Raw genomic sequence first — 103,445 nt, forward strand, 5'->3', positions numbered from 1 at the left:
AACCTTCTGTGGAGTCGGAAACGGTTTTATGGTTATGATACTAAGAAATGAAGAGGAACGGTTAAGGGAACTATACTGGGTGAGCCTACCAGGGATGGAAAAGTACAGGGTGCTTATTGGGGGATATGAACCCATGCGCACAAAGGACTGCTTAAACCTGACCAAGAAAACCTCCGAATCATAGTGGGAATTCTCACTGGTCACTGTCGGCTAAACTATCACCTAGGTTTTGTGCGGAGTGTGATGAAACCTCTAAACACGTCCTGGGACAGTGTCCGACACTTGTGCAAAGTAGGTCGAAGCATCTGGGAGAACACTTAATACCAGATGCAAAGTTGAAACATCTAGAATTAGGGAACATACTAAAGTTCCTGACGGTTATAGGCTTGCTTGAGATACTATGATTAATGGGGTCATCCCGTGTATCGGATCTGCGGATTCGAATTTTTTTTTTGCCATCAATTGTATCTAGATTAGTGTAGAATATATGCGCAAAGTGATTTTTTGATATTCGGGGTCGTTCGGAAATTATAGTGTTAAACACGTGATAAGTTACATGCCAGATTTACGTCGATCGCCGTAATAAAGTGCGTATTTATCGGTCCGAATGACGTTCGAATGACTTCACTAAAAGGACAAGAATTGAAGCCAAGGCTATACACGTGTTTCTTGAAGAAACCTAAGATTTATGGACTAGATATAGCAGATTAACGGTCGGTTAAGATTTTCTGGTTGAAAATTACATTCTACTTTTTAAATGCGTTTTTTTTTTAAACTGCATGTTGAAAATCGGCTGCCACCATAGCCCAAAATCTATCCAACGAAATTCTTTGAAATTTTCACGACTTATTCAGAACATATTTCTACGGTCCGCCAACTAGGATAACTGCGATTCATTCAGTAGTTTTTTTTTTATTCATTGAAGAAGCCGTGAAAAAACACCAAAATTCACAAAAAAAAGTTTGACACGGCACCAAAAATTTAGCTTTTAGTCTTTTTTTAGAAAACCTAGTTTGCGGATGGTAGTTAAGTCTGCACGTTAAAATACCGTTCACTTTTGTCTCTAAGATAATCGCAGCGCCCTCTAGCGTGGCAGCAGAAAAACACCTTTTTTTGAAGATGGGTTTATAAATTGCTCTGTATTTCAATAACGAATTATACGATCGGCCTGAAAAAATGACCATGAACGCTCAAGATATCAATAAATCTATGGTGATAAATTCGTATTTGTATTTTTATCCAGCTCTTTACAAAAAAAATCTAAAAAAAGGCAAAAAAAACGGCCTTCACACGGGATGACCCCGTTATTAGGTACACTATAACCAGTAAAAGGAGCACAGTAGTTCTTTAAAGATGCGAATCGTAATAATGCTATTATTATTTTCGAGTTCTCGCAATGTTGGCTGATGTCAGAACAGGTTTGGCGATTCTACCTACTTACCAGAAATAGAAGGGCCTTGACGGTGTTGGCTGAGGGTAGTGTTATTCGGAAGTTTTAGGATTTAGGGATAACACTTATAGTTTACAATATTTTCGGAACCACAATGGCCCTCATGAGACGTTAATTTCTTCAGTTTTTTGAGCTAATGGGTTATAGTCGAATTTCTTCTCCACGTATTTCCACACAGTGTTGTTATTGTGAGGGATAATAATCAGTTAAGACTAGTCGTTCCAAATAATAAAATAAAAGCCGATCCTAAGCTCGGTTGTGAAAGGAGGAGGGAGGGATTGCTTCAAAGAGTAGGTGAGGAAAGTGCAGGAATTTTGTAGTCTTTCAGATTACTCACTAAGGAAGCTATCGCTACGCAATTTGCGCACGTGATTGTGCAGCGAGTCGCAGATCAGTACAGCAATATTATTCGCAACGACACAATCCCTGCCATCATCAGGGAGCGTGTTCCACTTGAGGTCATCGCATCTAAAGGTTGATGAGGGCAGGGGTGGCGGCATCAACAACAACACGCCGCACCACAGGCAACAGTTTCACTACTCGCCGTAGCACTCTTCTCCATCGTTCAACTGAAGTCTCCGCTGAGGTTTGGGACGAATTGCAAAGAGTGGGTATAGAAATAGATCCTTTGCATAGACCAGGTTTTGCCCAGGCTCTATGCATCTTCTGCAACTCCAACAATTCCATCTCAAATTAATGATGAGATCGCATCTCGACTATGTATCGTGGTGCAGCTGCGGCTGTCAGAGCGCACGGCTAGAAGATTGACTTTCGGGTTATTGGTTTGAGTGACCAAAGAGATCCACCATCGAAAATTCGTCTGGAACGCCGGTGGGATTTACTAAAGCAGTACATTGCTAGACTGATTCAAATCAGCACTGACAATGCCAGCAGACGGGTGAGAAATAAAGTGCAGACGGTTTACAGGAACTATGTCATGCCCATAGCCGTAATTCTGGACACACTAAAGCAGAAATTTTCTGTCATATGCAGTCGGTTACGGCGGTATGGCCAGGTATGTCCAGAATGCAACATACGCGAAGAAGCAGCGAAGTTTTTCCAGATCACTCAACGAATCCCAACAGAACGTGCAGACAGTACAGTTTTCGTTGATGGAAGCGAAGAAATATTGGTGTGGACTTTGGGAGTTACCTGCTCAGCATGTTGACCATGCTGAGTGGATCACCGCCGAAGGCATTCGCCATGCCAATATGCCCGGCATGAATTCTACGGATGTCACCGAAACGGAAGTTTGACGAGCCATCAACAATTTGAAGAACTGGAAGGGCTCTAGTGTAGATCGGGTGCATAATTTTTGGTATAAGGAATTTATCAATATACGCAGTTGGTTGGCACATAGCATAAATCAGCTGATTAGCCGGTCAGAGGAATTTCCACCCTTCCTCACTGCGGGGGTTACCTACTTTATCTCTTAAATGAACGCGGTGCAGGACCCCGCAGACACAAGACTTTTTACTTGCTTACCAACCCCCCTCTACAAATTCATAACATCCATTATTAGAGGAAGGATTAAAGATCAACAACATTTTGTTCGAGAAGCTGAAAGGCTGCCGAGTCGGTTCAAGCGGTTTCAAAGAGCAACTTATTATCGATTCGGTGGTTTTGCATGGCACTGAATGATGCTAGAGGGCGTGGTTTTGCAATAAAATATAGCCTACGTGCTAAGTGCGAGCTGAGACACTTGATGTACTTAAATGATAACAAGTTGTATGCTGGTACTAACGACCACCTTAGAAGTCTGTTGCGAATAGTAGACATGTTCAACCGTGATATTTGGATGGAATTTCGATTAGATAAGTGTCGAATGTAAGGCATCCGCAAAGGTCATCACGAGCCACAAGCCGATTGGCTACGTGTTTATTTTTACAGCAAAGATTGGGCGAGTCCATGGAGCTGTTTGTAAGTCAGATTGCGGGCTGTCTCCATTTAACTTGGAGGATCGATTTTTCAATTTTCTGAGCGGAATGAAATCAGACCAAGACCATATCGATGAATGGAAGTCGAATGTAATATACAATAAATACGTGAATTACCTCTGGCAGCCATTTGTCGATCTGGATCAGTCGAATGTATCGAATGAAAGGTCTCAATTAGTAGTTTCTGGATCTGATATCAGTTTTGACGTGAATTGTAAAGTGAGATAGGACTCATTTTCGGGAACTACCCAACCCAAAAACCCGAAAAAAATCAGGTGCGCTTAGATGAAATCTAGGCCTCAAAATATGTTCCATTCCGATATCTGCTCAAATAAACTTACTAATAGTATATTACCAACTTTTAGAAATTTACTGAAAACCCCCTTAAATTCACCCTAGGACTTTCAAATTTCGCACTAGCATAGACAATATTTCGTATACACGTGCCGAATTTCATGGAAGTCTGGCCATGCCCAAAGTTATTAATTCAAACGGAGCCATTACGCGCGAATTTCCAAAGCCATGCAAATAACATGCTGACGTCATAATTAGCGAGAATAATTGATATTCGTGTGAAATATTAAAGTCGTATCTATGAAGAATCTACTTCTCCCCAGCCCTTTTTAAGGTTTCGTGTGAAACAAAATCTTATTAGAATCGAGTCGATGTCTGTCTGTCTGTCACACTCGATTTATAGAGCATGTGACCTGATGTTCCTTTTACATACAGCAAGCGGCACCATCTTGTGTTAAGTGTAAGGGGGGGGGGGGGAGGGGCTCCCCATACAAGTGAATGGAAGGTGCAAAATTTTTTTTCATAAAATGTGGCCATGTGGGGTATCGAATGAAAGGGTTTAATTAGTACTTTTCGAAACTGGTTCTATATTTGATATCGAGTGAAACAAAGGGGAGTGAGACCTCAAAATATGACCATCAAAAAGTATAACAGGTCTCGTTCTCAGAACCTATATAACCGAAAAATCTGAAAATAATCACAGTATTGCATCTCTACGAAATCTAGGCCTCGAAATACATCCCGTTCCGATATCTGCACAAATAAAGTTAATAATAGTATATTTCCACTTTTCGAATTTTACCCGGCAACCCGACATTGTAAGGGATATCATAGTGCACAATTTGGTCAAGTTTGAAGAAAATCCAACTATTATTAACAAAGTTATAACTTTGACATTTTTTGTAGATTTCGTGCATTCTACAACGTGTATGACGTCATCATCCCATATCAATTCGTCGATACCACAACGAAGTAAGTTCGTATGAATGGAGTCTCAAAGAATTATTTTGTTTTAGTTTTTTGTCATTTGTATATGAATATCAATTACCCAAACAGACATTTGTTTATGTAGGTATATATTATATGCGTGCTAATGAAGTCTGCAGGTATTGTCTAATTCAGATAGATATATTTGTACATTTTTTTTTTTTTTGTGCGTACACGGAGGTGGAAAATCTTAGAAAGACACGCCCGCCGCAGCTCCGCCGCCCGAACGGCGGAACTACAGCGGGCGCGTGTGGGATTCACACCCACTAAAAATCACCCCCGGTCTCTCCAGCCCCAGCCCCGCGGGACCACCATTGAGGTATTACTTCGCGGGGTAGGTTTGCTCTTAGGCACTCATCCTTCTCCTATTTCCGGCTTTCCTCCTTCTTTGTTCCTTCTGCAACTCCTCCTGCATTTGGATGATTGCGGAGCCAACCGCAAGCGACTTCTCCTCGGACTCCAGCATCTCAGTAACCAAAATCTCCGGGGTCCCGCTCCTGCCCAGCACCTGGTTTAAGCTCCTTCTCTTCATCGCAAATCGTGGGCAGTGAAACATCACATGCTCTGGATCCTCCGGTATGCCATCGCATCTGGGACAGTTCGGAGAATCATCCAACCCAAAGCGGTGCAGATACTGCCTGTAGCAACCACCGTGTCCCGTGAGGAACTGGGTAATGTGGTAGTTGGTCTCCCCATGTTTTCGCTCAAGCCACACCCTAATGTTGGGAATGAGCCTGTGCGTCCACCGACCTTTCGCAGACTCGTCCCATCTGCGTTGCCAGAGATCAAGCGACTCTGACCTTGCCGCATTTCTACGCTGTGCATTCCCCTCCATATGTCTTTCATTGTACAGGACACTCATTTCTTTGGCCAGAATGTCAACCGGGATCATGCCTGCCACCACCAATACTGTCTCATCTGATGTGGTTCTAAAAGCACTGCAAACCCTCAAAGCCATCCGCCGGTAAACCGAGTTCACCTGCTTCCGTCTCTGAGAGTTTGCAAGCGCCTCTGCCCACACAGGCGAGTAGAGCAGGATGGAGCGCACCACTCCGGCTAGCACCAACCTCCGGCAATGTTTCGGCTCACCAATATTTGGCAACATTTTTGCAAGTGCCGTGGTGGTACTGACTGCCTTTTGGCATGTGTTCCCTAAAACTCAATTTGGTGTCAATTATTACCCCCAGGTATTTGATAGCCGGCTTTGATACAATCGTATGTCCACCGACCTCCACTTTTACAATGTTATTTTTCCTGCGTTTCGTTATTAAGACCGCTTCCGTTTTCGCGTCCGCCAAGGTCAGCCCGGCCTTTTCTAGCCAGGACTTTACCGCTCTCACTGTTTCCGTTGCGTAAACCTCCACATCTTCTGGGTGTTTTGCTGCAACAACCACAGCTAGGTCATCAGCAAAGCCGACAATCGTAGTCCCCTCTGGGACGGGAAAAGCAAGCACCCCATTATACATGATATTCCACAACAGGGGACCAAGTACCGATCCCTGTGGTACCCCGGCTTTGACAATGTACTCTTTGGGGCCCTCATCCGTCCCGTACCAGAGAGTCCTCTCTGAGAGGTAGTTTTCCACCAAATTCGCTAAGTATCCGGGGACACCTATGTCAGCCAACGCCCGTTTAACTCTATTCCAGTTGGCCGAGTTGAATGCGTTTTTGATATCCAACGCCACCACGGCACAGCAGCCGCCAGAAATCAGTGCACCTTTTGCCAGGTTTACCACCATGCCAATTGCGTCCACCGTAGAGTGGGCGCGTCGGAAACCAAACTGGCGTTCCGACAAACCATTGCTGGCTTCGACGATGGGCAGGAGTCTGTTGTAGATGACTCTCTCCATCATCTTCCCCATTGTATCCAACAGGCAGATAGGACGATACGACGCTGGGTTTCCAGGTGGCTTGCCAGGCTTCGGAAGCAACACCAACTTTTGCTTTTTCCACTGGGCAGGGAATATTCCTTCTTTTAGGCACACCTCGAAGGTGTTGGCGAAAAGGTTGGGCCTAGTCTTCACTGCCAGTTTCAAAGCTCGGTTGGGGATGCCATCCAAACCTGGGGCCTTGTTGTCACCGAACCTACCACATATTTCCCGCAGCTCCTCCACAGTTACAGGCGGTATTATGCCGTCATTTAGCTGGAGAAAACTTTGCCTTCCCCTATTTTCGTGGTGAGGGAACAGAGTGGTAACAATCTGTTTCAGGAGGCGCGGACAGGTCACCTGGGGTGATTTCCGCAGCCTTTTCATCACCACTCTGTAAGCCTCGCCCCAAGGGTTTATGTCGGCATGGTCGCACAGCTGTTTGAAGCAGTTCTTTTTGCTCCTCCGAATGGCTTCCTTTAGGCGGCCACGCAATTGCTTGTGTGCCTCCTCTCGACCGTCGCCACCGGGTTTTCCCCTGAGCCTCTGGCAAAGCCTCCTTGCCCGAAAACATGCGGCTCGCAAACTTGCGATTTCGTTGTTCCACCAGTAGTTGGGTTGCCTACTGGGGAGCAATCGCCTTCTGGGCATAGTAGCATCGCATGCTCCCGTCACCCATCGAGTAATCTGGGTGGCTTTCTCTCCAGCCGTACCATTCAGGGATATGTCGGATTTGAGCACCGCGGAAAACGTGTCCCCCTCGAAAGCTTTCACTGTCCAGCCAAGCATACCACCCGGCATTCTGCGAAAACTCTTTTTCGAGTTCGATCCGCCCTTGATCTCTATGCAGGTTGCCTGGTGGTCGCTGTGAGTATAGTCCTCACTGACATGCCAAGCGATTCTACTGGCTAAAGTGGCACTCACGTATGTTAGGTCCACTATAGACCCCAGGCCCCTTCCCCGGAAAGTGTACGAAGACGCAACATTCGCCAGTACCACGTCCAGCTCCGCGAATGCTTCGAGGAGAACACGTCCCCTGACATTAGTTATCCGGCTGCCCCATTCAAGAGCCCACGCATTGAAATCGCCTCCTATTATGATCGGCCAACGTCGTCTTGCATCCAAAACAAGAGCAGCAAGCATCCGCTCATACTCGACGAGTGTAGCGCTGGGTGGAGCATAGCAGCTGTAGATGTGGATGCCCTTCACCTTCGCTCTGATGAAGCCCTCCTCCGGGTGCTCCATTATTTCCTGGAAGGCTTGTTCTCCACAAGTCCACAGCGCTGCTTGGCCCGTTTGGTCTTTGACCCAAACGCTACCACCGTGGTTTCGGTATGGTTCACTTAGGATGGCCACATCGATGTTTTTCTCGCGGATGGTTTGCGTGAGTAGATCCTGCGCCGCCTCGCAGTGGTTGAGATTGATTTGTATCAACCTTATCTGCGATTTATGCTAAGCGCTCTCCTGTATTCCGGGCACCTGCTGCTGCCCGCAATGTGCCGATGGTCCACACCCTCCTTTCCTTTGCACAGTAGACAATTTGGGTCAGCTCCGCAGTCCTTGCTGATGTGGCCTTCCACTCCGCATCTCCTGCATTGCTTTGACCTGTCATTTGGGTTAGTGCATGACTTCGCAATGTGACCAAAGCCAAGACATCTAAAGCACCGTTTTAACGCCACCTGTTCCCTAAGGCGACACATAACCCAGCCTATTCTCACTCTCCCTGCTGCTAACAGTTTGAGTGCGTTCTCCACTGGTAAGCTGATAATGGCGGTTTGTGTTCCCCCATAGGCTTTCCTTAGCGTTTTTACCGCTGACTCTTGTAGTCCGGCAAGATCGAACTGTTTCTCCAACACTTCGCGAACCTCCTCCTTCGTCGTGCTTTCATCTATATCTTTGCAGATTATAGTGATCTCCGGCCTGCTAGCTCTTATGTCGGCTTCCTGCCCTAAAGTCTTCCCGATTTGGCTTAAGAATTTGTCCGCGGTTACATCCTTGGATTTCTTAAGTTCCAACATAAGATCTCCTTTCTGCGACCGTCTAATACGGCTGACGTTGTCTCCCAAATTGGTGAGTTCGGGGTCTGCCTTCACTTTCCTGAGAATGTCGGCGTATGACCCTTCGCCTCGTTTGGAAATGAAAATCACATCCGGTCTAATCTTCCTCCGATAATTTCTTTTCCGTGGTTCTACCTTCCTCCAAGCTTCCGCATCCGCCTTTGAAGGTTCGATCCCTTTTCTCGAGGTAGCCACTGCAGTATTTTCCTTGGTAGCTTCAGACGTACTTTTCATGAACTCCGCCTTTTTGGGAGTTGAGTCCTTTTTTCTTTTCGGGGTTTGCTGGCCTGTTGAGTCATTCAGCTTCTCGCGCAGCCTCTTTCCCGGTTTCTCCCCTTTTGTGTTTTGAACCGGCGTTACTTGAGTTGCCTGGTTCACTTTTCCAATCGGCGACTTCCCTACTCGTTCATCCTGGGCCTTGCCGTAAGTCAAACGGATGCCTCTTATCATGGCCCTTATATTTTGGTGAATGTTCCTGCGCTCCTTGATAAACTCACACAGCTCCATGATCTTTTTACCGAGGGCAGTAAAGGCAGCTCCAGACTGATCATTGCCCAAAACATCGCCCGGGTAAATCGGCGTCAATGATTCTTCCTCATCGAAGACTCCCGCTATACGCTTCCCACTGGGGGTAGCGATCATGGGGGCTTGTGCCCGTGTGGGAGGGGATCTGCGAAAAATCGAACTCCTTCTGAACGGATCCATCACTGGACCCAGTTCAAGTTCCTCCCGTACGCTTGTAACATTAGATGCCACAGTAGCCAAGGTTCCCACTACTGAGGCACTGCGGTCGTTGGATATTGACGGCCGGGAGCCCGCTTGCTCACTCCCAAAAACCGCCGGCACTGGGTTTCCGAAGCCCTGCACCGTAACTTCATTCTTCTTCTGCTCCTCCATGTTTGGTTTTATTTCTGGGTATCCTTCCCATAGCCAATTTTTATCCACGAGTGGGCGCTTACTTCCCACCTACCCGGCCTGCGCACAAGCATGCCCATACACGCACATCTCCGGATGCGTGCATGTGCATGGCCATGACACATTCGCCGAGCATTCCCTTATCCGCACAAAGGGACGCGCCTGATGGGAGGTTTGGCAACTCCACACAGGAGATATATTTGTACATAAAATCAGCCTTATTTAATATACGTACTATGTATGCATATATGTATACTTTTCTGCACAAAGTAAATCGGAAATATGGGTACAATCCATTTATATGCGTGCATGCATATGTACAATATTCGGAAATACGCAATTTGTTTGTTTAGGGTGAGGATAATATTTATGGCTGTAATATGTACGTATGGCTTGTAGTTTGGAAAAATATGAAGGATTATGTTGGATTTGTAGCTATACACATAGAAAAATGTGGGTTGAAGTTTCTTACACAAGATGAACACAAAACTGTTATACCCGAAGCGCGAGCTTTCGGTATTAAAATTTGTTTATATCTGATGTAGGTTAAATTCTTCGCATTTGCTAATAATATTAAACTAGAGAGTGTGAAGCGTATGAGGTTGACTATTATCAATACAGGGCTTTCTATCAAATGATTTATTTAAATCGCTTTCTAAAAAATGAAGGGCAATTTTTAGCTATGTGACACGGAGCTGTCGTGCACTCGTCGCTCCTCACATCTTCTTCTTTTTCTTCAGCTTTTGTCCCTTTCCCAAGCGGGGTCGGTTCGTGATGATCGGTTTCGCCATTTTATTTTATCAAATGCCTGATTTGGATACAATTTCGAGGCTTTTAAATGCCAATCCAGCGTATCAATCCACCGTTGTTTCGGCCGGGTTTTTCGTTGCTTACCATTGATTTCGATGTTCAGACCAATATTGGTAAGTGAATTCTCGTTAGTGTGAACTACATGACCATATCATCGGAAACTTCTCACTCGCAGTTTTTCCACGATCGATGCAACCCCATATCGATTGCGGATACCCTCATTTCGGACGTTATCAAAACCCACCAATGCAATGCAACATCTTCGTATCTACTACCGCAAGACGCCGTTCAGTGTCTTTTATAGTCGACCAACACTCAGAACTATAGAGAACGGCAGACTGATGACATTGCAGTAAATTTTAAATTTGAGACGTGCGCTGATACTTTGATCACAAAGAACACCAGTTATGCAATGCCACTTCATTTGTCCGCCGTCTTCAGTTGGCGGGACCTCTAATTCGCCGATATTTTGTTTGTTGAGCAGTTCATCATACTCAACCCATCGCTCCAATCTGCCCATTCTGTCGGAAATCAAATTTCCCTCTTTGTCTGGATAGAATGAGCATCGAGGTGTATAAGGCTTCATCCTACTGACTTGTTCGTAATTCCGCGCCTGATGCGGTTATTCTCTGTACTTTTCTAGTTCACAGACTTATTGGTAAGTCGCATCTCCGTTCGTTGAAGTTCGTGATAAGTCTCTGCGCGTGCCCGCGTCCTTTGAGAATGCAACATTACTCGGTATGCAGCATTCTTCCTTTCCGTAACTAGCTTAGATTCATCGTCGAACCAGCCGTTTCGACTCTTTTTGCAGCTGGGGCCAAGTATGTTTAACGGTTCATTCAAAACGAAATAAAGCTTCTCCAAATTTTAGTCTTAATCCATGAAAGAATTAAATGAGAGAACAAAACCGATAAATTTTAATTCACTTTATCTGAACATTTACGTTTTAGAAATAAAAACTAAAATTAAAACATATTTTAAACGTAAGCGAGGCTGACTTGATAAGAATTCAGTTGTGTTCACCGCCGCGGTTGGAGACAGAAGAGACCGGCTTATTTCCATGCGGTCTTTTCTGTTCCAACCAACGGCACTTTCTCACCGCTAATCTTCCATTCCCGTGGCGAGTTCTAAAATGAGTGGAGAGTTCCGCGCCATCTACCCGTCCGCACCCGCAACATTCGAAATAAATTTCAAATGCTGCGGATCTTGCCGCGCCACATCACTCCGCCCCCAGACGAAACCTAGGGGGGTTTCGGCGACCGATCCCGGAACTCCGTTCCCCGTTAATCTACAAAGCGGACACGACGCTCAAGAGCGAGTTGATCAGGCGCCTGTCGACAAGCGAGTCTGCAAAATTAGACCACTTGCTGGCGGGTTTAACGTTGGGTGATCGAACTCCCAGCCAATTGCTTCACGAAATGAGGCAATTGGGTGGGAGCAAGATTGGCGATGATCTGATCAAATCGCTCTGGCTGCGACGGCTCCCGGAGGGCACCCAGGCGATCCTAGCTTGCGTCTCCGGTTCCTTGGAGGAACTGGCAGCGACGGCCGACCAGGTGCAGGAGGTGTACGTTCGCCCAACCATAGCGGCCGTTCAACCACCGTCGGATGAGATGGGCGACTTAAGGCGCGAGATAGCTGCTTTAACGGCCAGCGTGGCCGAGATGCGGGCGACGTTGGACGCTCAGCGTTCGAGTGCCAGATCGCGAGCTCGCTCGCGGTCTGCCACACGAACAGGGCGTTCGGGTAGCAGGTCGTCAAGACAGCCTGCGGACAAAGGTATTTGCTGGTACCATCGTAAATTCGGAGATAAAGCGACAAGATGTACGTTACCTTGTAAATTCACGCCTACCGCAAAAAACTAGGTCCGCGGGGGGTCTTGGCGACGGCCACCCAGAGCGCAGCGCCAAGTCGCCTAACTATTTTCGACCCCCTCAGCAGGCGCAACTACCTCGTCGACACGGGTGCGGAGGTTTCGGTTCTTCCCGTACCCCGGGATCATAAACTTTACCCACAGCCCCTCAAACTGGCAGCAGCAAATGCCTCCCGCATCAATACATACGGGTACAGGCAAGTGGACGTGAGTCTTGGCTTGCGTAGGACGTTTTCGTGGCGATGTCAGCTTCCCCGTATTAGGCGCAGACTTCTTGTGTCACTATTGGTTGCTGGTGGACTTGCAAAATAAGTCCCTTATAGACCCCACAACCAATCTTAATTCGTCGGGCCAAATGGTATCTCACGCTGACAATAACCTTTCCGTTCTTTTGGAAGACATCACCGACTCTCGTGTTCGGACACTCCTCCAAAAGTTCAGCCAGATTACTACCGAGTGTAGTCTCTCGAAACCAGTGAAGCACAATGTGCACCACCACATAAATACTACTGGTTCCCCGATTTTCTCGAAGGTGCGTCCTCTACCGCCCCAGAAACTGGCTATTGCGCGGAAAGAATTTGAACAACTTGTTCAACAGGGTATCTGCAGGCCCTCAAACAGCTGTTGGTCTTCCCCTTTACATATGGTCCCTAAGCCAAATGGCGAATGGCGCCCCTGTGGGGATTACAGAAGGCTAAATGCACAGACTGTTCCTGACCGATATCCAATTCCACTTATCCACGACTTTGCGCATCACCTCGCGAATTGCCGCATCTTTTCGACCTTGGACTTAGCCAAGGCATACCACCAAATCCCAGTAGCTCTTGAAGACATTCCAAAGACGGCAATATGCACACCCTTTGGATTCTTCGAGTTCACCCGAATGACTTTCGGATTATGCAATGCGGCGCAAACCTTTCAAAGGTTCATTCACTCAGTCCTGCGAAACCTCAATTTCTGTTTCGTCTATTTGGATGATGTTTTGGTCGCTTCTTCCACTGAGTCTGAGCACTTAGCCCATCTCGAGTGCATTTTTCAACGTCTCCTTGAGGCCGGTTTAGTCCTAAACGTTGAGAAATGCAAATTCTTTCAACAACAGGTGAGATTCCTCGGCCACTCCATTTCCTCTGAAGGAATACAGCCCGACCCAGACAAGGTGCAAGCAATTACAAGCTTCCCGCGTCCGAAAACAGTGAGGGAGTTGAGGAGGTTCTTGGGCATGCTAAACTTCTACCGTCGTTTCCTGCCCAAGGCCGCCCATCACCAGTCCGTTTTGAACGCGTACTTGTCTGGCCCCAAAACAAAAGACACACGAGAGATTGTGTGGTCTGAAGAGGCTGTCCGCGCGTTCGATAAATCCCGACAAAAACTGGCTGATGCTACACTCTTGGCATTTCCTCTGCAAGATGCACCCCTAGCCGTTTTTGTTGATGCCTCTGACATCGCAGTAGGTGCTGCCCTTCACCAAAAGGTGGATCAAGTTTGGCAGCCGTTGAGCTTCTTCTCGAAACAGTTGAATCCCGCTCAACGGAACTACAGTACCTACGATCGCGAACTGCTCGCCGCGTACTTGAGCATCAAATACTTCCGTTTCTCCCTAGAAGGCAGGCCGTTCACAGTGTTCACGGACCATAAGCCTCTCACGTATACTTTGAAATAAAAGCCCGACAAAGCGTCCCCTCGTCAGCTTCGACACCTGAGCTTCATAAGCCAGTTTATGTCAGACATCCAACACGTGTCCGGCAAGGACAACATAGTTGCTGACGCTTTGTCTCGTGTCTCCGAGGTTAACATCCCCGCCTCACTCGATTTCTCGGCTATTGCCAAGGCGCAGGAGGATGACGCAGCACTTCAGAGCCTCAAATCCAAACCCAAATACAAATTTCGGGAGTTGCCCATCTTCGGCTCAAAACTCTCGCTCTGCTGCGAAGACTCGGAAAAGGGACCTCGGCCATACATTCCGGTCACATTTCGCAAGGAAGTGTTCCACCCTGTTCACGACTTGGCACATCCCGGCATCAGGACAACAAACCGGTTAGTCACCGGAAAATACTTCTGGCCCTCCATGAACAAGGATATCAATTCCTGGGCCAGAGAGTGCATCGCATGCCAAAAGTGTAAAGTCTCCAGGCATGTCAGGAAAGAAGTGGGCTCATTCCCCCGCACTACCAAGCGTTTCCACACGATACACCTCGACATAATAGGGCCTTTGCGAGACTCGCACGGTTACAAGTATTGCCTCACAATCATCGACAGGTTCACGCGGTGGCCTGAGGCAATACCTCTGAAAGACATTACGGCGCAATCTTGTGCCGAAGCCCTCTGCCCAGAGTGGATACCTCGCTTTGGCGTCCCTGCAGTGGTCATCACTGACCAGAGAATGCAATTTGAATCCACTCTTTTCTCGGAGTTAGGTAAACTCCTGGGTTTTAAACGCCAGCGGACTACTGAACCCGGCTTATTTCCATGCGGTCTTTTCTGTCCCAACCAACGGCACTTTCTCACCGCTAATCTTCCACTACCGTGGCGAGTTCTAAAATGAGTGGAGAGTTCCGCGCCATCTACCCGTCCGCACCCGCAACATTCGAAATAAATTTCAAATGCTGCGGATCCTGCCGCGCCACATATGTTTGTGGCCGTATTTATGATAACGTTCTTCAGGTGATTGTGAAGATCATTTGTTGATGCTTCATCTCCAGGATCTCTGTTGACAGCGGTTATTGCGGCATCCATTTCCCTCTTATAGGTGTCGCGAAGGGTTGTGTTGTGGATGGCTTCAGTGTTAACTGTCACCTGATTGTCAGAGGGGATTCTGGACGCTGTTGTTATTCGAGCTCGGAGTACCATGCCAACGAGATAGTGATCCGAGTTTATATTGGCCTCCCTATATGCTCTGACATTCATCAAGGCTGAGAGGTGGCGGCGTTCGATCAACACGTGGTCAATTTGGTTGAAAGTGTTCCCGTCTGGAGAGGCCGACGTTTATTTGTGGAGCCATAGCCATACGATGGATGGATCATTGGATGCTTTCCAGGATTCCACTTACCGTCAGCACCTGCACTGAAGATCTCTGCAAATGAAATAACAGTGAAAAACAATATTTTGTGTTTATTCTGTTTTGATCAATTACGATTTTCAGCTTCCTACAGCTAATTTACATAATTAAATTTTGATTCTGGACAAAGCAAATATACTTTAATCTAAGGAAGGAAAACGAATACTGTAACTGTGGCACGGTCTAAAACTAGAACGCAAGAAAAGGATGCTCCGCTTTACGGCGTTTAACAACGAACCAACGAATCGAAACATTACACTATTAAACGAAATTATTGCTCTAATCACTAAATTCCAACGTATACATATGATATTCAATTATTCAATTTAAGTTGATTAATCTTAACGAAAAACAACGATTTTTACTTTGCAACATTCTAATCAGTGACGACTTGTCCACCATTACGGAATCGTATGTTGGAAAATTGAGATAATAAAGGAAAATGCAAAATACAAAAACATTTTTATTTTTTTCTTCTCCCTTGTTTGTTTGTTTCTTTGGTTTTGTTTTGTTTTTTTTTTCAATTCCGTAAATATGGCAAATTTGTAAATATAATATTAAAAAAGGATACTGCAGACACGTGTGAGATAACAATAGTTATTTAAATCTAAAACGTTCAGAAGTAAATAGAATGCAATAGAATTCCATAGTTCCATAGTTTTTCTTTCAAAATGATTTTAATAAACTCCTCCCCCCTTAATCGATTTAACAAATGCTATCCATTCTGTAGATTTTGTATTGACTTTCTTCCGCTTCTAAGTAGTCCTTCGTACTTACTCGAAAAGTTAAAGGCTGCATATTAAAGTATGTGTGTGTGCATGTATTTCTGTGTGTGTTTTCAGGGTATAATTATTGACCTATTTTTACGCTCTATTTGAATTTTTTAAATTTCATTTTCATATGGCATTTTCTCCAATTTCCATCTAATTGCTCTCATTATTCTGCTAGAATTTCTGTTTTTTTTTCTTGGGATTTTACTAAGTTTCTGACTGTAGAGTGGATGACTTGCAGAATTTGGTACGCTTCATGCTTTACGCATCAACAAATTTTTTTTTTTTTAAATTTATTCATCGTGTTTACGTGTCTTATATCCTCGGAACGAAGCTTGGATTTTTGTTGCAGCTTTATTAAGTTCAGGATCTGTAAGATCTATGTCTAGCTCCTCCGCAACCTTCTTCGTTATCTCCTCGAGATCTTTATCGTCTTTGATGTCAGAAGTTTGGAGCTTACGTTGCAAATGACCCCGAAAGGCTGACTGAATTCGAGTGGCAGCATCACATAATTCTGCAATGATAAGAGAAATTATTTGAGGATATTTTAAGAATGAGGGTAAGTTGTTAAGGTCCTTAAGGTGTACGATCCCATTGGCAACAGTACTTAGGGGCTGAAAAGAAGAAGGCGAAGAGGATCAAAAGACAACAACACGTCGCGCCATCAGAAAAACCTCTGCCTAAAACTAAGGCGGATACGAAGGACGGAGTGCCAAAAGAAAAGGTGGGGAGACGAAGGAGGACTAGACCGCCAGCTTTGCTTATTAAGCCGCAGGAAGGCAAGACTTTTGCGGAAGTCCTCAGCGAAATCCGTTATAAAATCAAACCCGAAGACAACGGAGCGGAGGTGTCTTCCATACGTAAAACGAAGGGTGGTGGAGTCTTAGTCGAACTAGGCCCGAAGACTATAAATAAAGTCACGTTCTGTGAAGTAGTCAAGGGGCTTCTAGGAGATAAAGCTTTGGTTTCTAGCCTGGAACCCACGTGTGCTTTAGAAATCCGAGACCTTGACCTTGAGGTAGAAGAGGCCATCAAACGCGAATGCCCGGAGGTAACCAATGTCCGGATTGGTATCACCTCCGCAAACTCCCGAGGCTAAAAACTCGCTGTGGTGGAAGTTGCCGAGCAATACGCGACGAAGCTTCTAAACAGCGGGAAAATAAGAATTGGTTGGGTAGTGTGTAGGATACGAATTCGGACCGCCCCAACCAAATGTTACAGATGTTTGGATTATGGGCGCACATCTGCAAACTGTCGGGGACCTGACAGAAGGGCAACATGCCCCGTAAATGCGGTCAGGCAGGCCATAAAGCGAACACCTGCAATGAAAAGGAAAGCTGCGTCCTATGCAGGGACCGTGGCGCGACTGATGAGAGCATTGCGCACACTGCGGGATCGGGGCGGTGTCCAGTTTTCAGAGCAGAACTGGAAAGAGCTAGGATACGGTCAACATGATTTGCATCCTACAAATCAATATGCACCGGAGTGCAACCGCTCACGAGTTGCTAGCGCAGTTCGCTGCGGAGACCAAAGCTGATTTAGTACTCATCAGTGAGCAGTACCGAAACAAGGGCCCAGTTTCATGGCACCCAGACATGTCAGGTATCGCTGCCATCTGGGTTCGGGACGGCACCTTCCTGGGGGTTCTTGCCCAAGGCCGAGGGGATGGCTTTGTCTGGATTCGGTGTTCAGGGATAACGTTTTTTAGTGTCTATCTTACGCCGAATGAGACGATGCCGGACTTTCGTCGGAGGCTTGAGGCTTTGGAGGACGCTATCCTAAGCACGGATGGGTGGATCCTGGTCGGGGGTGACTTCAATGCTAGGGCATTTGAATGGGGCATGCCTCACACAGATTCCAGAGGGAAACAAATTCTGGAAATGGCGGCGAGAATAGGACTGGTAGTTCTAAACACCGGATCCACCCCAACGTTCCGGCGCCCGGGCTGCCAAGGAAGCATTCCAGACGCAACCTTCGCATCGGAATCACTGGTGTCGCTGGTGGACGGGTGGCGAGTTCTGGAAGACTTTTCGGCAAGTGACCACCAATACATTGCTTTTGAAGTGGTGGACACAAAATCTCGGTGTGCGTCACCCCAGCCATCTTTCTGTGTATGGAGCGTCGCGAAAGTGAACACCGGGAAGTTTGTCGAAACTCTGGGAACAGGTGGGTCCACGCTGAAGGGTACTCCTGGGGGCGGTGGCGCCGCTGCTGACACTGTCGTAAATTCAGTTATGAACCTGATAACGACGGTCTGCGGAGCCTCCATCCCAAGAAAAACATCGAGGTGCGGCAAACCTTCCATGTATTGGTGGACAGTGGAAATCGCAGAGCTCCGGAAGGATTGTCACAGGCTCCGCCGCTTAACACAACGTCTAGGCGACCGGAAAGAGGCATGTATCATAATGATGGAGTACAAATCAGCCAAAAGGAGACTCCGCAGCGCAATAAACAAGAGCAAAGCTCGCTGCTGGCAAGATCTGATCGACGAGGTGAATGGGGATCCGTGGGGAGTCGGTTACAAACTTGTAACCCGAAAAATCGGGGCTATGCGGAAACCCTGTTCACTTAAGGCCGAGTAGATGGACCGCATTGTGAGGGCACTCTTCCCTGCACACCCCGTATGGGATGGTGACGTCGACGCGGAGAGCGCAGAGGACTGTCCACTTTTCTCTGTAAAAGAGTTGGAACAGGCAGTCCTCTCTATGAAAAACAAGAAGGCGCCAGGACTCGATGGTATTCCAGCAGAGGTGTACAAACTGGTATTTCAACACCGGCCAGACCTACTGCTCGGCGGATTCAACGCTTGCCTGAAAGAGGGCATTTTCCCTGCTCGTTGGAAAGTTGCGAGTCTTGCGCTGATCCCTAAAGGGAAAGGCGATCCCGAACTGCCGTCTTCATACCGCTCACTATGTATGCTTGATACTGCTGGGAAAGCTCATCAGAAGTAGACTCGCTGAAGCGATACGCGCTGCCGGAGATTTATCTCCCCGGCAGTTTGGTTTTAGGGCAGGGAGATCGACAATTGATGCTGTCATGCAGGTCATGGACGCCGTTCGACGAGCAGAGGCACATAGCCGCCGAACTCGACGGGTGGTGGTCCTCGTAACGCTCGACGTCAGAAACGCCTTCAATTCCGTAAGATGGAAAGACATTCTAGGCACACTGGACAATACCTTCAACGTGCCGAACTATCTCTTACGGATTTTGAGGGACTATCTGAGGAACCGCTTCCTGCTCTATGAAACACTAGAGGGTCAAAGGTGGATGGAGGTCACGTTGGGGGTAGCACAGGGATCCATCCTAGGGCCGGACCTCTGGAACGCTACCTATGACAGCCTGCTTAAACTCGACATGCCAGAAGAGTCGCGCCTGGTCGGCTACGCAGATGATGTCGCAGCGCTTGTTGCTGGACGCACTGTCGAACAGGCACAAAGCAGACTCGGCATATTGATGCGACGGGTAAGCGGATGGATGACTGCTCATGGTTTCAACCTTGCGCTGGAAAAACCGAAGTAGTCATCCTGACGAGAATTCCGACCCTGCGTCCCATATCGTTCGGCGAGTCGATAATCGGGTTGACTCTTGACTTAAAGATGAGCTTTTCTGAGCAAATCCAAGCAGCAGCGAACAAGGTTGCGGCTGGAGTTTCGGCGTTAAGTAGGCTAATGGCAAACATTGGGGGTCCTACGTCTAGTAGGCGACGTCTTCTGATGAGCACAACGCAGTCTGTCCTGCTCTACGGCGCAGAGGTATGGGCTGGCGCTCTTAACAAGGAGGTATATCGTAGACGCTTCGCGCAAGTACAGAGACGGGGAGCTTTACGGGTGGCGTCTGTGTACCGCACAGTCTCTGAACCGGCCGTGATGGTGATCGCGGGAGTTATCCCCGTTGCTCTTCTTGCTAGGGAGCGTCAGGCCATATACAAGCGCAAGGGCGATTAGCCAAGGGAGGTGGTTGCTCGCGAAGAACGGCAACACACTCTAGACGAGTGGCAGCTCTCTTGGCAAAATGAAACTAGAAGCAGATGGACTGCGCGGCTCATCGGCAACTTAGGTGCGTGGCTGAATCGGAAGCATGGTGAGACTGACTATTTCCTTCCCCAATTTTTAAGTGGGCATGGAAGTTTTCAGTCTTACCTGCACAAGATTGGAAAGGCGCGTTCTCTGGATTGTGTGTTTTTCAATGGAGTTGTGGACGATTCCCACCACACTTTTTTTTCTTGTGGAAGGTGGGATGGGGTTCGTCAGCAGCTCTATTTAAACACAGGGGATCTCTCTCCAGACAACATTGTCGAAGAGATGCTGAGGACTGCTGACAGCTGGAACCGTGTTGCCTATTACGCTCGGGCCCTTCTCGTTGCTAAGAAGATAGAACTCGACCGGTGGAGGAGCCGGATGGCAGGGGGCTCCTTGAACTGACAGTTCTCTTTCTCCTCTCCCCTCCCGTTGGTGAAAGGAACTCCCTGATTTGAAGGCTCCACAAGGCGGGAGAGTTCGGGGGCTGACCCGAAGTAAAGTGACAAACGGTTCCAGGTTACGATGGGGAGGTGTTTAGTTGGTAGTCCAACGACGTACCGAATCGGGAGTCCAACACTGTGTGCGTAAATGCATTCACCTACTCTACCCCAAAAAAAAAAGTACTTATTTATACTAGAAGCATTGGGAAGTTTGCATCTAACGTTACTCCAAAACCTTTCGGTTAAGGACCTCTGGTTGGCAAATAATCTACATAACTAATGGAAAGAATTGGTTCTCATTATTCTTACGGTTCTTCAGAAATAGATCGGCCTGATCTGATCAACACTGCGGTCAGTTAGGGGGGCGAGGTACGTTGTCGGACTCTCTGCCATCAGAGAACTAGCCTGGAACCGTTTGACACATTACTTCAGGCTAACCCTCCCGCTCTCCCGGCATTGGGAGCCATCAAGTCAGGGAATTCCTTCCACCAACGGGAGGGGAGGGGAGGTAAGGAGTCCGATTCCTCCGCCGGTCGAGTTCAATCTTCCTCGCAATAAAAAGAGCCCGAACATAATGTGCAATACGATTCCAGCTGCCAGCGCTCTTCAGCATCTCTCTGACAATGTTGTCTGGAGAGAGCTCCCCTGTGCCTACATAAAGTTGCTGACGAGAAAAAGGTGTGTTCAGCGTCGTCCGCCACTCCATTGCAGAACACAAAATCAGCCGATCGCACCTTCCCATCCCTGTGCAGGTAAGACTGGAAACCTCCATGCCCGCTTCAACCGGGGGGTCTAAATTGTCGATGAGCCGCGTGTGACGTTCTTCACGGGCAACCACTTCTTTTAAGTTCTCGCCCGTATGGCGGTAGATAGCTTTGCGCTCCTTGGCAAGGAGGGCAATGGGGATCACTCTCGCGATCACCATCACAGCCGGTTCGGAGACGGTGCGATAAGCAGATGCCTCCCGCAAAGCTCCCCGCCTCTGCACATGAGCAAGGTGCTTACGATGCACCTCCTTGTCAAGGGGATCAGCCCATACCTCCGCGCCATAGAGCAGAACGAACTGCGTTTCTCACATAAGAAGACGTCTCCTAGTAGATATAGGACCCTCAACATTCGCCATTATCCGACTCAAGGCCGCGACTCCATCTGCAGCAATATCCGCTGCTGCTTTGATTTGCTGGAAGAAGCTCATCTTCAAGTCGAGCATTAAACCAAGGTATTAAACCGCTGGTTTTGACTCTATAGTCCACTTGTCGATCGATACGGGACGCGGGGTTGGGATTCCCCTTCTGGTCAAGATGACTACTTCGGTTTTTTCCAGCGCAGGGCTGAAACCGTGAGGAGCCATCCATCTGCTTACCCGTCGTATCAATATGCCAAGTCTACTTTGTGCCCGTTCAACAGTGCGTCCGGCAACAAGTACCGCACCGTCGTCTGCATAACCGACCAGGCACGACTCTTCGGGCATATCGAGTCTCAGCAGACTATCATAGGAAGCGTTCCAGAGGTCCGGCCCTAGGATGGATTCATGTGCTACTCCCGACGTGATTTCCATCCTTCTTTAGCCCTCTAGCGTCTCATAGAGCAGGGAGCGGTCTTTCAGATAATCCCTCAATATCCACAAGAGATAGCTTCGCACGTGAAATGGGTTTTCTAGTGTGCTTAGCATATCTGTCCATCTTATGGAATTGAAGGCATTTCTGACATCAAGCGTTATGAGGAGCACTATCCGTCGAGATAGGCGGCTGTGTGCCTCGGCTTGATGAACCGGATCTACAATCTCCATAACAGCATCTGAACGCCTCAAGCAGCAATTCTGGCCGTTGGCGTAACACCAGTTTGTAAACTTCCGCCGGGATACCATCAGGGCCTGGCGCCCTCTTGTTCTTCGTAGTGAGAACCGCTTTTTCGAGCTGTCTCATTGTGAAAAGGGGGGCAATCTTCGACGCTTTTCGCGCTATTTACATCAACCCGTACAGGGTGTCTGGGGAACAATTCCTGTACAATGCGGTCCATCTAGTCGGTACTTAGTACGCAGGGCCTCCGCAGAGCCCCGATTTTCCGGGTGACAAGCTTATAACCAAATACCCACGGGTCCTCATTCAACTCGTTAATAAAGTTCTGCCAGCCGCGAGCTTTGTTTTTATTTATAGCGCTGCGGATACTCTTTTTTGCTGATCTATACTGTGCCTTTATGGCACATGCCGTTGACGTGAAAACGTTGTACCAAACGGCGGAGCTTATGACACTTCCTCCGTAGGTCGGCAATTTCTGCCGTCCACCAGTACATAGAAGACTTGTCGCGCCTGGGGCCCCTCCGGGGCATAGAAGCCTCACATGCCGTTGTTATCAGGTTCATCACTGATGTCAGCTGCAACACTACCACCCCCCGGAGCGCCCTGCAGCGCGGTCTTGCCTGCTCCAAGAGCTTTGTCGAATTTCCTGATGTTCACCTTCGCGACATTCCATAGGCAGGGGGAGCGTCACGTTAGTGCCCGCCGGCAAGTAGGCAACTTGGAACGCGATGTACTGGTGATCACTTGCCGAGAAGTCTTCTGGGACTCGCCACCCGTCCACCGATGATGTCAGAGATTTCGACGCAAAAGTGATGCCAGGAATACTTCCTTCACACGGTGGGCGCTGAAACGTTGGCGTGGATCCGGTGTTTAAAACTACGAGCCTGGTTCTCGCCGCCATTTTTTAGAATCCGTTTCCCTGTTTCCCTCTGGAGTCTGACTGAGGCATGCCCCATTTAAGGGCTTTAGCATTAAAATCATTGCCTACCAAGATTCGTCTCTCCGTGCTCGAAACCTTGCCCTCCCGAGCATCAAACTGGCGCCGAAAGTCTGGTACCGTCTCATTCGGCGTCAGGTAAACGCTAAAAAACGTTATTCCTAAACACCGAATCCAGACAAACCCATTCCCTCGGCCTTCGGGAAAAACACGAAGTCGAACGTCGTCCTGAATCCAGATGGTAGCGGTCCCGATAAGTCGAGGTGTCATGAAGCCGGGTTCCTGTTTTGGTATTGCTCGCTGATTAGCACTAGATCAGCATTTACCTCCGCAGCGAACTGTGTCAGCAACTGGTGAGCGGTTGCACTCCGGTGCATGTTAATTTGTAAAATACGGATCATGCCATTCGTGCCCTAGCCTTTTCCAGTGCCGCTCTAAAGATTGGACACCACCCCGAGCCCGCAGTGTGTACGACGTTCTCACTAGATGCGCCAAGATCCCTGCAGAGAACACAACTTTCGCTTTCATTGCAGGTCTTCGCTTGCTGACCTACCTAGCCGCATCTCTGACATGCTGTCCGGTCCCTTGCAAGTTGTTGACGTGTGTCCATAGTCCAGACACTTGTAACACTTGATGAGGATTATCCGCATTCGTACCCTCCACACTATCGATCCAATTTTGATTTCATCGCTGCTAAAGAGCTTCCTGGCATACTGCTTGGGGACTTCCACCACAGTCGCACTGTGGTGGGGACTATCCGCATTCGTACCCTGCATACTACCCATCCAAATTTCGTTGCTAAGAAGTTTTCTTGGAGGTGATATCTATTCGGGAATTGGTTACCTCTGGACATTCACGCTTTATCACCTCCTCCACTTCGAGCTTTTCTGTGAGGTTGTAATGATCCCGGATTTCCAGAGAGCATATGGGCTCTAGGCTAGGAACAAGAGCCTTCTTCCCAATAACCCTTTGACTACTTCGCCGAACGTACCTCGTTTTCCGTATGGAAGACACTTCTGCTCCATTGTCTTTGGGTTTCATCCTGTAGCGGATTTCACTAAGGACCTCCGCAAATATCTTGGCTTAATCAGCAGAGCCGACGGTCTAGTCCTTTTTCGTTTCCTCGTCTTTTCTGTTACTGGCTTTTGGTTTGTAGCCTCTTTTTCTTTGGACAGACGGGTCTCTGGCGGTGTAGTCAGTTCTTTCCTTTTATCTTTTTTCGGCTTCTTTTTTTGGGCCCTGGAAACTACTTTGATAAAGTCTCTTTCAGGCACGTCGTCCTCTCCCGGCTTTTCCGCAGTTCGCTTTACAATGGGCTATCGGTGGTCCGTTTGATGCAAGTAGCGTTCTCAGCGGGGAGTGCGGTGGTTTATGCTTTCCAATCGTCTTCGGTTGTTCTCCACGGTTGCCAGTAGAAGGAGGTGCGATCCGATAGTTCTTCCAGTTCGATTAGTCCGTTTTTGAAGCCTTTGCATACGCTTCATCACTGCTGCGCATTTTCTGATGATCCTTTCCTCTTCGGCTATAGCTAGGATGGTCGACTGCACTTGCACTCAGTTCGTATCCGAATCCATCTGCTCAGCACTAGCGAGTCAAAATGGTTTTTTTTTGGAACAAGGGGCCTACAGGGCATTGGAGTGGCTGTCCTGGCACGGTCAGTCGCGCCACTTTCTCTTTATTTGGACGTCACGGTGTCACATTGGGTTTGTCAGCTCTCGCTGCCTCTTTCGCTGATCGCTGCGGCGAACGACGTATTTCTGTGTTGCGCCGAAACACACTCAGCTCTTCCTCTTTCCCTGCTATTTAGTCGATTTTTTTATTGGTTTATTCTCCATGGAAAATTCACAAGCGGCAGTAATCAGGAACTGGTGTACCCTCAGGGACACAGCCCCGACCCCAGTTCCCTGAGTCCTGACCTACGCTTAGCTGATCACGGAATTCATGAATCAATCAGCGCTAGCTCGGGGCAATGGGATCTATTAACACTAGTTCAAAGCACGACCAGGATCCCGAAGGGGCTGGCTTCTGATACGCGTCACAACTAACACCTTGGCACAGCTAAGTTCACATCACCCCATCGACATCGATAGAGAGCTGTCGACTCCCAGTGTGTCGCAACATGCGGCTCGCTCTTCACCGAGAGGCTTTCTCAAAGCTACTACCGAGGACGCAGGTATACTGCCAACTAGGGGGTCAGAACTACTTACTCGGGCACCTCGGGGACGTCACACCTCGTATCGTAAGCGACCCGTTAAAGGTGTGAACACTTTATAACTTCAAGGACGAAATAAGATCCTGGAGGATTTCGTAAATGTTATATAGAATTTGATAGCTCACGTCCCATATCGAGTGCAAAAATGAATGTTAATGGTTTGGAACGGTAACAGGCATAACACCAGGATCGTAGGGAGGCCCCTGAAAAAACTTCCGACCCTGGGGAATCATCTCATTTTCCTTTCTCCCATCAGGTCTGCATGAATGATATGATGAACGTCTTGGCCTAAGCGTAATTTATTTGCGTACGAATTCCTGTCGCGACTGTAAAAATGTCGTTTTGATAGAAAATGGCCCATTACGTCGAGACAGTCCCTTCAGGAAAATTGAAAATAACATTGAAAATCCACCCATCCACTTGTCTTCATTATCCAGAACGAAAAATTGGGCATTTGTTAGGCATTCCAGTCACATGAACGTACGTACTATGATGCGGTATAGAAAAAAGGTACAAGGACACTTCCGAAGGACTCCGAAGAGAGATGTAATTTATCGTCTGACTTGGCAACATTAATTTTTCAGAGAATAACTTGAGAATTCCATAAAATCACTTTCTCTTGCGTTTATTACACTCAGAAACTTTCAAATTTAATTTCATACATTTCTCGAAATCCATCTTAATTTCATACTTGAGTGAGAATATCTTGGAGTTGCCTAGTAGTCATGCGAGAATGTTTGCTCGTACGGACCATGTGAGGGGAGGGATCCAATGTCTAAGTGTAACTGGAAGTACTCTATGACTTTCGTTCCTTCTTTTGGAGGGTACGAAAGTGCTGGGGGTTGTGAGCTACATGTCACCATTTTGGAATTCCAAGTAATGTGTACACTAAGGCATGGTATTTAGGAGGAGACATGAGGAGCTTCCATGTTACAGAAAACGAAGAGGAAGTTAAGGAAAGCTACTATCCCGGTAGATGGAAGACTATCAGTCTTGGGCGTATGAGTTACAAAAGGGGTTCGGTAATTAAATTTTAAGTTTTCGAAGCAACTCATAAATTTCATGCTAATGAGCGTAATAATCCTGCGAGGAGTTGATATATGAGAAGGGGATTTGACGCTTGTTATTCAGCGTATTCGCATGCTAAGTACATCTGGTGTGCGTGCTTGGTGGGAGTCAGTTATCAGGTGTGACGTCAGACTCTGTCAGGACATCTTAATTTATATAACCAATGTCAAATGGGTCATTAAAATTCCGTAAATATGTATTGAAAATCAGAAAATGATTCACAAAGAGAATTGTGCATTAAACAAACACGAATAAGCTATTATGAAACCGTATTCAGGCGATACGTTGGCTTCCATAGCTTACACGAAAATACAAATGATAACGGACTGCGGATTATTCAATTAGCAGGCTCACACAAAATGGTTGTTGGAAGCGCCTGGTTTGCGCGGAAAGCGCAAGGAAGACCAACAGCTGTTTGAGGGCCTGCAGATACCCTGTTGAACGAGTTACCCAAATTCTTTCCGCGCAATAGCCAGTTTCTGGGATGGTAGAGGACGCACCTTCGAGAAGATCGGGGTGCTGGATATTGTGCTTCACTGGTTTGAAGAGACTACACTCGGTAGTAATCTGGCTGAACTTTTGGAGAAGTTCCCGAACACGAGAGTCGGTAATGTCTTCTAAAGGAACACAAAGATTATTGCCTGGGTGAGATACCATTTGCCCCGACGAATTAAGGTTGGTCGTGGAATCTACAAGAGATTTGTTTTGCAAGTCCACCAGCAACCCATAGTGACACAAAAAGTCTGCGGAAGCTGACATCCGCCAGGATGAAACGCCAGGTGACGTCATCTGTCCGCTCGCATTCGCAACATTCAAAATAAATTTCGAATGCCGCGAATCCTGCGCGCCACAACTATATGCTTTCCCCGCTTGTTTTCCTATACAAAAACGGTTGATAAATAGCGCAACCCCCTCGCTTACATCAAGTTTTAATATAACAGACAATTACATAATCACATCTACCTATCTTCAAGGTAAAGTTTTTGATCGTCTTTAACTTGACAAAGGCACACCCCCTAGGGGTAGCCTTTTTCTGGAGGAAAAGTAGGTGAACGCGCTTACGCACAGAGTGTTGGACTCCTGCGATGGTGTGCTGTCGAACTACCAACTAAAAACCTCCGCATTGTCTGAGAGCTAGCCTGGAACTGGTTGTCATATTATTTCGGACTAGCCCCCGGACTTACCCGCCTTGGAGTGCCTTCAAATTAGGAAATTCAATTCCCCACCCGAAAGGAAGTGGAGGAAGGGAACTGTTAGTTCACGGAACCCCTCCACCGGTCGAGCTCTATCTTCTTTGCAGCAAGAAGAACCCAAACGTAATACGGAAAACGGCTCCACCAGTCAGCGCCCCTTAGCATCTCCCCGATAATTTTGTCTTATGAGAAATTCCCTGTGTTCAAATTTTGACGTATTAGAACTTTGTTAGTAATAGTGCGATTTCCACCAAACTTGGTCAAATCAAGCTCTATATTATAGCCCATATTGCTGCAAAATTTCTTGGTTCTAAGATGAACTTAAGAAGGTTTTTGTAGCCGATTACTGAAAATTATAGTAATATATTAGGGGTACCCATAAGTAATCCATTATTTTTAAGTAAGATATTAAAAATTTATTAAAACTTTAATATTTTTATTTCTTAATCAATTATATAATCTCCATTATTATCAATAACAGTTCGCCATCTGCTGCGCAAATTTTCAATTCCATTCCTGTAGAAATCTGCCGGCCGTGAAGCAAAATATGACTGAAGGTGCCTTTCGACGTCGGTGGCAGAGTTGAAAGTTTTATTTCGTAAGGAATGTTCCAGCGACCGAAACAAATGATAATCCGATGGGGCAATATCTGGTGAATAAGGTGGATGAAGTAGAACTTCCCATCCTAACTCCTTTATTTTTTCTTGCGTGATTCTTGCTGTGTGAGGCCGGGCATTGTCATGTTGCAAAATGACTCCTCTTCTATTGATTAGAGCTGGCCGTTTTTCAATTAGCTTTGATTGAAGTCGTTCCAATTGTGAACAATATGAGTCTGCTGTTATCGTTTCGCCTGGTCTCAATAGCTCGAAGTGTATGATTCTACTGCAATCCCACCAAATTGAGAGTAAAACCTTCCTCATTGTCAATGTCGGTCTTGATGTCGGTCTTGGCGCCTGATTTGCTGAAAGCCACTGTCTAGAGCGTTTTACATTATCGTACAGGATCCACTTTTCGTCACCAGTTACGATCCTGTTTAAAAATGGATCTGAGTTCAGTCTCGTCAATAAAGATGTGCAAATTGTTCGTCGCTGGTCCTTATTGCTTTCGCTTAATTCATGTGGAGTCCAAACACCTTGTCTACACTTTTTGCCGATTTGATGTAAGTGTCTTGTACGGTTGACCAGGTTGATTGTAGGCTTCTCGATAATTCCTGTATGGTCAATCTCGGATCTGCTTCCACTAGCGACTTCAGCGCGTCTTCGTCGAACTGTACGGGTCGGCCACTTCGCGGCATATCATTAAGGTCATAATCACCTGCGGCAAATTTTCTATACCAACTTTGACACTTGTTAACTTCCAACACTTCGCCATACGTATCGCAAATTTTTCTAGTCGCAGCAGCTGCGTTCAAACCAGCGTGAAAATGAAACAACATGCAATGCCGCATATGGTCCTCTGATGGTACAAATGCCGCCATTTTGTCAAAACAAGTTTAATCTTGCTATGCACTTAGTTACACGTTACTCACTACCTGCTCGACTTAAGTTCACTGTAAATTAGATGTTATCACTTTCGCTGTTAGTACACGACTGATGACAAATTACTCATCCTCAAATAATTGATGACTTATGGGTACCCCTAATACTATTACTAACTTTATTGGAACAGATATCGGTATGGAAGGTATTTCGGAGCCTAGCCACCATATAATGGCAACCTCTTGATTTTTTCAAATTTGGGTTGGGCAGTTTCTGAGAATGGCCCCCTTAAATAAATTACCACTTTCGACCCCCCGGACTCCCCGCCTTTCCAACAAATGTCAAAACTAAGACCAGCTTCGGAAAGTACTAATCGGGGCCTTTCGTTTGATACCCTACATGACTATATTTGGTGCAAACACCCCCCTTTTGCATGTATGGGGACCTCCCCTTAAATTCTACGTAACAATATGTAACTTACTGTATACGGGAGCGTTCACAGTTCCCAAATTTTCACCAAATTTGGCATCAATGGCTGCTACAGTCTGCGTGTGACGGACAGACAGAAGGCGATATATATTACTATTGAGAAGCGACCCAGAACAATGCATACTCACCTGAAAAAACCAGAAACAGGTTGATTATCAAGAGCACTTGATAAGGATACATTTCTCGAGGTATTGCAGTGGAACACCGAGTTAACTGGAACGGCCATAGAAAAAAGATCGCAGCTGTTAAAACAGATATACCGAGCATATGACGCTTCCATGCCAAGACGTGCACATTCTCGGAAGCGTAACCCTAACTACTGGTGGAACGCTGAAATAGCGAAGTATCGTACGGAATGCTTGAAGGCCAGAAGGCGGAGTCAATACCGAAGAAACATGCCAGAGTATGAACAATGGTACCTCGAATATAAACCGGCACGAAAAAAGTTGCAGTGGGCCATCACGAAAAGTAAAAATTATTGCTTCAAGCGACTCTGTGATGAGGCAGCCTCAGATCCATGGGGAGGAGCGTACAAGTCCGTTATGTCAGCAATAAAAGGCAAAAGGTCCCCTTCTATTATGTGTCCTAGATTATTGTGGGAGATAGTTTCGACATTGTTCCCCCAACATCCGGAAATAATCTTCCCAAGGATACCAATGAGCGCCGAAGACATACCTCCAGTAACCACAGACGAAGTCTTGGATCCAGTCAAAAGGATCCGGGATGCCGCAGCCCCCGGCATGGATCGAATCCTCAACAAGACGGTGAAATTGGCAATTAGAATGGCACCAAGCATGTTTGCACGGGTATTTACAGACTGCCTAAAAGAAGAGTCCTTCCCCGCAGAGTGGAAAATACAAAAGCTTGTATTGATCCCGAAGACAGGTAAGTCGATAGGTGAACCAACATCCTACAGACCTATCTGTCTTTTGAATACAATAGACAAGGTCCTTGAGCAAGTAATCTATAGCCTTTTATATCCATTAATTGATAGTTTGGCTTCCGGAAGGCTCGATCATCGGTTGATACTACCAAACTAGTTTCTGAACTAGCCAGAAAAGCCTACGACGAAGGAAAATACTGCACACTGGTGACTCTTGATACCAAGAACGCGTTCAATTCTGCCAGATGGGACCATATCATCGGAGCGCTCATCGCGGCAGAAACACCAAAATACATACTAAATATAATCTTAGATTACTTCCGGCAGCAGAATCTACTTTATGATACGGACGAAGGGTCGAAGATGTATATAATAACGGCAGGAGTTCCGCAGGGGTCTGTTTTGGGCGCTCTGCTATGGAATTTAATGTATAATGGCGTTTTACGGCTTCCAGTATCTAAACAAGCCGTTGTCGTCGGATTCGCAGCTCACGTTGGAGTGGTCATAACATTCAATCACCTCGACGAAGCACAGATATATGCGAACAAGACTATACGGACGATCAAGTCTTGGCTTAAAGACCACGGACTGAAGCTTGCCGAATACAAGACGGAATTTGTGCTCTTTATAAACCGGCGGAAACAGAAAACTGTTGAAATTCACATCTTATGAGGCAGCATGCGTGATTCCGGGGATGATCCCGGTAGATATTCTAACCGATGAAGCAAGTCGTCTGTACAAGAATCAGGAAGCGAGCCTAAACAAGCAAAGTAAGTGTTTGCGGTCACTGGTTGCATGGCAAACTGCATGGGACCAGGCGGAGAATGGCCGGTGGGCACACAGGCTTATCCCAGACATAGGTATGTGGACCACGGTGAGACGACTTACGATCTGACTCAGCTCTTAACCGGACACGGGGGACACAGGAGTTACCTTTATAGGTTCTGTCTAGATGAATCGCCCGATTGTCCTACGTGTGAAGGTACAGCCGAAAATGCAAAACACGTTCTCTTCGCCTACCCCAAATGTCAAAGCTCAAAGAAAAACTTGAAACAGAGCTAAATAGCCGTTTAACGGTGGAAAATCTGATAAAGTATATGGTACACTAAAATACAACATGGAACGCGGTAGTTGCACTGGTGAAACGGATCCACCAGTAACTAAAAGCAGCAGAAGTACAGTGGAAACATAGAAGGGAAGCTACTGCAATTAACGCCACGCAAAGCGGTAGCAGCTTGGTTGGAGGGAACAGCTAAAAACTGAACAGCCCCGCGAAGCAACACCGAAACGGTGGTCCCGCGGGGAGAGTGCGGAGAAAACATGGGAGGTTTTAGTCGAGAAGAGTCCGGCATGCGTGTCCTAGATTCCAGATGCATATTCAAGATGTATTTCCCCCAGCCAAAAAGAGCGTGAGTCCATACCTCTGCGCCGTAGAGCAAAACAGACTGCGATGAACTCATCAAGAGACGCGCTTGTAAGACGCAGGATTCCCAATCTTTGCCATTAACCGACTTAAGGGCGAAGCTCCAGGTACACCCTTATCCGCTGCTGTTTTGATTCGTTCGAAAAGGCTCATCCTTGAGTCAATCGTCAGTCCAAGGTGCTTATCCGTTCGGTTCGGTTTTTTTTAGTGCAATGTTGAAACTATCAACAATCATTCATCTGCTTACCTGTCGCATCAGTCTGTCTGTCAAATCTACTTTGCGCCTGTTCGACAGTACGTTCGGCAACAAGTGCCTTAACACCATCTGCCCAACCGACCAAGCGCCGCTCTTCTGGTTTTTCGAGTCTAAGCAGACTATCATAGGACACGGTGCAAAGATCCGGTCCTAGGATGGATGTCTGCGCTAACCCCAACGTGACCTCCATCCTCTTCCGACCTTCTAGCATCCCATAGACCGGGAAGCGGTTTCTCAACTAATCCCCCAATATCCGTAAGAGGTAGTTCGGCACGTGAAAAGTATTGTCTGGTGTGCCTAGAATGTCTTTCCATGTTACGAAAATAAAGGCATTTATGACGACAAGCGTTACGAAGATAAACGACATCCACGGCTTAGATGACAGCATCAACTGTGGATCTACCCACTCTAAAACCGAACTGCCATGGGAATAAGTCTCCAGCAACACGTATCGTTTCAACGAGTCTACTTCTGATGAGCTTTTTGAACACTTTCCCGATAGTGTCAAGCCTACAAAGTGGCCAATATGAAGAAAGCGGCACAGGGTTTCCTTTCCCTTTGCTGATCAGCACAAGCATTGCCACCTCCCAACGAGAAGGGAAATTGCCCTCTTTCAGGGAAGCGATGAATGCGCCGAGCAGTGGATGTGGCTGATGTTGGATCACCAGTTTGTATACCTCTGTCGGGATATCATCGAGTCCTGTTCCTACTTGCTTTTCATAGAGGGATTGCCTCTTCAAATTATTTTATAGAGAAAAGTGGGCAGTCTTCGGCACTCTCCGTGCTACTTTCATCATCCGGTACGGGATGCGAATAGTCCCTTTAGAATGCGGTCCATTTACTCGGTGTTAAGTTACGGTCCACAAACATACATGGGCCTCTCCAGACGTGACCACTTTCAACCAAATTGACCACGTGTTGATTGAACGCCGCCACCTCTCAGCCTTGATGAATGTCAGAACATATAGGGGGGCCGATATAGACTCGGATCACCATCTCGTTAGCATGGTGCTTCGAGCTCGAATAATAACACCACCCAGAATCCCCTCCGCGACACCTATAACAGGGAAATGGATGCCGCAACAACCGCAGTCAATCCTCCCCATCCACTTTGTCAGCCCAGACTCCGTAGGGGCGGCCATCGTTGCCTCTAAAAACAAAAAATCGGTTGGGCTTGACAAAATCCCCTCCATCGTCCTTAAGAAATGCGCCCCAAGCATTGCCCCCATTATGTCCTCCATCATCAACCACTGCCTTATCAACGCCCACTTCCCAACAGATTGGAAGAGTGCTTGAATTGTTCCTATCCCCAAAAAAAACCAAAACCCATTGAATCCCGATAGCTACAGGCCTATCTCAATCCTCTCATCCTCCGCCAAGATTTTCGAGCGGATCATCAAAGTCATTATCGACGAGCACTGTGACTTCAATCATTCAATCCCACAATTCCAGTCGAGCATGCACTACTCGTGCTCAAATCGGACTTCCTCCTCGGCCTCAACCGGAACGCTCCGACCATAGCCTGTCTCCTCGACATAAAGAAGGCTTTCGACTCCGTATGGCAATACGGACTCGCATACAAGCTTTCTGAAGTCCTCCAGTTCCATCCGCACCTCTGCAAGCTAATTCTTAGCTTTCTTGACGGGCGGAAATCCCAAGTACAACTCCGTGAACACCTCTCCTCCCCATATTCTAGCCTGGCTGGCATCCCTCAGGGGTCAGTCCTCTCCGCTACCCTCTTTTCCCTGTTTACCGCAGACCTTCCTAAACCAACTCCACACCAGAATCCAATCCGATCCTTCAATACGCGGATGATCTCATCCTCTACACCTCCACCAGAAACATCCCTGCCGGTGAAGCCCGCCTGAATTCCTATTTGGACGAGCTCTACTGGTATTTCACCCGCTGGAAACTGTCCCTAAATCCACAAAAATGCGAAACCATCGTTTTCCGTGGTATCGCTAAGATGACGCCGGAAATGAGGAACGACATTTCAACCCTATCCCTGAAGATCCACAACGACACCATCCCAACCGTCAAAGAAGTCGCCTACCTTGGGGTGACAATCAATTCCCGCCTATCCCACGTCCCACATATCACGAAGGCACTGAACCGTGCAACAGGTGCCTTCAAATCCCTCTACCCAATCCTAAAATACACTAGCCCAACACCTCAGAAAGTCAAGCTGTTTTGCTACAAACAGCTTATCTATCCCCTCCTCGTTTTCGGCTTCATCTTCTGGTCCGATGCTTCCCCTCACCAAATCGAACGAATCCGCTGCAAAGAACGCAGTATCCTCCGCCACTGCATCAACATATACAAGAACGAAGACTGCTCCAAATACATCTCCAACCAGATCCTCTACGACTCCTCTCAAACGCCCCGCATTGACGCCGTCCTAGCCCGTCAGGCCCTCAAATTCCTGGAAAAATCCATATTCCATCCAAATCCACTTATCTCCCAGGCCATGCAGATCGAGATCGTTGAAGAGAATCTTCTACGAACTCATCGGTTCCCTCAAATCCTTTTATCTCTCCAGTCCCGCAACCTCCTTTTCGACCCCGGCGGTAGAGTAATCTTCTACAACGGCATCTACTCCTCATCCCAGTTTTCAAAACCTACCCATCCTTAGCGCCACTCCTAGCTTCCTTTCCCAAACCCCTCCCGCATGCCCCCCATCCCAACCCACATCCTAGTTCCTTCCCCACCCGCCCGCTTTTATTAAAAAATTTAACGAGTGGAGGCTTTTTTTTGATCAGCCAGAAGCTATGGAGCTCGGATGGGATGTCCTATCGCACCCACCTTATAGTCTGGACCTGGCACCAAGTGATTATCATCTCTTCCGGTCCATGCAAAACGCTCTTGGTGCTACTAAGTTCGCCTCAATAGAGGCTTGCAAAAACTGGCTGTCAGAGTTTCTTGCAAATAAGGAGGGGGGGGGGGGGGGGGGGGGTTTATAAGAGGGGGATAATAGAGTTGCCTTCTAGTTAGTTTAGTTTAGTTAACTGGGGGGAGCCGCAGCTCCGAGTACTCAGGCCGTTATTAGGCCCATTGTACTATCCCCGTAAGTTGCCTATTCAATGGCTTCCCGCCTACGGTGTTCGCAGGCTTTAGCGAATCTGAGAACATTCTCAAGAGGCAGAGAGTGTGCAGATTCTTCATTGAAGAAAACCTTGCCAAGGTGTCTTCGTCTGAGATTGAGGATGCCGGGCAGCTGCATAAAAAGTGCAGGTCTGTCTCTTCCTCCTCCTCACATTGGCTGCACATAGCTGAAACCACTACTCCAATCTTTTCCATATGGTAGTTTAAGGGGCAGTGTACCGTCAAAAGCCCTACTAGGGTTTTCATGTCCCACTTCTTAAGGGACAACAAAAATGCCGCTCTATTGGCCTAGGCTCCTTCACAAGGATTTTCGCTTGCCGGCAAGAGTCTAAATTTCTCCACACGGTTGCGTGAATCCTTGCAATTTCACCAGAGTAGACTTGACAGTAGATGGTCGGATCCCAAGAGCTGGTTCTGGCCCCACCATTGGGGATCCAGACCCTCGGCGAGCCAATCTGTCAGCCTCCTCATTACCGGCGATGTCAGAGTGCCCTGGCACCCACATCAGGAATGTTTCGTTCAGTCGGCCAAGTTTCAGCAGCACCTGATGACAACTCCACACCAACTGGCTTGATATGTTGTTGCCATTTAGTGCTGATAATGCCGCCCGACTGTCGGAACAGATTCGAATGGTGCGACCCCTCCATTTTTGTCGCAGACATTCTTCTGCTGCCAATGAAATGGCATATATCTCCGCCTGGAATATGGTCGTCATTTTTCCGAGGGGTCGGGCCAGTTCTATAATCGGATTCTCCGAGAACACGCCTGCGCCCGATCCATCCTCCATGACTGACCCGTCGGTGAAGATTATTAGGTCTGTAATCTGAAAAGACTCATGGCCACTTGTCGACCATTCTTCTTCTTTGGTGATTACGACAGTGTATGTCTTTTCAAAGACGAATCTGGAAACCAAATGATCGGTCAGCATCAGGGCTACCGGATGTTTTTCAAGGAATTTCCAGATAGACGCATGACCGTTTGATTGGCCGCCTTTCCACGCCCCAATGGTATCGAGCCTATATGCGTCGTTTGCTGCGTTCCGTTTCACCTCCAAGTGGATGGGGGGTAAATTTAGGATGGCTTCAAGTGCCGCAGTCGGCGTAGTACTCATTGCTCCAGTAATACTTAGGCAACCAAGTCTCTGAATCTGCGGTAGCAGCTTCCTGCTGTTAGCAAAGTTCAGTCTTGGCCACCAGACGATGCATGCATACATCAAAATGGGTTTTATTATGGATGTATACATCCAATATATCCGTTTAGTTGAAAGTCCCCAGGTCTTACCTATCGCATTCCTACAGCACCAGAGCAATCTGCAGGATTTCTGGTATTGTTCCTGGATATGATGCTTGGAAGCGAAATGTACTCCTAAGTACTTGACTGTTTTTGCCAGCTGGATTTCCGCCCCTGCTAAGGTGGGTAGCGTATAGCTGCCCTACCTGATATTCCTAATGAACATAACTAGTCCAGTCTTCCTAACGTTCACCGTGAGTCCATTGCGTAGGCACCAGCTGTGGATTACATGCAGAGTTGCATTCAAGCGGTCACACACTGTGCCCGCAAATTTGCCGATAATTATTACGGCTAGGTCGTCCGCAAATGCTTGCGCGAAGACTTTTTTGTCCTCCAGGAACCACAGCCATCACCAAGAGCCATAACAGTCGAGAGAGAACCACTCCCTGTGGGCAGCCCCTGAGACATCCTGCTTCAATAGACTTCTGGGAGTTGCCTTCTAAATGGCAACAAGTTTGCGAACAAAATGGCGCATATTTGACTTAAATTCTAAGTATGCTAACAGCTACGATGATGAAATCCGCGCAGGGTTATTGTCAGCCAGCAGAGTCGATTTCAGCTTACAAAAACTGTTCCGCTCGAAACGTCTCACCATAGGGTCAAAGCTCTTATTGTACAAGACAATGATCTTGCCAGTTCTCATGTATTCCTCGGAGACTTGGGTTATTAACAAGAAAAATTGCGAACTCTTGGCCGCGTTCGAGAGAAGAATCCTCCGAAGAATTTTTGACCCCCTACATGAGGATGGACGATTCCGTAGCCTACACAATGACGAAATCTATGAGCGATACCATGACCGTCCGGTTGTGGATAAAATCTGGCTCAATAGGTTACAATCCCACCCGGAAAGTCTATAAGGGCAATATCTATCTGGATATCTGAAGTTCCTTACGAAGGCAGGCCTAGACCGCATACCGGTTGTTGCGCCGTTGATGATGATAATTCCGCGTATTCACATGCTAAGTACATTTGGTGTGCGTGCTTGTTGGGAGTCAGTTATTAGCCGTGACGTTAGACTCTGTCTGGACCCTGTGGGGAGTTGCCAGATTTCCCATCAGGCGCGACCCCAGGTAGCGGATAGGGGCATACCTATTGATGTGTAAATATGTGTTCATGCACTTTTCTTTTCTGACTGTAGATGGGCTAGTGTTTGCTCATCTGTGGTGCGTGGACCAAAATGGCTATGGGAAGGATACCCAGAACATAAAACCAACATGGAAGACGAGAGAAGGAGTAAACTTACGGTGCAGGGGCTCAGAACCCCAGTACCGGCGGCTTCTGGGAGTGAGCAAGTGGGCTCCCGGTCGTCGATATCCCTCGACCGCAGTGCCTCGGTGGTGCACAACTTGGCCACCTTGGCATATAATGTTACAAGTGATTTGAATCTGGAGAAGGAAGTGTTCAAGCGAAGTACGACCTTACCGAAAACACCAGTAGCAAGAATAACCAAGGATGAACTGAAGACGGATCGTTGGACCACAAAAACTGTGACAACACCCACCGCATGTGTTCAAGATGCGCGACAGCAAGAGGTGCTCCAGAAACAAGAAAAGGATCCATTCAAAAGAAGCTCATCAACTTTGAGATCTCCACCAATGCTAAAGACGATGAAAGATAAAGTACAGACAAGATAAATAACCGCCAAAAGTGAAACAGCGTATAAAAGGAGTAACCCTGTCGGGGCTTATAGGGAGCGGAGTCCCGATCCGGAGGAATTACCTTTTATCCAGCTTGGGGAAAAAATAGTTGAGCTGTCCGAGTTCATCAAAGACAAGCACAACGTGCACCAAGCCATAAAGAATATGCTGAGGGCTATTAGAGTCCTCTATAATAGATCCCAGATGGAGGAAAAGAATACTACGATACGCCGAACCCCACTGCACCAACAGTGTCACAAGCGACCTAAGTGACACCTAACCGTACTACCAGCGAAACACGGCGAAATAAACGAGTACTTGAAAAGAGGGGGATCCTTTAAATAATCAGCAGGCGCCTAAGAGAAAAAAAGGCGGACAGGAAACTCTGAAAACCAGCACTAATAGCTCTGAAGGAGGAAAGCGTACAGCGAATGTAGAAAAGTCGACTAGCGTTGAGAAGCCCAAGACGAACGGAAACGATGGATGGACTAAGGTTACGAGCAAAAAACCGTTCAAGTTGGAAGAACTTGCCGAGGAGTCTGTTGTTAGTTTACGAAAAGCCTATGGCCGTACTCAAACGGCCACAATACGAGTACCAGTGGAGACAGCGCAGAAGTTGTTGGCGGCCGGAAAAGTTCGGGTTGGATGGGTTGTCTGTCGTTTAAGAGAACAGACTTCACTAAAGAGGTGCTTTAAATGCTTCATGTTTGGGCACATCGCTAAGGTATGCACCAGCAGCATTGATCGATCCGATCGATGCAGAAGGTTTCGGGAGAAGGGCCATATTGCCAGGTAGCGCGATAGGGACCCCAAATGCCTATTGTGCGAGGTGAAAAAGGGACAAGATAACCGGCATTGTATTAAATGTCTGGAATTTAGGAAGGCGCTCACTGCAACAAGAAAATGAGGTTTATTTAAATAAACCTCAATAATTGCAGGGTCGCTTAGGATTTACTTGAGCAGACCACGTTCCAATCTGAGATGGAAATCGCCATCATAAGTGCGCCGTACAGAAATCGTCGCGGTGGCATATGGGTCACAGATTCGACTGGTGGAGCGGCAATATGTTCTTGTGGTCGACAGGCCATACAATGTACTGCAAGTCAGGCAGTCAGTGGCTTTGTGTGGGCGAAAATAAGTGGTGTATATGTATACAGCTGCTACGCCCCACCAAGTTTGACACTGTCTGAATTCGAGCAAATGCTTGATAATCTTGTTCTCGACGCAAGGGGACGAAGTCCAAAGGTAATTGCTGGTGATTTCAATGCTTGGGCCCTGGAGTGGGGTAGCAGAGAATCAAATGCTAGGGGGCGTAGTTTGATAGAAGCTTTCGCGCAGATGAACATGGTTTTGGCTAACGAAGGTGCTGTAAACACCTTCCAGAAAGGGGGGTCAGGCTCGGTTGTAGACCTGACCTTTGTCAGCCCTTCGCTGGCGCGTGGTATGTCTTGGTGCGTCAGCGAACGCTACACCCACAGCGATCACCAGGCAATCTTCTTTGAGACATGTGTCGAGCCTCAGGGCAAAGAGCTATCATGCCCGAAACCGAAAAAGATTTCAGGCTGGTCTGTAAAATCTTTGGATGAGCAGACCTTCATAGAGGTATTTAGATCAACCTGATGAAGCAGGCGCCTCTACGGAAAGAGCCGTCCATCTGGCTTAATGCATCGCCAAAGCATGTGACGTTTCCATGCCTGGGAGATGCTCATTCCCCAGTAGAAGACCAAACTACTGGTGGAATGATGAACTGACTGGTTTTCGATCAGCCAGCCACCAAGCCAGAAGAGCGGCTCAGAAGGCGGTAGGTAGAGTCAATCAAGGGCAGAAAGAGCGCGCCTACAAGGTAGCTCGCAAAACCCTCAAACTCGCTATCCAGCGAAGCAAGAGGAAATGTTTTTGCTCAGAAGCAGACGTAAACCCGTGGGGGAGAGCTTATGAAATCGTGATGGCACGATTCAGAGGCCGCTCATCTCCGCAGGTCACGTGTCCCACCCTCTTGCTAAAAATCATCCAGGGGTTATTCCCCTAGCAAGAGGAGAGCACCGACACATTCCAAACACCTCTGAATGTGACGGCAATCCCGCCAGTCACCAGAGACGAGCTGCTGGAGATTTGCGGTAGAATAGGAGACAATAAAGCGCCGGGCCTGGACGGAGTACCGAATAAGGCCCTTAAGCGTGCCGTGAAATCCAGGCCGGACATGTTTGCTGAGTTGTTTGAAGCATGCATGTCCGAGGGAATATTTCCAGCGGCATGGAAGCGACAGAAGTTGGTACTTCTGCCTAAGCCTGATAAACCTCCAGGTGAACCATCGTCATACCGACCCATATGTCTTTTGGACACGGTAGGGAAAATGTTAGAGCGAGTAACCTATAATAGATTACTCCTGGTTGTTGAGAGCCAAGGCGGCCTTTCAAATCGGCAGTATGGGTTCCGAAGAACCAGATCAACCATTGATGCCATCAAATTGGTTACTGGCTTGGCCGAAGATGCAATTCACAGAAAGGGTAGTATCAGCAAATATTGCGTGGTAGTAACCCTGGATGTGAAAAATGCATTCAATTCGGCTAATTGAAATCTAATACGGAAATCTTTAGCGAAGGTTGGTATTCCCGCCTATCTCGCTGCTATCGTCGATAGTCACTTAATTGAAAGGAGGCATTGGTATGACACCGATGACGGACCCCAGGAGTACGTTGTTTCCCCGGGTGTTCCACAGGGCTCCGTATTGGGCCCACTACTGTGGAACATCATGTACAACGATGTATTTAATTTTCCCCTTCTGGAGGAAGCCACAGTGGTGGGTTACGCTGACGACATAGCGCTGGTTGTTGTCGCAAAGCATCTCGAAGATGCTGAGTTATACTCAAGCGAGGCAATCAGTGCTGTCAAATGTTGGTTAGAGAGCTCTGGTCTGACGCTTGCGGAGGAAAAAGCAGAAGCGATCCTCATCACGAAGCGCCGGAAGAGAAATTACGCCTGCATTAGAATCGGGAATCGACCATCAAATACTTGGGGGTGGTGATTGATAGGAAGCTCAGCTATAAGCAACACGTATAGTATGTTTGTGATAAATCATCGACTGCTAGTATGGCCCTGGCGAGGATGATGCCGAACGTGGGAGAGCCACGGCATACCTCTAGGTTGCTTATAGCCAGAGTGGTAACCTCAATCATGCTCTATGCCACCCCAGTTTGGAGCGAGACGTTGCGGATGTCAGTTAATACTAGCAAACTGAATGCAGTCTACAGGAGGGCAGCTGTGAGGGTATGCTCTGCCTTCAGGACTGTCTCAGATGATGCAGCATTCGTCATCTCTGGAATGATGCCGGTTGATATCTTGGCAGATGAGGTGGCGAATATATACCATGCGAAACCAATCTCTCCCTTATTGCAGACGAAGAACGCTGAGAGGGAGAGATCCATAAATAGATGGCAAGAGCGGTGGGAACGCTCGAGAAAGGGTCGGTGGACTCACAGGATCATTCCTGCCATCAAGGAGTGGCTGGAGAGACGACACCCAGTTTCTCACGGGACATGGAGGATATCTCCAATACCTTCACAGGTTTAAATTGGAGACCTCACCCGACTGTCCAAATTGTGATGGAGTCCCAGAGGCCACAGAGCATGTATTCTTCCACTGTCCGAGGTTTGTGGAAGAAAGAAGGAACCTAGAGGAGACTCTAGGAGAGGTGCTGGTACCAGAAAATCTGGTGCCGAAAAGAGGAGAGAAGAAAAATGCGGTCACGTGCGCCGCGTGTAGAAGAAAGGTGACAAAGCTAGACTGAGCTGACTCCGCCCCGTGATGTAATAGCTTATGGTGGTTCCGCGGGGCAGGGAGGGTGTCGGGGGTGGTTTTAGTGGGTAAAAATCCCACACGCTAGTGTGTCCAGACCAGTGTCTTTTGAAGATTTCCACCTCCTCAAAAAAAAAAAGACTCTGTCAGGACATCCTAATTCTGTAAATATGTATTGAAAATCAGAAAATGATTCACAAAGAGAACTGTGCATTAAACAAACACGAATATGCTATTATGAAACCCTTATCGTGTCGAGGCCAGTCGCCACCCCCATTTGGTTGACGCTCAAAAGCAAAAGCCGCCAAATTGATATTGATTTATCTTTTTCATATATTCTATTCCATATCACATCGTTGGCAGCTCAATTCCAACCGCTTATATCATTTATACCTCAGCCTCACGCCTCCCCATCGCTTGAGTAATGGCGGCATTGCAGGTGTTAATGAACTATTAGAGTGTTTACGGCTGCGAAACGTTCGTGACCCACAGCATATACCTCACTAATTCCGTTTGTTTGTCCTATTTGTGAGTTTATTTACGACCCCTTTCGACTTAGCAACTTACTCCAAGGATCTAGCCAGCGCCTAATTAATGTTTCGATTTATTTCTCCCTGAATCCTTTGGCCTTACTGTTACCCTCCATTGCCTAATTAATGCAATCTTGAACGAAAGCAAATTGTTATTATTTGCCTATGTACATATAATTCAGTCCCGTTGGTGCGTACATATCCGCCATATGAGTAAATATATCCTATGGAAACCCCGTCACAGGCATTATCGAACAGAAAGATTGGAGCTCCGATAGTGACCCCCCCATCTCCACCCACCATGCAAGGCCGCGGTGTGGCGTTCGGCAAATGCCACAGGATATCTGAAAATAGAAATTGGTTGGTGGCAAGGTATGTGTTAATAATGGGGCCATGCTGACTAACTATTGTGCTGGTGCAGGAAGATATCAGGAATGTGTGCGCATGCAAATTTCATCTGATGAACATTTCATTTTGCATGGGAATCGATAAATAGTGTGATATCGTCCTTTTGGTTTCTTTGGTTGCTTCTAAGCTGTCTGATTAGATTACACTCGGCAGTGGAGGTAATGGCGAACGATGGAAGACTCCCGGAGCATGTTAAAAGCATATTATGACAGGATAATGAACGATAGCTCGTAGTGATTGGAGTGTTCAGGACATTGTCGCCGATGAATAGGATTAATGTCTGTTAATTTTCTGTTACGTTCTTTGTCTCCATTATGTAGAGCGTAGTAGGTTGGCATTGAACTCTTGTGTCTTTAATTCACCTCCCCCGTCAGAAATGTGTAGGTAGTAGACACAACCTTAAAAATAGTGACTTCTTATCGAGCAAAGGTTGGAATATTGAATCACGGTAGTGTTTTTTGTGAATATTGTCACTGGAAGGGGGTGGAGTGTAGTATCGAACCAGATGGGGCCGAACTATAATGACTACAATCTACGCCACATTGACCTTCAGCTAAAAGTATCTATTCTTTTCCTACAAGAATATCTTCAGAGACGATTGGAATTTAAGGAGGATTTTGACTAAGTGAATCCCTTAATAGGTTATACATATGTATACATTTGTGATGGCCGCGGACTCCGTTATATCCAGGCGACGTATTTTGTACTATCCTCAGTAAAACAAAAATAAAATGCTGACATCAGGGAGACAGAAATAAAGTATAGTTGGAGCTATTCTGTCATTTTAAATCCTCCTCTCTTGGTGACAGATCCCGCGACAGGCTGGCCAAGAAAATGCATTCAATGTCGTTAAAAACAAAATGATCGTGTTGAATCATAAACCTTGGAAAAATGCTAAGGCGTTCACCTCAGTCGACATAGCAGGACGGACGAACCAGAAATGAGCAAGGGTTCTTGATGCAAGGACAAAAAGTACGATGCGCAATGCGACACGCAAAAAAGTTCGGAAAATTTGAACTTTTGCCATGCGTGACAAATGATAGTTCGTTGACAGTTCACGTCATTTGCAATATGGCAGTGCTTTTCGTTTTCGGTTGCTATTTTCGAAAGTAATTTGAAATAATTCCTTTTGAGAATTGCGGGAGGCACTATTTGCGGATATTGAACACTTCTGTTGCGTTAATGACAAGAACGGTACTTTGCTTACCAACCGTCGAGCCGCAACGGATAGATGGCGAGAATACTTCGAGCAGATTTCAACTGAAGAATTTGCTCATCCTCCACTTCCACAATCATTGCCGACATTTGGAGCAGTTCCACTAGTCAGCGCGACTGAAGTCGAGGAGGCAATAAAACAAATGAAATCGGGGAAAGCAACAGGACCTGACGACATCGCATCTGAACTCTGGACAGCGAAGAGCTGGGACCCAACACTGTGGCTCAGTGAATTCTTTAACCGGGTTATTCAGGAAAGAAGAACACCATCTGACTGGCAAGAAAGTACCATTGTTCCAATATGGAAAAAGAAAGGTAGCCCAGCAGAATGTTCAAATTACCGTCCGATCCGGTTACTTTCCCATACCATGAAGATTTTTGAACGCATTCTTGGCAACCGTATTTGCGAAATCGTTGAAATAACCGTAGATCGAGCCGGATTTGTCAAGAACTGCGGAACTACTGACGTAATACACGCTGCGCGGTTACTCGAGAAACACCGCGAGAAACATCGCCCATATTAGATTTCTGGATCTAGAGAAAGCGTTTGACCGTGTGCCACACGAACTTATCTGGTTAAAAGTGCTCTACTACGATCCGAAAAGTAAAGTTCGAAGTGTGGCGGACGTATCGAATCCGCTTCGCGTCTCTGTCGCTGTTCATCGAGCAAACGCCCTCTCACCACTCCTCTATGTTTTTGTTAGTTCTTGTTACCGACACAATCACACAGGACATCCAACGTTCAGCGTCCTATACACTGCTTTATGCTGGTAATGTTTTCACGATCTCGAGCAACTTGTCCCCTTCATGCAACGGGATCTCAGATTGCATCTGAATAGAACAGAATTTTTGCCGACTGAGATCTCCAAAAAATAGGCACTATCAGTGGCGGTAACCTGCCCAGAACTGAGTGATTTAAATATCTCGGGTCAATGCTATCAGCCAATGGAGAACTGCATTATGAAATTGCATTAAGACAACCTGGGTGAAGTGGCGTTCCACAGCTGTTTTCCTTTGTATCAACGAACGTCTCAAATCTTAGAATTTACTGCAATGTCATGTTAGTCGACTATAAAACAAAATGAACGTAGTCTTGCGGTAATAGAGATGAAGATATTGAGTTGGGCTAGTAGCGTAACACACCATCATCACATCCAAAATGAGGATATCCGCGGTCGATATGGGGTTGCACGGATCCTGGAAAAATTGCAAGAGAAGCGGTTCCGGTGGTATGGTTACGTAATTGGCGGGAATTCACTTTCCAAAGTTTGTCCGAACACCCAAATCAATGGTAACTGACCAAAACACTGGCGGCCTGATACGCTGGATGGTGATTTGGAAGCCTGGCGACTGCATCCAGATCAGACGTTTGACAGAGAAAAATGGTGCATCCGATCACAACGAACCGACCCCGCATGTGAACGGACAAAGGCTAAAGAAAAAGAAGAAGCCAAGTACTTGAAGAAACGAATTAAGTATTGAGTTGCTGCTGACGGCTACCGCAATATATGGTTGCCATTCACCCCTTGGTGGGGTATAGCGCGTCAGCCACACCTATGCGCCATGGCTCGTGGTTACCTGAAATACGTTTCAGTTCCTCCCACGACTTTTGGAGATGCTCACACTACCCTCTACTGTTCTGCTCCAAGTGCCCTTGGGGCGACCCACTCGTCGACCATTTTGGGAGAGTACTGCACAGGGCAGCTCACAATTCAATTGTCGCCCCTCCTTAAAGTGCGACCTATCCACTACCACCTCCATCCTCCAATCACAGTGCGTACGAGTAGCGGGCCTGTGTGCCGACCAAGGTCTTCGATTGAGACAGTGTCAGGCCAGTGCATTCCGATGACACGAAGCAGACAGGTATTGACGAAAACTTGGAGTTTTTGAGTAACAGTTCGCTTTCTAGAGTACAAAATCATATTACAGTAAGAGACAGAGGAGTACTCTCCAGATTCCCAATCTTACTTCGCTTAAGCCCAGAATGTTCAGCTTATATTGCTGGAATTCCCAATCAAGTTGAAGAAATCGAGCATTATGAGGACCCTCGCTACCGTTATCGAGGAGCGTGCGCGAATCTCAGAAACCAATCATAGTTCGTTTTCGATAGCCGAAGGTCGTTGCCGTGGGGTCGCCCTTATTCGAGTAGAGTAAACTTTCAAAATTTACAGGTTGCTAGCCCAAAAATTTCTATCCTTTTTAGTCGCCTCTTACAACAAGAAGGAAAGACTTTGAGTGTATTCTTAAGTCTCAACTCACAGGGTAAAAATTAGATTTCCGATATAGGGGAGCCAGGTTTTCTATGAGTAATTGAATGGAGTTCAGAAAACATTTTCCTGGTTGGCATTGTGACCATGAAGGGTAATCTAAATGCAAGGTGGGCTCTGACAACAGCTTACTCGGGTATGTGATGGGGAGACACGTTTTTGATAGCGACAACGGTGAAATCTTTGTAGGTTTCTGTAATTTTTATCCCATCGTAATCGGCGCTAAAGCCCAAAGCATCCCACGCTGCCAGGGCAAAGCCTTCCACAGGACCAATGGGGTTTTGACTGATAGGCCCCGGGACTCGGTTCAATGTGGAAATGTGTTGGCGAGTTGGTGACTGCAAGGGAGCTGAGAGTTCTAATTTCTGCTACAACTAAACTCACGCATGTATTACGGTGCAGAGGGTTCACCGGAACTATGCCATCCCCAGTGAAACACCTGTAGTTGAAATTCTGGATACCTTAAAGTAGAAACTTTTTGTCGTATGCAGTCGGTTACGGCGCAACATACGCGAGGAACCAACGGAGCTTTTTCAGATCTCTCAACGAGCCTCAACAGAACCTCTAGACAGTACAGTTTTCGGTGATGAAAGTGAGAGAATATTGGGCTGGGCATTGGAGGTTACCCGCCCAGCATGCTGAGTGGATCACCGCCCAAGGCACCCACCATGTCAATACGCCCAGCATGGATTATGCGGATGTTACCGAAGAGCTCGAAAAACTGGAGGGGCCCAGGTTTGGATCGGGTGCAGAATCTCTGGTACAAGAAATTTACCAGCATACACAGTCGGTTGGCACACAGCATAAATGAGGCTATGAGTCGGCCGGAGCAATTTCCACTCTTTCTCACTGCGTGGATTACCTACCTTATCCCTAAGAAGGACACGGTGCAGGACCCCGCAGACATAAGACCGAATATTTGCTTACCAAACCTCTACAAATTCATAACATCCATTATTAGTGGAAGGGTCAATGCGCACCTCCAGAGCAATAACATTCTGTCCGAGGAGCAGAAGGGCTGCCGAATTGGGTCAAGGGGTTGCAAACACAAAGGCAAAGACAACTCATTATCGACTCGGTAGTTGTAGGACTAGCAACTAGCGAGGCCAAAGAAACCTCTTTAGTTGCTATATCGATTATGTCAAGACTTTCGTCGCATACCTGGCTCCCAATATAATAAAATTTTTGGCGACAGCCATGAAAGGGTGGCGCACTACCTTATCAGTGCGTTCATCTGAGGGTGCCAATTCCTCAGAGCCCATGCGTATACGGAGGGGCATCTTCCAGGGGGATTTGTTGCGTCCCCTTTGATTTTGCATGGCACTGAACGCTCCTTTTACGGAATGATGCTAGAGGGCACGGTTTCGCAATAAAATATGGCCTACGTGCTAAGTGCGAGCTGACACACTTGATGTATACATTTGTATTACGTACGCAACTTACGTGGCCCCAAATTGGGCGTCAACTCGGTCACCAAGGCTGCCAATCGTGAACACTGACTGTGCGAGATAATACATATATGGAACCGGACGGCACGTGATGGAGCTAACGCGAATGCTAGCAGTTCGTGAAATGTGGGCCGGGGTTCTCACATTCTTACATATGATATTATCTCCCTGTCAGGACACAAAGATTTAATCACGTGCCTTGACTCAGGAGTCAATAAAACTGATCCCACCCGGGGTAAACTACTCTACTACAGATGTGAAGTTTCGAGGCGGACTGATACCACCGAAAGTTTCAATCCAAAAGGAGATAAAATACCAAACGGCCTAATAAGCGAGAGGACTAACTCACAAACACCTAACGCGTGAGGAATGGACGAGGAAGCGAGTGGCTCCTGTCTCCTCAAAGGTGCCTGAATGGAGGATGTAGAAAGAAATAGAATGGACCTTGTCCATTCACTTGAGAGGGCATATCAATTCCTTTCGTCGGTAGTGTTAGTGGACAGGGCGAAGGGAGCTTACGGCCATATGTGAACATTACCCTTTGAGGTAAGGATGTAGTTTCAGTGATGTATCTCCACTGAACTAGCTGACCAAGCCCTGCGTGAAAAATTAGCTCCCATCCGAAAATTTCACCTCACTTTAAAGACGGCAGATAACTCCGCCATTCTATTAACATAGTATGCTGGTCCCAAGCCCAGGTAAACGAGGAGGGTTTGAGGCAACGTACTCTGTACTATCCTCAGTAAAACAAAAATAAAATGCTGAGATCAGGGAAAGAGATAAATAGACTATAATTGGAGTTAAATCCTCTGCTAAATCCTACCTGATCTCTCTTGGTGACAGGCCCAGCGACAGGTCGACCAAGAAAATGCATACAATGTTGTTACAAACATGATGATCGGATTGAGTCACAAGCTTCGGAGAAATGCTAGGGCGTCCACCTCAGTCGACGTGGCAGGACGGGCCCCGGTCCTGTAGAGATATGGGCAAGGGTTCTTGACGCATCGACGGCGCCAGGACGTAAGCAAGTTAGTCCGCACACAAAAAATAACGACATTGAACGCAAACGCGGTAAAAATGGCTATAAACTTCTCTATTGCGATGTTACCAATGCAATGATAATGTGGGTAAGTTTTACAGTGTTTTACACTATTTTGGTAGCTCACACATTCAATATGGTGTTGGCATTGCCATCTCAGAGGGTTTACGTGATGCCATTAAATAAATCGAACGATTTGATGATCGGCTGATGAAGCTCACCATTATATCAGCTGATCGCATTATTCACTTCTTCACCGCGTACTCACCACAGACAGGTGCGCCCTCTCACCACTCCACTCACCACAGGTAAGTCTGTCTACAGGCGAAAACAAACGGCTTTGGGCATCTCCGACACCGGGACCCTAGCGAACAAAAACCGTTATCGCGAATTCGGCCAGCCCGCCGGCAGTTAAGGATGGTAGTAGAATTCATTTTCATCCGCTAATATTTCTATAGGGCTTGACTGCCACGGCAATGGACTTGGTTACTAAGAATATAGACAAAACCGTAAACTACGGGATTACTAATCTGCCGGCCGACAGACTTCAAGTCCGGCTCAATTGTCCTAACACCCACAAGAGACTCTTCCAACTAATCAAGGCCTCCAAACTAGAGGATCATTCCTTAACAATGAAGGAGGAGAGGAAGACAACCCTCATTTTCAGAGGAATTTCCCTTCACGAATACAATGACGGCTTGGCAACGGGAATCAAGGAATCAGTACAGCTTACGCCAATTCGCGTCTCAAGACTCTCCGCCCCGTGGTCAAGGGCCAACGATACCAACTTAAGCTTCTTTCGTGTGACTCTCAATTCCGAGGCAGATGTCACCAGCGGATCAGTTGGGAGATACCCAGGAAAGGGGACGTCACTCCGTGTTTTAACTGCCTACAATCTGGCCACGTTTCTTTAAATAGCGGCTACGACCCCATATGTGTCAAATTCGCGGGTCCACACGTCTCTACGGACTGCCCTCGTTCGACTGTCTAAGACAACGCCGATAAGGAGTCGGCGACGCCCCTGAAATGCGTAAACTGAGGTGAACTGGATCATCCAGCCAATTTCTGCAAATACCTTCGTTGGTTGGAACTAAAAGTGTTCAGCATTCCCGCTCTGCTCCGTTCTTTCTCCTCCTTAGACAGACTCTCCGCTTTCCTCCTCCCGCATTTTGGCTGAACCACCCCTCCCTCGTTGACCCCTTCTTCCGCTGCAGTTGTCAGGGGTCAAGTAAGACCCGATACCCTAAGCTATTCATCGCCCCTACAATCCTCCACTCCCAGGGGGTTCTTCTTGGAAGGCAGGTCCTTTTTCAACATGTCTTTCTCCGCACTCTGGGCCACAATCTCTGGTTTCTCTTCCCTGATAGACACGAAGCGTACTTACAATTCCAATCCAAATTGTTAGACAACCAAAATGAAGGTGCTCACACTAAACACAAATTCGCTCATTTCACAAGTTCCTCGAGGAAACTGACCAGAATCTTGCTCTCCTAAACGAAACCAGACTTGGATACAACACGCTGCCAGGGGCACAGCCATCCTAGTGAAATCGGAACTAACAACAAATACCAGCCAGTTTTGAGGCTGTTCTCCTTGGTGGTGACTTACTGATATTTTGAGGACTTCTTTTTCAGGTCACAGTTGGATACTATTCTATCTGAACCTCGTTGTAGAAGTTTCCTACCCTTTCAGAGATCCTAGGTGGATCAACTAGACAAAGTTTGATCAAATTGTCAAGAGCAATCTCAACGTTGCTTGCGATGGTAACATTGGCACAAGAGAGGAATTAGAGTTGAAGGTTGGAGCTCTGGAAAGGCATTTGAAACTATCATGGTGGAGTGAAGATCTGTCGAACCTCAGGAAGCTGTTATAGACACAAACATACAAGGACTGTCTGAAGAAGTACAAGTTGGCCATCAAGACAGCCCGGAAGTGGTGCTGGTTAGAATATCGTTAGAGCGGGATTTTGGTTAAGAAGTCCATCCTTTTGTAAAAAGATGGAGCTGCATTTCGTTCAGATGCGTACCGCGATTCTCGGGATGCGTTTTCTATACCAGAAGCGCGAGGTAGGACCATGAGTTTGTGAAGGACTTTCGGCAAGTCATTCTCACCTTTTTCGTATTGAAGACCCTAGAGCACGTCCTGAGCATCAATACATGTGTAATCATGGAGAGGACGCCCTTCTCTGAATATCAGCACGCCTGCCTCAAAAGTAAATCCACCGAAACCGCTCTTCACGAGCTAATTACCACCGTTGAACTGTCAGTACACTACAAGCAATATACCCTACCCGCCTTCACACATAGCCAACAACGAGGTTCCAACAAGGATGAGGAGGAGTGTCCTACGCATTGTGTAACATTCTGCTGAGAATTAGGATGATTAAATACGAGTTGTGAGGATGAATGAACATAAAACTGAGGCTTAAGGAGGCCTGCAGTAGCCTTCCGCGCCTGGAGGAGGGCTTTATAGGGAAATGGAATTTTCGCCCGAGGATGGTTCCCTTGTGTGTTGGTGAGAAATCCAATAGGACCAAGGTTAATAGGATCGAAAAGCCATATGTGCGGGGGCTACTGAGGCTCTACTACTCTGCCAGGCAGTTGCCCTCGATGTACCCCCCCACTTCCTCCTCTGAACTTGCATATTAAATACGATGTGTAGTTTTGTCTGGTTAGTGAGTCCGGACGTTGGACGGCGAAGTTCTACGACGGCTTCGAGAATTTTGGACATTCCAACTTTCGGCAACATGGTGCAAGGTTATGACACGTTACTTTTCACTGACGGTCCGTGGTTGATGCAGGAAGGCGCTGAACAGATTGGGCACCACACTCAAAGTCACCTTCTTCTGCGCGTCGAGTCTGCGTCCCCTTAGTGAAACCTACTCCCACGATTTAACAACCTCCGATTTCAAAATGCATAGGCTTGTCACCTGCGCTAAGTCGTGGAGGATTTGACTCTCTTACAACAAGGTACGATCGCGACAGCTTTGCACGGCTCACTAGCTTATATGTGGCAATGCCCCTATGTAGACTTGGCATACTCTACAATTTCCAATGCCAGGGTTGCGGAAAGGAGGAGGAAACCGTCAGGCACTTCTTTTGCGATTGTTCAGTTTTAGAGTCAGGTTGCGATTACTAGGTAAATAATTTTTAAGTACCTCCAAGAGATCTTAAATTGCAGGGCGACTGAACTACCTTCATAAATACTACGGTCTGCCTCTGAAGATTTGTTGTGGTTGTAGGTTTTAGTTGTCCCACGACGTCGCGGTAGGCCAACAGAGAGAGCCAGGTTCTCTGATCCGGCTCACGATAATAGTACGTGGGAACGAGAATTGGCCAGGCCTTCAGCCTATGTGTGCCAGGTCCTAAGGATGTTGTTCACATCTGCAATGATATCTGTTGAGTTTGTTTGATTTGAGCTGCTAGCTTTAAAAGGGGGAAGGCAATGTTGTATTCGGCGTCATTGTTGATCGGCTTGTAATGATTTCTGATCGTGTTAGACGGTTCCTTGATGGTCATATTCTCTACGGCGGCAATCTTAACAGCTTTTTTATACTCCGTCCATTGAGGGCAGTCCTTATTCCTTCACATCAGATCCATTTTTTTGTGCAGGCTTCACCATCGCAATCATTTACTTTTGGATGCTTTACACATCTTAGCAATATGTCCTAAGTGTCCACACTTGTAGCACTGTCTTTCCCTTATTTCAAAGGGATCTACTTTAAAATAGGTTTTCCCAATGACAACTGACCTCAGCAGCGACACTGCCAGGAAGGGTAATTTTACAGTACCCGTCGGTATTAACCTCTGGGCTTTGATTACTTTTACGTAGGACTCTGAGGCTCGAATGATTCTCTCTTTTGTCCAATTGAGTGATACACTCTAAATGGTATGAAGATCTTAAGGCCGCGTTCTTTAACCCGTGGATCCATTATGAAACGATTAGCAACTTGGGAGAATTTGATGTTGACAATATCTTTACTGTAGTTGAGGGCTTTTGCGTATGCAAGGTTATGACTCAATATTCTTTACCGACGGATCAAAGATGGCCTCTCGAGTCGGCTTCCTCGAATACACACAGTGTATCCAAGTTGTATGTTCTCCCAGGTTTCGCCAGTGTATTCCAAGCGGAAGTACTGGCGATATTGGAAGTTTGTTGATGGCTGGGGGGAGATTCGAGACGCAGAGACGCCCTGAACCGTCTGGGCAGCATGCTCAAGGTCGCCCTCCTCTGGGTTCCAGGGTATAGGAACATAGAAGGGAATGAACGGGCTGACGGATTGGCCAGGCGAGGCTCTGCTTTTGGCAGCCCTTCGGTGAATACAGTCGGTGTTCCGCTGGCGGCTGTCGGGGGCCAAGTCTACTTGCACTACCTAGCAGCCGCGGGCCTAAGATGGCGAAAGCTTACGACCTGTGTCAAGTCAAGGAGAATTCGGCCTGCTTAGACCATAGCCCGATCACGAGAGCTCCTGTGCCAGACGCGTGCAAATACATTCAAGGTTACGGCGTTCTGCACGGGGCACTGGCCGCCAGGCCTCGGAATACCCTACAAATCGCATTGCCAAAGCTGCGGAGAAGGAAGAGAAACCCTCATGCACTTTCTCTGCGATTGCCCAGCTTTAGTTAGAGTCAGGCTATGGACACTGGGTTAACCATTCTTTGTAGACCTCAGAGAGATTTCTAGCTGCAGGGTGGGAGAGCTGCTTTCCTTTCCTGCTTTCCGGCTAGATTCTGCCTCACTGCTCCCAAAACAGCAGTCACGGTCTTAGGAGTTTGCGGGATCAAAACGGCGCACCACAGCGCTAATTGGGTTCTTCGGAGCGGCCACTGATACCTACCAACGGAGCGGTTTTTCAATAAACTCGAAAACCATCCAAACCCAAAAATTAGAAGACTGTATGAGCAGGGAAAAACAATCCCACTAGCGACCTTCCTTAGGCTTTTCCAGATACTTAACTCTGACTTAAAACCAATAATCCTGTCCCTCTTCGACGCACCTTGCTTGGTAGTAGTGCAAAGAGGCTAAGCAGTGTCTGACATCCAGTCACGATAACAAATCTCTCTGCTACCAGTGAGATTTGAACCGCCACCGTAGCGGAAGGAAGCCTGAAAAGGAATCTAGCAATTCAAAATGTCAACTCAAAAACCAACCTTTAATTTCGTTCTTTATTCCGAAAGCGGGTAAAAAGGATCCTTTTCACCCTAAAGCTTTCAGACCAATCTGCCTAACATCGTTCGTACTCAAAACGGTGGAGAAGGTCACAGAGAACTATATTCTAAAGCGTAATCACCTACATCACTGTCAACACGCTTACCGGGCAGGATGGTCAACTGAAACTGCTCTGTATCAGCTGACAGAGGTACTACGGGACGCCATAGAAACAAAAGAAATTGCACTGTGCGCGTTTTTGGATATCGAAGGAGCATTCGACAACACATCGCACACAGAGATACAGGATGCCCTGAGTCGCAAAGGAGTGGGAAACACCCTGGGACTCTGGATGGGCAAAATGCTAGAAAGCAGACAAATAGAGGTACAAACAGGTACAAATTCTATTATCATGAACACCACTCAAGGCTGTCCACAGGGTGGAGTACTATCGCCGCTGATGTGGAGTATGGTAGTGGATGAACTCCTGGACGTGTTAACAAGTCCAGGGCTACGCGGACGACATTGTTCTAATCTGTAGGGGCAAATATGAAGATACCCTATGTGATATCCAAACTGGATTAAGGGTTACTAGTGCCTGGTGCAGGAAGGTGGGACTGCGGATCAACCCATCCAAAACCACCGTAAGCTGGATCACCTGAGAGCGATAACATTACATGATATGGAGGTGAAACGAGAAACAGAGGTCAAATATTTGGGAATCACGCTAGACCAAAAATTACTCTGGAAGACACATGTCGGAAACACTTGTCGGAAAGCCACGAGGGCTCTGATGACTTGCAGATCCGTAGCAGGAAAAAAATTGGGTTGCAGCCCGAAGATACTACTTTGGTAATCTGGGCAGAAAGAACCCAACCCAGCACACAAGCCAGGGAATTACACAAGCTCCAAAGGCTGGCTTGCGTGTGTATCAGTGCGGCAATGAGGACATGCCCAACAGCATCCCTGGAGGTCCTTCTGGGATTAACCCCTCTCCATCTGTACATACAGATGCAGGCAAGGAGATCAATATTCAGGATGGCCGGTAGTATGAGTGAGGCGGAGAGCTGCCTAAATCGAAGGAAGATTGATATCCTTTCTAGGCGGTATCCCGAATTACTGATACCGAGGGACAACGTGACAACGAGGTTTCACTTCGATAAGAAGTTTGAAACACGTTGGAGTAACAAGACAAACTGGGAGAGCGTGGCTGCGACATACGGCTTAAACCACCAACTGATTGCTTGGTACACTGACGGATCCCTCACAGCAGAGGGAGCGGGTGCTAGTGTCATTGGCCCAAGGAAAATGTACTTGGAGCCAATGGGCAGGTACACTAGCATATTCCAGGCGGAAATATACGCCATAGACAAATGTGCCTCCTTTAATCTGTAAAGGAACTACAGTGGGCAGAACATAGCTATTCTCACCGATAGCCAAGCAGAGATCAAGGCACTTAGGTCCAACCAGGTGAACTCTAAAATGGTATGGGAATGCCTTGAGAGACTGAACACACTCGGCTCGTCCAACAAGGCCTGGATACTTTGGGTTCCAGGCCATGCTGGGTTGGAAGGCAACGAGGCAGCGGACGAACTAGCCAAGAAGGGAGCAGGGACGCCTTTACACGAGCCAGAACCCTTCTGTGGAATCGGAAACGATTTCATGGCTATGAATCTAAGAAATGAAGAGAAACGGTTGAGGGAACTATATTGGGCGGGCCTACCAGAGATGGAGCAGTTCAGGGTGCTTATTTGGGGATACGAACCCATGCGCACAAAGGATTGTTTAAATCTTACCAAAAAGAACCTCCGAATCATAGTGGGAATTCTCACTGGTCATTTTTGGCTGAGCTATCACCTAGGAAAGCTAGGGATATCTACGGACACTGCCTGCAGGTTTTGTGAGGAGGAGGACGAAACCTCTATACACGTCCTGGGACAGTGTCCGGCACTTGTGCAAAGTAGGTCGAGACATCTGGGAGAACACTTAGTACCAGATGCAATGCTGAAAGATCTGGAAGTAGGGAACATACTAAAGTTCCTGACGGTTATAGGCCTACTTGAGATACTATGATCAATAGGTACACTATAACCAGTAAAAGGGGCACAATAGTTCTTCAAGGACACGGTGCGACTTTCCCTTAACAGAATAATAATTCGTCCTTTTTGAACCGTTCATTGAGCTAAAAATAAATTTCGAAAACTAAAGTTTATTTTTGGATAGTTAGAGTTAGTCCTTGTGATTTGTTATACCAATTGCTAGGGGACAAATTTACCCCTTGGGGACGCCTTAAGTTTAGATTTATATGAAATTTGAGGAAATAAAACGAACTCTTGGGGTTGAAAATGAAAGTGAACGGAAGGAACTTACCTTTGTCATTTGGGTCGAATTCCGCCTCTAATTGCTCCTTAGTCTGTTCCTCCTCCTCGTGCACATGGCTCTTAGCACTGGCAGCGGACGAAGCAGCATCATTTTTCTTGGCGTCACACTTCTTGTCCATTGTTGACGTCGCTGTTGATGATGATGACGATTTATCACCCTGTTTCATACTAGCTCGTACCCTATGACCACGGAAGGTTGCCTGGATTTTGGTTGCTGCCCTTTCTGTATGGGGTGGGGGAGTAAAGAGCAAAGAGTGTCCTTTTATAATTTCGACTGTGGAAAACATACACATAGAGTAGTGGCAAAGATTCTACAAAAACAGCAATAATGAAACTAGTTTTTTACTTTAGGAGTGTTTGTACACGGAGTCTGTGAAAGTGTCGAAAAAAGCAGGCATCCAACCACACATAGGCACGCTCATGTATCACTGACACATCCTATTAAATATGAAATTAACTATTAATCAATCAAACGAGGGAGGAGCAAATATTTATACATTATTCAAAAAGATGTTCACGGAAAAAGGACATGGAAGATATGCATGGAGAAACACAGAACACTGTCACAGCGCAAGAAAAATCCATAAAGAGGTTGTAATTTATTCAGGGAAAGACACACGATCAGGAAGTATCTTTTCACAGCTCTGGGAAATGAGGAATGCCAATGTAGACTTTGTACAGTTCATACAGAAGGAAAAAGGAGTGTTATCATCGTCATCATTGATTTTCTACTTTCTCATGCTTTCACCACATTTATCTGACCGAGAGTCACGCATCGGATGGCCAGTGAGGCGACCATAATACCCAATCCATCTATATTTATGTAATATCTATAAAACACGAACACGAAAATAAGAATAAACTTTGGCTCGTGCCATTTTCCTCATTTTCCACACCCACAAACACACAAATGCTCTGTCTCTACACATTTCCACGGCCAACAAGGAGAGGAAACAAAAACATCGGGCATCGCTGAAAATTCTTTGTATATTTCCCTTTTTTAAATAAACTATTCATTGTGGTGGAAAAATATCCTTTTATCCTCCCACCCGACGATGTGACTTATTTCTAGGCTCTAATTACAAATCGATCACACACTTTTCCACTAGAAGTAAAAACGGATCCGAGGAAAATTCTGATTAGCGTAAAATTTGGATGTGAGGAGCTGATGGTGGGTTTCTTATCAAATTCCAAATATTTTCCTTGGGAATCTAGCATCGAGTTGGTAACGGGACGATTGTGTATCTTAATCTGGACGATTGTGTAGATATGAAAATGCGTTAGCTTTCACTAGGCTGTGTGTTAAAAACAAGCGAAAAACTACAAGTCGGGGTGCTTACTTTGCTCGATATTAGGAAAAATCGGTTTTCTCTACTTCTGGGATTTTATCTTTTTACGAATTGGGAACTTTTCTTTGCAAGTTAATCTCTAAATTTATCTAAAGATACTTAAACATTTCTCTTAGAAAATTTCAATCTTTTTTTTGCGGATATTTGAATCTCTAGCGGGTTCAAGTGTTTTCTTACAAAGATTAGAAAAATATTTGATGTAGGAAAGATAAATTGGGAAAACAAACTTTATAGAAAAATTGACACCATGTATTCAAAATTGTTAGTTTATATCTTTTTGCCGATTAGATAAAAGTCGGATATTATTTATAAAGAGAGTAACAACAACAGTTGGAATCCGAACTACACAAACGTTCGTCCCAATACTAAAGATGCACTGTACTGACTGGCTCTCTGCGCCTAGCCTACTTCCTTGCTGGCAAACGCTCGAGAAAATATTCCAACCCAAACACATCCCTTCTTATCGACAACCCCATGGCAGGGGTTCTCTAACATTGGCCTGTGTCGGGCGGTGGAAATAATGAAATTTTCTGGGGTTGATTCGTTGTGATGGAGTTTAATAACCTTGAATAATTATGGAAGAATGGAAATATAATACAAAGGAACTGGGAAATGGAAAATAAGGTAATCAGGCATGTGCTTTCTTCCGACAAAATTGTTACAGAAATACTCGTATCTGCTATCTAGTTTGGGACGAACCATTAAATGATTTTAATTCTTTCGTAAGATTTGAATATTTTTGGTGAACTTTGATTAATGGTTCCGAGTCTTGGTATTTTTGTTTTGTCCTTGGGGCTCCGAAGCTCAGAGGACTCAGAGCTACTACTCCAGAGGGACTAATGATCCGATCGATATCGACACTTTTAGTCCAGTCATTAAAGCCGAAAATTGGATGCGACCACCAAATTCTTTCAGTCAAGATTGATTTGACATGCAATTGGGGGTGGGGGTAGAGGGTGGCATAAGAAAAAAGTTATATAGCGTCGGTGTGCCTACTCGGAGAAGAGAGTTCTGCTCGTCTGCCAGGCGTTTGATATTGCATTCCTCAACAATCGCCTGGTATTTCGCGAGGTCTTTTTCATCCCCTTCGTCGACAGTACCGGCCATTTTATTCTTAGCAATCTTGCTGAGAATATGGATGGCCTTCTGGTACTCGTTCTTGAGCAGAACACCAGTGGACCTTCGCTTTTAGCCGGTCTCCGGTGACCTCTGTTCTTGTCGGTCTTCATTTTTGAGGGAACCCCCGATGTCGAGAGGTTCAGGTTAGAAGTATTAGGTCTGGTACTCTTTACATCCAGCTTGACGGCAGTGGATTCCAGGCTAGAAACCATTAATCCGTCTGCCGCTTCGCTTCGAGAGGTCCCTATGGTTGGCACCGAGTGTACTGCTCTCAACGGCTGGATGCCAGCAGCGCGTCCTACGATGATGCGTCTGACATCACCACCTCTTCGTCAGTTTTTTGTTTTTTCCTTTTTAAAATGAGTTCATGCCTTGGTCCCACGAGTAGTCCGGGAAGAATGTCCACCCTGGCTAGACAGAGCCCAACAAGGAAGAAGCAGTGCTAGCAAAAGTGTTCAGGGTGGAAATTGTCTGAACACGCTCTATGAGTTCGCCGGGACGAAGCATAATGTTCATTACGGTGATTGTTCGAAACCCTAAAGATATCTGCGAAAAGACCATGGGTGACTTCGGCTCGACCAATCAATGTACAGTCAATACAGGACAATTACAAACTACTACGGCCACTTACCTATTTTCTACCAAAAGGATGGAACGAGCCATTCAAACAAGTCCAAAGTGGAACGTTGTAGAGGGCGTATAGAGGAGCAGAGAAAGAATGAAGGATACTGGTGTAAAGCTTCCAACACCAAAGAAAAGCCCGCGGTCCAGAGAATCAGTTACGGAGGGAGTGCAATGTTTGCACCTCAAATCAGCTCCATAAATGAAATGCCAGAAAATCGGAGCAAATATCTGGACAATTGTGAAGCCAAGGAAGCAGGTATAAAGAAGGAAGCCCCATCCGGATGCAATTGTCATTTGAAGCAGAGGCGACCTCTCTTACGCTGAGATTTTGCGAAAGGAGATCTGGCGCTAACCGGCCTGCGAGACAATGTCACACGGATCAGAAGAAGGCAGAAGGGAGAACTACTCCTGGAACTTCGGCAGACGCAGAACGAAAGGACGCTGAACTTCCAGAATTTGGTTGGTAGGTCCTTAGGCCCACCGTAGGAGTAAGTCAGTAGAACTTTAATCCGCCTGTGGCTTTCGATGCTTGCTATAAAAAAAAACAAGTCGGGAAACCGGAAGCTTGACGCTTCTGGTATAAAAGGTTTTGTGTTTCCCTATGTGAGGAGCATAACGTAGTTCTCCATTGGCTTATAGCAGTGACCCGAGATATTGAAATCGCTCAGTTCTGGGCAGGTTACCGCCATTGCCAGAACTGAGCGATTTAAATATCTCGAAGGGTAGGTTACTGCCATTGCCAGAACTCAGCGATCTAAATATCTCGAGTCAATGCTATCAGCCAATGGAGAACTGCGTAATGAAATTGTTTCACGCATTAACTCAACCTGGATGAAGTCGTATTCCCCAACTGGTGTTCTTTGTGATCGACGTATCAGCGCACGTCCCAAATCTAAAATTTACTACAATGTCGTCCGTCTGCCGCTCTCTATAGTTCTGAGTGTTGGCCGACTATAAAGGATAATGAACGGCGTCTTGTGGTAATGGGGACGAAGATGTTGCATTGCACTGGTGGCGTGACACGTTTTGATTACGTTTAAAATGAGAATATCCGCGATCGATATGGGTTTGCGCCGATCGTGGAAAAACTGCAAGAGGCGTTTTCGATGGTGTGGTCACGTAATTCACGCTAACGAGAATTCAACAACCAGTATTGGTCAGAACATCGAAAGCAATGGTAAGCACCCAAAAAGCCGGCCAAAACAATGGTGGCTTCATACACTGGATGGAGATTTAAAGGTCTCGAGATTACATCCTGATCAGACATTTCATAAAATAAAATGACGAAACCGATCATCACGAGCCGACCCCGCTTGTGAACTGAAGGCTGATGAAAAAGAAAAAGATGTGAGGAGCGACGAGTGCACGACAGCTCCGTGGAATATAGCTAAAAATTCCATTGCCCTCGATTTTCTAGAAAGCGATTTAAATAAATCATTTGATGGAAAGCCCTGTGTTGATAATGATCAACCTCATACGCTTCACACTCTGAGTTTAATATTATTAGTAAATGTCAACAATTTAACCAACATCAAATATAAACAAGTCGGGAAACCGGAGGTTGGACGCTTCAGGTACGAGAGGTTTTGTGTATTTCTTAGTACGTAGCACGTAATATATCCATATATTATGTAGGAGTATCCACTTTCGGGTGATATTGACATTCATAACTTGGTAAGACCATGCTCTATATTATAGCCTATATCATTGCATTGCATTTCATGGTACTAGGATGAACTTAAGGGGGGTTTCTAATCAATTACAAAAAATTGTAGTAATATACTATTATTAACTTTATTTAAACAGATATCGGCATGGAAGGTATTTCGGAGCCCAGGCACCATATAGTGGCAGCCTCCTGATTGTTTTCAGATTTTTCGGTTTGGTAGTTTCTGAGAATGGCCCCCTTAAAGAAATGATCACTTTCAACCCCCCGCGCTCCCCACCCTTCCAACGAATGTCAAAACTAAGATCGACTTTGAAAAGTACTAATCGAGACCTTTAATATATTTGATGAAAAACAAAATTTACACCCCCCCCTTTTGCATGTATGGGGACCCCCCCCCCCCCCCCCCCCCCCCTTTAAATTGGACGTAAAAGGATGTAACTCACTATATGCGTGAGCGTTCACACATTTCTACCAAATTCGGTGCCAATCGCTACAACCGTCTCCGAGAAAAATGCGTGTGACGGACAGACAGACAGACAGACGGACAGACAGACAAACAGTAAACCGATTTTAATAAGGTTTTGTGTAAATACAAAACCTTAAAAAGGGCTGGGGAAAATTAGAATTCTTCTTGAATGGAATTTTAATATTTCACTGGAATTTCAATTATTCTCGTTAATTATGACGTCAGCATCTTATTTGTATGGCTTAGGATGCTGTTAATTGGCACGAAATTGATAACTTTGAACTTCTATAACTTTGACACTAATAGTTGAATTTTCATGAAACTTAGTATGTGTATGCACGAGACTGTTCTCTATGTCGGTGCAAAATTTGGTACACCTAGGATGAACTTAAGGGGAGCTTTTAAGTCAATTTCTAAAAATTGATAATATACTATTAGTAAATTTATTTGAGCAGATACCGGAATGGGACATCTCAAGAAGATTAGATTTCACATAAGTGTTTAACAAAAAACCTTAAAAAGGGCTGCAGATAAATAGATTCTTCATAAATGCGACTTTAATATTCCACGCGAATGTCAATTATTCCGGGTAATTATGACGTTAGCGTCTGATTTATATATGCGAGACCTTTCATTTGATATGCTATACAACTATATCCGGTGAAAAACATTTTTGAATCCCCCGTTTGCATGTATGGGGAGCCCCCCTTTAAACTCCACCTAAATTTATGCCACCAAATTTCGTTCGGATCGGTTTAGCCTTTTTGGAGAAAAGTGCGTGTGACAGTCAGACAGACAGACAGATAGACGTTGAATCGATTTTAATATGGTTTTGGTTTACACAAAACCTTAAAAAGAATGAATCTTTTATCAAAAACAAAAATTAATACTTTGTGGCGGCATATCGGAGGCGTCAACCTAGGCAACATTATGAATTCCCCTCCGCCTCACTGCATTCAGTGGCCGCAGAAACAGCTGATGGACTGAAATGAGACTAAGGTGAAAAATGTCAACAATGACATTTATCAACAGTCTCATTCTAGACTCTAGTCCCGTCTTTCGACCCACAAAAAGTGATAACAGTATTGTGTATTAAAACTAATTTGAAGTATGCTGTATGGCAAGTGCTTTGTCATCACGAACGGAAATCTCACTATTAGTTAAGAATTTTATATTGACGAGCGTCTCTAATTTAACGAGCACGTTAAAGTCACGATAGAAAGTGCCCGCAAGGCATTCATGTCTCTTCGAAGACTCTTTTATGCTCCACATCTTAGCTGGAAGGTTAAGATTATTTGCTATCTTACTTTGGTTAGACCGGGGCTCACCTGCGGGTGTCCTATTTGGTTTAATTTGAGTGCTAGTCAAATGGAGAAAATAAGGATTTTTGAAAGGAAATGTCTGCATGCTTGCACGGAGCTAAATAGGACTGCTTTGTCAAACTGTGAGCATTATGTAACTAATGAGGTCATGTATGCAGCAGCTGCTGTGCTGAGAATCGACACAGTTATCGTCAGATTGATTCGCAATCATATAGTGCGAAGACGCTTTTAACTTAAACATTCATTATTACTTTCATATTTCTTCATTTGCCACTTATGCCAAGAGAATTCTGCTGGTTTTTTTTTATCATTTCCCGACAACTTATTGTAAAATTAGATTTTTGTTTATTATTGTTTCTTTTCTCTGCCTGTAAATTGTTGTCAAAAATTTTCAGAGACCACAGTGGGTGCCAGGCGACCTCAAGCTTCAACTACCCTGGTCTTAGAAAAAGTGGCTCTGCCGAAATCAATTTATTTTCTGCGGTAAAACAAAGGCCATGGTAGCCAACTATGAAGAAATTAAAGAAAACAACACCACTTCGATCATCACAATCCAACTCTTAGCGAAGGGGCAATGCCGAGCTCTTCCATGGAGAACCCGAGTTTAGACTCAGATTCTCCACTTATTAAAGTGGAAACCAATCCTATTGGGGCCAAGTTCTCAACGGACGAGTTGAAGCAGTTCCCTTCTGTCAGCACTCCTGACCCCGGGCTCCAATCGGCGCCACCAGCTGAGGCTAGAGTCTTAATTATGGGTAAGCATCTGTCTTCAAACCACCTCCTGGCAAATGGCCTTCGTGCAAAACAATGCCTTCGGACAAACGGCCTTCAGACGAAACAATGTCTCCCGGCAAACCGCTTGCAGGCAAAACACAACCCCCGGCTTGTGCCAAAGTTGATTTACCAAAAGCCTCCGGGTTGTGACAATGTTGAAGGGAAAGGATCCCTGGGGCATCTTCGGCTAAGTGCAAAAAAAAGCGGCAGTGGCTTTCTAACGATCCAAACTCTTCGGCTAAAATGGCTGCAAAGAAGGCTCTGCCATCAACGACCAAGTCTTCATTAGCAGCCAGGGCTATCGAGGCCGATGGATTGGTCTTGTATGACAACACCAATTAATCCGGCTACGATACAGAGCAGTACAAGCAGCTTAGGAAAAACTTCCCCTACTTGTAAGGACTGCATCCTCGCAAGGGATAATATTACGCTTTGAGTCGGGAGGTGTATACCGTATAATGTTACGTATAAACTTTGTCGACCAAAGCACGAATGAGCGGCTGAGACAGTACTGCTCCTCCGTCAACGATGTGTGAGAGGGCGCGCGACTGACCCTGAATAGGGTTTTCGAGCTACCATCGTTTAGAAAGTATTTTTCTTGGCCTCCAAAAGAGGAGCGTAATGGTGTTGAGGTCCTGGAACAACTTGGAGTCTAGAACAATCTCAACACCTCCACCTGGTGGTTATTAGCAGCCGATAGGCCGGTAACTTTCCTCATTAACGGCGTTCCTGAACCGGATATAAAAAAAAAATCGGGAACAAACGGGCCACTGGCTCTATTACGGGCTTGGGACCGTCACATTACAAGTTTCGGCTTCTGAAACCATCAAAGGGACATGCAGACCACGGCATTTTCATCTAAACCATAAATGAAGCGCCATATCTCAGCCGTTACATCAATAGCTGCAAGACATGTATATACCTCATATAAGAACCATGGACTGTTGGTGGGGAAATTAGGGGCTTAAACTTCCGACATGCTGACTTGCTGCATGCGTGGTTTCAAAAGACCTTCAAGCTATCTTGGTTAACGACCTATCCGATGGCGATACCACAACGATTAAATTGACCATAAAAACCCAACAGGGAGATAATGAGATACTTTAGTGATCTGCCTATTCCCCTTATGACGTAGAAGAAATTCCTAGTGGAATAATCATCAGAGCTAACCAATATGCCAAAAGTGAAGGCATGGGAATAATAGCGATATAATGTTAACGCCCACCATACATGAAGTTCCAAAATCAAAGCGAGAGGATTGAGAATACTGGAGTATCTGGTAGGAACCGAATTGCAGATTCTCAATTCGGGTAACGAACCCACTTTCTTCAACGTAGTCAGGCAAGAGGTTATCGATGTCAAGGTGTCATCCAATGACAATGCGGCTCTTGTTAGAGACTGGAGAGTACCAAAATGATATTAAGCTTTCGGATCACAAGCACATTGATTTCGTAATGGGTATGGATGGACCTCCATCCACTCCATTTCGGAATCCACGTAAGAGAGATTGGGCGACATACAAAATAGAACTGAGAACTCGGGCGCTCATACGATACCTAGGTGAGGTATCAAATCTGTTGGTGGAACTGAGAAAACAACCCAGATGACCATAACTAGCATGAGAGAAGCTTCCAAAGATAGCTGTCTACTAATGATGACAAAGAAGGGTAAAAAACCTTGATGATTAGATTTGGCGAAACAGAGGAGAACGAAAAGGATGCTGCTGGCTGGATTCGGTACAAAGGGGCTTAAAGAGCTGTAAAGAGCTTGAGGCAACCTCAAAATTGAAGCGGATCTTTGTCAAAAAACATAGCCCGCAGTTGGGCTGTCTACGTTTACAGAGCGATAGGTATACAGAAAGCGATGAGGAAACGGCAAACCATTTGCTTAAAGTGCACTTCTCAGCCAGCATCCAAAATCTCATCTCGGGGCCGACAGATACATCATCCCTCAAACGGAATATTGGACTCTAGCATGCAAAGTAGTTTCACTGGAATGGGTGAAATGGACATTTAACTCGTTCCATAGATACAAATCTGTGGGTCCGGATGGCATTATTCCTGCTCCAGTAATAGAGGGTATGGATACCCTGAATCTATACATTCGGAATAGACACCGCGCCTGCCTAGCGCACGCTTATATTCCAACCAGCTGGCGTGTTGTGAAGGTAATATTCATTCCCTAACCAGGGAAACCTATCTACACAGACGGCAGGCCTCCTCAGACCCCAACGAAGAGTCTACGCATTCTCTTTTTCTGGAGAATGTTCTTAGATTCGTGAAAGCCTTGTGACGCCGTAGGCGAGAGGCCGATAAATAGACGATCTCCGGAGATAGTACAATGGGCCTAACAAAGGTCTAAGTGCTTGAGCTGCGGTTCCCTCATTAAGCTAAACTAACTTACTAACTAGCGCTGGCTAACTCCGCTACGCTTGCTGGTGGGTCATCATGGTCGTTACTGTCAATTTGATAGTTCTCTTGCCAGTGGAATAAAAATGTTGATCGAAAATTCGGCAATATGTGGTTCTGGAAAGTAGAAGCGGCTGTAACTTCAGAGAATCGCAACTCAAAATTTCTTGTTGGAATTAATTGAGTTGGTTAAAACCATTGGAATATGCAATCACAGTTCGCAGTAACATTTTCAAAAAGCGAACCAGAGTTGGCCTGGCCCGCCATCAAGTGGATGGCAGATTCAGGGCTTCGTCAATTCTAAACAAAAATTATTTCAGTTTCGACCGGGTTTGGCCAGAAATTTCTCCTGAATATAATTTACACCCAGTGGAGGTGGATCTAGCGTTGGAAGCCAAAGTCGGCAGAAACTACGCCTCCTAAATATACAAATTGATAGATGCCTTCGCTTCTCTACTCATTAATGCAGTCAAGGAGAAATAATATCGGTGAAAAGATGAAAGTCTCCTCCGGGCTCCGCTTCAGGCTTCAAATTCCTAGGAAGTTTTACTTCGGTGCAGCACTTGACATTTTTTGCCAACCTATGTCGCTCTGATAATAGCTCTCAGTTTCTCTGGAATGCCCCTTCTGCGTAGAGCACACTAGATGCACTCCGTTTTGACGCTATCGAAAGCTTTCTCGAAATTGATGAAGAGTGGATGGAAATAAGATCTAAACTTCTATACTTCAAAATAGTCAACCCATTACACCAATATGCCCATTCGATCGGAGATCAGATTTCCCTCTTTGCTAGCTACACTCATCGTCAAACTACCCGTTCTGATTTTTTTGCGACTGGGGCCAAATATGTTTGTGGCCGTATCAATGATGATAACGTTCTTTAGGTGCTGTAAAGATCATTTGTGGATGCTTCATCCCCAGAATCTCTGTTGGCTTCGGTCATTGCGGCATCCATTCCCTCTTATAGGTGTTATGAATGGTTAAGCTGTGGATGGCTTCAGTGCTAATCTGATTGTAAGAGGGGATTGTATGTGGTCTTGTTGTTCGAGCCCGGAGTACTATGGTTTCATCTGGAGAGGCCCACGTTTATTTATTGATCGTTTTCCGTGCAAACCAGGTAATTCCAACAACCATTTCGTGTGACACTGCTAATTGAAGTATCCGCATTCCGTTATCATTGGTATCCTTACATAAGCTATGGGAGCCGACGTATTGCCTGAATACGGGCGCCTGCTCTACTTGTCTCTTAAAGTCTCCAAGTATGATTTTGCTACCAAACTTGGGACAGGTTTTGAGGGTCCGCTCAACTGCCAGTAGAGGGTATCCTTCTCCAACTCTGCAGTCTCCTCTGTAGGAGCGTGAATGTTTATAAGATTTACATTTCTAAATTTGCCACGCAAACGATTGTTTATGTTTTCAAAGCCGATAACAGCAGGTTTCATTTTTTGGCTGACTAAGAAACCTACCATGGCCGTCAGGTTGTAGATAAAATTCAGCTCAATAGGTTACGGTGGGCGGGTCGCTTAATCCGTATGGATGAGGATGATCCCACCCGGAAAGTCTATAAGGGCAATATCTATGGTAGGAAAAGAAGACGAGGCAGACCCTGCCTAAGATGGAGCGATGGCATAGGTCAGGACGCCAGACAGCTTTTAGGGATATCGAATTGGTGGACCTCGGCGCAAAACCGGGATGTCTGGAGTTCCTTATTAAGACAGGCCTAGACCGGATACCGGTTGTTGCGCCGTTGATGATGATGATGAAGAAACCTACCCCGAGCACATTGTTTACTGGATGGCCGCTATAATATATGGTGTAGCGACTCTTCTCCAAGAAACCGGTCCCTGTTCAACTCATCTCCTGCAACACTGTTAGACTAGCCCTAAATTGGGACAGGGTATCGGCTAGTTTGGCAGCTCCTTCTCTAAACAGGGAGCGCACGTTCCATGAGAAAATGCACAAATCATTATTCCGTTGTCGCTGCCGGGTTCGTCGTTGGGTTATCAGTTCAGTTCGAGGCTCCTATCGTGGCTTCGTAACTTGAGTTTTCCGTGTAGGGTTGTCAGCCTTACCAACCTGGAGGACCAGTACAATTTGCATTAAGGGTCCTTTGGTTAAAATGAGTGTCTTGGGTTACTTAGCTCGATTAGTCACGAGTTACCTCTTGAAGGGGTCTATTTGGTAAGGAGGATTGACAAGCTGAACGAGTATATCGTGATAGCAGATGCCTCCCAAAGTTCAGGGCTGATACCCCTGTTGTGGAATGTCATGATGGAATGTCTAATTTCGCGTGTTGGAGGAGAAAACTTTGGTTGATTTTGCGGATGATTTGGAGGAGGTGCCAGTTGCCAAGCGAGGACATGGAACTATTCATGCCATCACATCACGGTTACGAATGGTCAAACTGGACCTGGAGGACGCAAAAAGGGAGGTGCACCTTATTACCGATGGCAGGAAAATCAATCCTGGCAACATGCAGATTGGTGAACACAAGGTCGTTTCAAAATCGATCGTTAATTAGATGGGGGTAATGGTGAGGATAAGTGAGTTTCACGGGTCTATGGGCGAGAGAAGGCAACCAACGCTAGTGGAGGACTAAAATGTAGTGCGAACCGGAGGAAGGTAATTTTGGTATCCTAGCCAATCGCTGCGAAGCTGTGCACCGTGTTTAAGACAGTATTGGCCAAGGTCAATGATCTCTCTAGGTCATCCAACGAATGAACCGGAGGAAGGGTGCGTTCAAGAGATGGCAGTTGCAGCATCGGTGGGATGATGTGAATCGAATGACCATTTAGAGCAGTTCTTTGCGGGGCAGAGTGGTTGTAGGAAGTATTTGCATTACTTTGGATTGGGCGCGTCTCCTATTACCTGAGGTTGTAAGTGATGAAGGAGCGAGGTTGAATGAATCCTTAAATGTGTAGTGACCGCGGCTACGCGACGGGAGCGGAATCTCATTCGGCTCTTTCTTAATTAATTTGCTTAAACAATGCATTTAATAGTGTGCAATTGCCTTAATGTTCGCTGCAGATTGCACATAATTGAATGCATTCGAGCCAATTGATCTTGACAAGAGGCGAATGATTTGCCGCATCCGCAGGCGCATGCGCATGTTGCCGCAACTTTGCCTAGCGAGTGAGAAAGGCTATGTACCGGGAACTGAAGCGGTGCGCGAGGAAAAAAGAACGGGGAGTTTCGGTTTAGCTTTCTGAGAAGGTGGAAGGTTGGAGGAGCACCGGGGAAGAGCCGCGAAGTGAGCCTAGGGAGAAGAAAAGAACAAAGTGTTGAAGCGGTGCGCCAGGAGAGAAAAAAAGAAAGGAGGCGAAGCAGCCCAGACTGGAGGGAAGAAGGAAAAGAAGGAAGAAGTGACAGTTGGAAGGAATTATTATGAATAAATTCCGGCCTAAGAAGGTGAAGTGCTTTACTTTGTGACGGGATTGATCGTGAGTGTCAAACATTGTGGAGAAATCCCAGAAAGATCTTCGCTAATAGGAAAAAAACCGATGTTTACAGCTAAGAAACGTGTGGATTCTAGCATAATATGAGTAATCGTTTAAGAGTTTAAGCAATACGCCTGCTAATAATATTTATATATAAATGAATTAATTTTTTTTATAATCGTTTTCCTTATAAAATTGTTTTTAGAACTTTGTACACCAGCCGCAATCCGAGCTCGGAGTGGCGTCCTGGGTGAGTTATTGTTTTTATTTTTCTTATTTTCTTATTTTTTTATTTTTTTTTCTTGTTTTTCTTTTATTTATTTTCTTTTCCTTCGTTGAATTTTATCTTCATTTTCTTTATTTTAATTATTGTTATGAAATTGATTGGAACAATGAATATTAATGAATAAATAGTCCAATAGTAGTTTGAGGACTTCCTCCCTTTCGAATCCTCCCCCCCGCAGAACTACTATACAAGGGACATCCTCTAAGTGAATAACTGGCCTGAGGATGTCGAGGTAGGGTGGGAACCTCAGAGGCCGTGCCTCATACAAGATCTGAGGCGGAAGAGGCGATCATTGAGACGGTGAACCGTCGTGGATCTTCCCCTCCACCACGCGCGCGGTCGAGCCATTTTTATTTTTTTTCTTTTAATTTCCAATTTTAGTTCGCGTTCTGTTTGTCCTTCGATAGGCGAAATCCGTATTAATGTCGAGTTTAGAATCCGGTGCGGACCCACGCATCGGAATAGATACGTTGTTTTGAGTAATGAAGCGTGAGGGATCAAAGCGCTCAAAGGACCCCCCACATTCCCACGAATTTAGACATTTGGCGACAAAGTTGGTAAAGTCAAGCAGGTTGGAAGCAGTGGACCTACGTTTAACGAAGTCGTGTTGTTCTTTCACTATGTGTTGGCCAAAGTGGGCGGACAACCAGTCGCTGACATATCTTTCAAGGATTTTGGAACAGGAGGAGAGGAGTGAGGTGGGACTACGTGATAGAGGACACAACTGAGTTGCTAAGGACCATAGGCGAATGATATATTCCCAAAGTTGTAGCGATTTAGGCGGAGACTCTTCTGCCTCTCTTAATTACTCAGAACAAAGATTTCTGCGATTATGGTGAACATTTAGAAGCAGAGTGGAGGACAACGGCAAATTTCTCACTATCAGGGAAGATGACCGATCTCTGGAGCCAATTAAACGACGTAACTATCTTAACAATTCCCGATTTGGCAACATACCTACGCATGTGTGCAGGGTGGAACCAAGAATAGATACTTCAAAGAACACATCGACAGGAAACTCTAGCGAGAGTTAGCTACAAGTTGTACCACTGATGTAGGGTACAAGTGGTTCCCGAAATATCGGAATATGCAAATAAAATAAATAACGCTAATGGCCAAGCAAAAACAGTCTAATTATTTCAAATAAGATTAGACTTAGAGGCATCAGGTTTGTCTTTACCATTAATTTTTCAACGCTACTCCTTGCCTTGGAGTAAATGCAGGGTATTCTATTTCTGCTTTTTCAGTTTTCTTGCTGTACGCTTAGGTGTGTTAGTTCCCTCCTCTTCAGTTGCCTTCCCTTTCAACTCATTAGATGCTTCACTGTTTTTTCCTTCTATCCGTTCATCAGTGCTGAGAATTCCTTCTTCTCGAAGTGTACCTCACAGGGTCCCGCCCTGTACATGCGACGAATCATGGAATGGAAGAGGGCCGTTTTTCGACTCATGAATAATTTTAGATATCGAACTCCACCTTTCCATTCCTGTTTATTATTTTGACATCCAAAAAGGGCAAGCTGTGGACCACTTCCGTCTGCATTGTGAAGGTAATCTTTTTGTGGATGTGTTTGCGACTTGCCTCTTGACCACGGCAAGGACATCATCCACATATCTTACCCAAAAAGGAAGGGATTACTCCCTCTTTTGTCATCCCTTTTTCCATTTTTTTCATGAAGATTTCGCTGAGTAGTAGAGAAAGGGGGTTACCCATTGCAACTCCTGAAATTGTCTTGAAGAAGCTACCCCTGAAAGTGGAGTAGATTTCGCTCATACCTAGGGAGGCCAGATTTATGGGTTGGCGAACCTCCATCCTCCACTCAGGTGAATCTTCTCTTTTCAGGAAGTCCTCTTTCAGCTAGCAGAACGGCTCTTTTACAGGTATGCTAGGAAATAGAGCTTTCGTCGATTGCTATTTCCTTCAGGTTTTCGCGGATTCGTTCGATAAACTCCTACCGATGGGCGTCAGCTGGATTGTGCAAAATAATTTCACAATTTGCTAGCATACAGATTTATATTTCGTCTTTATCCGTTTGTTGGCTTTTACAACACGTGCTGCTAATTTGATTGTATTCCTTAGCCCCACCCCAATTGGTACGACAAAACGTCGCAAACTTGAATTCACTGGCCACCTATTAAGTAGATCACAAGCGGAGGAGAGTTGGCGAGAACTCGGACGGTCAACAACATCTGGAGAAAAGCAAGCAGCAACAGCCAGCCGACGAGCCACGAACTGCGAAACCCTTCGTCGACGTGGCCAAGAACCACTTACGTGTAGCGCTGCGGAAGACAATTCCTCTAGTGGCAAACTAGCATCGGCGGTGTGAACTAGCGCCGGAGATGTAGACTAGTGTGAAGGCCAGGTTGCCCGAGATGGCCATTTGGCATCTCCTGGACGCCAAAGGCAAAGCCGCGGAATCCATCCCCTGCTTTGATTCCTCTCAGCTGGTCCGTGGATTCCACGTTATAGGATGCGAGGACAAATCTCCAGTGACTTTCTCGATTCGGGCGTCGTTACGATCAGCAGCACCTGGGAGGGCGTAAAGCTCAGAGTATCTACTACGACGAGATTCCCAGAAGATTGGGTGCTTGCATCTGGGAGATCTACTTGGATAAGAATAAGCTCGTCCAATCCCTGATCGTGTCCGGATAGCTGGATTGTTAGAGCATAAGGCTGTCGTACGGAAGGTCGCGGTTCAAATCTCACTGGTGGCAGTGGAATTTGTATCGTGATTTGACGTCGGATACCAGTCGACTCAGCTGTGAATGAGTACCTGAGTCAAATCAGGGTAATAATCTCGGGCGAGCGCAATACTGACCACATTGCCTCCTAGTGTACCGTTACGGTCTTGAATGAAGTGCTCTAACACACTTCAAGGCCCTGATCCAACATGGATTGTTGCGCCAACGATTATTATTATTAATCCCTGATCTCCAATATCCACTCTTATCATTACAATCTGAAAAGATATTTCAATCTTTCCACATTCTTGCCCAAAACAGTTGAGCAGAACTGAACTCCGCAAATATCGTGCTCAGAACAAAATTTTATCTTTTGACTGCATTCGGCGCATGAACATCTTCTTCCAAACAGACCCACCCCCCGCGTTCCCTATCGCTCTCATAGGCCATTGAACGACCTGTTCAAGTTCTTGACGAACTTGACATATTTCCACCTTGTTCACGTTTATCGTGCGACAGGAGATAAGTTTGCGCGTCATAAAAAGAAATCACGGCACACATCACATCGACAGGGGCACGTGTGTTTGTGGCGGATTCAATATGGGCTCCGTCTATCCACAAGGATGACATTCAAAATCTGTTTATTTCCTAATGAAATTAAATTTTGGGGAAATTATTGAATTGAATGGGAGAGGACGGCCATCAGGGCAAGGACCATGGCTTAGAAATTTGCATATTTGCACGTCGGGTCGGACAAGTCATCGGTCGTTCTCATTGTGTCCTTGCTGTCTGTTCGCAGGCGAGGTGTGTTCCTGTTCGCCTTTCAGCCGTGTCGAAATTAAATGAAATTTCCTTTGATACATATCCAAGCGGAAAGTGGAAAGGAACGGCCAGGAAAGGAAGACGCAATCTAAATATAGTTCGCCTATAGTTCGTCTGAGGTTTCTCGTGAGAAGGTGAGGCCCAACGACTTTCCAGGACACCTTTTGCTCCTATCCGGCCCCGTCCTCTGATTCACTTCCTCGCCTGCTCCTTGAATTCGATACCGAGGGTATAGGTGGCGTTACGGTCAGCGGATTGCACGCACACCCCAGGAAAAAAATCGATAATAATTTAGTGAATACATCCTTGCTCCATTGTACCGAGGCGAGTGAATCCGCCGAATGAAAGGCAATACTCCGAGGAGCTGGTTAAGGATACAAGTTTAATGAAATATTTAGAACCTAATTAAACCGTTGTCATGGGAGGATTTACAATTCGTAAAATAATGAAATTAAAAGAAATTTTCTTGTGCTGCGTTTTGGATTATTCATGCGTCGGCTGCCTGTGGTGCCTTGGCATGGCGAGCGTGTTCAGGACGATAACATATTCAGGACTTCCCGTCCTTAGTCTGTCCGGGCGGGAAGCATTTCCTGCCAATAAATCTAATGAATGGGAAAATAATGAGAATTTATTCTTTCAGATTTCAGGTGATTCAGATTTGGAAATTTCAGAGTATTTTTATGCGGGGTGGGGGTGGGGGGCGACTGTAAACAGACCAAAATAATAACAACAATGATCCGAGGGGATTTGCTCGTTTTTCAGTATCAAGAATTTGGTGGAAGTACTTGATACATTTGAAATGTACATGCGTGAGTATGTCAGCAATGGTATTTCGAATGTGTACTGAAGATATACGTTATTGCGTTTGTTACGGTTGTGACGACATTCTTACGTAAATTAGATACTTATAGCGCTCGAATGCTGGTATTAAGATAAAATTAATACTTTGTGGTGACTGTTTTACTAGCCGGGCGTATGCTGGAAGGAACAACAAACATTGATCCGTAAAGACAGTCATGTGAGTCTGACTTTCCCCCGCTGTCGCTGCGGACTCCACTAGGAGTGAATGATATGCTTGTTATCAGTATTGCATAATTAACGAATATGGTGAACGCCGATCGGTAAATCAAATATTGAACGAGTTACAGATTAACGTTTCAGGAAAATTAGTGGACGACATAGTACTCTTTAAGATTTGGAAGAAAACAGAATCTTATTCAAAGCGACTAAGTGTAGTTATATTTGTATAATAACATGGACTTAGCTCGGAAAAGGTTACGCCTATTGGCACGAAATCTAGTAAGAAAAGGAAAGGGGGTGTATTTTCTTTTCACTGGATATGGTCATGTGGGGTATCAAATAAAACGCCTCGCTAAATACTCTTTGAAAGCACCATTAGTATCGTCAAAGTGCAAGGCCCTATCCGGGGAAACTACCCAAACGAACGTTTTAAACAAGCCGGAAAACCGGAAGCTGGACCCTTCGAGTATAAAGGTTTATTGCTGAATTTATGTGAGAAATTTCCTATGCACATTATCCCATTCGTACATACCTGCCTGCAACAGTGCTGCCTTTTTTCGACGTAGGTAAGTAGGTATCAGTGGTCGCTCCGAGGAGCCCAATTAGCGCTTTGGTGCGCCGTTTTGATGCCACAAACTCCTAAGACCGTGACTGTTTTTATAGGAACAGGGAAGCAGAGTCCAGCTGGCTCGGATCTTCAGAGCCAGCCCGTAGCATTCACGAAAGAAAGCAGTTCTCTCACCCTGCAGTTAGAAATCTCTCTGAGGTCCCCAAAGAATGGTTTACCCAGTATCCGCAGCCTGACTCTAGCCAGAGCTGGGCAATCGCAGAGAAAGTGCATGGGTTTCCCTTCCTTCTCCGCAGCTTCGGCAATGCAAGTTGAAGGGTATGCCGAGCCTAGCGGCATGGTCCCCTATGGGCCAGTACCCCGTGCAGACCGTCGTAATCTTGAATGCATTTGCACGCGTCTGGCACAGGAGCTCTCGTGATCGGGCTAAGTTCTAAGCGGGTCAAATTCTCCTTGACTTGGCACAGCTTGTAAGGCTTCGCCATCTCAGGCCCGCGGCTGCTCGGTAGTGCATGTAGACGCGGCCCCCGACAGCCAGCAGCGTGAACGCCGACTGTATTCACCGAAGGACTGCCAAGGACGCTCCCCCCTCTATGTTCCCATGCCCGGGAACCCAGAGGAGAGTGATTTTGAGCGTGCCGCCCAGACGGTTAAGCGCGTCTCTGCACTGCCCCATCAGCCTGGAAGATGTCGTCGTTGAGTACAAGGCCTTGATGGCCGCTTGGCTGTTGGTCAGAATGGCTATGTTATGCTTAGGGCTCGAATCACGCTCCAGCTATCGACAGACTTCCAATATCGCCAGTACTCCCGCCTGGAATACACTGGCGAAACCTGGGAGACCATACGACTTGGATACACAGTGTGTATTCAAGAAAACTCCCGCGCTGACTGCACAGGCCATCTTTGATCCGTCCGTAAAGAATACTGCATCATAGTCTTGCAACACGCCACCGGTCTTCCACTTTGCCTTGACTAGAAGGCCCACAGCAAAGTTTTTTGTGAAGTTCAGCTTGCGTGTGGCATAGTCCGTGGGGGATGCCCAGATTTTCCGAGGTATTTCATCTAGGATGTTGCTGTGGCCATAGGACTTCCCTGCCCAGCATCCGGACTCATGTAGTCTGACGGCACTGGTCGTTGCGACATATTTAATGTGGAGGTATAGGGGGAGGAGATGCAGGAGAGAGGAGATGCATTGAAAGCATCTGCCGGGCAGGACTGCAGAGCCCTAGTAGCACCTGCACATGCGGTTCTTTGAATCCTATTAAGCTTCGTTCTATTGTATTTTTTCTTCAAAGCCTGCCACCCATACAATACGTCAGGATCGGACGCCCTATAGCCGTGTACATCTATAGCGGTGTACATCCTCGGCCGGAGACTCCATTTCTTTGCAAAGGTTCTCTTGCACGCATAGAAGGCTATACAGACCTTCTTAACCTTCAGTTCTATGTTCAACCTCCAATTTAGCTTAGGATCCAGGATTATACCCAGATACTTTACATTAGGGGAAAGAAGCAATCTTTGTTCATTCAGCCGTGGTAGATTCAGAATTTAGGTATCCTTGTCTTGGTGGTGAACAGCATTAGTTGCGTTTTGGTTGGGTTTATGCTGAGTCCGCATCTTGCGGCCCACAGGCACACCTTTCGCAACGCTCCTTCCATGATGTCGCTCATAATAGACAGAAACATTCCTGATATTAATATCACCAAGTCGTCGGCATACGCCACCACCTTCACCCCGCTGCTGTCCAATGTACGTAAAATTTTGTCCATTACTATTAACCAGAGCACCGGTGAGATGGCACCACCCTCGGGCGTGCCTCTGTTCACAGCTCTGGTCAAGTGGTTGCCTCCCAGATCGGACTGGATTATCCTGGTACTCAGCATGGATATAATCCAATGCGTGAGATACTCCTCCAATCCAATACCGGTCAAGGCTTCCTTGATGGCGTTGGTACTGACGTTGTTGAAAGCTCCTTCTATATCCAAGAAGGCAGCAAGGGTATACTGCTTGTACTGCAGCGACCGCTCAACCGTGCCAATTACCTCGTGGAGGGCGGTTTCTGTGGATTTTCCTTTGAGGTAGGCATGCTGGGACTTAGAGAAAGGCGTTCTCTCCATAATCGTCCTAAAGTGAATGTCCAGGACGCGTTCTAGGGTCTTCAGCACGAAAGAGGTCAGGCTGATTGGCCGAAAGTCCTTCGCGGACTCATGACCGCGCCTGCCCGCTTTCGCACCCGTGCGCGCCTCTAGGACTGCGGTACGTATCCTAAAGTGATGCAGCTCCGGTAAATCTCAACAAGCCACGGCACAACCCTTTCCTGCTGCTTCTGTAGCATGACTGGCATTATGCCATCTGGGCCTGGAGATTTGTATGCGGAGAAGCTGTTTATAGCCCAGCCGATCCTATCCCCGGTAATTACCGATTTGATAGTCTCGCACAGCTGGGGTTGCCGCAAACCCTCCAAGTGAGGTTCTGACTCACAGTCCTCCTCGCTGGAGGGAAAGTGCGTTTGCACTAGCAGCTCCAAGTTTTCGCTAGAAGATTCCGTCCAGGAGCCTTCCGACTTTTTAAGGAGGGATAGACTCTTATGTTCCTTGGACAGAATCTTATTGAGCCTCGCGGATTCACTAGTGCTTTGAATGTTCTGACAATAGTCTAGCCAAGACCGCCTCTTGGTGGTCCTGATGGCCGACTTGTACTTCTTTAGGCAGTCCTTATATGGCTGCCAGTATTTTTGCCTGTAGCAGATGTTGAAGATTTCTCTGGTCAGCTTCCTGAGACTAGAGAGATCTTCGTTCCACCATGGTGGCAGGGTCTTTTTGCTGTACTTAGCAGGGCACGAGACTTTGAAGGCGGTATCAAAAGCCTTCTCCAGAGCCCCGACCTTTGACACCAGTTCGTCTGTCGTGCCAATCCTACCAATTTGCGCACCGGGGAGTTTGTTCTTAATTACCTGACCAAACTGTCTCCAGTCGATCCTCCTGGGGTCTCTAAAGGGCTTGGAGATCTCCGCGGCGAGATCTAGTTTACCCACTAAAACCACCCCCGCCCCCGAGTCAGCTCATTCTAGCTTAGTCGCCTTTCTTCTATACGCGGCCCATGCGACCGCGCTTTTCTCCTCACCTCTGCTTTTCGCAGTTTGGTTTGGATAGATGCGATCATGGAGTTGACCGCATCCCAATTTTCTTGATGTGCTAGCATTTTCGGCGCCAGATTTTCTGGTGTCAGCACCTCTCATAGAGTCTCCTCTAGATTCCTCCTTTCTTCCACAAATCTCGGACAGTGGAAGAATACATCCTCTGGGTTCTCTGGGACTCCATCGGAATTTGGACAGTCGGGTTAGGCCTCCAATTTAAACCTGTGCAGATATTGGCGATATCCTCCATGCCCCGTGAGAAACTAGGTGAGATTATAATTAATCTCACCGTGTCGTCTCTCCAACCACTCCTTGATGGCAGGAATGAGCCTGTGAGTCCACCGACCCTTTCCCGAGCATTCCAAATGCTCTTGCCATCTATTTATGGATCTCCTCCTCTAAGCGTTCTTTGTCTGCAAGAAACAAGAGATTGGCTTCGTATTGTATATATTCGCCATCTCATCTGCCAAGATGTCAATCTACATCATTCCAGAGATGACGAATGCTGCATCATCTTTTTTTTTTTTTGTGCGTACACGGAGGTGGAAAATCTTAGAAAGACAAGTCCGCCGCCCGAACGGCGGAACTACAGCGGGCGCGTGTGGGATTTACACCCACTAAAAACCACCCTCGGTTTCTCCAGCCCCAGCACCGCGGGACCACCATTGAGGTATTACTTCGCGGGATAGGTTTGCTCTTAGGCACTCATCCTTCTCCTATTTGCAGCTTTCCTCCTTGTTTGTCCCTTCAGCAACTCCTCCTGCATTTGGATGATTGCGGAGCCAACCGCAAGCCGCTTCTCCTCGGACTCCAGCATCTCAGTAACCAAGCTCTCCGGGGTCCCGCTCCTGCCCAGCACCTGGTTTAAGCTCCTTCTCTCCACCGCAAATCGCTGGCAGTGAAACATCACATGCTCTGGATCCTCCGGTATGCCGTCGCATCTGGGACAGTTCGGAGAATCATCCAACCCAAAGCGGTGCAGATACTGCCTGTAGCCACCACCGTGCCCCGTGAGGAACTGGGTAATGTGGTAGTTGGTCTCCCCATGTTTTCGCTCAAGCCACACCCCAATGTTGGGAATGAGCCTGTGCGTCCACCGACCTTTCGCAGACTCGTCCCATCTGCGTTGCCAGAGATCAAGCGACTCTGACCTTGCCGCATTTCTACGCTGTGCATGCCCCTCCATATGTCTTGCATTGTACAGGACACTCATTTCTTTGGCCAGAATGTCAACCGGGATCATGCCTACCACCACCAATGCTGCCTCATCTGATGTGGCTCTAAAAGCACTGCAAACCCTCAAGCCATCCGCCGGTAAACCGAGTTCACCTGCTTCCGTCTCTGAGAGTTTGCAAGCGCCTCTGCCCACACAGGCGACGAGTAGAGCAGGATGGAGCGCACCACTCCAGCTAGCACCAACCTCCGGCAATGTTTCGGCCCACCAATATTTGGCAACATTTTTGCAAGTGCCGTGGTGGCACTGGCTGCCTTTTGGCATGCATACTCTAGGTGTTCCCTAAAACTCAATTTGGTGTCAATTATTACCCCCAGGTATTTGATAGCCGGCTTTGATACGACCGTATGTCCACCGACCTCCAGTTTCACAGTGTTATTTTTCCTGCGGTTCGTTATTAAGACCGCTTCCGTTTTCGCGTCCGCCAAGGTCAGCCCGGCCTTTTCTAGCCAGGACTTTACCGCTCTCACTGTTTCCGTTGCGTAAACCTCCACATCTTCTGGGTGTTTTGCTGCAACAACCACAGCTAGGTCATCAGCAAAGCCGACAATCGTAGTCCCCTCTGGGACGGGAAGAGCAAGCTCCCCATTATACATGATAATCCACAACAGGGGACCAAGTACCGATCCCTGTGGTACCCCGGCTGTGACAATGTACTCTTTGGGGCCCTCATCCGTCCCGTACAAGAGAGTCCTCTCTGAGAGGTAGTTTTCCACCAAATTCGCTAAGTATCCGGGGACACCTATGTCAACCAACGCCCCTTTAATTCTATTCCAGTTGGCCGAGTTGAATGCGTTTTTCACATCCAACGCCACCACGGTACAGCAGCCGCCAGAAATCGGTGCACCTTTTGCCAGGTTTACCATCATGCCAATTGCGTCCACCGTAGAGTGGGCGCGTCGGAAACCAAGCTGGCGTTCCAACAAACCATTGCTGGTTTCGACGATGGGCAGGAGTCTGTTGTAGATGACTCTCTCCATCATCTTCCCCATTGTATCCAACAGGCAGATAGGACGATACGACGCTGGGTTTCCAGGTGGCTTGCCAGGCTTCGGAAGCAACACCAACTTTTGCTGTTTCCACTTCTTTTAGGCACGCCTCGAAGGTGTTGGCGAAAAGGTCGGGCCTAGTCTTCATTGCCAGTTTTAAAGCTCGGTTGAGGATGCCATCCAAACCTGGGGCCTTGTTGTCACCGAACCTATCACATATTTCCCGCAGCTCCTCCACAGTTACAGGCGGTATTATGCCGTCATTTAGCTGGACAAAAATTTGCCTTCCTCTATTTTCGGGGTGAGGGAACAGAGTGGTAACAATCTGTTTCAGGAGGCGCGGACAGGTCACCTGGGGTAATTTCCCCAGCCTTTTCATCACCACTATGTAAGCCTCGCCCCAAGGGTTTATTTCGGCATGGTCACACAGCTGTTTGAAGCAGTTCTTTTTGCTCCTCCGAATGGCTTCCTTTAGGCGGCCACGCAATTGCTTGTGTGCCTCCTCTCGACCGTCGCTACCGGGTTTTCCCCTGAGCCTCTGACAAAGCCTCTTTGCCCGGTAGTTGGGTTGCCTAGTGGGGAGCAATCGCATAGTAGCATCGCATGCTTCCGTCACCCATCGAGTGATCTGGGTGGCTTTCTCTCCAGCCGTACCATTCAGGGATATGTCGGATTTGAGCACCGCAGAAAACGTGTCCCCCTTGAAAGCTTTCACTGTCCAGCCAAGCATACCACCCGACATTCTGCGAAAACTCTTTTTCGAGCTCGATCCGCCCTTGATCTCTATGCAGATTGCTTGGTGGTTGCTGTGAGTATAGTCCTCACTGACATGCCAAGCGATTCTACTGGCTAAAGTGGCACTCACGTATGTCAGGTCCACTATAGACCCCAGGCCCCTTCCCCGCAAAGTGTACGAAGACCCAACATTCCAACATGTAGATGTGGATGCCCTTCACCTTCGCTCTGATGAAGCCCTCCTCCGGGTGCTCCATTATTTCCACAAGTTCACAGCGCTGCTTGGCCCGTTTGGTCTTTGACCCAAACGCTACCACCGTGGTTTCGGTATGGTTCACTTAGTATGGCCCCATCGATGTTTTTCTCGCGGATGGTTTGCGAGAGTAGATCCTGCGCCGCCTTGCAGTGGTTGAGGTTGATTTGTATCAACCTCATCTGCGATTTGTGCTAAGGGCTCTCCTGTATTCCGGGCACCTGCTGCTGCCTGCAATGTGCCGATGGTCCAAACCCTCCTTTCCTTTGCACAGTAGACAAGTTGGGTCAGCTCCGCAGTCCTTGCTGATATGGCCTTCCACTTCGCATATCCTGCATTGCTTTGACCTGTCATTTGAGTTAGTGCATGCCTTCGTGATGATATGATTCTCGATTCTAATGCAGTGCTATGTCGTCAGCGTAACTCACCACTGTGGCTTCCTCCGGAAGGGAAAGATTAAGTACATCGTTGTACATCATGTTACACAGTAGTGGACCCAATACGAAGCCCTGTGGGACACTCGCGGAAATAACGTACTCCTGGGGTCCGTCATTGGTGTCACATCCAGGGTTACTACCACGCAATAGTTGCAGGTACCACCTGTTCCGTGAATTGCATCTTCGGCCAAGCCAGTAACCAATTTGATGGCATCTATGGTTGATCTGGTTTTACGAAACCCCTAGTGCCGGACTAATCTATTATAGATTACCCGCTCTAACATTTTCCCCACCGTGTCCAGAAGACATATGGGTCGGTATGAGGATGATTCACCTCGAGGTTTACCAGGCTTAGGCAGAAGTACCAACTTCTGCCGCTTCCATGCCGCTGGAAATATTTCCTCGGGCATGTACGCTTCGAACAACTCAGCGAACATGTCCGGCCTGGATTTCACGGCAAGCTTAAGGGCCTTATTCGGTACTCCGTCAAGGCCCAGTGCTTTATTGTCTCCTATTCTACCGCAGATCTCCAGCAGCTCGTCTCTGGTGACTGGGGCAATTGCCGTCACATTCAGAGGTGCTTAGAATGTGTTGGTGCTCTCCTCTTGCTGGGGGAACAACCCCTGGATGGATCTGCGGAGATGAATGGCCTCTAAATCGTCCCATCATGATTCTATAAGCACTCCCCTACGGGTTTACGTACGCTTCTGAGCAGAGCTCTTTAAAGCATTTCCTCTTGCTTCGCTGGATGGCGAGTTTGAGGGTTTTGCGGGCTGCCTTATAGGCCCACTCTTTTTGCCCCTGATCGACTCTACCTACCGCCCTCTGATCCGCTCTTCTGGCTCGGTGGCAGCCTGATCGAAGGCCGATCAGTTCAGTATTCCACCAGTAGTTTGGTCTTCCACTGGGGAATGCGCACCTCCTAGGCATGGACGCGTCACATGCTTTGGCGATGCATTGAGCCAGATGGACGGCTCATCCAACCACACCTCTATGAAGGTCTGTTCATCCAAGGATTTTGCGGACCAGTCTGGAATCTTTTTCGGTTTCGGGCATAATAGCTCTTTGCCCTGTGTCTTGACACATGTCTCAAAGAAGATCCGTTGTCGTTGTCGGGTCGTCGTTTTGAAATCCATCCTGCCCGAGGCTCTTTCCGTGGCTTCGTAACAAGTTGTTTTCCGTGTAGGGTTGTCAGCCCTACCCAACCCCCAACTTGGAGGACCAGTTGGTACAATTTGTCCCGTTTTTAGGCGCGGGAGACTCGTCTTCATCGTTCTCCGTCTGCAGCGGAGATAGGTTTTGGTAGTAGAGCTGTTGGTGTTGATTCAACAGGCATTTCCCAGGTTTTATACTCCATCGTGGGACCTATACTACCCTTTGACCACCAGTTTCGTCAAACTACACACTTAAATCAAGGCCCTATTCTGGGAAACTACCCAAACGAAAGTTTTAAACAAGTCGGAATACCGGAAGCTGGAGGCTTCGAGTATAAAGGTTTTGTGTTCATCTTATATGATAAATTACGTTCCTGACGCAAGATGGCACGGTAACCAGCTGTAACATCTTGTAAGCGGTCTTCCCAGCCGTATGTGTCAGTGGGACGTCCATGGGGTAAGGTTGTAGCTGGTCAGTTGAGGTGAACGGTTCCTGCAGGATCCGGAATCCAACACGCCACTTTGCTACATTCCTGAGACGGGTGGAGCGTGGTTTAGGGAGGTAGCGCGCCTTAACCTCGTGGAACACCTGAGTTAGTACAGCTTAAAGGACAGACAGACAGACAGATAGACAGACATTAGTTTAAGCTTACTCAGAAGACGCGCAGGTTGGACTACTCCTGAAGGTCTACGGGACTTTCGCTGGCTGCCTGCTGATGGTAGGCAGGAAGGAAGGGAGTCAAGCTCAGTGATGTGATTCTGATACCAGATGATGGGTGTGACGAATGTCAGCGAGCGAATGACCACACGGGAGTGGCATTTGCTGCGACTGCGAGTTCATAAAGGATAGGAAGAATATCAACTAAAATATTAGGGCTATGATGAGAGGTATCAGAATGCGTATGGCACAGCCCAGAAGGAGAAAGGAGCGTGTAAACCTGGCAAGGAAGTTACCCAGGTGACACTTCCTCTGCGAAGGTTATTCGGCAAGAACGCTGGACCTCCCCCCCCCTGGACCCCAACAGATCCCCAAAAGGATGAAACGCCCTTCTCCAAAGAAACCGAAGCAGGCATCGAAAACAGCCAAAGATCTAAAAGCAAAGGCGGTAGCCGTGATGCCTGCAAATGAGGAAGAACATAAAATCCAAAGCACGGAGGCATGGAGCAAGGTTGTCTCCCAGAAGAGAAAGGGGAGGAGGAGGATGCGGCCAGAAGTGATCGTAATTTCCAAAAAGGGGGAAGCAAATTATGCCGACATTCTTAAATCGGACCCAAAGCTTAGGGATCTAGGAAAGAGCGTCAACCGAATTAGGCGGTCGCAGAAGAGAGTAAAGGAGTGGAATGATAAAACAGCGGAGAAATTCTTCGGCCAAGTGAAAAAATCCCTTGGCCACCAGGCTGAAGTAAGGGCCAGGGGCAGAAGGTAACTATCGAGTGCAAGGACATCGATGAGGTTACCACGAAGGAAGATGCCCGCGCAGCACTGGAAAAGGTGTTGTAGCTTTCGGGACTACAGGAGTCGGCAGTCAACTCGATGCGAAAGGTTTATGGGGGGACGCAGACTGCGGTTATCAGCTTGCCAGCAGGGACAGCGTCCGAAATACTAGCGGTGGGCAGAGTGAAGATAGGCTGGGTCAACTGTCGACTTAGAGAGCGAGTGGACATGAAAAGATGCTTCAGGTGCCCACGATAGATCAAAGCTGTGCAGAAAGTGCGGAGGAGAGGGACATATCGCCAAGGAGTGCACAGCTGACCCGAAATGCATGTTGTGTGAAGGAAAGAAAGACAAAAAACGCTGAACAGGGACACGCTTCCTGGCGAAGGGAGACTACATTATATATTACAGCTGATTTGAATTAAATCCGCATTCACTCTTTCCTCTTGATTACTCGTCTTGTCGATGAAGCATCCTCTTTCGTTTGCTAATCAAATGGATGGTGTGGTCGGTGTATCCTTTCAGTCTGACGACTTCAAAAATATGCTTCGTTTCACTCCCGCTGAGGAAATGGAAATAGTCAGCATCCGGTGAAACATGCAATTGAAAGAGGCGACTTTGTGCGAGCGAGGTTTGCATGGCTGGAAATAATTCGTTTGATGTGCGTCAGTTTCCTGCAGATTTCCAGGTCTAATTTCTTTTACTTTATCCTCAAGAGCTGGTCCAAGAAAGGTAATTGACCTTCATTTTCCATCTGCAGGGTGAACCCGGTGCTGAGGTGTCGTTTATTAAGGAAGTTGAGGGTGCTTTGCGTATCTTTTTTTTTGATAATAGCGCAGATTTCGCTCATATATCTCTTCCGAAATTTAGGCATTCCATAAAGAAATTCATAACGTCCATTATAAGTGGAAGGATCAACGCGTTTATCGGGGACGAACAACATTCTGTCCGAGGAAAGGGCTGCCAAATCGGAAAGCAGCTCATCATCGACTTGGCAGTTGTAGGACAGGTGACTAGAGGCCAAAGAATTCTTTTTATCATAGTTGCTGTATTGATTATGACAAGGCCTTTGACAGTGTAATCGGCTGATCGACGTCCTACATTTGGGGCGGCCTGGTCTGATTATGCTTCAACTTAAGGTTGCACAATTCGGCAAGGCTTTACAGGATCTCCACGCAGTGACCGCTAGAAACTGTCTTCGGCGAACTCTGAATATCTTGGGTACCTTCTGTTTCAAATAAGACGCTTATCCTGGTGGCTTATCCGGGGGGCTTGCCAGGGTGAACGGTCGTCCCGGACTACTCGTAGGACCAAGACAAAATACAAAAAAAGACGTAAGAAGAAGAGGTGGTGATACCAGGCACATTACCAGAGGACGAGCTGTTGGCATGCAACCAGGAGACAGTAGCCGTCGAGGGCAGTACAGTCGGTAGCAATCGTAGCACCGCTGGGTTGAAAACAACCGCAGTGACCTCCTGGAGCGAGGCGGCTGACTAGTGGTTTCTAGCTTGGAATCCACTGCTGTCGAGCTGGGTGAAGCAAGTACCAGCAATAGTAATCCTAACCTGAAACTTTCTAAATCGGGGCTCCCTCAGAAGCAAGGGCTGACATAATGTCGGTCACGCAAAACCGGATAAGAAGACGGGGTTCACTGAAATCCTGGTCAAGAGCCAGTACCAGAAGGCCATACATATTCTTAGAAAAATTACGACGAATAACGTGGCTGGTAAGTCGACGAGCGGGATGAAAAGGACCTTGTTAAATACCAGGCGATTGTTGAAAAATATCATAGTAAACACTTGGTAGACGAGTAGAAGGCAGAAGCCTACCGCTCTCGAACGTAATTGATCTGAGGACCAGGTCGAACAAAACACGAGTAGAGTGAAAGAGCTCGGACGATAAGCAACCTTTTTAAGCGCGTAAGAAGCAATATCCAGCCGACGATAAACGAATTGACCTCTCCGCCCTCACCCTCGTGGCTAGGAGTTATGTGTAGCGTTGTCGAATGATAATTCCGCTAGCAATAAACTAACGCCGGAGGTGTGGACCACTACTGAGGCCACACGGTCATCTCATCGAGCATCTCCTGGATGACAAAGACGAAAACAGGAGTTTTATCACCCTGCTTTGATTTCTCTCAGGTCGTCCGTGGATTCCAAGTCATCCCCTACGAAAGGATCTCTAGGAGACCAGTCGCTCGCATCTGGTTGCCAAAGATCTGCATGGATAAGGACAAACTCGTCCAATCCCTGTGCCTTCAGAACCCCAGGATACCCATGGGCGATTGGGTAGTTATCAAAGTAGAGGAAACCCACGTCAACAGCTAAATTTTTGTGTTCCCTATAACTAGAGGCGCAGAAAAGGCAGATTGCAAAGTGCGGTTCAGACTCAGGAATACAAAGGTGAAAGATCACCTGGATCCAGTCGACGCCGCTAACGAGTTATTGGAGGAGATAAAGATCGACGGTCCGACGAGAACTGACGAACCCCCTACGCAAGCAGATGATGTTGAGGGTAGCGAAGGTAAATTTGGAGCACTCGAAGTGCATCTCAGCTAATCTGGTGGTCTTACCTTTAGAGGAAGACATTGACGTCGCCCTAATACAGGAGCCCTGGTTCAGGAGAGACCTAACCATCAAAGAGCTGGTCAAACTGGAGCAAGCGGGAGTGGAGAACGTGTATATTTCTTGGGCTTACATGGCTCACGAACAATCAGTTCTGCCGAAAGAGCTGCAACATTTGACGTCCGCCAACGCAGCAAAGAATGTCAACCTATTGACAGGCTGCGACTGCAACGCAAGGCCCACGCTCTTTGACAGCTCGGAAATCAACGGAAGAGGTGAGTTATTCTTTAATTTTATTATTAAATCAAATCTATCAATGTGTAAAAGGGGCAGTACACCTTCCATTTTTCCAGCTCGGAGAACTGTGGCGGTTGGAAGGTGGTCCTCGATATTAAAGTACTAACCGACAGTGGAATTTCTAGGGTTTTCAGATCGGGTTCCTGGAAAAGGTATCCAAAACCGCTTTTAAAGTCTCGTGCCCTGTTAAATACAGCAAGAAAACATTGCCATCGTGGTGGAATGAAGGTCTGTCCAAACTCAGGAAACTGACTAGGGAGATTTTCAACATTTGTTACAGGCACAAATATTGGCAACCGTAGAAGAACTGCCTGAAGAAGCACAAGTCGACTTTCAAGACTGCCAAGAGGCGATCCTGGTTGGACTATTGTCAAAACATTGAAAGCTCCAGCGAACCTGCGAGGATCAGTAAGATCCTGTGCAAGCCCATCCTTTCTTAAAAAGTGGGATTGCTCCTCTTTTAGTGAAACCCTGTAGCTGCCAGTTTAGATAGACTTTCCCGCCAGTGAAGAGGACTGTGAATCAGAATCTTGCTTGGAAGGTATGCAGCCGCCCCAGCAATGCAAGACTATATATAAAAAGCTTCTTTGAATATAAATCTCTGGTCTTAGATGGCAGATTTGTGCCGTAGTTTGTTGAGATTCACCATATCTCTTCGGGATACGTACCATAGTTTTGGAGATGTGAAAGCAAGCAGACGCGGCCATGAGTCCACGACCAATCAGCCTTAACTCTTTCATCGCGTCTTGGATATCCATTTAAGGATGATTATGGAAAGAACGTCTTTTTCTAAGTTCCAGCACACTTCCCTCAAAGGTAGATCCACAGAAAACGCTCTTCAAGAGATACTTGCCGTGGTTTAGGAGTCACTGAAGTGTAAGCAGTAAACTCTAGCTGCCTTCCTGAACATAGAGGGAGCATTCAACAATGTTATCAACAACACCATCAATGAAGCCTTGACCAGTATTGGATTGGAGAAATATCTTGCGGATTGGATAATATTCATGATAGGAACTAGGATAATGCAGTTTGATCTGGGAAATAGGGACTTGACCAGAGCTGTGAGTAGACGTACGTCCTTCCGTACCATCTCTTCGGTGCTCTGGTTGATAGTGATGGACGAAATTTTACGGACATTGAACAGGGGCGAGTTGAGTGACATCATGGAAGGAGCATTGGGAAAGTTTAGCCTATGAGCCGCAATATGTGGACTCGGCATGAATCTAAACCAAACGGGCCTGATGATGATTCATAACGTCGGTGCCCGAATTCAACCTCCCGCGGTTGAATGAACAAAGATTGGTTCTTTCCTCCAATGTAAAGTGCCAGGGTATAATCCTGATTTCGAAGCTAAATTGGAGATTGGACATAGAACTGACAATTAAAAAGCCCTTCCATAGGTACCGTCCGTGGGGTCGAATCTATTCGCACTACTTAGCAGCCGGGCACCTCAGACGGCAAAGGCTCATCACCTGTGCTAAGTCAAGAAGGATTTGGCCGGCCTATAATGAAACCTGACCGCGAGATCCCTTGTGTTAGAAGCCTGTGAATGCATATAAGATTATGGGAGTCTCCACTGGTCTATAGGGGACCATGCCGTCAGACTTGGCATACCCTATAATTCGCATTGCCGAAGCCGCAGAGAAAGGAGGAGGGCCCTTAGGTACTAGAACCAGGCTACGGGCAATAGGTAAAACATTCTCTTGGGACCCCAGAGAGATCTCTAACGGGATGATGTGAGGGCTGGCTCTGAAGATCAGAGGCGGCTAGATTCTGCTGCTCTTATCAAAGCAGTCATGGTCTTTGGATTCTGTGGCATCAAAACTCGGGCTCCTCGGAATGGCCACTGATACCTACCCTCCATGAGAGAGTAGGGAGCTGGGACTAGTTTTAATGGTTAAACATCTCACATACTAGGGTGTCTAGGTCAAGAAAGACAGATAGACGGATAGCCAGAGAGACAGGCAGATAATAAACCGACTTTACTGTGAAAACATAGAACCTTTGCCACTGGATATCCTTGAAAGATACATTCACTCACCTTCTTCATCGAGTTCTTTGCTGACTTGCATTTGTTCCTTTATCCGAATACTATCCTGTCTCCACTTCTCATCCTCTGCTTCCTTCTCATCAACAGTGTCATTGTTGAATTCGTCTATTATACTATCACAAAGTTTTATCTTATCTACATTATCAACAGGGGTCGCGTTAATTGCGTTATATTGTTCGGCTTTTTCTCGATTAGTCACATTTTGATTATCGTCCGATTCAGTTTTCTCACCATTGGCTTGATTCTCTTTGTTTTCCTTGTTCTCAATGACACTGGGGTCGCCTTGCAATTGTTCCTGGCTCGTATTGCACCCCATCGTATAGGCGTCAAGCCTGGTACAACTATCACTACTGGCTTACTTGCGTTATTACACTTTTCGATTATTATCAGTTAATATCGAGGCACATTAATAACTACGACGGGACTCCGGGTGGTTGGGTTAGCTTTTTTGTTGACTATCAGGAAATCGAATCCTCTGGCTGCCAACTGTTTGTGGGGTACACTGAAATGGAGTTGTTTAATCAATTTCTCTACTGTTACGGGGAAGCTCCAGCTGATTGTACCGCCAAATCCTAATTGCAGGGAGGATTACGTGGCACTTGTAGCCCTGCTCGGAATGGGCAATCGTTCGGAGATGTTACCGCCGTTTAAATGGCATCAAAAGCCTGATTAGCACTAAAAACCTACTTCGCTCTTAATTTCCAACCAAATGCTCTACCACGCCTAGTTCGCTGATGATATATCCCTAGACTCCGCGATCCCTGTTGCTTTCGCCTTCGTCACCTGTATTTCATGGACAAATGTATATACATAAGTATATGTGGTCGGGGATGAATAAAAGAATATTTTAATATTTCCGCCCCCCAGCCCTCACAGAAATAGTTTTGTAATGATGGCCATGGTGGACTCTGGCAGTTTAGTGCCGCCAAATGTGCGTAGGGTGCGACCAAAAATGGCCAGTTATTTACTATACACTCGCACAGGTTACGTTATGTGTCTTAAATAATACTCTTGATGATTTCGGGCACGAAACATTCTAATGAGGGAGACTAGGCTCTGGGACATTTATGTGTGTCCTTAATTCTAATTAGAGTGTAGTATGCGATAGCGGATTGCTGGAAGGGGTTGTCGGGGAGATACCATGGGATATGGAATACTGAAATGATATACGAGTAGATTGCCACAGGTTGTATGCCGCTCTGAAGTAATTTTCACCTTTTTGTACAATCTATGAACATGGCTTTACTAGATTTAAGATAAGATAATGGTCCTATTTAAAGGTTAGATTGAAACTAGGAACAAAGTAGAATTTTGCATGTCGTAGCTTCGCCATTTATTCAGTATCAGCAGTGCATTTTTACAAACCTTATTAGAATGGAGTCGATGTCTGTCTGGCTTTTTTTTTCCAGGAGGTGGAAATCTTCAAAAGATACTGGTCTGGACACACTAGCGTGTGGGATTTTTACCCACTAAAATCACCCCCGACTCCCTCCCTGCCCCGCGGAACCACCCTAAGGTATTACATCACGGGGCGGAGTCAGCTCATTCTGAAAGGCCTACAAATAAGTTCTGTCGGTTTTTTTTTTTAAATTTGAAGCTTTATTGTGAAAAATTGGTTATACATTCATTGTTCAAAGTATTGCCCATCGCTAGCCACAACTTTCTTCCATCTTTCAGCAATTCATAGATACCATCACGCCAAAAATTGGCCGGCTTGGTCGCTATCCACTCATCGAGCCATTTTTTGAGTTCGTCGTAATTGAAGAAGTGCTGGTCAGCCAGGCCATGCTGCATCGACCGGAACAAATAGTAATCAGAAGGAGCAATGTCTGGAGAGTACGGCGGCTGGGTTAGGACTTCCCATTTCAACGTTTCTAGATATGTTTTAACGGGCTGTGCAACATGTGGACGAGCATTGTCATGTTGCAAAATAACTTTATCATGCCTTTGCTGGTATTGCGGCCGTTTTTTCTTGAGTTTGCGGCTCAAACGCATCATTTGACGTCAGTAGAGTTTGCCTGTGACCGTTTCGTTCGGTTTTAGCAGCTCGTAGTATACCACACCCAGCTGGTCCCACCATATAGACAGCATGATCTTCTCACCATGAATATTCGCTTTGGCCGCCGATGATGAGACATGGCCCGGGTATCCCCACGTTACCCGATGCTTGGGATTATCGTAATGGATCCACTTTTCATCGTCAGTAACTATTCAATGCAGAAAACCCTTCCTTTCTTGTCGTTGGAGCAGTTGTTAGCACGTGAAAAACGGCGTTTGACGTCTCTTGGCTTCAGTTCATACGGAACCCAATTTCCGACCTTTCGGATCATTCCCATTGCTTTTAAACGGTGGGAAATGGCTTGCTGAGTGACTCCAAGTGTTTTTCCAAGTTCTTCTTCCGTTTGCGATGAATTTTGGTCGAGCAATGTCTCTAATTCTTCATCTTCAGAAATTGTTGGCCGTCCGGCGCGCTCTTGGTCTTCCAAGTCAAAATTGACACTTTTAAACCGTCCAAACCACCTCTGACACGTTCGCTCAGATAGAGCATGGTCACCATAAACTTCCGCCAAAATGCGATGACTTTCGGTTGCTTTTTTCTTCATATTGAAATAATGAAGTAGAACTCGCCGCAAAAACACATTATTTGGTACAAAATTGGCCATTTTCGTTGATGAAAAAAGTATTGTTGTTTACACTTCAATTAAATAATTTATACTGACGTTTGTGCCTATTGACAGTAGCTTTCCGATGAATGTTTGGAAATGTGGATCAATGGAATAAAAAACAAGCTACGCCATCTATTGTGAAAACGGACAGAACTTATTTGTAGGCCTTATAGCTTAGTCACCTTTTTTCTATACGCGGCGCACGAGTTAAGGTTGTTGGAACGAGAAACTCCAAAAAAATATAATTATCAAATTATTCGGACAAAGTTTTCACGTTTAGATAATAATTACAACTTCTCTCTTACGTGCTAAAGTTACAATTTTATATATTCTAAATCTGCTTACACAGGTGGGTCAGGTAAAATGCATATCCGGCATGTGTCGTTGGAATTAGCTCGAATCGTTGGTTCGATGATCTGCACATTTTGCTGAGTGGGTGGTTAGAATGTTTAGCTAGTTCGATGGCATGTGTTGCATTGTCGGAAGGTATTAGATGTTAAGGAGTGATCCCGTAACTCACGCGACCGCACTTTTCTCCTCTCCTCTGCCTTTCGCAGTTTGGTTTGAATAGATGCGATCATGGAGTTGACCGCATCCCAATTCTCTTGATATGCTAGCATTTTCGTTACCAGATTTTCCGGTACCAGTACCTCTGCTAGAGTGTCCTCTAGTTTCCTCCTTTCTTCCACAAATCTCGGGTAGTGGAAGAATATATGCTCTGGGTCCTCTGGGACTCCGTCGCAATTTGAACAGTCGGGTGAGGTCTCCAATTTAAACCTGTGCAGGTATTGGCGATATCCTCCATGCCCCGTGAGAAACTGGGTGAGATTATAATTAATCTCATCGTGTCGTCTCTCCAACCATTTCTTGATGGCAGGAATGAGCCTTTGAGTCCACCGACCCTTTCCCGAGCGTTCTTTATCTCTTTATGGATCTCTCCCTCTCAGCGTTCTTCGTCTGTAATAAGGAAGAGATTGGCTTCGCATTGTATATATTCGCCATCTCATCTGCTAAGATGTCAATCGGCATCATTCTAGAGATGACGAATGCTGCATCATCTTGTTTTTTTTTTTGTTTTGTGCGTACACGGAGGTGGAAAATCTTAGAAAGACACGTCCGCCGCCTGAACGGCGGAACTACAGCGGGCGCGTGTGGGATTCACACCCACTAAAAACCACCCCCGGTCTCTCCAGCCCCAGCCCCGCGGGACCACCATTGAGGTATTACTTCGCGGGGTAGGTTTGCTCTTAGGCACTCATCCTTCTCCTATTTGCAGCTTTCCTCCTTCTTTGTTCCTTCAGCAACTCCTCCTGCATTTGGATGATTGCGGAGCCAACCGCAAGCCACTTCTCCTCGGACTCCAGCATCTCAGTAACCAAGCTCTCCGGCGTCCCGCTCCTGCCCAGCACCTGGTTTAAGCTCCTTCTCTCCATCGCAAATCGTGGGCAGTGAAACATCACATGCTCTGGATCCTCCGGTATGCCATCGCATCTGGGACAGTTCGGAGAATCATCCAATCCAAAGCGGTGCAGATACTGTCTGTAGCAACCACCGTGCCTCGTGAGGAACTGGGTAATGTGGTAGTTGGTCTCCCCATGTTTTCGCTCAAGCCACATCGTAATGTTGGGAATGAGCCTGTGCGTCCACCGACCTTTCGCAGACTCGTCCCATTTGCGTTGCCAGAGATCAAGCGACTCTGACCTTGCCGCATTTCTACGCTGTGCATGCCCCTCCATATATCTTGCACTGTACAGGACACTCATTTCTTTGGCCAGAATGTCAACCGGGATCATGCCTGCCACCACCAATACTGTCTCATCTAATGTGGTTCTAAAAGCACTACAAATCCTCAAAGCCATCCGCCGGTAAATCGAGTTCACCTGCTTCCGTCTCTGAGAGTTTGGAAGCGCCTCTGCCCACACAGGCGACGAGTCGAGCAGGATGGAGCGCACCACTCCGGCTAGCACCAACCTCCGGTAATGTTTCGGCCCACCAATATTTGGCAACATTTTTGCAAGTGCCGTGGTGGCACTGGCTGCCTTTTGGCATGCATCATCTGAGACGGTCCTGAAAGCAGAGCATACCGTCAAGGCTGTCCTCCTGTATACTGCACTCAGTTTGTTAGTGTTAACTGACATCTGCAATGCCTCCCTCCAAACTAGGGTCGCATAAAGCATGATTGAGGCCACCACCCTGGCTATAAGCAATCTAGAGGTATGTCGTGGCCCTCCCATGTTCGGCATCATCCTCGTCAGGGCCATACTAGCAGTGGACAATCTATCGCAAACATACTGCACGTGTTGCTTATAACTGAGGTTCCTGTCTATCACCACCCCCAAGTATTTGATGGTTGGTTTGGAAGTGATGATATGATTCCCGATTCTAATACAGGCATAGTTTCGCCTCCGGTGCTTCGTGATGAGGACCGCTTCTGTTTTTTTCCTCCGCCAGTGTCAGACCTGAGCTCTCTAGCCAGCGTTTGACAGCACTGATTGCCTTGCTTGAGTATAACTCAGCATCTTCGAGATGCTTTGCGACAACAACGAGTGCTATATCGTCAGCGTAACCCACCACTGTGGCTTCCTTTGGAAGGGGAAGATTAAATACATCGTTGAACATGATGTTCCACAGTAGTGGAAACGACGTACTCCTGCGGTCCGTTATCAGTGTCGTACCAGAGCCTCCTTTCAGTTAAATAACTATCGACAATTGCGGCGAGATAGCCGGGAGTGTCAACCTTTGCTAGTGATTTGCGTATTAGATTACAAATGGCCGAATTGAATGCATTTTTCACGTCCAGAGTTACTACCACGCAATATTTGCTGGTACCACCCTTTCCGTGGATTGCATCTTCGGCCAAGCCAGTAACCAATTTGATGGCATCAATGGTTGATTTGGCTTTACGGAACCCATACTGCCGATCTGTCTTAGCTCTCAACAACCAGGAGTAATCTATTATAGATTACCCGCTCTAACATTTTCCCCACCGTGTCCAAAAGACATATGGGTCGGTATGAGGATGGTTCTCCTGGAGGTTTACCAGGCTTGGACAGAAGGACCAACTTCTGCCGCTTTCATATCGCTGGAAATATTCCCTCGGGCATGTACGCTTCAAACAACTCAGCGAACATGTCCGGCGTGGATTTTACGGCAAGTTTAAGGACCTTATTCGGTACTCCGTCCAGACCCGGTGCTTTATTGTCACCTATTCTACCGCAGATCTCCAGCAGTTCGTCTCTGGTGACTCGAGCAATTGCCGGCACATTCAGAGCTGGTTAGAATATGTCGGTGCTCTCCTCTTGCTGGGGGAATACCCTTGGACGATTTTCAGCAAGAGGGTGGGACACGTGATCTGCGGAGATGAACGGCCTCTGAATCGTCCCATCACGATTCTATAAGCACTTCCCCACGGGTTTATGTCTGCTTCTGAGCAGAGCTCCTTAAAGCATTTCCTCTTGCTTCGCTGGATGGCGAGCTTGAGGGTTTTGCGGGCTGCCTTATAGGCCCACTCTTTTTGCCCTTGTTCAACTCTACCTACCGCCCTCTGAGTCGCTCTTCTGGCTCGGTGGCAGGCTGATCGAAGCCCGGTCAGTTCATCATTCCACCAGTAGTTTGCTCTTCTACTGGCGAATGAGCACCATGGACGCGTCACATGCTTTGGCGATGCATTGAGCCAGATGGACGGCTCTTTCCGTAGAGGCGCCTGTTTTATCCGGTTGATCTAACCACACCTCTATGAAGGTCTGCTCATCCAAAGATTTTGCAGACCAGCCTGGAATCTTTTTCGGTTTCGGGCATGATAGCTCTTTGCCTTGTGGCTAGACACATGTCTCAAAGAAGATTGCCTGGTGATCGCTGTGGGTGTAGCGTTGGCTGACGCACCAGGACATACCACACGCCAGCGCAGGGCTGACAAAGGGCAGGTATACAACCGAACTTGACCCCCCTTTCTGAAAGGTGTTTACAGCACCTTTGTTATCCAAAACCATGTCCATCTGCGCAAAAGCTTCTAATAAACTTCGCTCCCTAGCACTCTAGGGCCCAAGCGTTGAAATCACCAGCGATTACCTTTGGACTTCGTCCCCTTGCGTCGAGAACAAGATTATGAAGCATTTGCTCGAATTCAGACAGTGTCAAACTTGGTGGGGCGTGGCAACTGTATACATATACTTCACTTATTTTTGCCCACACATTCCGGACATTTGCCACTTCCGGCAATGTGCCGGTTATCCTGTCCCCCTTTTGCTTCGCACAATAGGCATTTGGGGTCCCTATTGCACTTTCTGGCAACATGGCCTTTCTCCCCACATCTCCTGCATCTATCGGATCGATCAATATTGCTGGTGCATACCTTCGCGAAGTGCCCAAACATGAGGCATTTAAAGCACCTCTTTAGTGAAGTTTGTTCTCTTAAACGGCAGACCCATCCAATCCGAACCCTTCCGGCAGCTAACAACATCTGCACTGCCTCCACCGGTACTCGTATTGTGGCCGTTTGAGTGCCACCATAGGCTTTTCGTAGGCCCACAACAGACTCCTCTGTAAGGTCTTTCAACGTGAATTGCTCCTTCAGAGCAGTACAAATTTCGCTCCTCCACTTTTGGCGTTTATTGACCTTGCCTGTACTTTATTCTTCATCGTCTTTGGCATTGGTGGAGATCTCAAAGTTGACGAGCTTCTACTGAATAGATCTCTTCCTTGTTCCTGGAGCTCCTCCTGTTGTTGCGCATCTTGAACATATGCGGTGGGTGTTATTACGGTTTTTGTCATCCAACGATCTGCCTTCAGTTCATCTTTGCTTGGTCTTGTTACTGGTGTTCTCGGTAGGGTCGTACTTCGCTTGAACACTTCCTTCTCCAGATCCAAATTACTTGTAACATTATATGCCAAAGTGGCCAAGTTGTCCACCACCGAGGCACTGCGGTGGAGGGATATCGACGACTGGGAGCCCGGTTGCTCATTCCCAAAAGCCGCCGGTACTGGGGTTCCGAGCCCCTGCATCGTAAGTTTTCTTCTTCTCTCGTCTTCCATGGTGGTTTTATGTTCTGGGTATCCTACCTATAGCCATTTTGGTTCACGCACCAGAGATGAGCAAACACTAGCCCATGCACAGTCAGAAAAGAAAAGTGCATGAACACATATTTACACTCCGATAGGTATGCCCCAATTCGCCAGCTGGGGTCGCACCTGATGGGAGATCGGGCCACTCCTCACAGGTCTGTCTGTCTCTCTGTCACAGCCGATTTATTCGGAAACGGCTGGACCGATTGTCACGAAAATTGGTAAGAGTATGTGATCTGCTGTTCCCTTTACATGCAGCAACTGGCGCCATTTTGTGTTAAGTTTAAGGGGGAGCTCGATCAGTTAAGGTTCTGAATTCTATGGGGACCTAATCTGGAGGAACCTATGGTCCCTACTTGGACGACTTGTTGTATTTGGCAAAAGAGTGTGTAGTAACTCAGCTGGCTTCGAACTTTGCCACGAGTGGCAACAGCATCGGCAAAGAGAGGTATCGAGACATCAACCGCAACAACGCGTAACCTTCTAGTTTAGTTGTAGCATTCTCGCATGGAATAAAGTGTTTTGTATTTAGAAATACCTCCTCGTGCTTCCTTTATAGAGAAAGACGTACACGTGGCGATACACCTGCTCCCTATACTGGTGACCCACGATGGTTTGCGCGGGCGGAAGCACAATTTCGATCATATATAATCAATAGCGATACACTAAAGGTCGATAAGGTCATTGAAGGAGAATTTGACATGGCCGCCTAAGAACAGGAGGCGGACATCGTGGAAAATTCCCCAGCTGCAGGGAAATATGCTACGATCAAGCGACATTTTCTAGCCGCATTCGGTGCAATTGATAAGGAGCATACTCGGGAATTCACACATGACCTTGAATTTGGAGATCAGCGTCCAATGCAACTCCTGCGCAATATGAAACGCATTGGAGGCAATAGAGTCTCGCAGCCGCTTTGGAGATCTTTGTGGTTAGAACGCCTGCTAGTAGGAATACAGTCGATACCAGCAGCTTCAAATACCTCGTCCTTGGACCATGGGGTAGAGGTCAACAAGTAGACCATAAACTTCATCGCATATCCCACTAAAAGCCAGCTAGCAGAAACGACGGAAACTTCAGTAGAATTGCAGTCACGCGCCATATTAGCGAATGAAGTAGCTGGTCTACGTTCGGATGTGGATTTCGCCGCCTGCTTAATCTGGATGAAGGTAGACTGTACATCTCGGGTTGTTCTTTCCATAATATTAATATCGTCAGCGTAGGCCAGTAATTGGGTGGATTTGAAGTGGATGGTGCCTCTTGCACCATCTTGACATCTGCATCGCAAATCACTTTCTCCAGGGCCAGAACTCAGAGGTATCTCTTGCCTAAGTCTGAAGTCCGAAGAAATAGTGAATAAAGTCGGTTAGAGTTGGCCACTCCACCAGAACTAAGGCAACGTTCCTAAATGTTATGCTAGCACATTATACAACGGTGGCGGAAAAATGTCATACCAAAAGTAACCTCGGGTTGGAGTCCGGTTGGTCGCCAATGAATCGAAGTAAAAATGTTATTGCCATTGCCGCAATTATTACCAACCTGACACCAGCCTGGCCGAAGAGAATCCTTTGAAATTGTCCACATCCAGAAATGGCGAAAGCGTTTGCACTACACGAATGATAAAGCCCTTGCGACCTCGGAGGGTGCTATTACCGACAAGACTATCATTGTCCGGATATGTCTGGACAACTCTGCCTATCAGCGAATGGGTAGGCGAAGGGTTCTCATCCTGAATCAGTACGATATCCCCAATTTGAAGGTCCATAATACGTGTTTACCTCGAAGGTGAACAGCCACCAATAGTCCTGGTGAATTCAACGAAACCACTGCCATTGTTTGAGCCAGTTGGCCGGAAGATTGGACGTTATAGTTTCTGCCACGGCAAGAGGTTGTCTTCCAAGCTGAGAATCGGCTGAAGATAAAGCACATTTGTTGTCTGGGTCATCCTGTTCAGGTGTGATTGGCATTAAGGCAAGCCTCGATGTGCAGTGCAAGGGTGTATAATTGTTCTAGTCAAAGGGATTGATTTCCTACTAAATGGGTCAAGTGATGTTTGGCTGACTTGTCCGCTGCCCCCTATAATCCTCCCTGATGAGGAGTACGTCGAGAGAAGAAATTCCAGATGGTTTTTGGGTTTGTAAATGCCTGCTGATTCTGGCCAGAATCAAATACATCCAGATCCTACTAGAGGATCCTGTTGTCACTGTCACTGTATACTGTTCGCCCTCCCTTCGCAACATACGCTTTTTAGGCAGTGCAAGAGCGCTTGGTGTCAGGTGGAAGAGTAAATGGTCCATAGTAATCTACCTTCCTAGCGGGGGAAGCGCCCAGTGACGCGCGCAACTACAAGAAAGACCATCTACTGTACGATAATTCTCCTCCGATGACAGCGATCTTTGCTAGTCCTGAGCAGGTGGATTCAGACACGAACCGAGTAGAAGTGCAGTCGGTCGTCCTGGCTAGAGTCAAAGAGGAAAGGCTAATCAGGAAATACGTGGTAGTGGTGAAACGTATGCAGTCAGCAACGTTGCTCCAGAGGAACATCAGCAAAGGCTTCAAAAATGGGCTGACGGAATTGGAGGAACTACTGGACTGCACCTCCTTCTACAGCTGTACGTAGAGAGCAGCGGAAGATGCTTGGAAGGCAAAAGCAGCCGCACTTCCCGCTAAGAACATTACTAGTGCCAAACGGATCGTAGATAGCCAACTGCAATGCGAACTGGGGAAAAAGCGGAAAACGTGTCTGAAGGAGACTTTAACCAAGTAATTTTCAGGGCCCAAAAGAAGATGGCAAAGAAACATTAAAGAGAACGACTGGCTACGTCGCCAGAGACCCGTCTGTCAAAGGACAAGGAAGCTACAAACCGAGAAAGAATCACAGAAAAGACAAGGAAGCGAAGAAGGGTTAGACCGTCGGTTCTGATCATTAAACCGACGGAAGGTAAGACATTTGTGGAAGTCCCCCCCATAAGGCGTCAATGTCCTGAGGTGACCAATGCCCCGAGAGGTATCACCTTTGTAAATGCTTGAGGCCAAAAACTTGCTGTGGTGGAAGACCCCGAGCAATATGCGAGGTAACTTCCTTCTCTTGGATGGGTAATATGCAGGGTACGAATAATGATAATCCCCATCGGGTGCTACAGGTGTCTGGACTATGGACTCACATCAGCAACTTGGAAGGGACGCGACAGGAGGATAGTATGCAGCAGATGCGATCAGCTGGGTCACTAAGCGAATACCTGCAATGAAAGCGAAAGTTATGTGCTTTGCAGAGAGCGTCGCACACAGTGCGGGTTCGGGACGGTGTCCAATCTTTAGGGCTGAACTAGAAAGGGTTAGAGGGCGAAAAGCATGATCAGCATTCTAAAAATTAACATGCACCGGAGTGCAACCGCTCATCAGCTACTACCGCAGTTCTCTGCGGAGGTAAGGGCTGATCTAGTACTAATCAGCAAGCAGTAAACAGGCATCTCGACTTATCGGGTATCGCTGGATTCGGGACGACGTTTGACTTCCTGTTCTTGCCCAAGGCCGAGGGAACAGGTTTGTCTGGATTGGGTTTTTAGGAATAACGTATACCTGCAGCAGAATGAGACGAGACCAAATTTTCAGCGCCGGCTTAATGCTCTGAAGGGCGCCGTTTCGGGACGAAGCGGCGAATCCTAGTAGGCGCGGTTTTAATGCTAGAGCCATTGAATGGGCCATTCCTAGGCCAAACTTCAGAGGGGAATGGATCCTGTAAATGGCGGCGAGAATTGGGCTCGCAGTTTTAAACACCGAATCCGCGCCAACGTTTCGGCGCCCAGGTTGCAAAGGAAACATCCCTGACATCACTTTTGTGTCGGAATCTCTGGCACCATCGGTGGAGGGCGCTTCATGGTGTGGTGTCGTTGCAATGGACTTAACTCAGTGATGAACCTGATAACGACGGCATGTGAGGCTTCCATGCTTCGGATGGGATCCAGCCGTGACATGCCTTCTATATACTGGTGGACGGTAGAAATTGACGTCCTACGGGGGGAGTGTCACACATTTCGCGGGTTGGCACAACGTTTACACGCCAACGAGGAGGCATGTGCATAAAAGCCAGTATAGATCAGCAAAAAAGCGCGATAAGTATCATAAAAGCAAAGCTTATCGCTGGCAGGACCAGGTCAACGAGGTGGGGACTTGACTTCGAGCTTGTCACCCAGAAAATCGGGGCTTGCAGAAACTCTGCATACTAAGTACCGACCATAAGGACCATATTGTACGGGCATCATTCCCCAGACATCTCGTGCGGGTTGATGTCAATAGCGCGGAAAGCGTCGAGGATTGCCCTCTTTTCACAATTAGAGAGCACAAAGAAGTAGTTCTCACCATGAAAAACAAGAAGGTGCCAGGTCCTGATGGTGCCCCTGCGGAAGTTTACAAACTGGTGTTCCGTCAACGGTCAGACTTGCTGCTTGGGGCGTTCAACGGTTGCTTGGAGGAGGTCATTTTTCCTTGTCGCTGGAAGGTAGTGAGACTCGCGCTGATCAGAATAGGAAAAGGAGACCCAGGGCTGCCGTCTTCATATCGACCGCTGTGTATGGTTGACCCCGCCGGAAAAGTGCTCGAGAAGCTCATCATGAGTAGACTCGCTGAAGCTATCCGCGCTGCCGGGCACTTATCTCCAAGGTAGTTCGGGTTCAGAACAGAGAGATCCACAGTGGATGCTGTTATGGAGGTCGTGGGTGTTGATGATCGAGTCGAGCGCCTAATATCAGAAATGCTTTCAATTCCGAAAGATGGACAGAACCCATTCTACATGCCAAGCTATCTCTTGCGGGTATTAAGGGATTATCTGAAAGGCCGCTCCTTGCTCTATGAGACGCTACAGGGCCAAAGGAGGATGAAGATCATGTCGGGAGTAGCACAGGGATCTATCCTTGGATCGGACCTTTGGAATGCTTCCTACGATAGTCTGCGGAAACTTGGCACGCCTGAAGAGTTATGTCTGGTCGATTATACAGAAGACGTTGCGGTGCTTGTTGTCGGACGCACTGTTGAACTGAACTGACTTCGCATATTGATACGATGGGATGGAGGGCTGCTCATGGTTTCAGCCTTCGAAGATGAGTTTCTTCGAGCAAATCAAAGCCGCTGCGGGCAGCGTTGCAGCTGGAGTCTCGGACTTGAGTTGGCTAATTATGAATGTTGGGGGCCGTATATCTACTAGAAGATGTCTTCTTATGGGAGCAACGCAGTCCGTCGACCTTGCCCATGACAAGGAGGCGCATCCGAGTAGCGTCTGCTTATCGCACTGTCTCAGAGTAATCCCCGTTGTCCTCTTTGCTAAGGAGCGCAGATCGACTGCGCGGCTCATCGACAATTTAGATCCGTGGCTGAACCAAGCGCACGCTGAGATTGATTGCTTCCTTTCTCAACTTCTCAGGGGGCATGGAGGTTTCTAGTCTTATCTGTACATGAATGGAAAGGCGCGATCTCCTGATTATGTGTTCTGCAATGGAGTGGCGAACGACGCTGAACACACCTTTTTCTCTTGTGAAAGGTGAGATGACTTTCGTCAGCAGCTTTGTGCAGACATAGAAGTGCTCTATTCGGACAAAATTGTCAGAGAAATGCTGGTGAACGCTGGCAGATGGAGTCCTGCTGCGCATTATTTTCGGGTTCTTTTTATTGTAAAGAAAATTGAGCTCAACCGACAGAGCGACTGGATGACGAGGGGTTCCCTGAACCAACTCCCTTCTTCCCTTCCCCTCCTGTTGGTAAAAGGAATTCCCTGATTTGAAGGCTACCAAAGCTGGGAAAGCCGATGGAATGAGTCAAACGGTTCGAGGCTAGTTCCCTGATTACAGGGAGGTATTTAGCTGGTAGTCCGATGGCACACTTTTGCGGGAGTCCGACATTCTGTCACCTACTCTGCTCCAAAAAAAAACTTGGTGCAATATAATCATATAGGAATCGCTATCCCTTCCAGACCTGGCAGTTGTGACCGGGAAGTTTGACATTTCCCATCGAGTTCCTTTCCTATTTTTCGTCCCAGTTCGTCCGTTCTAGCCACAGGTCTACGACAATGCACGGTTGTAGCCATTCCATCCGAACAGTTTAAGGATTTCAGAGAGAAGCTGACTTTCGCTAGCACGTTATCATCGATCTCTTTGAATAGGAAAGAATCCCTTTCTGGATGGCATGGCATCTTTGTTTCTCTGTTAGAAGTAGAGATGGATCCCAGTAGATTGTCATGATTTGCAACCGATTTTTGTAAATTAAAACCCCCTTTTCGGAGCATTTTAATGAGGTCCTGCTGAAGCGACTGTGCTTCCTTGAGTGTATCTCTGCCTGTCAAGATATCTTCAACAGAAAAGTCCTCTTTCGTTTTCGTCGCCTGCCAGTTGGTATAGATGGATGGCTTTTCCACACTATTCGCTGATAAT

General features: G+C 46.8%; 1 protein-coding gene across 1 annotated transcript; it reads right to left on the reverse strand.

Annotated features, from left to right (window-relative positions):
• Positions 1 to 15,281: 15,281 nt before the first annotated feature.
• LOC119654722 (neuromodulin) lies at positions 15,282 to 89,677 on the reverse strand. The gene is made up of 3 exons (XM_038060244.1): positions 89,291 to 89,677; positions 56,463 to 56,696; positions 15,282 to 16,530 (listed from the first exon to the last, which is right to left on the reverse strand). Exons 1-3 carry the CDS (start codon positions 89,613 to 89,615, stop codon positions 16,310 to 16,312), a joined length of 780 nt encoding a protein of 259 aa, XP_037916172.1. The 5' UTR covers positions 89,616 to 89,677; the 3' UTR covers positions 15,282 to 16,309.
• Positions 89,678 to 103,445: the final 13,768 nt, after the last annotated feature.

The sequence above is a fragment of the Hermetia illucens genome, chromosome 4, assembly GCF_905115235.1.
Source record: "Hermetia illucens chromosome 4, iHerIll2.2.curated.20191125, whole genome shotgun sequence".
NCBI classification, from domain to species: domain Eukaryota; kingdom Metazoa; phylum Arthropoda; class Insecta; order Diptera; family Stratiomyidae; genus Hermetia; species Hermetia illucens.

Coding starts and splice junctions, on each gene's coding strand:
- LOC119654722 (XM_038060244.1), bottom strand. CDS start 89,615: ATGGGGTGCAATACGAGCCAGGAACAATTGCAAGGCGACCCCAGTGTC. Junction 56,697..89,290: donor CAAAGAACTCGATGAAGAAG/GTGAGTGAATGT, acceptor CACCCCATACAG/AAAGGGCAGCAACCAAAATC. Junction 16,531..56,462: donor ATTCGACCCAAATGACAAAG/GTAAGTTCCTTC, acceptor TTATCATTGCAG/AATTATGTGATGCTGCCACT.